We start from the raw sequence: 144,179 nt of genomic DNA on the forward strand, positions 1-144,179 counted from the left end.
CTATATTAATCTTGCCAATCGGGAAGTCCCACACCCGCGGATCCCGGCCCGCAGCAGCTCTCTGCTCCCAGACCCTGTGGGAAAGAGACCTCACCGCCTGGTCAGGTGGGCACTCCTAAGGCTGCAGAGTGGAAGAGACCACCAACACTGCCCACCCCTCCCCACATCCCTGGCCCAAGAGGAAACTGTATAAGGCCTCTGGGCTCCCGTGGGGGAGGGCCCAGGAGCGGCAGGACACCTGCCTGAGACACCGCCAGAACCTGAAGGAAACAGACCAGATAAACAGTTCTCTGACCCCAAATCCCGTGGGAGGGAGAGCTAAACCCTCAGAGAGGCAGACACGCCTGGGAAACCAGAAGAGACTGCACTCTGCATACACATCTCAGACGCCAGAGGAAAACACCAAAGGCCATCTGGAACCCTGGTGCACTGAAGCTCCCGGGAGGGGCAGCGCAGGTATTCCTGGTTGCTGCCGCCACAGAGAGCCCGTGGGGAGCACCCCGCGAGCGAACTTGAGCCTCGGGACCACAGGTAAGACCAACCTTTCTGCTGCAAGAAAGCTGCCTGGCGAACTCAAGACACAGGCCCACAGGAACAGCTGAAGACCTGTAGAGAGGAAAACTACACGCCCGAAAGCAGAACACTCTGTCCCCATAACTGACTGAAAGAGAGGAAAACAGGTCTACAGCACTCCTGACACACAGGCTTATAGTACAGTCTAGCCACTGTCAGAAATAGCAGAACAAAGTAACACTAGAGATAATCTGATGGCGAGAGGCAAGGGCAGGAACCCAAGCAACAGAAACCAAGACTACATGGCATCATCGGAGCCCAATTCTCCCACCAAAACAAACATGGAATATCCAAACACACCAGAAAAGCAAGATGTGGTTTCAAAATCATATTTGATCATGATGCTGGAGGACTTCAAGAAAGACATGAAGAACTCCCTTAGGGAAACACAGGAAAACATTTATAAACAAGTAGAAGCCTACAGAGAGGAATCGCAAAAATCCCTGAAAGAATTCCAGGAAAACACAATCAAACAGTTGAAGGAACTAAAAATGGAAATAGAAGCAATCAAGAAAGAACACATGGAAACAACCCTGGATATAGAAAACCAAAAGAAGAGACAAGGAGCTGTAGATACAAGCCTCACCAACAGAATACAAGAGATGGAAGAGAGAATCTCAGGAGCAGAAGATTCAATAGAAATCATTGACTCAACAGTCAAAGATAATGTAAAGCAGAAAAAGCTACTGGTCCAAAACATACAGGAAATCCAGGACTCAATGAGAAGATCAAACCTAAGGATAATAGGTATAGAAGAGAGTGAAGACTCCCAGCTCAAAGGACCAGTAAATATCTTCAACAAAATCATAGAAGAAAACTTCCCTAACCTAAAAAAAGAGATACCCATAGGCATACAAGAAGCTTACAGAACTCCAAATAGATTGGACCAGAAAAGAAACACCTCCCGTCACATAATAGTCAAAACACCAAACGCACAAAATAAAGAAAGAATATTAAAAGCAGTAAGGGAAAAAGGTCAAGTAACATATAAAGGCAGACGTATCAGAATCACACCAGACTTCTCGCCAGAAACTATGAAGGCCAGAAGATCCTGGACTGATGTCATACAGACCCTAAGAGAACACAAATGCCAGCCCAGGTTACTGTATCCTGCAAAACTCTCAATTAACATAGATGGAGAAACCAAGATATTCCGTGACAAAACCAAATTTACACAATATCTTTCTACAAATCCAGCACTACAAAGGATAATAAATGGTAAAGCCCAACATAAGGAGGCAAGCTATACCCTAGAAGAAGCAAGAAACTAATCGTCTTGGCAACAAAAGAAAGAGAATGAAAGCACACAAACATAACCTCACATCCAAATATGAATATAACGGGAAGAAATAATCACTATTCCTTAATATCTCTCAACATCAATGGCCTCAACTCCCCAATAAAAAGACATAGATTAACAAACTGCGTACGCAACGAGGACCCTGCATTCTGCTGTCTACAGGAAACACACCTCAGAGACAAAGACAGACATTACCTCAGAGTGAAAGGCTGGAAAACAATTTTCCAAGCAAATGGTCAGAAGAAGAAGCTGGAGTAGCCATTCTAATATCAAATAAAATCAATTTTCAACTAAAAGTCATCAAAAAAGATAAGGAAAACACTTCATATTCATCAAAGGAAAAATCCACCAAGATGAACTCTCAATCCTAAATATCTATGCCCCAAATACAAGGGCACCTACATACGTAAAAGAAACCTTACTAAAGCTCAAAACACACATTGCACCTCACACAATAATAGTGGGAGATTTCAACACCCCACTCTCATCAATGGACAGATCATGGAAACAGAAATTAAACAGTGATGTCGACAGACTAAGAGAAGTCATGAGCCAAATGGACTTAACGGATATTTATAGAACATTCTATCCTAAAGCAAAAGGATATACCTTCTTCTCAGCTCCTCATGGTACTTTCTCCAAAATTGACCATATAATTGGTCAAAAAACGGGCCTCAATAGGTACAGAAAGATAGAAATAATCCCATGCGTGCTATCAGACCACCACGGCCTAAAACTGGTCTTCAATAACAATCAAGGAAGAATGCCCACATATACTTGGAAATTGAACAATGCTCTACTCAATGATAACCTGGTCAAGGAAGAAATAAAGAAAGAAATTAAAAACTTTTTAGAATTTAATGAAAATGAAGGTACAACATACCCAAACTTATAGGACACAATGAAAGCTGTGCTAAGAGGAAAACTCATAGCGCTGAGTGCCTGCAGAAAGAAACAGGAAAGAGCATATGTCAGCAGCTTGACAGCACACCTAAAAGCTCTAGGACAAAAAGAAGCAAATACACCCAGGAGGAGTAGAAGGCAGGAAATAATCAAACTCAGAGTGGAAATCAACCAAGTAGAAACAAAAAGGACCATAGAAAGAATCAACAGAACCAAAAGTTGGTTCTTTGAGAAAATCAACAAGATAGATAAACCCTTAGCCAGACTAACGAGAGGACACAGAGAGTGCGTCCAAATTAACAAAATCAGAAATGAAAAGGGAGACATAACAACAGATTCAGAGGAAATTCAAAAAAATCATAAGATCTTACTATAAAAACCTATATTCAACAAAACTTGAAAATCTTCAGGAAATGGACAATTTCCTAGACAGATAGATACCAGGTACCGAAGTTAAATCAGTAACAGATAACACAGTTAAACAACCCCATAACTGCTAAGGAAATAGAAGCAGTCATTAAAGGTCTCCCAACCAAAAAGAGCCCAGGTCCAGACGGGTTTAGTGCAGAATTCTATCAAACCTTCATAGAAGACCTCATACCAATATTATCCAAACTATTCCACAAAATTGAAACAGATGGATCACTACCGAATACCTTCTATGAAGCCACAGTTACTCTTATACCTAAACCACAGAAAGACACAACAAAGAAAGAGAACTTCAGACCAATTTCCCTTATGAATATCGACGCAAAAATACTCAACAAAATTCTGGCAAACCGAATCCAAGAGCACATCAAAACAATCATCCACCATGACCAGGTAGGCTTCATCCCAGGCATGCAAGGATGGTTTAATATATGGAAAACCATCAACGTGATCCATTATATAAACAAACTGAAAGAACAAAACCACATGATCATTTCATTAGACGCTGAGAAAGCATTTGACAAAATTCAACACCCCTTCATGATAAAAGTCCTGGAAAGAATAGGAATTCAAGGCCCATACCTAAACATAGTAAAAGCCATATACAGCAAACCAGTTGCTAACATTAAACTAAATGGAGAGAAACTTGAAGCAATCCCACTAAAATCAGGGACTAGACAAGGCTGCCCACTCTCTCCCTACTTATTCAATATAGTTCTTGAAGTTCTAGCCAGAGCAATCAGACAACAAAAGGAGGTCAAGGGGATACAGATCGGAAAAGAAGACGTCAAAATATCACTATTTGCAGATGATATGATAGTATATTTAAGTGATCCCAAAAGTTCCACCAGAGAACTACTAAAGCTGATAAACAACTTCAGCAAAGTGGCTGGGTATAAAATTAACTCAAATAAATCAGTTGCCTTCCTCTATACAAAAGAGAAACAAGCCGAGAAAGAAATTAGGGAAACGACACCCTTCATAATAGACCCAAATAATATAAAGTACCTCGGTGTGACTTTAACCAAGCAAGTAAAAGATCTGTACAATAAGAACTTCAAGACACTGAAGAAGGAAATTGAAGAAGACCTCAGAAGATGGAAAGATCTCCCATGCTCATGGATTGGCAGGATTAATATAGTAAAAATGGCCATTTTACCAAAAGCGATCTACAGATTCAATGCAATCCCCATCAAAATACCAATCCAATTCTTCAAAGAGTTAGACAGAACAATTTGCAAATTCATCTGGAATAACAAAAAACCCAGTATAGCTAAAGCTATCCTCAACAATAAAAGGACTTCAGGGGGAATCACTATCCCTGAACTCAAGCAGTATTACAGAGCAATAGTGATAAAAACTGCATGGTATTGGTACAGAGACAGACAGATAGACCAATGGAATAGAATTGAAGACCCAGAAATGAACCTACATACCTATGGTCACTTGATTTTTGACAAAGGAGCCAAAACCATCCAATGGAAAAAAGATAGCATTTTCAGCAAATGGTGCTGGTTCAACTGGAGGGCAACATGTAGAAGAATGCAGATCGATCCATGCTTATCACCCTGTACAAAGCTTAAGTCCAAGTGGATCAAGGACCTCCACATCAAACCAGAGACACTCAAACTAATAGAAGAAAAACTAGGGAAGCATCTGGAACACATGGGCACTAGAAAAAATTTCCTGAACAAAACACCAATGTCTTAAGCTCTAAGATCAAGAATGGACAAATGGGATCTCATAAAACTGCAAAGCTTCTGTAAGGCAAAGGACACTGTGGTTAGGACAAAACGGCAACCAACAGATTGGGAAAAGATCTTTACCAATCCTACAACAGATAGAGGCCTTATATCCAAAATATACAAAGAACTCAAGAAGTTAGACCGCAGGGAAACAAATAACCGTATTAAAAAATGGGGCTCAGAGCTAAACAAAGAATTCACAGCTGAGGAATGCCGAATGGCTGAGAAACACCTAAAGAAATGTTCAACATCTTTAGTCATTAGGGAAATGCAAATCAAAACAACCCTGAGATTTCACCTCACACCAGTGAGAATGGCTAAGATCAAAAACTCAGGGGACAGCAGATGCTGGCGAGGATGTGGAGAAAGAGGAACACTCCTCCATTGTTGGTGGGATTGCAGACTAGTACAACCATTCTGGAAATCATTCTGGAGGATCCTCAGAAAATTGGACATTGAACTGCCTGAGGATCCAGCTATACCTCTCTTGGGCATATACCCAAAAGATGCCCCAACATATAAAAAAGACACGTGCTCCACTATGTTCATTGCAGCCTTATTTATAATAGCCAGAAGCTGGAAAGAACCCAGATGCCCTTCAACAGAGGAATGGATACAGAAAATGTGGTACATCTCCACAATGGAATATTACTCAGCTATCAAAAACAACGACTTTATGAAATTCGTAGGCAAATGGTTGGAACTGGAAAACATCATCCTGAGTGAGCTATCCCAATCACAGATAGACATACATGGTATGCACTCATTGATAAGTGGCTAGTAGCCCAAATGCTTGAATTACCCTAGATGCCTAAACAAATGAAACTCAAGACGGATGATCAAAACGTGAATGCTTCACTCCTTCTTTAAAAGGGGAACAAGAATACCCTTGGCAGGGAAGAGAGAGGCAAAGATTAAAACAGAGACTGAAGGAACACCCATTCAGAGCCTGCCCCACATGTGGCCCATACATATACAGCCACCCAATTAGACAAGATGGATGAAGCAAAGAAGTGCAGACCGACAGGAGCCGGATGTAGATCGCTCCTGAGAGACACAGCCAGAATACAGCAAATACAGAGACGAATACCAGCAGCATACCACTGAACTGAGAATAGAACCCCCGTTGAAGGAATCAGAGAAAGAACTGGAAGAGCTTGAAGGGGCTCGAGACCCCATATGTACAACAATGCCAAGCAACCAGAGCTTCCAGGGACTAAGCCACTACCTAAAGACTATACATGGACTGACCCTGGACTCTGACCTCATAGGTAGCAATGAATATCCTAGTAAGAGCACCAGTGGAAGGGGAAGCCCTTGGTCCTGCTAAGACTGAACCCCCAGTGAACTAGACTGTTGGGGGGAGGGCGGCAATGGGGGGAGGGTTGGGAGGGGAACACCCATAAGGAAGCGGAGGGTGGAAGAGGATGTTTGCCTGGATACCGGGAAAGGGAATAACAGTCGAAATGTATATAAGAAATACTCAAGTTAATAAAAAAAAAACTATAACAGTGAAGAAATTTTTATATGAGTGTACTTAACACTGCAACAATAAAAAGAGCAATGCAAATACTAAAAAAAAAAAAATCTTGCCAATCCATGAGCATGGGACGTCTTTCCATCTTCTGAGATCTTTTTCAATTTCTTTCTTCGGTGGCTTGAAGTTCTTCCCATACAGATCTTTCACTTGCTTGGTTAAAGTCACACCAAGGCATTTTATATTATTTGGGACTATTATGAAGGGTGTCTTTTCCCTAATTTCTTTCTCGGCTTGTTTCTCTTTTGTGTAGAGGAAGGCTACTGATTTATTTGAGTTAATTTTATACCCAGCCACTTTGCTGAAGTTGTTTATCAGCTTTAGTAGTTCTCTGGTGGAACTTTTGGGATCACTTAAATATACTATCATATCATCTGCAAATAGTGATATTTTGACTTCTTCTTTTCCGATCTGTATCCCCTTGACCTCCTTTTGTTGTCTGATTGCTCTGGCTAGAACTTCAAGAACTATACTGAATAAGTAGGGAGAGAGTGGGCAGCCTTGTCTAGTCCCTGATTTTAGCGGGATTGCTTCAAGTTTCTCTCCATTTAGTTTAATGTTAGCAACTGGTTTGCAGTATATGGCTTTAACTATGTTTAGGTATGGGCCTTGAATTCCTATTCTTTCCAGGACTTTTATCATGAACGGGTGTAGAATTTTGTCAAATGCTTTCTCAGCATCTAATGCAATGATCATGTGGTTTTGTTCTTTCAGTTTGTTTATATAATGGATCACGTTGATGGTTTTCCGTATATTAAACCATCCCTGCATGCCTGGGATGAAGCCTACTTGATCATGGTGGATGATTGTTTTGATGTGCTCTTGGATTCGGTTTGCCAGAATTTCATTGAGTGTTTTTGTGTCGATCTTCATAAGGGAAATTGGTCTGAATTTCTCTTTGTTTGTTGGATCTTTGTGTGGTTTAAGTATAACAGTAACTGAGGCTTCATAGAAGGAATTCAGTAGTGCTCCATCTGTTTCAATTTTGTGGAATAGTTTGGATAGTATTGGTATGAGGTCTTCTGTGAAGGTCTGATAGATTTCTGCACTGAACCCATCTGGACCTGGGCTCTTTTTGGCTGGGATACCTTTAATGACTGCTTCTATTTCGTTAGGAGTTATGGGGTTGTTTAAATGGTTTATCTGTTCCTGATTTAACTTTGGTACCTGGTATCTATCTAGGAAATTGTCCATTTCCTGCAGATTTTCAAGTTTTGTTGAACATAGGCTTTTGTAGTAGGATCTGATGATTTTTTGAATTTCCTCTGATTTTGTTGTTATATCTCCCTTTTCATTTTTGATTTTGTTAATTTGGACACACTCTCTGTGTCCTCTGGTTAGTCTGGCTAAGGGTTTAGCTATTTTGTTGATTTTCTCAAAGACACAGCTTTTAGTTCTGTTGATTCTTTGTATAATCTTTTTTTTTCTACTTGGTTGATTTCAGCTCTGAGTTTATTTCCTGCCTTCTACTCCTCCTGGGTGTATTTGCTTCTTTTTGTTCTAGAGCTTTTAGGTGTGTTGAAAAGCTGTTGTTATACACTCTCTCCTGTTTCTTTCTGCAGGCACTCAGAGCTATGAGTTTTCCTCTTAGCACAGCTTTCATTGTGTCCCACAAGTCTGGGTATGTTGTACCTTCATTTTCATGAACGTCTAAGAAATCTTTAATTTCTTTCTTTATTTCTTCTTTAACCAGTTCATCATTGAGTAGAGCACCGTTCAACTTCCATGTATATATGGGTGTTCTTTTCTTATTGTTATTGAAAACCAGATGCTGGTCTCTTCTTAATCACTGCTAATTTCTTAGCTCCAACTGACCAGTATCAATATTCCCGACAACTCAAAGGTTCGTTTTAGTAGTTCTGGTATCTTGTTAATCACAGGTGATTCTTCAGCTCCAGGTAACCAAAACCACAGTATCTTCATAAGCAAAAAAAGACATGGTCATGACAAGTGTCTTTATTCTTCCCTCTGAAATTTCAGAAGCCATGACTCCATCTCCTGCACTGTTCTCAACATTATCTTCCAAGCTCCAAAAAATGTTAACATTCCAATAGCTCTTCTAACTCAAAGTTCCAAAGTTCTTCCACAGTCCCCCCCAAAATGTGGTCAAGTTGTCACAAGAATACCCCAGTCCTGGTACCAACTTCTGTCTTAGTAAGGGTTTTATTGATATGAACAGACACCATGACCAAATTTCATAAGGGACAACATTTAATTGGGGCTGGCTTACAGGTTAAGAGGTCAGTCTATTATCCTCAAGTCAGGAGCATGGCAGCATCCAGGCAGGCATGGTGCAGGAGGAGCTGAGTTCTACATCTTCACCCGAAGGAAGCTGGGTACAGATTGAGCATCCACAGACAGCTAGAAGAATGGTCTCCAAGCCCACCCCCATACAATGACACACTTCCACCAACAAGGCCAAACCCTCTAATAGTGCCACTCCCTGGGTCAAGCATATGCAAACCATCACAGTTGACCAACACAAAATTGACTCCAATTTCTTTTCTTTCTTTTATTTCTGTGGTATTTGTTTTGGTATTTTTTGTCATATTGATTTTCAGTTTTGAAGTTAGCTTGTTCATTTAGATTTTATCTCTTTTTCTTCTTTTTTCCTTGGGTCTTCTGTGGATCAGCCCACTCTCCAGCATTCTTTTCTGCTTGTGATCTAAATCAATATGAGTGCCTCATGGACTCAGTGCCCAGATGCGTGGCTTCTCTTCAGAAAGAGTTGTGTCACTTCTGTTCAAAATGCATCTGTATAATCTTAGGTCTTACCATTGCCCAACCTTAAGAGGTTAAAAGATGTGGTTTTCCATGTACTTACAAAGGGGAGTAGATCAGGAACGTGAGCCCCATTGCATCCTGTCTATGTGTCTTTTATACATTAGGAAAAGGGATGTACAAATATTATAGCTCATTATTCTTTTTGACTACAAGATATTCATAATTTCTATTTTTATTAATATAATTTTTACTGGATTTTTTATTTGCATATCAAATGTTATCCCCTTTTCCCGTTTCCTGTCCATAAGCCTCCTATCCCATCCTCTCTCCCTCTTCTTCTTTGAGGGTGTTCCTCCACCCATCTACCCACTCAACCCTTCCCGCCTCCCTGCCTAGACATTCTCTTACACTGATGGGTTGAGCCTTGGCAGGACCAAAACTTCTCCTCCCATTGGTGTCTGTCATAGTTAGGGTCATATTGCTATGAACAGACACCATGACCAGTGTGAGTTTTACAAAGGGCAACATTTGATTGGGGCTGACTTACAGGTTCAGAGGTTCAGTCCATTATCATCAAGGCAGGAGCATCACAGCATCCAGACAGGCATGGTGTATGAGAAGCTGAGTTCTACATCTTCACAAGAATGAAGCCAGGGGTAGTCTGAACATCCTCAGGCAGTTAGGAAGAGGGTGTCTAAGCCCAATCCCAAAGTGACACACTTCATCTAACAAAGCAACACCTTCTAATAGTGTCACTCCCTGGGCTAAGCATATGCAAACCATCACAGTGCCAAAAAATGGCATCCTCTGCTACATACTCAGCTGAAGCCATTGGTCTGTCCATGTGTACTCTTTGGATGGTGGTTTAGTCCCTGGGAGATTTGATTGGTTGGTACTGATGTTCTTATGGGGTTGTAAACCCCTTAAGCTCCTTCAATCCTTTCTCTAACTCCTCCATTTAAGACCACATTCTCAGCTCAATGGTTGGCTACGAGCCTCTTCCTCTGTACTTGTCATGCTCTGGCAAGGCCTCTCAGGAGAAGGCTATATTATGCTGCACTTCTTAGCATCAGCAATATTGTCTGGGTTTGGTGACTATATTTGTATGGGCTGGTTTCCTAGGTGGGGCAGTCTCTAGGTGGCCTTTCCTTCAGTCTCTGCATTTTCTTTGTCTCCATATATCCTCCTATTACTATATTTGTTCCCCCTTCTAAGAAGGACCGAAGCATCCACACTTTGGTCATCCTTCTTCCTGAGCTTCACATGGTCTCTGGATTGTATCTTGGGCAAACCAAGCTTTTGGACTAATAACCACTTAGCAGTGAGTGCATACCATGTATGTATTCTGTGATTGGGTTACTTCACTCAGGATGATATTTTCTAGTTCCATCCATTTGCCTATGAATTTCATGATATCATTGATTTTTATAACTGATTAGTATCCCATTGTGTAGATGTACCACATTTTCTGAATCCATTCTTCTGTTGAAGGACATCTGGGTTCTTTCCAGATTCTGGCTATTATAAATAAGGCTGCTATGAACATAGTGGAGCATGTGTCCTTTTTATATGTTGGACCATCTTTTGAGTAAAAGCCCAGAAGTGTATAGCTGAGTCCTCACATAGTACTATGCTCAATTTTCTGAGGAACCTATACACTGGTTTTCAGAGTGGTTGTACCAGCTTGCAATCCCACTAGCAATAGAAGAGTGCTCCTCTTTCTCCACATCCTTGCCAGCATCTGTTGTCACCTGAGTTTTTTTATCTTAGCCATTCTGGCTGGTGTGAGTGGATTCTCAGGTTTGTATTGATTTGCATTTTCCTGAAGACTAAGGATGTTGAACATTTCTTTAGGTACTTCTCAGCCATTCAAAATTCCTCAGTTGAGAATTCTTTGTTTAGCTCTATACCCCAGTTTTTATAAAGTTATTTGGTTCTCAGGAGTCTAACTTCTTGAGTTCTTCATATATATTAGATATTAGCCCTCTATCAGATGTAGGATTGGTAAAGATCTTTTCCCACACTGTTGGCTGCCAATTTGTCCTAATGACAGTTTCCTTTGCTGCAACAGAAGCTTTGCAATTTTACGAGGTCCCATTTGTCAGTTCTTGATTTTAGAGGATAAGCCGTTGATGTTCTGTTCATGAAATTTTCCCTAGTGCCCATGTGTTCGAGGCCCTTTCCCAATTTCTCTTTTATTAGTTTCAGTGCATCTAGTTTTATATGAAGGTCCTTGATCCACTTAGACTTGAGCTTTGTACAGGTTGATGAGAATGGATTGATTTCCACTCTTCTACATTCTGACCTCCACTTGAACCAGTACCATTTGTTGAAAATGCTATCTTTTCTTCACTGGATGGTTATATCTCCTTTGTCAAAGACCAAGTGACCAATAGTGTGTGGATTCATTTCTGAGTCTGCAGTTTTGTTCCATCAATCTACCTGCCTGTCTCTGTACCAATACCATACAGCTTTTATCACTATTGCTCTGAATACTGCTTGAAGTCAGGGCTGGTGATTCCCCTTGAAGTTCTTTTATTGTTGAGGATAGTTTTCACTATCCTTGGATTTTCGTTACTCCAAATGAATGCAAATTGCTCTTTCTAACTCTATGAAGAATTGAGTTGGAATTTCGATGGAGATTGCGTTGAATCTGTAGATTTCTATTGGCAAAATGGCCATTTTTCCTATATTAATCCTGCCAATCCTTGAGCATGGGAATTCTTTCCATCTGAGATCTTCTTCAATTTCTTTCTTCAGAGATCTCAAGTTCTTGTCCTACAGTTCTTTTGCTTGCTTGGTGAGAATCACACTGTGGTATTTTATGTTAATTGTGACTATTGTGGAGGTTGTTGTTTCCCTAATTTCTTTCTTAGCCTGTTTATGCCTTGAGTAGAGGAAGACTATTGATTTGTTTGAGTTAATCTTATATTCAGACACTTTGCTGAAGTTGTTTATAAGGGTTAGTAGTTCACTGGTGGAATTTTTGGGGTCACTTAAATATACTATCATATCATCTGCAAATAATAATATTTTGACTTCTGCCTTTCCAATGTTTTGTTGTCTGATTGCTCTGGCTAGGATTTTGAGTACTATATTGAAGAAGCAGGGAGAAAGTGGAAGCCTTGTCTATTTGCTGATTTTAGTGGGATTGCTTCAAGTTTCTCTCCATTTAGTTTGATGTTGTGTATACACTGTTTTTACTATATTTAGGTATGGGCCTTGAATTTATGATCTTTCCAAGTCTTAACATGAAGGGGTGTTTAATTTTTTCAAATACTTTCTCAGTATCTAATGAGATATCATGAGTTTTTTCTTTGTTTTGAGTTTGCTTATATAGTGGATTATGTTGATGAATTTCTGTATATTGAACCATCCTTTCATCCCTAGGATTAAGCCTACTTGATCATGATGGATGATCATTTTGATTTATTATTGGATTCAGTTTGTGAGAAATTTATTGAGTATTTTTGCATCAAAATTTTAAGGGAAATTGGTCTAAAGTTCTCCTTCTTTGTTGGGTCTTTGTGTGGTTTAGGTATAGGAGTAATTGTGGCTTCATAGAAGGAATTCGGTAGTTCTCTGTCTGTTTCAATTTTGTGGAATAGTTTGCATAGTATTGGTATAAGGTCTGCTATGAAGGTCTGATAGAATTCTGCACAAAATCCATCTGATCCTGGGCTCTTTTTGGTTCGGAGACTTTTAATAGCTACTTCTATTTCTTTAGGAGTTATAGGATTGTTTAGATGGTTTATCTGATCCTGACTTAACTGGTACATGATATCTGTGTAGAAAATTGTCCACTTCATCCAGATTTTCCAGGTTTTTTTTTTTGAGTATAGGCATTTGTAGTAGCATCTGATGGTTTTTTTAATTTTCCCATTTTCTGTTGTTATATCTCCCTTTTCATTTCTGATTTTGTTAATTTGGATACTCTCTCTGTGCCCTCTGGTTAGTCTGGCTAAGGATTTATCTATCTGTTGATTTTCTCAAGGAACCAGCTACTGGTTTTGTTGATACTTTGTATAGTTCTTTATGTTTATATTTGGTTGACTTCAGCCTTTAGTTTGATTATTTCATGCAATCTACTCCTCTTGGGTGTATTTTCCTTCTTTTTGTTCAGCTTCTTGGTGTGCTGTCAAGGTGCTAGTGTATGCTCTCTCCAGTTTGTTTTTGGAGGTACTCAGAACCATATTGTGTCCCATAAGTTTGGGTATGTTGTGCCTTCATTTTCATTAAATTCTAAAAAGTACTTAATTTCTTTTTATTTCTTCCTTGAGTATCATTGAGTAGAGGATTGTTCAGCTTCCATGATTATGTGGGCTTTCTGACATTTTTGTTGTTATTGAAGGCCAGCCTTAATCTGTGGTGATCTTATAGGATTCATGGGATTATTTCAGTCTTCTTATATCAGTTAAGTCCTGTTTTGTGACTGATTATATGGTCAGTTTTGGAGAAGGTACCATGAGATGCTGAGAAGAAGGTATGTTCTTTAGTTTTATGATGGAACTTCTAAGAAAATATCTGGAAAAATCTGAACACATGACAAAAATCTATTTTCATTAAACTGCACATAAATATACATAGGCAACTTCTTTGTTATTTCTACTTTTTTGTTACAGGTATGAAAATGCCTACAATCATCTGAGTAGGAATGTATATTATGTTAAAAAGAATTTAAATTATGCTTTTCTCACAAACCTCAATTGAAACAGAAAATGGAGAAAATGATGGTATTATATTTTCAGATATGTGAAAATAATACAATCTAAGAGTTGCATTCACAGTTGGAAATATAGAAAGTACAGAATATATGGTGTCTTTTAGTATATTCAGAAGTCGTTTGAATGACATTTAAATTTACTGATATGTCCAGCAAAGGTAAGCTATACCGAAAGGGGAAAGATAGACTAAACTGATATTGCATACTTAATAAATCTTCATAGCTTTTAAAATTAATCGCAAAAGTCAAATCATTCAATACTCTTAAAGACCAGATAATTAGTATAAAAATTGTTTCCCAATAGTAATAATTTTGGTCTAGTTCTGCACTACATTTAAAAAAGAGAGAGCAATTTATTGAAAGGAGAGTTGTTTAAATGTAAGTCAGTTTCTATTTAAACAAGAAAGATATGAGTTCACTTGTAGTTTTATATATATGAAAAACAATGAAGTTAAGGTTTTTAAAAAGGTAAAAGCAACATCTACTTGTGTTTTAAAAGCACATAGTCTTTAATATCTGTTGAGTACTAAGAAACAAAATTCAGCAGGTAAAATTCTGCCACTGAAGGAAACAAGACAATAGAAAACAAAAATAAGAGATATGATAAGTTAATATAAATGTAAAACCACATTATTTTGACATCCTAACTTATTTTTTACAAATGAGGGTTCAATACTAATAATTTGTATCTACAATTCTAGATCACAATAATACATACTAATGGAAATTAAAGAGTACAAATAGGGAAAGAAGAAACCAAACTCTCCCTATTTACAGATGATATTGCTACTATACATTAGAAATACAAAAAAAAGTCTACAGAATACTAGAAAAGATAGATAAATTCCTCACTGTGGCAGGATACAGAATAAACTTGCCCAACCACCACAAAAATATATAGAGAAGGAGACCATGGACATACTCATTTATAACAGCCTCAAAAATATAAGATATCTAGAAATAAACCTAATGAAAGAAGTGATGGACCTCTACAAAATTCTATTGAATAATGGTTATTATTGATGATTGCTTCTCTGATTCCTTTATTGATTTGTGCTGTTTCTGATATAATATCAAAATCTCAAGATTTGTCATTAAATTTTTTTCATTTTTTCCTTCGTTTATTTAGTGTTATCTGTAAAGACAGACTCTATTCAATGAAATTTAATAATTTCTAAAATAAACTCACAATAAGTTATCTTCCTTACAATGATTACCTCTTTATATTGAATGAAGTCATACAGAGAATAAGAAACAAGAAACTCACTGAAACATTTACAATGTACACATCAGATAAAGGATTAAACTTCTGGATATAAAAAAACCCCAACAATTAAACCCATATTTTGATAGTTTGTATATGCTTGGCCTGGGAAGTGGCACTATTAGAAGATGTGGCCTTGTTGAAGTAGGTGTGTTACTGTGGAAATTGTCTTAAGATCCTCATCCTAGCAGTCTGGAAGCTAGTATTCTACTAGTAGCCTTCAGATGAAGATTTAGAACTCCCAACAAAGCCTGCACCATGCTGACCTACGTGATGCCATGCTCTTGCCTGGATGATTATGGACTGAACCTCTGAACCTGTGTCTGTTCACAGAAGTAAAACCCTAACTAAGACAGAAGGTGGTACAGGGAGTGGGGTATTACTGTGATAGGCCTGACCATGCTTTTGCCTGGAAGAGTGTGGACTTATGGGACTTTGAATTTGGAAAGCAGTGGAATGCTTTAAGTGGGCCTTAATGAGTCATCCTGGAAGAAATCTGGAAGATTTTGTTGCTGTGAATGATTTGATCTGGGCAAGCTTGGCCCAAGAGGTTTCAGTGGAGAAGAACTTCAGTATGTGGCCCAGAGACATTTTTTTGTAGAATTTTGGTGAAGAATGTGGCTATCTTTGGTCATTGTCTGAAGAATCTGCCTGAGGCTAAGGTGAAGAGAATCAGGCTAATTGCATTGACAAAGGACGTCTCAAGAATGTCCATCATTGACTTTGTTCTCTTGTTGAGTCTCATGAGCATTTTAAGCAAACATAGCAAGCTGAGAAAGGAAACATTTAAAATATATGGTTTGAGTATTAAAGGGGCTTTAATTAAAGGAGTAGTGACCTTGGGGAAAGATCCCACCCAGCAAAGTTTAGGTCCCAGCTTAATAGAACAAGTCTTTAATCCCAGAAGGCAAAGGCAAGCAGATCTCTATGCTCAAGGCCAGTCTTAAACAGAGCAGGTTCTAAGTGAATTAAAGCTTAAGCCCAGGCATGGTGGCACATGCCTTTAATGCCAGCATTACAGGAGAGAGAAACATGCAGATCTCTGAGTTCAAGGTCAATCTACAGAACAAGTTTGAGGATAGCCAAGCTTATGCAGTTAAGTAGTTGGAAAATAAAGCTGGTGATAATATCATAGGACAAGGGGGCAGGCTGTTACAGCTCCATCAAGCAGCAGAGCTTGACAGCTTTGGCCATGTTGCTCTGACTTTAGAGTCAAGAGGAAAAGGAGACTACTGGGACCATTGATGCTGGTCAGCTGGAGCTAAGAAATTAGCTGTGATTTAAGAGGAGACCAGCATCTAGCATCACTGAGGTGAAATCTTCTGGGAAGTATTTTCTGACAGCACAAAGAAGCTGTGTTCCAGAGGTAGCCAAGGTTTTACCACATGCTGCAGCTGAACTTGGTAGTGTTGAAAAGTCACCCGGGTGGTACTGGTTTTGAAGGCATGAAGGGGTCATGGAGAGCCTCTGAGGCTTAGTACTGTGAGAGGTCATGGAAAGCCATTGGTGAAGGCGCAGCCCCAGTTGAGTTTGACAGGGTTCATGTAAAGTTGAAGGTTGGCACTATGAAGTGAGTCTTTGAGAGGCTGTTGTTGAAGCCTAGTTAAAGCAGAAGACCCCAGTGTATTAGCGATTTCAGAACCATGAGATGATCATCAAGAACAGATGCAGCAGTGGATTGCATCAACCAGAGGCTAGAGTGCTACAGTGGGCACAGCTGGAGATGTGATCCAAGCCCTTTGAAGGATCCCTGTAGATTATGTTTGGATCCCAGGCAATGAAACAAGAAGGTAGAACACTGAAGCTGTCATGGCGACCTTAAGTTCTTTGAGAAGCCAGAGCCATGGAATACCTGCGGATGAATGCTGCTAACAGAGAATGGAATCTTCCCAGGAGAAAGAGGTTTCCTTCCACAGTCAACAAAGATGAAAAAGGAGTTAGAGATCTGAAGATTGTTTTGAGAGTAGAACTAGAGATGCAAAGTTTGGAGTTTGTCCAGCTGGTTTCCTGTCCTGCTTTGGGGATTATATTTAAGTGATTGGATGAATCTCAGAAGAGTCTTTGAACTTTTGACTTTTAACATTGTTAAAACATTGCTTATAGACTATGGGGACTTTGAAAGTTGGACAAAACATATTTTTTATTATGCTATATGTAGGCGTGGCCCCCATAGATTCATATGTTTGAACAAGTTTATGGGGGCCAGGGAGTGGAATGTGATGGCTTGTATATACTTAGCCCAGGGAGATCCTCAATTAGAAGGTGTGGCCCTGTTGGAGTAGGTGTGTGTGGCCTTGTTGGAGTGGGTGTGTCATTGTGCTTATAGGCTTTACAACCCTCATCCTAGCTGCCTGGAAGCCAGTATTCTACAAGCAGCCTTCAGATGAATAGGTAGTTCTATCAGTTCTGCCTGCACCATGCCTGCCTGGATGATGCCATGCTCATGCCTTTATGATTATGGAGTAAACCCTTCAACTTGTAAGCCAGCCCCAGTTAAGTGACTTATAAGACAGCTCTTATAAGGTGTCTTGGTCATGGTGTCTGCTTACAGCAGTAATAAGACACATAAGTATATGCCAAACAAGTCAACAAGAGATTAGGGGACATTTTAAACAGAAAAGTAGAAAATTGAACAATGGGGTGTCTTAGTTAGGGTTTCCATTGCTATGAAGAGACACCATGACCAAAGCAACACTTATAAAGGCAAACAGTTAACTGGGGCTGGCTTACAGTTTCAGAGTTTTACTCCATTATCATAATGGCAGCAAACATAGCATGCAGAAAGACATGGTTCTGGAGAAGCCAGGTGAGATTTCTACCTTTTGATCCAAAGGCAGACAGAAGGAGACTATGTCCACACTGGGCATACCTTCAGCATGTATAAGACCTCAAAGCCCACAGCCATAGTGACACACTTCTTCTAACAAGGCCACACCTCTTAATAGTGCCCCTCCTTATGGGCCAAGTACTCATACACATGAGTCTACAGGGACTATACCTATCCAAACCACCACAGGGAATTATTAACAAAATGAAGGATACCTATAACATGAATAAATATGCAGTTTTTAATCAATGAATTTACATAAGCTAAAATGATTTGCTACTTATATATACACTATATACATTCTCTCATATATTTTAAATAACAGTTGGATTACATGTAATGTGTAATAAAGCACAAAAAATGGGTAAAACCTGATGTACTCTGTTGTTCATAGAATAATATTTACAGTATTGATTTAGTTTAAGTGTTTGGCTGAATATACATGTACAAATAAAAACTGAGTGTATATATAATAAGTTTATATATATGTGGTCCTTCATATATAACATTTCTCTTCCTTCTGCATAGGCATCATTCACATTTGTAACTATTTTAGTCTTTAAATAAACCAGTGGAAAATATTTGTTATTCTCGTGGGCTTTACTTATTGAAATAATTTTATTCCATTCATCTCCTCTATAGTTCTTTACCAAACACTCATCTCTGCCTTACAAGGTCTTCTTTTGAAGCACAAAACTGAAGGAACCCTCTCCCTTTTATCATTTGTATTGCTCCTAGCATTTATCATTTATATGTAATCTCTCTCTCTCCTCTCTCCTCTCTCTCTCTCTCTCTCTCTCTCTCTCTCCCTCTCTCTCTCTCTCTCTCTCTCTCTCTCTCTCTCTCTCCCTCTCTCTCTCTCTCTCTCTCTCTCTCTCTGTGTGTGTGTGTGTGTGTGTGTGTGTGTGTGTATGTATGTGTGTGTTTCACTTGCATGGGTATCTATGTCCCACAAATATGAAGCACCTATGGAAGCAAGAAGAGAGCATCAGATCCCCTGGAACTGGAGTTGTAGATGATTGTGAGCTGCCATGTGATTGCTGGGAATTGAAACGAGGAAGTCTCAAGAGTAGCTGGTGTTCTTAACCATCATGTCTTCAGCTCTATTTGGTTTAAGCTTTCATTTTTCTTTCATTTCTTTTCTATTTTCCTAGTAATGATGTGGTAATAAAAGGAAAGGTAAAATATTATTCTTTAAATGTAAGTGTCTAACAACTTCATCCCTCGCTCAGTTCCAAAGAAGGGTACCTTTGTCTCTCTCTTACTATTCCAAGTTGGACAGCCTCAGTTCTCTTATCATCTTGAAAAATGTTCTATTCTAAATAGATTTTATTGTTCATTCTTCTTAACTACACCCCCGAATTAGTAGACTGACTGTTAATTACTGTGCTGAAATGTTTATTACTCTCTCTCTCATTCTACTCACTGTACACTGCCTTATGCAGCCAAAGATAGGATTTGTTCCTTGGGAAAATGACACAAATTATACTGTGACTCACACAGAGTTTACCATTGACATTAAACCAGATGTCTTCTACAGTTGCTATTACTAAATTATGCTTCCCAATATGGATATGTGCATTAGATTTTTGATCCTGAGTATTAGGTGACTTTCACTTAAATTCATTTTGATGTGTTTTGCACATCATAAAACCCTATCAATATGTATGTGTATTTTTTGCAGTTATATTGTTTATTCCTGTGACAGATGCCTTTATTAGAGATTATAATTTCTATAATTTGCAAACAATTAGAACAGCAGTTCTCAACCTAGGGAGTCAAACAGTCCTTTCACAGGGGTTGTCTAAGACCACCGAAAATATATGTATTTCCAGTATGATTCATAGCAGTAGAAAAATTACACCTATGAGTAGCAACAAAAATAATTTTACAGTTGGGGATCACCACGATATGAGAACTATTTCAAGGGTCATAGCATTAGGAAGGTTGAGAACCATTACAGTAGAATGTGATTTGTTTAGATAGTCTACATTTCTATAGTCTTCCTTTTTAAATACAAGCTCAATATGTATGTGTATTAATATTCAGTCATCTAAACCACTTGTTCTCCCTTTTCCTTTGCATTGTCTTTCAATGAATACTTAAATGTTTTCTACAAATTTCTAAAACTCTTCATAACCAGATAGTGTTTTGTACTAAGGAGTTTGATGTTATCACATTATAATCTAAAAAAATTAAATGATCAAATGATTACAGTGTCAAAGGAAAAAATCTGTACCAACCAAGCAGAAGTTAGGGACAAGCTATGCTTGGAATCTGACCAAAGGGGAAGGCCGGAGCTATATGGAACTCACAAGGACTGTCTTTTTTCAGAGCATTAAAAAAATGGAGAAGCAGTGCATTCCAAAAATTGTGTTTTATTAATCTTTTGCAAGTACAAGAAACTGGGGCATGATGGAACTTTTGAACTTTCCCGTCAGCAGCAAAAGGGTAATGTTTGTGATTGCTGCTTGGCAAAAAGCAGGTTTCTTCTTCCTAAAGGTTGCAAATTAACCTTCTTCACTACTGATTAGATGACACTGAGATTACAGGGTTTTACTCTTTGATTTTGTCACTTCTGTGTCATGTGTCGACAAGAATATTTGTTGCTCAAGATGTAGAATGATTTACTAATGCTGGTCAATAGACGGATCACTATTTCCTATCACTACCTTAATGCAGAAAGTGGCCAAGAGGTCACTGAGAATGCATTAGAGCTGAAATACAAATGATGAAATTTCATATTGCCTCTGCTGAGTTCTGGAGAAAAGAAAACCATTTAGTTGCTGACATTTTGCTACAGAGAGATTATTCATTATTTTTAAATGAGTAGCTTTGTTGTATCTCACTGATAACACATCTGTTGTATAACAGCTTCTTCCAAGATTGAAACATATGCAGAAAGCTTCTTAAGCAGAATGGTAAATAAACCAAAGAAGCTTCAGGAAGGCCATTCCCTAACAGGATAAGCAATAAAAGCTGAATTCCCTTTAGAGAGAAGGCAGGTGAGCTACAAAGAAGAATCTGAGACCAGAGAACTCTGTAGAAGGAGAACCAGCAGAGTTGCCTGAGAAAGATTTAGACTGAGTCACTTGGAAGGGACACGCTTCAACTTTTGAGCTGCCTGTAGGTAATGTCTTATGTTCCCAGCTTTTGTGAGTTCTCTCCCGTGCTGGAGTGGGCTTTGATGATACAGCCGTGTGAGTCAGTTCTGTTCCTATAAGTAACCCTCAGCCACATTCCTCTAAGTAACCCCAAGAAAACTCATTGGTTCAGCAAGCTAGACTTTGGTGGTATCTGGTCGGTCATGGATTCCCTATCAGGGAGGGATGAATAGCAGTGTGTGCTTTGTCCCCAGGAAGCTCTGTCACATATATGCAGACTGTTTATAAATATGTCAGCAGGAAGTATGTTTTTTGTAAGTCTAAGGTAAATTTCTTGTTTCTTTCTGTTGCTGTAGAATTATTTTTAAAAAATGCTTTTACCCCACACTAGATCCAGCATCGCAGTGCCCCATGACATCTGTTGGATGTCTTCATGTCAGTCAGGAAAGCATCTCACCTACTTTGCTCCATCCCATATCACACTGCTGATGGCTACTCTCTGAGCCTGGCAACAATCTCTCTACCTGTATAGTTCCCAAGGCAGATTACTACCATGCCAGACATATACATCCCAATTCCGTGATGGCTCAGTGTCTCCAGCCACTACTTTCTTTAATTCAATTAAATCACCACATGAAAGAACACACAGCAAAATAACATCTGATCCAATTGATAAGATATAATTCCCCACCTAGACACACAAAGCCCTGTACACATCCATCCTTAAAGAATATTCATAACAACCTGTAAATGTGCAGAGAGGAATCTTAACATCTGCCTTCATGCTCTCTTGGCTGCTTCTCCCTCCTTGCTCCAGTCTCCTCCTCCTCCTTCTATCTAAAACTTTTCTCCTGGCCATCCTTCCTTCTCTTCCAATGACAGGCCTTGTTCTATCTTGTACCTACCTTCACCTGCATAATGACATCTTCCTACATCTTTCATAATCTTCTCAATCATCAGGCTTTATCATTTTATACTAACAGTTGGATTATGGTTGTGGAATTTACAATTTATCTGTCAGGCAGTAATGTTTACCCTGCAGACTGCTAGATCCTGATGCTTTAACTGTATCTATTTTCTCATGTGCAAAGTCGAGGCAACAGTCATATTTTACATATCTTATAAGAGTGTCATAGAATTAAATGTATTAAATTACACCAGCTATGAAAGGCCATGCCTATTGCCTAGGAAGACAGCTTGCTATTGTTGATATTAATACGAAACCATAGTTTTCTAGATTAAGGTTTTGCCTTTTCATTATGATTTGAAACTAACATGACCTTCAAGAAAGTTTGCTACCTCATTGGGTCTTATGTATACCATATGTAAAAGATAATGATGAAAATATATCACAATGCTCTTTAATAATAGTACTAAATAATTCATATAAAGTACTTTGTAAAATACCCATCATTAAATAAACCAAAGAACTGTCTTATCATTGTTATTAATTCTTGCCTCAGAAATTTTTTATGCTTGCAAATATGAATGAAAAAATGTTTTCATTTCCCAGATTAGAAATAAGAATAATCTCCATGCATACTTAGTACTTTGTGTACACACTTTCTCTGAATTACCTTTTTAAAACATAGTCTGAAATTTATTTTTTGCCTTTTTTAAATCAATATACAGCATGTGTGCCTCCATGCATGTGTGTGTATGTGTGTCTGTCTGTGTGTGTGTGTCAGTATGTATATTTAATATCTGAGCTTCAAAGGATTATTATTGTAAGCTATAATAGCTATGTGTTTATTTGTTTATATTTGTAAATAAGACTTCTAAGGAAATCATTAAGGATGAATATACCCATATTTTAAGATTAATATTTTTATGAAAGGCCACAGAAACTTTTCTTTATTTCATATAAGGCACAAGGAGGCTCCTTTATGTGCTGCCATTGGATCAGGATGTAGAACTCTCAGCTACTCCTTTAGTGCCATGTCTGTTAGCATGCTGCCATGCTTCTCACTGTGATGGTGTTAGACTAACCCTCTGAAACTGTAAGCAAGCCCCCAATTAAATGCTTTATAAGAGTTGCCTTCATCATGATGTCTCTTCACAACTATAGAAACTGAAATTAAACATAATTTCAATCTCAAACCACAATTTTTAAAGTTTAGATGAATTGCAGTCAAATATTATTAGCCAGGCTTACAGTAATAGATATTAGACTTCTAAACCCCAAGGACAAGAGTCAAAGAAAGAACAATTGGGTAGCCCTAAATAGTCAAGCCACTTTTGTATCATAGGGATGTCTTGGTTTCTTTATGTTCCATCCAAGTTAAGCTCCCTGATTCCTGTTCTCCCTATTCACCTTTCTACTTCCCTCTCTAAATCTTCATCCAAACTGTTCTCCTTTCCTTTCTTCTTTCTTCTTCCCCTTTTCCCTCTTCCTTAAACTACTCTTTTCCCTTACTGTGATTCTCATTTCCTTACTTGCACAGGCACTCCATTATTGATTCAGCATATTAGAGAGTTGGAGCTAGGATCCTAATATGTAAAACAATATGCACAATTTGTCCCTGCTGACCTCGAATACATCCTTCATCTAGTGATGGAGCCTTGTGGAGATTTCCCTGTCTGAATTGGCATGTCAACTGCTGTTGTCATCATGTGTGCCTTGATTTTTAAAAGGTGGCTTGTAGTAAGTTTGTTTCTAGGTCACTCTAGAGTAATAATAATGACTGGCTTCTGTGTCAAAAATTTTCCATAAATTTAACCATGTGTCTTCTACACCTGAACCTTTTCTGACGAAGCTTACTAATTCTTCCTAAGTAGACTGGAGTCTTTATTTTTCTTTTGAACTTAACTTTCATCATTTTATTTTATTTTTTTAAGATTTATTTATTTTATTTATATGAGTACACTGTAGCTGTCTTCAGACACACCAAAAAAGGGTGTCGGACCCTACTACAGATGGTTGTGAGCCAGCATGTGGTTGCTGGGAATTGAACTTAGGACCTCTAGAAGAGCAATCAGAGTTCCTAACCGCTGAGCCATCTCTCCAGCCCACTTTCATCATCTTAAATGTGAAGATGGTTCTTATATTTAAGTAATATATATCATATGCAAATTTAAAATATTTCATACTGAGTTCACCTCCCCAATCAAGCAAATAATTTTCATGTTATTTATATATTTACTTATTTGTAGTGTGTGTGTGTGTGTGTGTGTGTGTGTGTGTGTGTGTGTGTATTATGTTTGAATGTTCCTGTGTGTGGATGAGGAGAGATGCATTTAGAGATCAGAGAGCAACCCCCTGTGTCAGCACTTGCCTTCCTCCTTTAAAATAAGGTCTGGCACACGTTGTTGTATAAATCAAGAGATCTGGCCTAAGTTACACAAGCTTCCAGGGGATCATTTACCCACATTTGCATCTTGTTCTAGGACCACTGGACCTAGAAGTGTATGCTTTTGTAGTGGTCTTACATGGGTACTAAAGATGAAATTCAGGTCCTCATGCTTCTGCAAGTGTTTTTCCCACAGAACCAACTCTCCCACCTTGTACTCTTTATTTTTTTTATTTAATTTACTATAATGAATTTTCATTTCTTTTTTTTATTAACTTGAGTATTTCTTTTTTTTTTTTATTAACTTGGTATTTCTTATATACATTTCGAGTGTTATTCCCTTTCCCGGTTTCCGGGCAAACATCCCCCTCCCCCCTCCCCTTCCTTATGGGTGTTCCCCTCCCAACCCTCCCCCCATTGCCGCCCTCCCCCCATAGACTAGTTCACTGGGGGTTCAGTCTTAGCAGGACCCAGGGCTTCCCCTTCCACTGGTGCTCTTACTAGGATATTCATTGCTACCTATGGGGTCAGAGTCCAGGGTCAGTCCATGTATAGTCTTTAGGTAGTGGCTTAGTCCCTGGAAGCTCTGGTTGCTTGGCATTGTTGTACTTTTGGGGTCTCGAGTCCCTTCAAGCTCTTCCAGTTCTTTCTCTGATTCCTTCAATAGGGGACCTATTCTCAGTTCAGTGGTTTGCTGCTGGCATTCGCCTCTATATTTGCTGTATTCTGGCTGTGTCTCTCAGGAGCGATCAACATCCGGCTCCTGTCGGTCTGCACTTCTTTGCTTCATCCATCTTGTCTAATTGGGTGGCTGTATATGTATGGGCCACATGTGGGGCAGGCTCTGAATGGGTGTTCCTTCAGACTCTGTTTTAATCTTTGCCTCTCCCTTCCCTGCCAAGGGTATTCTTTTTCCTCATTTAAAGAAGGAGTGAAGCATTCACATTTTGATCATCCGTCTTGAGTTTCGTTTGTTCTAGGGATCTAGGGTAATTCAAGCATTTGGGCTAATAGCCACTTATCAATGAGTGCATACCATGTATGTCTTTCTGTGATTGGGTTAGCTCACTCAGGATGATATTTTCCAGTTCCAACCATTTGCCTACGAATTTCATAAACTCGTTGTTTTTGATAGCTGAGTAATATTCCATTGTGTAGATGTACCACATTTTCTGTATCCATTCCTCTGTTGAAGGGCATCTGGGTTCTTTCCACTTTCTGGCTATTATGAATAAGGCTGCGATGAACATAGTGGAGCACGTGTCTCTTTTATATGTTGAGGCATCTTTTGGGTATATGCCCAAGAGAGGTATAGCTGGATCCTCAGGCAGTTCAATGTCCAATTTTCTGAGGAACCTCCAGACTGATTTCCAGAATGGTTTTACCAGTCTGCAATCCCACCAACAATGGAGGAGTGTTCCTCTTTCTCCACATCCTCGCCAGCATCTGCTGTCACCTGAGTTTTTGACCTTAGCCAATCGCACTGGTGTGAGGTGAAATCTCAGGTTTGTTTTGATTTGCATTTCCCTTATGACTAAAGATGTTGAACATTTCTTTAGGTGTTTCTCAGCCATTCGGCATTCCTCGGCTGTGAATTCTTTGTTTAGCTCCGAACCCCATTTTTTAATAGGGTTATTTGTTTCCCTGCGGTCTAACTTCTTGAGTTCTTTGTTTATTTTGGATATAAGGCCTCTATCTGTTGTAGGATTGGTAAAGATCTTTTCCCAATCTGTTGGTTGCCGTTTTGTCCTAACCACAGTGTCCTTTGCCTTACAGAAGCTTTGCAGTTTTATGAGATCCCATTTGTCGATTCTTGATCTTAGAGCATAAGCCATTGGTGTTTTGTTCAGGAAATTTTTTCCAGTGCCCATGTGTTCCAGATGCTTCCCTAGTTTTTCTTCTATTAGTTTGAGTGTCTCTGGTTTGATGTGGAGGTCCTTGATCCACTTGGACTTAAGCTTTGTACAGGGTGATAAGCATGGATCGATCTGCATTCTTCTACATGTTGCCCTCCAGTTGAACCAGCACCATTTGCTGAAAATGCTATTTTTTTTCCATTGGATGGTTTTGGCTCCTTTGTCAAAAATCAAGTGACCATAGGTGTGTGGGTTCATTTCTGGGTCTTCAATTCTATTCCATTGGTCTATCTGTCTGTCTCTGTACCAATACCATGCAGTTTTTATCACTATTGCTCTGTAATACTGCTTGAGTTCAGGGATAGTGATTCCCCCTGAAGTCCTTTTATTGTTGAGGATAGCTTTAGCTATCCTGGGTTTTTTGTTATTCCAGATGAATTTGCAAATTGTTCTAACTCTTTGAAGAATTGGATTGGTATTTTGATGGGGATTGCATTGAATCTGTAGATTGCTTTTGGTAAAATGGCCATTTTTACTATATTAATCCTGCCAATCCATGAGCATGGGAGATCTTTCCATCTTCTGAGGTCTTCTTCAATTTCTTTCCTCAGTGTCTTGAAGTTCTTATTGTACAGATCTTTTACTTGCTTGGTTAAAGTCACACCGAGGTACTTTATATTATTTGGGTCTATTATGAAGGGTGTCGTTTCCCTAATTTCTTTCTCGGCTTGTTTCTCTTTTGTATAGAGGAAGGCAACTGATTTATTTGAGTTAATTTTATACCCAGCCACTTTGCTGAAGTTGTTTATCAGCTTTAGTAGTTCTCTGGTGGAACTTTTGGGATCACTTAAATATACTATCATGTCATCTGCAAATAGTGATATTTTGACCTCTTCTTTTCCGATCTGTATCCCCTTGATCTCCTTTTGTTGTCTGATTGCTCTGGCTAGAACTTCAAGAACTATATTGAATAAGTAGGGAGAGAGTGGGCAGCCTTGTCTAGTCCCTGATTTTAGTGGGATTGCTTCAAGTTTCTCTCCATTTAGTTTAATGTTAGCAACTGGTTTGCTGTATATGGCTTTTACTATGTTTAGGTATGGGCCTTGAATTCCTATTCTTTCCAGGACTTTTATCATGAAGGGGTGTTGAATTTTGTCAAATGCTTTCTCAGCATCAAATGAAATGATCATGTGGTTCTGTTCTTTCAGTTTGTTTATATAATGGATCACGTTGATGGTTTTCCGTATATTAAACCATCCCTGCATGCCTGGGATGAAGCCTACTTGATCATGATGGATGATTGTTTTGATGTGCTCTTGAATTCGGTTTGCCAGAATTTTATTGAGTATTTTTGCGTCGATATTCATAAGGGAAATTGGTCTGAAGTTCTCTTTCTTTGTTGTGTCTTTGTGTGGTTTAGGTATAAGAGTAATTGTGGCTTCGTAGAAGGAATTCGGTAGGGCTCCATCTGTTTCAATTTTGTGGAATAGTTTGGATAATATTGGTATGAGGTCTTCTATGAAGGTTTGATAGAATTCTGCACTAAACCCGTCTGGACCTGGGCTCTTTTTGGTTGGGAGACCTTTAATGACTGCTTCTATTTCCTTAGGAATTATGGGGTTGTTTAACTGGTTTATCTGTTCCTGATTTAACTTCGATACCTGGTATCTGTCTAGGAAATTGGCCATTTCCTGAAGATTTTCAAATTTTGTTGAATATAGGTTTTTATAGTAAGATCTGATGATTTTTTGAATTTCCTCCGAATCTGTAGTTATGTCTCCCTTTTCATTTCTGATTTTGTTAATTTGGACACACTCTCTGTGTCCTCTCGTTAGTCTGGCTAAGGGTTTATCTATCTTGTTGATTTTCTCAAAGAACCAACTTTTGGTTCTGTTGATTCTTTCTATGGTCCTTTTTGTTTCTACTTGGTTGATTTCAGCTTTGAGTTTGATTATTTCCTGCCTTCTACTCCTCCTGGGTGTATTTGCTTCTTTTTGTCCTAGAGCTTTTAGGTGTGCTGTCAAGCTACTGACATATGCTCTTTCCTGTTTCTTTCTGCAGGCACTCAGCTCTATGAGTTTTCCTCTTAGCACAGCTTTCATTGTGTCCCATAAGTTTGAGTATGTTGTATCTTCATTTTCATTAAATTCTAAAAAGTTTTTAATTTCTTTCTTTATTTCTTCCTTGACCAGGTTATCATTGAGTAGAGCATTGTTCAATTTCCACGTATATGTGGGCATTCTTCCCTTATTGTTATTGAAGACCAGTTTTAGGCCGTGGTGGTCCGATAGCACGCATGGGATTATTTCTATCTTTCTGTACCTGTTGAGGCCCGTTTTTTGACCAATTATATGGTCAATTTTGGAGAAAGTACCATGAGGAGCTGAGAAGAAGGTATATCCTTTTGCCTTAGGCTAGAATGTTCTATAAATATCCGTTAAGTCCATTTGGCTCATGACTTCTCTTAGTCTGTCTACATCACTGTTTAATTTCTGTTTCCATGATCTGTCCATTGATGAGAGTGGGGTGTTGAAATCTCCCACTATTATTGTGTGAGGTGCAATGTGTGTTTTGAGCTTTAGTAAGGTTTCTTTTACGTATGTAGGTGCCCTTGTATTTGGGGCATAGATATTTAGGATTGAGAGTTCATCTTGGTGGATTTTTCCTTTGATGAATATGAAGTGTCCTTCCTTATCTTTTTTGATGACTTTTAGTTGGAAATTGATTTTATTTGATATTAGAATGGCTACTCCAGCTTGCTTCTTCTGACCATTTGCTTGGAAAGTTGTTTTCCAGCCTTTCACTCTGAGGTAGTGTCTGTCTTTGTCTCTGAGGTGTGTTTCCTGTAGGCAGCAGAATGCAGGGTCCTCCTTGCGTATCCAGTTTGTTAATCTATGTCTTTTTATTGGGGAGTTGAGGCCATTGATATTGAGAGATATTAAGGAATAGTGATTATTGCTTCCCGTTATATTCATATTTGGATGTGAGGTTATGTTTGTGTGCTTTCATTCTCTTTGTTTTGTTGCCAAGACGATTAGTTTCTTGCTTCTTCTAGGGTATAGCTTGCCTCCTTATGTTGGGCTTTACCATTTATTATCCTTTGTAGTGCTGGATTTGTAGAAAGATATTGTGTAAATTTGGTTTTGTCATGGAATATCTTGGTTTCTCCATCAATGTTAATTGAGAGTTTTGCTGGATACAGTAACCTGGGCTGGCATTTGTGTTCTCTTAGGGTCTGTATGACATCAGTCCAGGATCTTCTGGCCTTCATAGTTTCTGGCGAGAAGTCTGGTGTGATTCTGATAGGTCTCCCTTTATATGTTACTTGACCTTTTTCCCTTACTGCTTTTAATATTCTTTCTTTATTTTGTGCGTTTGGTGTTTTGACAATTATGTGACAGGAGGTGTTTCTTTTCTGGTCCAATCTATTTGGAGTTCTGTAGGCTTCTTGTATGTCTATGGGTATCTCTTTTTTTAGGTTAGGGAAGTTTTCTTCTATGATTTTGTTGAAGATATTTACTGGTCCTTTGAGCTGGGAGTCTTCACTCTCTTCTATACCTATTATCCTTAGGTTTGATCTTCTCATTGAGTCCTGGATTTCCTGTATGTTTTGGACCAGTAGCTTTTTCCACTTTACATTATCTTTGACAGTTGAGTCAATGATTTCTATGGAATCTTCTGCTCCTGAGATTCTCTCTTCCATCTCTTGTATTCTGTTGGTGAAGCTTGTATCTACAGCTCCTTGTCTCTTCTTTTGGTTTTCTATATCCAGGGTTGTTTCCATGTGTTCTTTCTTGATTGCTTCTATTTCCATTTTTAATTCCTTCAACTGTTTGATTGTGTTTTCCTGGAATTCTTTCAGGGATTTTTGCGATTCCTCTCTGTAGGCTTTTACTTGTTTATTAATGTTTTCCTGTGCTTCCCTAAGTGTGTTCATGTCTTTCTTGAAGTCCTCCAGCATCATGATCAAATATGATTTTGAAACTAGATCTTGCTTTTCTGGTGTGTTTGGATATTCCATGTTTGTTTTGGTAGGAGAATTGGGCTCCGATGATGGCATGTAGTCTTGGTTTCTGTTGCTTGGGTTCCTGCGCTTGCCTCTCGCCATCAGATTATCTCTAGTGTTACTTTGTTCTGCTGTTTCTGACAGTGGCTAGACTGTCCTATAAGCCTGTGTGTCAGGAGTGCTGTAGACCTGTTTTCCTCTCTTTCAGTCAGTTATGAGGACAGAGTGTTCTGCTTTCGGGCGTGTAGTTTTTCCTCTCTACAGGTCTTCAGCTGTTCCTGTGGGCCTGTGTCTTGAGTTCACCAGGCAGCTTTCTTGCAGCAGAAAATTTGGTCTTACCTGTGGTCCCGAGGCTCAGGTTTGCTCGTGGGGTGCTGCTCAGGGGCTCTCTGCAGCGGCAGCAACCAGGAAGCTTGAGTATTTCTTATATACATTTCGAGTGTTATTCCCTTTCCCGGTTTCCGGGCAAACATCCCCCTCCCCCCTCCCCTTCCTTATGGGTGTTCCCCTCCCAACCCTCCCCCCATTGCCGCCCTCCCCCCATAGACTAGTTCACTGGGGGTTCAGTCTTAGCAGGACCCAGGGCTTCCCCTTCCACTGGTGCTCTTACTAGGATATGCATTGCTACCTATGGGGTCAGAGTCCAGGGTCAGTCCATGTATAGTCTTTAGGTAGTGGCTTAGTCCCTGGAAGCTCTGGTTGCTTGGCATTGTTGTACTTTTGCGGTCTCGAGCCCCTTCAAGCTCTTCCAGTTCTTTCTCTGATTCCTTCAATAGGGGACCTATTCTCAGTTCAGTGGTTTGCTGCTGGCATTCGCCTCTGTATTTGCTGTATTCTGGCTGTGTCTCTCAGGAGCGATCTACATCCGGCTCCTGTCGGTCTGCACTTCTTTGCTTCATCCATCTTGTCTAATTGGGTGGCTGTATATGTATGGGCCACATGTGGGGCAGGCTCTGAATGGGTGTTCCTTCAGTCTCTGTTTTAATCTTTGCCTCTCCCTTCCCTGCCAAGGGTATTCTTTTTCCTCATTTAAAGAAGGAGTGAAGCATTCACATTTTGATCATCCGTCTTGAGTTTCGTTTGTTCCAGGGATCTAGGGTAATTCAAGCATTTGGGCTAATAGCCACTTATCAATGAGTGCATACCATGTATGTCTTTCTGTGATTGGGTTAGCTCTCTCAGGATGATATTTTCCAGTGCCAACCATTTGCCTACGAATTTCATAAAGTCGTTGTTTTTGATAGCTGAGTAATATTCCATTGTGTAGATGTACCACATTTTCTGTATCCATTCCTCTGCTGAAGGGCATCTGGGTTCTTTCCATTTTCTGGCTATTATAAATAAGACTGCGATGAACATAGTGGAGCACGTGTCTCTTTTATATGTTGAGGCATCTTTTGGGTATATACCCAAGAGAGGTATAGCTGGATCCTCAGGTAGTTAATGTCCAATTTTCTGAGGAACCTCCAGACTGATTTCCAGAATGGTTTTACCAGTCTGCAATCCCACCAACAATGGAGGAGTGTTCCTCTTTCTCCACATCCTCGCCAGCATCTGCTGTCACCTGAGTTTTTGACCTTAGCCAATCGCACTGGTGTGAGGTGAAATCTCAGGTTTGTTTTGATTTGCATTTCCCTTATGACTAAAGATGTTGAACATTTCTTTAGGTGTTTCTCAGCCATTCGGCATTCCTCGGCTGTGAATTCTTTGTTTAGCTCTGAACCCCATTTTTTAATAGGGTTATTTGTTTCCCTGCGGTCTAACTTCTTGAGTTCTTTGTATATTTTGGATATAAGGCCTCTATCTGTTGTAGGATTGGTAAAGATCTTTTCCCAATCTGTTGGTTGCCGTTTTGTCCTAACCACAGTGTCCTTTGCCTTACAGAAGCTTTGCAGTTTTATGAGATTCCATTTGTCGATTCTTGATCTTAGAGCATAAGCCATTGGTGTTTTGTTCCGGAAATTTTTTCCAGTGCCCATGTGTTCCAGATGTTTCCCTAGATTTTCTTCTATTAGTTTGAGTGTGTCTGGTTTGATGTGGAGGTCCTTGATCCACTTGGACTTAAGCTTTGTACAGGGTGATAAGCATGGATCGATCTGCATTCTTCTACATGTTGCCCTCCAGTTGAACCAGCACCATTTGCTGAAAATGCTATCTTCTTTCCATTGGATGGTTTTGGCTCCTTTGTCAAAAATCAAGTGACCATAGGTGTGTGGGTTCATTTCTGGGTCTTCAATTCTATTCCATTGGTCTATCTGTCTGTCTCTGTACCAATACCATGCAGTTTTTATCACTATTGCTCTGTAATACTGCTTGAGTTCAGGGATAGTGATTCCCCCTGAAGTCCTTTTATTGTTGAGGATAGCTTTAGCTATCCTGGGTTTTTTGTTATTCCAGATGAATTTGCAAATTGTTCTGTCTAACTCTTTGAAGAATTGGATTGGTATTTTGATGGGGATTGCATTGAATCTGTAGATTGCTTTTGGTAAAATGGCCATTTTTACTATATTAATCCTGCCAATCCATGAGCATGGGAGATCTTTCCATCTTCTGAGGTCTTCTTCAATTTCTTTCCTCAGTGTCTTGAAGTTCTTATTGTACAGATCTTTTACTTGCTTGGTTAAAGTCACACCGAGGTACTTTATATTATTTGGGTCTATTATGAAGGGTGTCGTTTCCCTAATTTCTTTCTCGGCTTGTTTCTCTTTTGTATAGAGGAAGGCAACTGATTTATTTGAGTTAATTTTATACCCAGCCACTTTGCTGAAGTTGTTTATCAGCTTTAGTAGTTCTCTGGTAGAACTTTTGGGATCACTTAAATATACTATCATGTCATCTGCAAATAGTGATATTTTGACCTCTTCTTTTCCGATCTGTATCCCTTTGATCTCCTTTTGTTGTCTGATTGCTCTGGCTAGAACTTCAAGAACTATATTGAATAAGTAGGGAGAGAGTGGGCATCCTTGTCTAGTCCCTGATTTTAGTGGGATTGCTTCAAGTTTCTCTCCATTTAGTTTAATGTTAGCAACTGGTTTGCTGTATATGGCTTTTACTATGTTTAGGTATGGGCCTTGAATTCCTATTCTTTCCAGGACTTTTATCATGAAGGGGTGTTGAATTTTGTCAAATGCTTTCTCAGCATCAAATGAAATGATCATGTGGTTCTGTTCTTTCAGTTTGTTTATATAATGGATCACGTTGATGGTTTTCCGTATATTAAACCATCCCTGCATGCCTGGGATGAAGCCTACTTGATCATGGTGGATGATTGTTTTGATGTGCTCTTGAATTCGGTTTGCCAGAATTTTATTGAGTATTTTTGCGTCGATATTCATAAGGGAAATTGGTCTGAAGTTCTCTTTCTTTGTTGTGTCTTTGTGTGGTTTAGGTATAAGAGTAATTGTGGCTTCGTAGAAGGAATTCGGTAGGGCTCCATCTGTTTCAATTTTGTGGAATAGTTTGGATAATATTGGTATGAGGTCTTCTATGAAGGTTTGATAGAATTCTGCACTAAACCCGTCTGGACCTGGGCTCTTTTTGGTTGGGAGACCTTTAATGACTGCTTCTATTTCCTTAGGAGTTATGGGGTTGTTTAACTGGTTTATCTGTTCCTGATTTAACTTCGATACCTGGTATCTGTCTAGGAAATTGTCCATTTCCTGAAGATTTTCAAATTTTGTTGAATATAGGTTTTTATAGTAAGATCTGATGATTTTTTGAATTTCCTCTGAATCTGTAGTTATGTCTCCCTTTTCATTTCTGATTTTGTTAATTTGGACGCACTCTCTGTGTCCTCTCGTTAGTCTGGCTAAGGGTTTATCTATCTTGTTGATATTCTCATAGAACCAACTTTTGGTTCTGTTGATTCTTTCTATGGTCCTTTTTGTTTCTACTTGGTTGATTTCAGCTCTGAGTTTGATTATTTCCTGCCTTCTACTCCTCCTGGGTGTATTTGCTTCTTTTTGTTCTATTGCTTTTAGGTGTGCTGTCAAGCTGCTGACATATGCTCTTTCCTGTTTCTTTCTGCAGGCACTCAGCGCTATGAGTTTTCCTCTTAGCACAGCTTTCATTGTGTCCCATAAGTTTGAGTATGTTGTATCTTCATTTTCATTAAATTCTAAAAAGTTTTTAATTTCTTTCTTTATTTCTTCCTTGACCAGGTTATCATTGAGTAGAGCATTGTTCAATTTCCACGTATATGTGGGCATTCTTCCCTTATTGTTATTGAAGACCAGTTTTAGGCCGTGGTGGTCCGATAGCACGCATGGGATTATTTCTATCTTTCTGTACCTGTTGAGGCCCGTTTTTTGACCAATTATATGGTCAATTTTTGGAGAAAGTACCATGAGGAGCTGAGAAGAAGGTATATCCTTTTGCTTTAGGATAGAATGTTCTATAAATATCCGTTAAGTCCATTTGGCTCATGACTTCTCTTAGTCTGTCGACATCACTGTTTAATTTCTGTTTCCATGATCTGTCCATTGATGAGAGTGGGGTGTTGAAATCTCCCACTATTATTGTGTGAGGTGCAATGTGTGTTTTGAGCTTTAGTAAGGTTTCTTTTACGTATGTAGGTGCCCTTGTATTTGGGGCATAGATATTTAGGATTGAGAGTTCATCTTGGTGGATTTTTCCTTTGATGAATATGAAGTGTCCTTCCTTATCTTTTTTGATGACTTTTAGTTGGAAATTGATTTTATTTGATATTAGAATGGCTACTCCAGCTTGCTTCTTCTGACCATTTGCTTGGAAAGTTGTTTTCCAGCCTTTCACTCTGAGGTAGTGTCTGTCTTTGTCTCTGAGGTGTGTTTCCTGTAGGCAGCAGAATGCAGGGCCCTCGTTGCGTATCCAGTTTGTTAATCTATGTCTTTTTATTGGGGAGTTGAGGCCATTGATATTGAGAGATATTAAGGAATAGTGATTATTGTTTCCCTTTATATTCATATTTGGATGTGAGGTTATGTTTGTGTGCTTTCATTCTCTTTGTTTTGTTGCCAAGACGATTAGTTTCTTGCTTCTTCTAGGGTATAGCTTGCCTCCTTATGTTGGGCTTTACCATTTATTATCCTTTGTAGTGCTGGATTTGTAGAAAGATATTGTGTAAATTTGGTTTTGTCATGGAATATCTTGGTTTCTCCATCAATGTTAATTGAGAGTTTTGCTGGATACAGTAACCTGGGCTGGCATTTGTGTTCTCTTAGGGTCTGTATGACATCAGTCCAGGATCTTCTGGCCTTCATAGTTTCTGGCGAGAAGTCTGGTGTGATTCTGATAGGTCTCCCTTTATATGTTACTTGACCTTTTTCCCTTACTGCTTTTAATATTCTTTCTTTATTTTGTGCGTTTGGTGTTTTGACAATTATGTGACGGGAGGTGTTTCTTTTCTGGTCCAATCTATTTGGAGTTCTGTAGGCTTCTTGTATGTCTATGGGTATCCCTTTTTTTAGGTTAGGGAAGTTTTCTTCTATGATTTTGTTGAAGATATTTACTGGTCCTTTGAGCTGGGAGTCTTCACTCTCTTCTATACCTATTATCCTTAGGTTTGATCTTCTCATGGAGTCCTGGATTTCCTGTATGTTTTGGACCAGTAGCTTTTTCTGCTTTACATTATCTTTGACAGTTGATTCAATGATTTCTATGGAATCTTCTGCTCCTGAGATTCTCTCTTCCATCTCTTGTATTCTGTTGGTGAAGCTTGTATCTACAGCTCCTTGTCTCTTCTTTTGGTTTTTTATATCCAGGGTTGTTTCCATGTGTTCTTTCTTGATTGCTTCTATTTCCATTTTTAATTCCTTCAACTGTTTGATTTTGTTTTCCTGGAATTCTTTCAGGGATTTTTGCGATTCCTCTCTGTAGGCTTCTACTTGTTTATTAATGTTTTCCTGTGTTTCCCTAAGTGTGTTCATGTCTTTCTTGAAGTCCTCCAGCATCATGATCAAATATGATTTTGAAACTAGATCTTGCTTTTCTGGTGTGTTTGGATATTCCATGTTTGTTTTGGTGGGAGAATTGGGCTCCGATGATGCCATGTAGTGTTGGTTTCTGTTGCTTGGGTTCCTGCGCTTGCCTCTCGCCATCAGATTATCTCTAGTGTTACTTTGTTCTGCTATTTCTGACAGTGGCTAGACTCTCCTATAGGCCTGTGTGTCAGGAGTGCTGTAGACCTGTTTTCCTCTCTTTCAGTCAGTTATGGGGACAGAGTGTTCTGCTTTCGGACGTGTAGTTTTTCCTCTCTACAGGTCTTCAGCTGTTCCTGTGGGCCTGTGTCTTGAGTTCACCAGGCAGCTTTCTTGCAGCAGAAAATTTGGTCTTACCTGTGGTCCTGAGGCTCAAGTTCGCTCGTGGCGTGCTGCCCAGGGGCTCTCTGCAGCGGCAGCAACCAGGAAGACTGTGCCGCCCCTTCCGGGAGCTTCAGTGCACCAGGGTTCCAGATGGTCTTTGGCTTTTTCCTCTGGCGTCCGAGATGTGTGTGCAGGGAGCAGTCTCTTCTGGTTTCCCAGGCTTGTCTGCCTCTCTGAAGGTTTAGCTCTCCCTCCCACGGGATTTGGGTGCAGAGAACTTTTTATCAGGTCTGTTTCTTTCAGGTTCCTGCGGTGTCTCAGGCAGGTGTCCTGCCGCTCCTGGGCCCTCCCCCACGGGAGCCCAGTGGCCTTATACAGTTTCCTCTTGGGCCAGGGATGTGGGCAGGGGTGAGCAGTGTTGGTGGTCTCTTCCGCTCTGCAGCCTCAGGAGTGCCCACCTGACCAGGCAGTTGGGTCTCTCTCTCACCGGGTCTGGGAGCAGAGACTGTACTCTTTATTTTGAACAACAATCCCACTAGTGTCTTGATCTTGTCTATCTTGTTTTTGATTTATATAATTAGTGTCTAGTACACAACCTAAACTTTGGATGACCTTTAGTGTACATTCCAAGGATTCACATTATTGTCAGAGAACAGCTCTATGGTTTGGAAACAGAGATTATCTGAGTCACCTGTGCATTATACTTTGACATTAAGGACATACTGTATCACATCACATTCATAATATTTGCTTATTTTGGCTTAATGATTTTTTTAAGATTTCTGTCTTCTTTCTGTTTATTTTGTGTGGTCATTCTATAAAAAATATTATTAGTATTGTATGATGTAAAGTGCAAAACATAGTATTATGTACCTTCCTTTATGCCTTTATAAAACTTTCCACAAATGTACATATGGGTTCAGTATACATATAAGACAACCATACAACAGATAATTTAAGTAAATGTAAGTCCATGTAGAAAGTAATGAAATCAGTTTTGGCTATCTATTATATAGTTCTAATATTTAGTAAAGAATCTTATTTGTTCTCCAAAGATAGATGTATAGATGGGCACAATATAAGAGGAAATCAGTTGGAGTCCAAAATAAAGTGGCTCTGAAACACTGGCCACTTAGTGCTCAGAAGCAAACGGATGCTATACTGACCATCATTTTGGCAAGCAATTTCTGCAGGCATCAGGCAAACAAGATATTGTCCTCATGTTAGTGGGAATTTCATTTCAAATTTATGCTATTAGAACTGAGCCATCCTCTTGGTTGTATAGTCAGATTGCAGGGCACTGATAACCTAATGCCGAAGAATAGGCAATGAAAATCCCTTTATCACTGTAATGCTTTTGCAGGAGAATTTTTACTAGAGGACTATTAAGAGATACAGGAAAAGGAAAATATGCCCTGTTCAGTGATTGACCTTGAAATAGTCTTTTAATAAACTGAAAGTTCAATATGATTGAAAATGTAAAAGATGGATATTTATGTAACCAAGCAATCATTTTTACTGTAGCATGTATTGAAGCATTTTACCTAATTTTGGATGTTAAGATGAAACACAGGTTTTAAGTTGAAATATATTCTAATTCTTCCAGGCATTTAAAATATGTCCTTATTGAAGGTCAGTAAAATAATGTTTTATCTGTTTCACTTTAACAACATATTTCAGTTGAAAAATCTCTAAATTCTTGCTACAAATCTTAGTCCTTCATGACTAAACAGAAAAAGTATGTGGCATTTAGATAATTAGTTTGATAGAAAATGTTCTTCGTATACAGTTCCAGGTGGACACAAGGAGACCACTGTAATATACCTAATGACGATTGAAGATAAATGGCTTTTAGTTTACTGTCGTCAAGCTATGGTGTGTCTCACTGTGATTAATGGTTTTATTTTGAATTCTGTTCCCCACCCATTATCCAAACACAGTCATCAGATTTCGGTGCTTTGCTCTTTAAGTTTTAGACATAAGGGAAGATTCTCCATTCCCTGGGTATGCTCTTGCCTCTTTGTTTTGGTTTCCTGTGGGTAGCATGCCTAGCTCCCACTGATAAATGCTTACTCATTCATCACATCTCCATTCAAATGTCACCTCCTTTGGGAAGCTTCCAGTGAACAATTCCTAATTCCAAATGTGTTTATTTTCCGCTATAAGCTTGATGGCACAGTCTTCAATAGTCTTCAATGTGTTATATTATGCTGTAAATGTGAAATATCATGGCTTTCTAAAAGTATTCTATTAGGTTAAGGGCTCACATATGAGTTAAGATTTTTCAGTTACACCAGACCCTAATTCACAAAATTTTAGTAAACCAAAGTCTTCTTAGCAAGAAATAGCTGAGAGACATGAAGGAACCTTGGCAAAAAGGTGGGAAATAGAGGTATGGATAAACTAGGTTAGAGTTGTGGTATCGTGTCTTTGTTTTTCAATAACCCAGCAAAGTTATTACTATATAGAAGACAAAGAATATAACTGGAATCTATCAGTCCTTTATCTGTCTTTCCTTTGAATATACTAAGAATTATTTGGAAGACTTTTAAATTTATTAAATATTATTGTTTGTATATATGACTTGTATGAAAATGAACACGTGCCATGTAAAGCATGTATAGGTCAGAGGACATTTTGGAGGCAATTTTCTCCTTCCGTGTTTACATGTGTTTAAGATCCAACTCATATGGCATTCACAGAATGTACCTTATCTATTGAATAATCTTGCTGGCCTCTACTAAACAATATTTTATACAATCATTAAATTCCCTGTGGGTCCTTTTTCTTCCTGGCCTCTGGGGTACTTTGGAGAAGCTCTGAGACACCACTCAGGGGATGGGAGAATGCAGTCTAAGGTAGGGGAGCTGAAGTTGAGGTTCCCTAACTTCTTGGTCTTCTGTTGCCACTGGAAAACTGCACAGAAAAGTTGAGTAAGAAGAGTCAGGGACTCACAGGCTGAGGATGGCAGCCAGCCCAAGGTGAGGGAAAATGAGAGCTCCTGCTCAACTCGTCAGTGATTTTTCCATAGCTTGGCAGCAGTTATCTAAGTGCACACACAGATGTGCCTTTTAATTGAGACTTAAACTGCTCTGTAGACCAAGGCTTTCTCCCCATAGTGGCTCTTGATGAAAGAGACAGTCCATGTCTAAATATACCACTTATTGACTATTCATCGGAGAAAATAGACATGTACTAACTTCTCAGGGTGGACCAATGATTAATACCTTTTTCAGGAAGAGATGTCTGGGAAGAAAAGAGTATTGGCTAAAACCTCAGGGTCACAGGTACCTCATTAGCACAGAAAACTCCATTTGGGCTACATGACTGAAATGCGGACATTGTCCCCAGCCAGGAATTTAGTAGAAAGCAGGGGTCACTGAACATCTCCCAGGTGGGTACCTAGATACCATGGTTTCAGACCCACTCTATCTCATCAAGTTTCTTGTCATGGTTCACTGTCCCAAAATTTCCCTTCTATTTTTAGACTGATCACTCAGGCACTCACACCACGATGTCACCTACTGAGCATGGGAATTCATCACATTTCTTCCAACAATTCTTCTTACTTCTGAAGGTAGGACCAAAAGCATAGAGAGACAAAGTCATTTTTGTTTCTTGATTATATTACTGTATTAGTGAAATCAGCTCTCTGAACCACATCTGCAAAATGTCAGCAGTGAAAGAGAAGTCAGTATTCATCTATCCTAGAGTTACACAATATATGATTCTAAAGTAAATCTGAACGCAATATATTAAAAGTCATTTCTCATTTTCACTTGTTCAAGTTCACTGATGTTCATTTTGTTTTCAGTCTATTCATATTTGGTGCAATTTCTGCAGAAATTTCATGCACAGTTAAATGATTTGATTGATTTTGCTTCCCAAGTTTGTGGGAGTTTCTGAGTCATGTGGTTAGCTGTTCGCAAACCATCAAACTGGGATTTTCTGCTATGCAGCTACCTTTGTAATTGCAGTAAGAAATTAGTTTGAGTCACAGGTGTAAACCTGTGACTATCAACATCATGAGTACATGGTATGAGGACACAGTCCTCATTGTACTTCACAGTGTAATTGTTTTATCTTCCTCTGAACAATTGTTGAGGTCTATTCAGCATCTAAAGAATGAACTGGAGAAAAGACAATGACTGTAGAGAAGTGTGGGATGTAAAGAAGTGAAGATGGGTTGAATACAGTCTCAGAGGATTGGCAGTCTCCTCTACTCTAAATATGGATATTGATGAGCAATTTACCTTTAGCTAAAACAGGTGTGTAAAGAAATTATCAACTAGAGCTTTTTCTTCCTAGACGAGTGCCACCTGAGAAGTCTCCCTTAGAGACCTCCTAACGAAATTAGATAACCTGCTCCTTCTCATTCATACTAAATATAATAAGCTCACAAGTTTCAGGGTTGCAGTTGATGTGTTTCCATTAGAGTGCATGGCCTACCCAATCCTAGATTTTCTGTAGGTCTATCTGTTCTTTTGTATTCCTTCCTCTCCCCAGTCAGGTCAATAGCAAAGCTCTGCAGGTCACTGCAGAAACTCACTAATTAGTAAAATGATTTCAGAATACAACAGAAGAGTTGAACATAATTATCCTGCACTAGTGGACAAAACTGCCTCTTGAAGGCATGGGTAATTGATCAAAAATTCACAGGTCAAGGCATGGGATAACACCCTATGGCTTTTGATCAGGGAGGACCCATAAGCTCCAAGGCAACAAAAGATACTGATATTGGTTTCAGTTACCCACCACATTACTGAAAATAATATACACTTGACTACAAAATATAGAGAAATCATTTTCACAACAACTGGAAATCTTCTTCCCTTCTGGCTAGAATTCCCTGTACTAGAAGTTACTATGCAGGCTTCTGGGGAAGGCAAATACATCAATGATCTTATCCAGTACTTTCATGCAGGGACTCCCTTGTCACATATTGGCTGACCTCAATGGCTCTCCAAAACTGTGGAGGAAGATTATTTGGCCCCCTTTCTTTCATGACTCAAAAGCCAGCACCATATGGATAATACCGCCAAGTTTAGCTAACAGCATGGGAAGGAAACTCACTCCCTGAACCACATTTATAGCTGATTTTGTTTGTTTTTGACATTTAGGAACATTAAAGTCCTTAAGCCCTTTCCTTTCACAATTTGGAAGCTTAGCTTGGTAGGATTTTTCCCAGAGAGCACCCTCTCCTTTTTTCCAATGTAAGTTTTGTCTGTATTTAATGGTACAAATTGGTTGAACTATTGTAGCTGTCTTCCAACATAAGCCTTAGCTGTAATATTAACTTAGCCAACATCATTTCTCACACCATATGGTACATTTTGTATTTCTTTCTGCTCGTTGATCTTTTTCACTATGGAGTTGAATAAGAGTGATTACTAATAGCCACAGAACAGAGTCATTATTAGGCTGCCTTGAAATCATCTCTGCTAAGGAAAATTAACGCATTAAGTTTAAATTTAGTCTTTACCAAATCTTAACACAAGGGCAGAAAACATCCACATTCTTTCAAAATACCACAAACCTCTAGCCTAGTTGCTATTCTTGTTCCTTTCCAAAAACCTCTTTTTTTTTTTAAAGATTCATTTATTTATTTATTTTATGTGAGTACACTGTAGCTGTCTTCAGACACACCAGAAGAGGGCATCAGATCCCATTACAGATGGTTGTGAGCCACCATGTGGTTGCTGGGAATTGAACTCAGGACCTCTGGAAGAGCAGTCGGTGCTCTTAACCACTGAGCCATCTCTCCAGCCCCCCAAAAACCTCTTGAACTGGGTCTTCTTAATCTGCATGAACCATGACACTACTGTCTCCTAAACACCTACTAGGGTAGCCTATTTATTGCTGCTTATATCATTCAGTGACTTCTCTAGTCTAATGTCCAATGTAGCCCAAATTTTAAAAAAAGAGAGGAAAAGGAAAGAAAGAAAGTCTGGAAAGAAAGAAGAAGTGTAGAGTTAATAAAAGAGTAAAGGAAAACAGCATGGTCAGGCTTTACACAGAAATAACCTACTCCCTGATACAAACTTCTGTAATATTACTTATCTATTACTGTGGTAAAGTACTGTATTCAAGGCAAGTTAAAGAATGAAGGGTTTATTTGTTCTCACAGTTCCATAGGGATATGAATATATCATGGTGGGGAAAGCATTGGAAGTGGCAACATCTGGAGTCTGTTTTGAAACCACAAGCTGGAGACAGAGAGTGAATTGGGAGTGGGATAGTGGATTAAAACCTTAAAGCCTGCTCCCAGTGAAGTATGTCCTGTAGCATGGCCACATCTCAGAGACCTCCCAAAATTGCCCTTAAGCTGAACTGTGTTTCTTCTGGGGATGTGGCCATGGAAACATGAGCATGATAGACATATTAAGTCTACTTTAGACTTAATAAATATTTTTTCAGTATATGAAATATATGTCACAATAGAGAAATTCACAAATACCTTAGGAGCTTTGGTTCAGCTTGGATGGATTGGCTTGAATTATGCGAAAACTGTATCTGCTTTAGTGCAATATTAAAACAGATTTATATTTAAATATTAACCTATTCTTTAAAGCCAGCAGTATGAAATAGCTTTTAAATTTTAGACCCTTACTGTTACAATTATTTTGAAATTACTTTGTCTTTTACTCTAGATATAACTACTTAAAGGGATATCAATGATTATGCAAAATTAAACAGAAATATGCAAATATAATTAGGCTATAGGACCACAAAGTGAAATCATAGTGGGGTCAAATCATGAGCAGTCTAAAGAAAAATGTTTAAGAATATAGCTGTCTGGAGCCGGATGTAGATTTCTCCTGAGAGACATAGCCAGAATACAGCAAATACAGAGGCGAATGCCAGCAGCAAACCACTGAACTGAGAATAGGACCCCCGTTGAAGGAATCAGAGAAAGAACTGGAAGAGCTTGAAGGGGCTCGAGACCCCTTATGAACAACAATGCCAAGCAACCAGAGCTTCCAGGGACTAAGCCACTACCTAAAGACTGTACATGGACTTACCCTGGACTCTGACCTCATAGATAGCAATGAATATCCTAGTAAGAGCACCAGTGGAAGGGGAAGCCCTGGGTCCTGCTAAGACTGAACCCCCAGTGAACTAGACTGTTGGGGGGAGGACAGCAATGGGGGGAGGGTGGGGAGGGGAACACCCATAAAGAACGGGAGGGGGAGGGATTAGGGGGATGTTTGTCCGGAAACCAGGAAAGGGAATAACATTCGAAATGTAAATAAGAAATACTCAAGTTAATTTAAAAAAAAAAAGAATATAACTGTCTTCCTAATGCAGTCAGTCTTCCCAAGATGAGTATCTCATCCCAAATATTTCAGTTCCATTAATAACCTGTCATAGTTATTTATCTATGGAGTCAGCTGAGCATTTTTTCCATCCTCATCTTTTAATGTAATAAAGTAGACTAAGATGGCCAATTTCTTCCTTCTATTTTCTTATCTTCAAGATTAATTTAAATATAATGTTATTTATAATGTATGAATGCATTTAAAGTTATACATAAATTTACTAACCTTCCTAAGTAGATCAGAAGCCCTACATAATTTTTATAGTATTAATAATATTTATCATTTTATTTCCCTTTATTCTCCTTGTTTTTTCCTTTCATTTATTTTTAATTCATTTAGGTTTAAAGATAGGATTTTGCTATACCGCAGCCTAGGCTAACTGAGAACTCATTATCCTTCTATCTTTGCCCCTGAGATCACAAGGATTTGCCACCATGGCCAACTTTCATTTATTCATTTTAAAGTTTCAATGTCTCCCCCCGTTGAAGGAATCAGAGAAAGAACTGGAAGAGCTTGAAGGGGCTCGAGACCCCTTATGAACAACAATGCCAAGCAACCAGAGCTTCCAGGGACTAAGCCACTACCTAAAGACTATACATGGATTGACCCTGGACTCTGACCTCATAGGTAGCCATGAATAGCCTAGTAAGAGCACCAATGGAAGGGGAAGCCCTTGGTCCTGCCAAGACTGAACCCCCAGTGAACGTGATTGTTGGGGGGAGGGCAGCAATGGGGAAAGGATTGGGAGGGGAACACCCTTAAAGAAGGGGAGGGGGAGGGATTAGGGGGATGTTTGCCCGGAAACCGGGAAAGGGAATAACACTGGAAATGTATATAAGAAATACTCAAGTTAATAAAAAAAATAAATAAAGTTTCAATGTCTAAAGTTTTAACTGTGGGTCAGCCCTGTTTCAACTGTGGAGTATCTGCTGTAGACACAAATATGTACAAAATAAAAATGTTTTCTTTGATGGAATAATTAATGTGTTGTGGTATCGACCTGATTGAGTCAGGTATTACTAAACCAATGTTCCCACACTTTTAAAGTTTCATACTCTATGATAGTGTAAAGCCCCAAAGGGTCTTTACCTACCAGGAGACCCCAAGTGAGACAACAAGACTCAGAATCAATGCAAAAGCAAGAGGTTTATTTTTCCAGTGCACTGGGATCCACATTCAACAGTCTCTCAAGCAAGATACTGGAGGTGATCCTGACTAACTTATAATACCATTTATCCATTTTTAGAGGGCAGATTACAGTAACAGCAGTCATCCTGGGAGGGTACCTTCATTCCCCAGACGACCCAGGTGGCCTTCAGCGTTCAGCCACCATTTTATGCTTTTGTTTTGTTTTGTTTTGTTTTGTTTTCTGAGAAGTGTTCTGTCAGAGTCATTTCTGGGAAATCGTCCTTGGGCCAGGAACATGAGACTCTCCCTTAGGGCCTAAGGCTATTTCTTGGAGCCATCTCAGGGTTGGGTCAGAGTTGCTTAATCTTATCACCACAATTCACCTGTGTGAGCTCCTCCTTCTGGGTAAGACGGCTCTGCTAGTTCATATTCTTCTTCTCCTGATTAGGGACTCATCTTGTTGCCTTAAAACCATCAGCTCCACAGTACTTATTCTATCTTTTACAAAGGCAGGCAGCTTGTTAATAATGCAAGGACCAAAGGTTAGAGAAAGCAGCAAAATAAAAATGGGACCCAATAAAGTGGAGATTAGGGTTGTCATCCACAGGGAGGAATTAAACCAAGATTCAAATCGACTTTGATTCTGCACTCTCTTTCTCTCTTCCCTTTGGCTAGTTCTTCCCTACTAAGCTTGGCCATGGAATCCTTAAATACCCTGGAATGGTCTATATAAAAGCAATATTCTTCATTGAGGGTAGCACACAGTCCTCCCTGTTGAAGGAACAGTAAATCTAACCCTCTTCTATTTTGTAGGACCACTTCCGTCAGAGAGGGCAAAGACTCCTGTAGGTGGGGATTGATGTTACAATCCTCTCAATGTTCAGGTCCATGGAAGCCCTGAGGTTCTGGTATTGGTGACCTTGTAGTACCAGGGAAGTACCAGTAGCCATTCCAGCTGCTCCAATCCCCAAGAGCAAAGACACCATGAGCACCATGAAGGGTTCCCTTCTTGTTTGATAGAGGGTACTGTCCCATCTATCTAGAAGCTCTCCATAGAGGTGGTAAATACACCTTGGGATCAATTGGACCAGTAAACAGAAATCAGAGTATGGGTTGAGGATGTTAGAGTATACACAAAGAGCCAATCCTGACCTACAAGCCCACCATCTGTATTGGGGCAGGGGACAGGTAGTAGTAGACAGGAGAGTCACTAGTGGCTATGATCTGTGACCATTGGTGGAGGTGGGTTGGTGGGACTTTACCCATACAAAGTCCTGTCCCTGTTATAGCCTATAGGGTCAGCTTTGTCTTTTGTTGCCACTGGCACAGTGAAGTATTGGTTGATGAGATCACTGAGCTATTAAAGGCTATTCCTTTCAGAATATAGTGGGGCCACAGCATAGCAAAGCCAACAGTAATGGGTGGCATTAGGGTTGGTTGCTAAGTCCTGAGGGTTTTCGATATCCCTCACATTGGCTCTTAGTGATCCCAGCCTCTTTATAGTTCCTTCTCATTGTGATCAGAACCTATGAAGATCTAGGTCTCCAGTATGTACTTCCCGATGTTTCAAACCCCCAGGAAGCATAGAAAAAGTAGTTGCTCCCACACAAAAAAGCTTCCAGCTTTTCCCATCTTGGGTACACACATATATGGGGGTTTCTTGCAGGACACTCCTCAACTTCGGGTGTGCAGACCCTAAGCCTCACCCTCCAAGGCTGCTTCTAGGACACGGTTTAGATTCACAAGTCCCGTGTCCTTCACTTTCAGGTAATCTCTCCCTCTGTATCTCTAGGTTGGGGATATCTCAGGAGTCAAGGCCTACCACTAACTTACGGTGATCAAAGACAAGGTTCGGCCACCAGGTATGAGGTGGGTATCCTTCTGTAGTGGACCAACCGACATGACATTCCCAGTGGCTGAGAGTGCTTGCCAACTGACTTTGATAGGGGTGCTGAAGCTTAGCACGGGAAGGAAGATACACCATAGTCATCTCATGGTTCCTCTGGCCTTGCAGAAGGGCAGGCCTTCCTGAGCTTGAGCAGGTTGCTCGGTTGTCAAACGGTTTCTATCCAGTTGGTGTCAGGTGCAGGTGCTCATCTGATGTGAGTTCTATGAACCCAGAAAGTTTACTGGCCATCCGGATGGTCAGCTACATGAGGAATGGCCCTTTCCACTTTGCTCTCAAGTTTTCATCAATGCCTCTTAACATATACCTAATCTCCAAATTGGTACTTGTGGAAACTCTGGGGTAAGTGCATTATACGGGGCACTAAGTTTAGGTCACAGTTCCTGTTGTCTGATATAGAAAGCTTGCAATCAAGCCATAAGATTCTTGTCAGCCTGAAAAGTCACTCTGGAGGAGGGGGGTCAAGAGCTGGGGTCAAGGGAGTGGGGGTCCCATACAGCATCTCAAAGGGAGTTAGATTGAAATGATAGGGGGAATTTCTAGCCCTAAATAATACCACGGGAAGGAGCCCCATCCAGTCTGTGCCAGTCTCTAAGGACAATTTGGTTAAGGTCTCCTTCAGGGTCCAATTCATCCTTTATACTTGCCCTGAACGTTGGGGATGGTATGCACAATGGAGTTTCCAATCTGTCCCCAGAAAGTTACCCACTGAAAAACTTACCTGAGAAAGAAACTAAGGCTGGCCCATTATCTGAGCTGATGGTTTTTAGGCATACTAAATCGAGGAAGTATCTCTTTTATTATCTTTTTCATGACCACCTGTGTGGTTTCTCTCTTGGTAGGTTAGGCTTCTTCCCATCGAGAAACAGTATATACAAAGACTAGGAGGTACTTTTACCCATATTTTCCTGGTCTGATTCAGTAAAATCAACTTACCAAAATATTCCCCCTTAGCCTTTATTCTGGTGCGTTAGTGGGATAGGCATTTACCTTCTGATAAGCTTCATAATTTCTAGTTATCATGTCTGCTAGTTTTCCTAGATTTAAAATAACTACACCCGACCCCTTGATGTCCTGTTCTAGTTTTCAGCTGCCAAGGTGGGTATATCTGTGCATTTGTGCAAGCAGTTCAAGGGCATGCTGTTCTAGTAGAATGGTTATCCCCTCCAGTGTCTTCCAATGTCCACTTTTGTCCAAATAGTGGGACACTCTTGAATCAGCTTAAGCTCATGATCAGTATACCGAGGTGGTGGCCAGCCATTTCTCAAGTTCCAATCTGGGCTCTCTTCTTCTGGGTGGTGGTTTATCAAAAGAATAGCCTTTATTTCTTTCATTGCTATTTTCCTGGTCACCCAGTTAGTGGTTCCCACTAGCTTTGGGATCCTCACACTTCTGGTGCCCAGGGCAATGAATTATACTCATTTTTTTCCAGTTTCACAAGGGCCTGTAGTAGGACAAATATCTCAGGTTTGTTCTTGATGATCTTGCCTTCCAAGGTTAGGAGTCCCTTCTTGTTGATAAATGGCCCCATGCATGTGCACAATCATGAAAGGATACCTGCTGTACCACTGTAGCCCAGCTTTCCATTGGCCAAGAACCTACACTGTCTCTCAGATTTTGCATGGGGCGATAATCCTGAGTACCAGGTTTCTTTACAGGCAACAGGGGTGTGTTCCAAGCACTTGTCAGGACCCCCAGTTGTAGCAGCCTGTCAATGTGAGGCTTAACTTTCTCATGCCTCCCACAACATCAGGTACTTGTGCACAGAGATGGCATCAGCCTGGGTCTTAAGCTCCACATACAGTGGCCTACCCATGATGTAGCCTGACCATTTCATCCCAAGTAAGAGGAAACTTTTCCAGCCACCAAGCAATATCCTCTATCTTTTGGGTTTTGGTCTCAAACAATTTGTACTTGTTCTCCAGTCTAATATTAAAGATCTGGACAGGTTCTCCAGCAGGCCCCCTCAATAGAGGGCCCTCGGGAAGAAAGTGGATCTGAGCCCCCATCTTGGAGAAAGGGATAGGGGCAAGAGATTATGAACAAGTGGGATATCCAGCTCTCTACCTAATTATTTGGGTAGTCCATGAAAATTGTTTAGTCCTAGTGGCCCCTTGGGCCCACGATTTTTTGCTGGTGACTGGTCTATCAGCTTGGAGGAAGACTGAGTGTTGGGCCCCAGTATCCACCAAGAATTAGGTGGGTTTCCCCTCCACTTTCAAGGATTCATTGTGCTTAGGGAGGGGTTCCAAACCCTGTTGCTGTCTTCCCCCAGGGCTAACACCTTCACCATTTGGGGGTGCATTTCCAAAGTCCTGGGATTTCCTGTCCCGGTTTCCACTTGTTGAGGCACTCTTGGGCCCAGTGGCCCCTCTCCTTGCAATATGCACACTGGTCCATTTCAAGGGGTTTTCTGTTTCTCTTTGGTTGGAATCCCTTATCTGCTTTCCCTAACTACTATAGTAAAGATTCGCTGTAGTTTCCTTTCCTGTCACTTTTCATCTCCATTTCATCTTCTTCTTTTTTTTTTTTTTTTTTTTTTTTTAGTTTCCAACCACATTTTTTTTTTATTAACTTGAGTATTTCTTACATACATTTCGAATGTTATTCCCTTTCCCGGTTTCCGGGCAAACATCCCCCTCCCCCCTCCCCTTCCTTATGGGTGTTCCCCTCCCAACCCTCCCCCCATTGCCGCCCTCCCCCCATAGACTAGTTCACTGGGGGTTCAGTCTTAGCAGGACCCAGGGCTTCCCCTTCCACTGGTGCTCTTACTAGGATATTCATTGCTACATATGGGGTCAGAGTCCAGGGTCAGTCCATGTATAGTCTTTAGGTAGTGGCTTAGTCCCTGGAAGCTCTGGTTGCTTGGCATTGTTGTACTTTTGCGGTCTCGAGCCCCTTCAAGCTCTTCCAGTTCTTTCTCTGATTCCTTCAATAGGGGACCTATTCTCAGTTCAGTGGTTTGCTGCTGGCATTCGCCTCTGTATTTGCTGTATTCTGGCTGTATCTCTCAGGAGCGATCTATATCCGGCTCCTGTCGGTCTGCACTTCTTTGCTTCATCCATCTTGTCTAATCGGGTGGCTATATATGTATGGGCCACATGTGGGGCAGGCTCTGAATGGGTGTTCCTTCAGTCTCTGTTTTAATCTTTGCCTCTCCCTTCCCTGCCAAGGGTATTCTTTTTCCTCATTTAAAGAAGGAGTGAAGCATTCACATTTTGATCATCCGTCTTGAGTTTCGTTTGTTCTAGGGATCTAGGGTAATTCAAGCATTTGGGCTAATAGCCACTTATCAATGAGTGCATACCATGTATGTCTTTCTGTGATTGGGTTAGCTCACTCAGGATGATATTTTCCAGTTCCAACCATTTGCCTACGAATTTCATAAACTCGTTGTTTTTGATAGCTGAGTAATATTCCATTGTGTAGATGTACCACATTTTCTGTATCCATTCCTCTGTTGAAGGGCATCTGGGTTCTTTCCATTTTCTGGCTATTATAAATAAGGCTGCGATGAACATAGTGGAGCACGTGTCTCTTTTATATGTTGAGGCATCTTTTGGGTATATACCCAAGAGAGGTATAGCTGGATCCTCAGGCAGTTCAATGTCCAATATTCTGAGGAACCTCCAGACTGATTTCCAGAATGGTTTTACCAGTCTGCAATCCCACCAACAATGGAGGAGTGTTCCTCTTTCTCCACATCCTCGCCAGCATCTGCTGTCACCTGAGTTTTTGATCTTAGCCATTCTCACTGGTGTGAGGTGAAATCTCAGGGTTGTTTTGATTTGCATTTCCCTTATGACTAAAGATGTTGAACATTTCTTTAGGTGTTTCTCAGCCATTCGGCATTCCTCAGCTGTGAATGCTTTGTTTAGCTCTGAACCCCATTTTTTAATAGGGTTATTTGTTTCCCTGCGGTCTAACTTCTTGAGTTCTTTGTATATTTTGGATATAAGGCCTCTATCTGTTGTAGGATTGGTAAAGATCTTTTCCCAATCTGTTGGTTGCCGTTTTGTCCTAACCACAGTGTCCTTTGCCTTACAGAAGCTTTGCAGTTTTATGAGATCCCATTTGTCGATTCTTGATCTTAGAGCATAAGCCATTGGTGTTTTGTTCAGGAAATTTTTTCCAGTGCCTATGTGTTCCAGATGCTTCCCTAGTTTTTCTTCTATTAGTTTGAGTGTGTCTGGTTTGATGTGGAGGTCCTTGATCCACTTGGACTTAAGCTTTGTACAGGGTGATAAGCATGGATCGATCTGCATTCTTCTACATGTTGCCCTCCAGTTGAACCAGCACCATTTGCAGAAAATGCTATCTTTTTTCCATTGGATGGTTTTGGCTCCTTTGTCAAAAATCAAGTGACCATAGGTGTGTGGGTTCATTTCTGGGTCTTCAATTCTATTCCATTGGTCTATCTGTCTGTCTCTGTACCAATACCATGCAGTTTTTATCACTATTGCTCTGTAATACTGCTTGAGTTCAGGGATAGTGATTCCCCCTGAAGTCCTTTTATTGTTGAGGATAGCTTTAGCTATCCTGGGTTTTTTGTTATTCCAGATGAATTTGCAAATTGTTCTGTCTAACTCTTTGAAGAATTGGATTGGTATTTTGATGGGGATTGCATTGAATCTGTAGATTGCTTTTGGTAAAATGGCCATTTTTACTATATTAATCCTGCCAATCCATGAGTATGGGAGATCTTTCCATCTTCTGAGGTCTTCTTCAATTTCTTTCCTCAGTGTCTTGAAGTTCTTATTGTACAGATCTTTTACTTGCTTGGTTAAAGTCACACCGAGGTTCTTTATATTATTTGGGTCTATTATGAAGGGTGTCGTTTCCCTAATTTCTTTCTCGGCTTGTTTCTCTTTTGTATAGAGGAAGGCAACTGATTTATTTGAGTTAATTTTATACCCAGCCACTTTGCTGAAGTTGTTTATCAGCTTTAGTAGTTCTCTGGTGGAACTTTTGGGATCACATAAATATACTATCATGTCATCTGCAAATAGTGATATTTTGACCTCTTCTTTTCCGATCTGTATCCCATTGATCTCCTTTTGTTGTCTGATTGCTCTGGCTAGAACTTCAAGAACTATATTGAATAAGTAGGGAGAGAGTGGGCAGCCTTGTCTAGTCCCTGATTTTAGTGGGATTGCTTCAAGTTTCTCTCCATTTAGTTGAATGTTAGCAACTGGTTTGCTGTAAATGGCTTTTACTATGTTTAGGTATGGGCCTTGAATTCCTATTCTTTCCAGGACTTTTATCATGAAGGGGTGTTGAATTTTGTCAAATGCTTTCTCAGCATCTAATGAAATGATCATGTGGTTCTGTTCTTTCAGTTTGTTTATATAATGGATCACGTTGATGGTTTTCCGTATATTAAACCATCCCTGCATGCCTGGGATGAAGCCTACTTGATCATGGTGGATGATTGTTTTGATGTGCTCTTGAATTCGGTTTGCCAGAATTTTATTGAGTATTTTTGCGTCGATATTCATAAGGGAAATTGGTCTGAAGTTCTCTTTCTTTGTTGTGTCTTTGTGTGGTTTAGGTATAAGAATAATTGTGGCTTCGTAGAAGGAATTCGGTAGGGCTCCATCTGTTTCAATTTTGTGGAATAGTTTGGATAATATTGGTATGAGGTCTTCTATGAAGGTTTGATAGAATTCTGCACTAAACCTGTCTGTACCTGGGCCCTTTTTGGTTGGGAGACCTATAATGACTGCTTCTATTTCCTTAGGAGTTATGGGGTTGTTTAACTGGTTTATCTGTTCCTGATTTAACTTCGATACCTGGTATCTGTCTAGGAAATTGTCCATTTCCTGAAGATTTTCAAATTTTGTTGAATATAGGTTTTTATAGTAAGATCTGATGATTTTTTGAATTTCCTCTGAATCTGTAGTTATGTCTCCCTTTTCATTTCTGATTTTGTTAATTTGGACGCACTCTCTGTGTCCTCTCGTTAGTCTGGCTAAGGGTTTATCTATCTTGTTGTTTTTCTCAAAGAACCAACTTTTGGTTCTGTTGATTCTTTCTATGGTCCTTTTGGTTTCTACTTGGTTGATTTCAGCTCTGAGTTTGATTATTTCCTGCCTTCTACTCCTCCTGGGTGTATTTGCTTCTTTTAGTTCTAGAGCTTTTAGGTGTGCTGTCAAGCTGCTGACATATGGTCTTTCCTGTTTCTTTCTGCAGGCACTCAGCGCTATGAGTTTTCCTCTTAGCACAGCTTTCATTGTGTCCCATAAGTTTGGGTATGTTGTATCTTCATTTTCATTAAATTCTAAAAAGATTTTAATTTCTTTCTTTATTTCTTCCTTGACCAGGTTATCATTGAGTAGAGCATTGTTCAATTTCCACGTATATGTGGGCATTCTTCCCTTACTGTTATTGAAGACCAGTTTTAGGCCGTGGTGGTCCGATAGCACGCATGGGATTATTTCTATCTTTCTGTACCTGTTGAGGCCCGTTTTTTGACCAATTATATGGTCAATTTTGGAGAAAGTACCATGAGGAGCTGAGAAGAAGGTATATCCTTTTGCTTTAGGATAGAATGTTCTATAAATATCCGTTAAGTCCATTTGGCTCATGACTTCTCTTAGTCTGTCGACATCACTGTTTAATTTCTGTTTCCATGATCTGTCCATTGATGAGAGTGGGGTGTTGAAATCTCCCACTATTATTGTGTGAGGTGCAATGTGTGTTTTGAGCTTTAGTAAGGTTTCTTTTACGTATGTAGGTGTCCTTGTATTTGGGGCATAGATATTTAGGATTGAGAGTTCATCTTGGTGGATTTTTCCTTTGATGAATATGAAGTGTCCTTCCTTATCTTTTTTGATGACTTTTAGTTGGAAATTGATTTTATTTGATATTAGAATGGCTACTCCAGCTTGCTTCTTCTGACCATTTGCTTGGAAAGTTGTTTTCCAGCCTTTCACTCTGAGGTAATGTCTGTCTTTGTCTCTGAGGTGTGTTTCCTGTAGACAGCAGAATGCAGGGTCCTCGTTGCGTATGCAGTTTGTTAATCTATGTCTTTTTATTGGGGAGTTGAGGCCATTGATGTTGAGAGATATTAAGGAATAGTGATTATTTCTTCCCGTTATATTCATATTTGGATGTGAGGTTATGTTTGTGTGCTTTCATTCTCTTTCTTTTGTTGCCAAGATGATTAGTTTCTTGCTTCTTCTAGGGTATAGCTTGCCTCCTTATGTTGGGCTTTACCATTTATTATCCTTTGTAGTGCTGGATTTGTAGAAAGATATTGTGTAAATTTGGTTTTGTGTTGGAATATCTTGGTTTCTCCATCAATGTTAATTGAGAGTTTTGCAGGATACAGTAACCTGGGCTGGCATTTGTGTTCTCTTAGGGTCTGTATGACATAAGTCCAGGATCTTCTGGCCTTCATAGTTTCTGGCGAGAAGTCTGGTGTGATTCTGATAGGTCTCCCTTTATATGTTACTTGACCTTTTTCCCTTACTGCTTTTAATATTCTTTCTTTATTTTGTGCGTTTTGTGTTTTGACAATTATGTGATGGGAGGTGTTTCTTTTCTGGTCCAGTCTATTTGGAGTTCTATAGGCTTCTTGTATGTCTATGGGTATCTCTTTTTTTAGGTTAGGGAAGTTTTCTTCTATGATTTTGTTGATGATATTTACTGGTCCTTTGAGCTGGGAGTCTTCACTCTCTTCTATGCCTATTATCCTTAGGTTTGATCTTCTCATTGAGTCCTGGATTTCCTGTATGTTTTGGACCAGTAGCTTTTTCCGCTTTACATTATCTTTGACAGTTGAGTCAATGATTTCTATGGAATCTTCTGCTCCTGAGATTCTCTCTTCCATCTCTTGTATTCTGTTGGTGAAGCTTGTATCTACAGCTCCTTGTCTCTTCTTTTGGTTTTCTATATCCAGGGTTGTTTCCACGTGTTCTTTCTTGATTGCTTCTATTTCCATTTTTAATTCCTTCAACTGTTTGATTGTGTTTTCCTGGAATTCTTTCAGAGATTTTTGTGTCTCCTCTCTATGGGCTTCTACTTGTTTATTTATGTTTTCCTGGAATTCTTTCAGGGATTTTTGCGATTCTTTCAGGCATTTTTGCGATTCCTCTCTGTAGGCTTCTACTTGTTCTCTAAGGGAGTTCTTCATGTCTTTCTTGAAGTCCTCCAGCATCATGATCAAAAATGATTTTGGAACTAGATCTTGCTTTTCTGGTGTGTTTGGATATTCCATGTTTGTTTTGATGGGAGAATTGGGCTTTGATGATGCCATGTAGTCTTGGTTTCTGTTGCTTGGGTTCCTGCGCTTGCCTCTCGCCATCAGATTATCTCTAGTGTTACTTTGTTCTGCTATTTCTGACAGTGGCTAGACTGTCCTATAAGCCTGTGTGTCAGGAGTGCTGTAGACCTGTTTTCCTCTCTTTCAGTCAGTTATGGGGACAGAGTGTTCTGCTTTCGGGCATGTAGTTTTTCCTCTCTACAGGTCTTCAGCTGTTCCTGTGGGCCTGTGTCTTGAGTTCACCAGGCAGCTTTCTTGCAGCAGAAAATTTGGTCTTACCTGTGGTCCTGAGGCTCAAGTTCGCTCGTGGGGTGCTGCCCACGGGCTCTCTGCAGCGGCAGCAACCAGGAAGACCTGTGCCGCCCCTTCCGGGAGCTTCAGTGCACCAGGGTTCCAGATGGTCTTTGGCTTTTTCCTCTGGCGTCCGAGATGTGTGTGCAGGGAGCAGTCTCTTCTGGTTTCCCAGGCTTGTCTGCCTCTCTGAAGGTTTAGCTCTCCCTCCCACGGGATTTGGGTGCAGAGAACTGTTTATCCGGTCTGTTTCTTTCAGGTTCCGGAGGTGTCTCAGGCAGGTGTCCTGCTGCTCCTGGGCCCTCCCCCACGAGAGCCCAGAGGCCTTATACAGTTTCCTCTTGGGCCAGGGATGTGGGCAGGGGTGAGCAGTGTTGGTGGTCTCTTCCGCTCTGCAGCCTCAGGAGTGCCCACCTGACCAGGCGGTTGGGTCTCTCTCTCACCGGGTCTGGGAGCAGAGAGCTGCTGCGAGCCGGGATCCGCGGGTGTGGGACTTCTGGTAAACACAGAACGTGCCGGGTCCTAGAGAAATTCTGCTTCCGTGTGTCCCAAGCTCACCAGGCAGCTTTCTTGCAGCAGAAAATTTGGTCTTACCTGTGGTCCCGAGGCTCAGGTTCGCTCGTGGGGTGCTGCCCAGGGGCTCTCTGCAGCGGCAGCAACCAGGAAGACCTGTGCCGCCCCTTCTGGGAGCTTCAGTGCACCAGGGTTCCAGATGGTCTTTGGCTTTTTCCTCTGGCGTCTGAGATGTGTGTGCAGGGAGCAGTCTCTTCTGGTTTCCCAGGCTTGTCTGCCTCTCTGAAGGTTTAGCTCTCCCTCCCACGGGATTTGGGTGCAGAGAACTGTTTATCCGGTCCGTTTCTTTCAGGTTCCGGCAGTCCATTTCATCTTCTTACTTTCTCTTTCTCTGCTCCTTCTCTTCTTCTGTCTCCCTGTTATGATAGACTTTCTCAGCAACCTGGATTAAATCCCTCAATGATTTATCTGTAGTCCTTCTAGCCTCTGAAACTGTTTCCTGATATCTCTACTAGCCTGATCTATAAAAGTCATAGTCACAGTAGCTTTATGCTCCTCACTTCTGGGGTCATAGGATGTATATTGGTGGAATGTCTCCATGAGCTGCTCCAGAAATGCAGTAGGTGACTCATCTGATCCCTCTCTAACTTTCATCAAATTTGTGTGCCGCTGAGCAGCTGCCTTGAGACCTGACAACAGAGCCTGTTGGTAGACCTTGAGGTACTCCTTACCTTTAGCTGAATTACAGTCCTAATCAGGGTGGATTAAAGGGAATCCTGTATCAATGACTGCTGGGTTTTCCTAGGGAGCCCTCTTGTCTGAGGGCACATTGTTTCTGGTCTCATTAAGGATTCTTTCTCTCTCCTCAGTGTACAGAGGACCCTCATAAGCTGTTGTATGCCATCCCAGGGGAGTTAATGGGTAAACAGGACACTTTCAATAGGATTAATCATACTATTGGGATTCTCTGAGAAAGGGAGATGCTGAGACTTTGAATTGTATAGGTCAGCAGATGAGAATGGCCAATATTGCATAACCTGATTGCCCTTATCATGTGGATGCTTTAGCTTCCTCATTATCCATATGCCCTCAGCAGGAGAGCCACCACCATATCAGGGGAGGTGGCTTTCCAAATTTGGGTGAACATGGAGGGACCGAAAAGTTGTGGGGCTCCTTCTGCTGCTCCCTGCAGTAAAGGGAGATACAAGAGCCCTGGCTCTGTATGGAGCTGGTGGGGCCATGGGGGCAAGGGTAGGGGATACAGAGGAGGAGGATCTTGGAGCAACAGGTCTGCTGTTAAAGGGTATTGAAGGATTCACTTCTTCTCAGGTCCAGATCCCTCCTACTATGTTTCCTTTTGCCTGCTGGCCAGAACCTTTGAGGTGGTTCTTGGGGAAAGAAAGGCTTTCATCTATGGAGGAAGGGGGTCCTCTAATATATTCTTGCAAGTTATTATGTAGGATACATACCTGGTCAGGGTGACCATGCAGTCCCTGTCTAAAATTCCTCCCTACAACTGCCCTAATAACCAGCAAGTCGAAGGTACCTGTGGGGGTCCAGGAGAAGGGGGCAGGCACCATACACCAAAGGCAAGTCACTCTGAGGAACACAGGGTGACCAATTTGCCCTTTCTTTTCTACAACAGACAGGTTCTCCTCTGTCCTTAACTTCCTTCCAATGCATCACTTCAGTGGGATAGACTCATGTTCAAAAATATCGTCAGTCCAAGTCCAAGAACAGAGAACGAAATAACCAATAAACACAGAAACTGAACCCTTCAAGACTTCAGGAGGTGAATTAGAGTGCAACTCGGCCAGAATTGGCTGGCTGCTATAACAGCACACTCAGAAAGGAAGAAAGTCCTCCTGACTCCCTCTGGGGAGTATGAAGCATCCTCCAGACCTACCACAGTCACAATGATTTGGCACATCTGCCTGTGGTTAATTGACCATCCTATTAGGTAGCCCTCTCAGTTATCTCCCTTGCTTGAGAGCCAAAGTGAAAGGGAAGAACAGAGAAGTACTCACTCTACAAAATTCAGACACTCAGACTTGAGCTCAAGCCTGGTCATCTGATCCAGGTGGTCTTGAGTGCTCACTTGTGGGTCTCGGATCTTGGACAAGCCCCCAAATGTAAAGCCCGAGATGGTCTTTACCCTGCCAGGAGACCCCAAGTGAGACAACAAGACTCAGGATCAATGCAAAAGCAAGAGGTTTATTTTTCCAGTGCACTGGGAACCACATTCAGCAGTCTCTCAAGCAAGGTACTGGAGGTGATCCCAACTCTAACTTACAATACAATTTATCTATTTTTAGAGGGTAGATTACAGTAACAGCAGTCATCCTGGGAGGGTACCTTCATGCCCCAGAGGAACCAGGTACTCTTCAGCCAGTACATTTTATGTTTTGTTTTTTGTTTTTTTTTTTGTTTTTTTCTGGGAAGTGTTCTGTCAGAGTCATTTCTGGGAAATCATTCTGGGGCTGGAAGCAGGAAGCTCTCCCTTGGGGCCTAAGGCCATTTTCTAGAGCCATTTTAGGGTTGGGTCAGAGTTGCTTAATCTTGATAGGAGAGAAAAAGAGAAACAAGTTGTTAATGGGTTTTAAGAAAATGTCTAAAAGTTAGTTGAAAGATGTGTAAGAAATATTAAATGTCTTTTCTATCAAACACTATAATACTTGAATTTTGAACAAGGAATTCAAATCTTTTTGTTTCTTTCTCCCCAACTTATGAGACTTTTATGAAAATGTTTTAATCTTCCCCACCCAGGAAAGTCTTTGTTTACTGAAAGGCCCCCAGTTGTATTCCAGTAATTTGATGGCCTGGAGCAGTGACTTTTCTTTCTTTTTGCCATCATTTCCTGTGTGCCAGTTCTTTTAAGAACAGGCAACTGAATAAGACTGTAGTGTCAGGCCCAGTAAATTGGGAAAAGACAGTCATTACCTGAGTTAGAATAAAAGCCAAAACAAATGTATTTCTTAGTTGTCTGTAGTTGTCTGTGTAAGCTTGAGGCCAGGCCTGAAACATACACAGTAACAACATACTGACTAAGCAGGTTGTACTTTTGGTTTAGGAATTTTATTTGCATGTGGATACCTATATGTACATATATACATGTATGTACCTATGTATCTATGTAATAACAATTAATGAAAACAGAAGAAATGAATTGGAAAGAGCAAGGAATGGGTATGGTAGAGTTTAGAGGGAGGAAATGAAGAAGAAAACAATGTAATTATATTATAATCACAAAAAAAAGTGATTTGGAAAAGAACCAAGTATACTTCCTGTCATATATGTTACACTTTGGAGTAGACCCTCTTGATCCAGAAAAATTTGCTTCATCCAGACATTAAAAAAAGTCTGTCCCAATTGAGCTTAATTTCTTAAATGCAGTAATGTGACAATACCAAGCAAGGGCAGAATAGCTCACTGACAAGAAATTTAAATTAACATAAGAAAGAGGAAATCTTAGTTATTCAAAAGTCAAAGAAGAATTTTGGGGCAATGGAAACCACATCCACAAATTCTCAAAAGTGGTCAAAAGATTCATGGTTCATATGATATGTGAACAGAAAAGAACCAAAGTCAAAAAAGAAAATATAGAATACATGATATAGGTACTAAGCTGTTTGTGGTTGCTATAGAGCAGTGCTTTAGTGTGGGAGGGTACAGAGTGCTTATGTGAGGAATGCATTGTGGTTTAATTACATTTTTCTGGGAATTTTGTAAGGGTAATGAATTAGAGAGAGGAAATTAAAAGCTTTTCTTAAGACATGTTTAATGAATCAAAGCAAGAAATGAAAATGTGGCATAAAGCAGTGGCTATAGAAATATAAGTGGGTGACTTAAAGATATATTTGTAGATACGCCTCATAAAGTAATATTATAATTGCTTCTCTTTATCCATTCCCAGACCAGAATCCACTGAATGGAGAATTGACATCTTATTAATTTTTAACTTTACTCCCAGGTGAGTTTATTTAATGAAAAACATGTTTTAATAGCTTATGGTATCTGGTACATGGAGTTCAGTCAATAAATCTTAGAGTAGATCTTTCTATGCTTGGTGAAACCCTTGCTAACTTTGGTATATTAAAATATTGTGAAGAGGATCATATCTTCCTTTTCAATTCCCATTCAAGATCTTACATGATCTTCAGCAGCATTCTTTTAGCATTTTTATCTTTTTGTTTTTCTCTCATATGGAATGTCTTGCTTTTTATTGCTAATTTTATATACTACTTATTTCTGTCACCTTCCTCTGAATTTTCATTAGCCATTTTATGTCCGGTTTGTAATGTGATAACATTATAATCCTGTGAACACATCATCATTTTGTATATCAATAAAACACTAGATTTTGTATTATTTCTATATATTTTCTTCTAAAGTAATATATTTTAGGCTTATTTCTTTTTCATTCTAAGTAGTAGGATCCAAAGACACAAATGTGCTCTTACAGGAGAAAAAAATCATATATACATATATCCCATTATATCCCATAGCTTAAAATAAAGTGGTGTGAATTACTTCCTTGCCTTTGTCCATGGTGAAACTTATCTATCATTGTCTTTCCTTTTGTATAAGCTATTGTAATTTTCTTATATTTTATTCTTGGCAGTTTGGTATTTTGCTATCTCCAGTAGAGCTTAGTGTGAATTACATTTGTTCTTTCAAATTACTTATAAAAAAGAAAAAGAAAAAAAACAGATTAGGCTGACCCCTAGGAGATTTCTCCATTTGTAGGTTTTGTGCAGAGCAATTGTCTCTACACTATGTTTCTTGTCTGTAATTCACCTTTCTTTTCCAGACAAAAATAGTCTTCTTGACTTAAGTAACAGCAAATGAAGTTTACAAAAAGGTATTTTGAAATGAAAATGATGCAAACATGTGTTCTAGTGTTTCCACATTATTGTCAATTAAACTTTAATCTGATTAATTCAATATGGTTTCCCTTATAGAATTTGAATTCTTTGCTCATGAATATGTCACTTCAGCTATGTGTTTGTGTTTATATTTTATGATGTTGTTTGGTATATTTGTAAAATTTGAAATTCCCACCAAAACCTTTCTATAAATACCAACTAACATTATTTCTACATTTCCAATGACTATTTACACCATTAGCCATTAGCTTCGAAATCATAAAATCATATCCTTTTCAGTTTTCCTAAGACTAATCAATTAAATCCATAAATCTATAGCATTCTATAATTTCTGTATGTCTCTCTGTTTTCTCTCTGTGTTTGTCTGTCTGTATCTGTCTGTCTCTCCTCTCTCTCTCTCTCTCTCTCTCTCTCTCTCTCTCTCTCTCTCTCTCTCACCATGAAGTATGTAGCTTCTAACTCTTGTTCCCAATACCTATATGACTTGGTGGGCTTTGAGTCTGTTAGGCTCAGCAGAATACACAAATAAAAGAAAGATCCCCTCCATCATTATTTATCTATAACACCTACTTAAGTGGTAAAAGTCTCTACCCCACTCACTGTTAGTTTTGCATAGGCTTGGTGCATATGAATTACAGTTAATGTGAGTTAAAGACTGCAATAGTTTTATTCAGTCTAGAGAATGGCATTTCATAGCTCTTAACCCTATCTTCTGCCTCTTATATACTCCCACATCCTTCTTTCTGCAGAAGGGAGGGAATAAGTAACTTGTTTAGGAATTGGACTCAAATCATTTCGTATTTTCTGGATCTTGGATTGCCATGAGTCTGCATTCACCACCATTGATCTAAAAAGATGCTTCTCTGATTAAGTTCGTCACCTACGTTCTACAGTATCCAAAACTACATTTGTCTTAGAGTATATACATAGGTATTTAGAAGGGAGTTTGCTCCTAAGCCAGTTTAGTTACTACAAGAAATAGACTACTCCCATGGGCCTACAACATCCCCAGACTGGATTGTTAGCCACGTTTATAATGCCATATATTGGTTTACCCCTTAGCTATAGAGAGGCTCTGGAATCCACTCAGAAGGCAACTGTCAATTCCACAAGAGTCAAGCACACTATAGAACTCCACAGAAAGTTCTCAAAACTACTTTTAGAAAGAAAGAAAGAAAGAAAGGAAGGAAGGAAGGAAGAAAGAAAGAGGAATGTCTAATAAATTCTTTATTCTTTAAAGAGCATTTTGCAATCCTTATCAATTAAGAAAATTTAAGTTACAATTATATTAAGACTGCATCTCACCTAAGTCTGAATGCCTATCACCAAGAACACAAATTACAACAAATGCTGTCCTGGAGATGATGAAAGGGTGAGACCCTGTACACTATTACACTATTGGTGGAAATGTAAGCCATTGTAATTACTTTGAAAATCAGTCTAGAAAGCCCCTCCCCACAAACCCACCATATATGTGTATATATATGTGTGTGTGTGTGTGTGTGTGTGTGTGTGTGTGTGTGTTTCAGCATTCCATTTAAGAATATACTCAAAGGACTCTCATATATCCTAAAGGATATAACTTATTCCAAGTATACTTTAACAATCCTACCCATTGTAGCCATATCCACAATAGATAGGATATGAAAACAGCCTCGATGCTTAAAAACTGCTGAATAAATAATAAAGATGTGATATGTATGCACAATGGAATATTATACAGCTGTAGAAAGTAATGAAACTTGTAAAGACATGGATAGAATTAGAAAAAAATCACATTAAGTGAAGTAACCAAAACCCATGAAGACAAATATCACATGTGTAGTTATCAATTAAGGAATGCAGTGGAAGAGTGTTACCATAAGTAAGTAGATATTGTAGAGCATAGGTGACAAGAGAGGAAAGGAAAGAACTTGGAGTGGAAAGAAACATATGGGTTAGCGAAATGAGGTGCAGAATGGGGTAAGGATTAACCAGAATAAATGCTTTGTAAACAAACAAGTTTGACAGTTCCCAGCCTTGGCTTGGAGAGGGGTTCTAAGGAAGCGGTATCTGGGACCAGCAAGTCAAATGATTTGAAGCTGGTCAAGAAGGATTTTCAGATTGCTTTTTTTCTTGAGATAGCTTTCTCTTGCAGTTACAAAAACTCCCTGGATTGTTCAACTCTTGCAGATCAAAAGTTCAGCCTTTTATTTACATCTCGATTCAGTCATTATCCCAGGCTCCCTTTTGTTTACCCATGAATCAGCATCTCATGATCTCTGCCCCATGATTCTTAGAAAATGGAAGCAAGCACATTTTTTAACACTACAAAAGTATTCAGAGTTTGGCCTATGTTTATTATGCACAGATAATAAGCCATCTGGGTGGCATCCCACACTGAAATCACATTCCTACCACTCCTGGGCATGGATCTAAATTCCCTCTGTTGAACTCAGGAATCCACCTGCCTTTGTAAGCACAAACAAACAAACAAACAAACAACAACAACAACAACAAAAACTTAGCTGGGTGAGATCTTGCCCTGTGATCACAACTACTCCCCAAATGTTTTTTATCTCCTTCCTTAGTATCTTTCCGACAAGGTGGCTCTGTTCTTTCAGATCTGTTAAACTCTTATAAAATTCATATTGCATCCTTACATATTACAGAGTTGAGATATTATATATTTTGAACTCATGTTTTCAGAGTTCTTTCCTACAGGGCTATCCGGAAGGTTTCAGTATTTACCATTTTACTGAGACATTAACCACACCCTAATCTCCTGGACTCAAACTGTCTCTGATTATCAAACTTGACAGAGAAAACATTCGCTGATAACCTTGACAGGGAGAGTATTTCTCAATAATTTTAGGAAGAAGAATGTTTCCCAACAGAGGAACATAAAGTAAAAAATATATTTTTTCATACAAACAAGCCTTGTACTATAGCAACCATTGACACTTGTGAAGGACCAACCCCTGCTGGCTTTGTTCCAGAAACTAGAACAATGTCACACCATCCCATACTGTAAGGCTCTAAGTGAACCTTGACTACTGGGAGACCCCAAGTTAGACACAAGTGAGACCCCCAAGTGCTTTCTCTAACTACTGTAGCCAAGATTCTCTGTAAATTCCTTTTCAGTTGCTTTTTATCACCCTTTCATCTTCTTACTTTCTCTTTCTCTGCTCCTTCTCTTTCTCCCTGTTATGGCAGAGTTTCTCAGCAACCTGAACTCAATGACTTATTCTGTATTCTGTAGTCCCTCTAACCTCTGAAGCTTTTTCCTGATATGTCTACTAACCTTCTCTATAAAAGCTCTATAAAAGTCAAAGTCACAGTAGCCTTGTGTTTCTTGCTGCTGGTGTCGGTTGTAGTGTGTATATTGGTGGAATGCCTTCATGAGCCACTCTATAAACACTAAGGGCAATTCATCTGGTCCCTGCTTAACCTCAAGTACCTTGGTCAAATTGGTGGGTTATCCTATGACCCAGCTTGAGACCTGACAACAGAGTCTGATGGTAGACCTTCAGGTGATCCTTACCTCCAGATGTATTAAAATCGCAGTCAGGACTAGTCAGGGGAAATCCTCTGTTGATGACAGCATGGTCAATAGAGGGTGCCACCATATCTGAGGGGACATTCTTTCTGGCTCCCTGCATTATCCTCTCTTGCTTTTTGGTCATGAAGTGCACTCTCATGAGTTGTTGGAGATCATCCCAGGTGGGCTGATGAGTAAATGAAACAGTCTGAGATTAATCAGCCCCTTGAGTTTATCTGAAAAAGGAGCTGTTGGGCCTTTCAGTTGTACAAGTCAGCTGAAAAGAAAGGCCAATATTGCAAGGCCTGATTGTGATCCTCATCTATGGGCCTATAGGCTCAGAGCGGGAGGTTCACTGTTGTATTGGGTGACGTGGCCCTTTGCTCCAAGTCCCAGTTCTGAGGGTCCCTCCCCCCTCCCCCTTGCGAGGGCTGGAGGAACAGGTAGGTAAAGGGATGCTGGATGAGGGCTCAAGGGAGATCCTTGAAAAGGGGCCATGGAAACTGGGACCATGGTAGGGAGGTAAGGGGGTTGAGGATCCATCGGTATCAGATCCACTCTGGAAGGGTCCCAGAGGATGTTCTTTACAGACCTGTTGGTCTCTACAGAGTTCTTCTCCTTCATGGCCAGGACTTGCAAGGGTCCTGGAGACAAAAATGCTTTTATCCAAGGTTGGGGGTCCTGCACTAGATCCATCCAGGTAACTATATAGGGCACTTGGTCTGGTTGCCTGAGGGATTCTGGTCTAAAAGACTCTTTCCTTTACTGCTTTGATTACCTGCAAATCAAGGGTCCTTATGGTTGGCCACCCTACTCTGAAGGTGGGCCATTTGGGGGAGCAGAGAGTAAGTAACCTGCCCTTCTTTATTACTACTGACAAGTTTTCTCCTCTTTACCAAACTTCCCTCCAGTGGTTAACTAGAATGTTTATCAGGGTAGATTTAGTCTGTCCCAGGTCCAAAAATAGCATCAGTCCAAGTCTAAATCCAAAAACAAAGAGAAAGATAATCAACGCACACACAGCTTGCCCCTGCCATGGGCACACAGAAAACAGGCAATCAGATGACTCAATGAACTTACCCTGGTATCCAGTCCAACAGGTGACCTGGCCAGTTTACACTGGTATCAAGTCTAACAGGTGACCCACCAGCTTATGCTGGTATCAAGTCTAACAGGTTCCAAGCAGAACAGAGTTCTCCTGACTCCCTCTGGGGGAAGAGGAGGGCTGAAGCATCCTTGTCCTCCAGACTCCCCATGGTCATGACCTTCAGACACATCTGCCAGCTGCAATTTGACAACATGAGACCAGAGGCTCTCTAACCCTTACAGATGCTTGCGAGCAAACCAAAAGCAAGACAGACAACATTGATACAGACCACATGGATACAGACAATAAGACAATATGGATACAGACAACCACAGTACCTAACATCAAGCTCAAGCTGTTACTTGGACCACCCTTCCTCTGACCACCATTTCTCAAGACCTCATATATGGGGGTGTGGCTTCCCTGCCAATGCACCAAATGTAAGGCTCAAAGTGAGTCTTAACTGCTGGGAACCCCCCCCCCCAAAGTGAGACACAAGAATGAAGTTCAATGCAAATTCAAGAGGTTTATTCTAGCTCATTGGGGGTTGACCCCCAATCAGCCCTTCTTGGCAAGTGAGCAGAAGGCGACTCCAAATGTCTATAATAAGCAGTTTTTATACTTTTTAGGGATACAGGTTACATCAGCAAGTTTACAGTTTAAACCTATTGGCTAAGCATATTGACATTTGAATCTATTGGCTAGCAAGCATGTGACATGCATTTGAACTGTATCTGAGACCAGAGGGTCAGGTGACTATCAGCCAGTACATTATGAGGTTTTTCAAGAATATCCCTGCTCCTCCTGAGAACTGTGGGTGGAGCATGGAACTTGACCTAGCCTTGGTCCAAGGTGGGAAGATGATACTTGGCCTAGTCTTGACTTGAGGTGGTGGGTGTAAGGCTGGGGAAAGCCTTTAGGGTCCTTCCATACATGGCCAAACAGGACTCAGTACTAGTTGGTTAAAAAAAAAACTTTAAATATTTGACAAGGATATGAATAAGAAGAGGAATAAAATTGGCAAGATCAATATTTTGTCTCCATGCCAAAAAATGTTCAAGTGAAAATATGGGAGTCAAATGCTAAAGAAATGAACTAAAAAGACAATTAGGGATTGTAAATATAGAAAACAAATTTGAAAGTTTTTCTGTAAGCAAAGGATGAATGGGTAATATTGAAGGACCCTACTGTTCTTATACCTACCTCCTTCAGGTCCAGGCTAAGCAAGTTCCATTTTCCACCCACAGGAACATTTTTTAGTTAAAATATTCTCAGAACGTACTGACTTATAGTCATCTGACTCTCTGGAAAGTCCCAGGTAGAGTTCAAATGGGTGTCATGATCTGCCCATACTTGCTAGCCAACAGATTTAAAGGTCAATATACTTAGTCAATAAGTTTGAATTGTAATCTTGCTGATGTAACCTGTGTCCAGAAAAAGTATATAAACTGCTTGTAATTCAGTGTTGCCTTTGCCTTCTAGTCACTCACCGTGATGGACCTATTGAGGGTTGCCCCAATGTGCTAGAAAATAAACCTCTTGCTTTTGCATCAGTCTGCCTCTTGGTGTTTCATGGGGAAGGGGAGGCATCTCAAAGCAAGTAACACTGACCAAGAGTCAGGGTCTTATAATACAATACAAAATTTAAGGAAAGAAATAATGAGTAGAAGGTTGTCTATGGATTCTTGTGTCAGTGTTATTGAAGAACTTCACTTTTTAAGGTTCCAGAGGGAGTAATTGCACAAGAAAGTGCTAGATAATCTTGAACTTTGGTAATAATGAAAAATTTATGTCATGACCACATTTTAGGCACACATCACTAAGGTGAAATTCATGACACTATATCTGAGTTAAAGTTAGAATCATGCTTTTGTAGGAATTATCTAAGATATGGATACTAAAGTGACTAAGATTAGTTAAGGATAATAATGATAGAATACTGATGCAATTTTCAAGTAAGAGAAAAAGGTGACAAAAATCACAATAGCTAACATAAGCATTTGACTTGGGTAGTATAATTCGGTGGAATATTCTTCAAAGGAGTTGAGAGTTCTGAAGTGAGAGAGATACTTTGCAAAAGGCAATGGGGAGTAGAAGGATATCTGTCTAAGTCTCTGACCTATTGATATGAGGAATATAAATGTAAGGGTAATTTTTCATTTATAGAGATAAAAAGGAATCAAAGTCCTGAGAGGTTATTTAAATTTGGATATGAGCAAATAGATAAAATGAACATTCAGTGAGATTTGGAATAAAATAGATATTTTCTATGACAGACTATGAACATTAGGGTTTATGGTGAAAGATTGTTTGACCCGAGTGCACTTGAAGATAAAAGATGAGTCTGAGATTAGGTTTCTGGTGAAAATTTAAAGATATAATCAATAAGCATCTTTATGTATTTTTTAATGTTTCCTAAAAGTTCTTTTTAAAATCTCCATGATGTTTTGACATTGTAGTACCTCAGAATCAAGAATAAACATATACATACAAGCAACAGTAAATAGACTTAGCAGATTGTATTCATATATTCACACACACACATATAATCATATACACAAATATATGCATATATACATATATAATTTTTGAAAGAGAAAATGTGCACAAATTTGGAAGAGGGTGGGAAGGGCACATGAAAACAAATGGATAGAGGAAAGGAGAGGAAATATATATATGTATATATATATAATTTATTTAAAAAAGGAAAAGAAATTATCATCTATGGCAAGGCATGGAAGAATATGCCTTTGTTTCTAGCATTTGTGAGGCAGAGGCAGGGAAATTCTGCATCTGAGGCCAGTCTGATCTGCATATTGAGTTCCACATAAGGTGTGAACTACATAGTAAAAATATCCCCTAAATAAAATAACATCCATGAAGTAAGTTTAAAGTGGTTTAGATCAAGGATCAAAAAATATAGTCTGTGAACTAATTGCAAGCTGATATCTAATTTTACAAATAAAATTTCACTGGAATATAACAACATCTACTAATTTTCAATATATGTAGTTGTTTTGTTATATAGACCGATATCCTATAAACATGAAAACATTTATCTGGTGCTAAGGAGACATAGTTTGGTAATATCTGGTCCAGGACTAAATCTATTATATTTTAGTGGGTTAGAATTTTCAATAATAATATGTATGCACCCTGCCAGAGACTCAGTTTGTTAGTCAGCTATGCCTGTTACTTGTCTGGAAGCTTTGTGGTTGCTTCAGGTGATTCTCACACAAAATCTTTTAACATCTAATGTACCCGCAAGGTGAGAATGTATATTATACATGAGGCCTACATATTATATATAGGATATGTATATATTAGAAATTATATATTAGATATGATATTTATATATAGAATATGTATGTATATAATCCTTAAAATATATTATATATATATTTTAAGGTTCCTTATCTGGAGATTGATTTAGTCAGTTGTGGGCCTGAAAATATATATGCCTAACAAATTATCTTTAGGGGCTTCTATTTTTCAGGATGTTTTTGGAAACTATCAACAAAATATGACTGATTAGTGGTTATGCTTACAATCCAAAAATATTACTTGTTCAAATTGTGTACTTCCTCTAAATATTGATCGACTTGGACTATTTTTTTTTAGTGAATTAATCACCCCACAACAAACTATCACTTTATAAGTTATAGTCTTTGTTTGGAAGGAGATATTTTGTGAGAAAGGAAGAGTCTTTCACAGGACAAGTGTGGAGAATATGATCAAAATGCATTTACCATATATATAATATATATAGTGTATATAATTGTGAAATAGGTTAATGTAGAGAGAGTCCTTGATAATGATCTGATTTTTAATTTAAAAATCTTACGCCATTTATTCATTCAACAAATATAGTAACCTACTTTTAAGGATTTACACATTAATTGAACAGGAAGGTAGATATTAGGCATTAAATTAATAAGCACATGAAGGAATCATTATGTATTTATTAAAATATAAAGAAATATTAATAGGAGTAATGAATGATTGTGGGATAGTGACAATTGAAGACCAAATTCTTCATGGAAGTGATTTTTAATTTTTTCAGATTGGTGCATTCTGTTCTGTGTGTACTTTACTGAACTATTGGTATACATCTGTTCCGAGAATCATGACCCTGAGTTCAGATGGGAGTAGATTGATGACACCATATTATTGTTCTGTTTGTATTGATCAATGAAAAGTTCATGCCTTCTTTGGCATCACAGACCTTTTTCTTCCTTCTGGTTTAGGTAGAACACACATGTGTATATATTCCAGACAGGATTCCAAAGAGATGGATATATGTGTGTATGTATGTTGCATACAGTTACTTTTAGCTTCTTTGTAAACATTACTACACAAAGATGAAGAAAGTATGCTACTTATTAAGGAAGGAAATTAAAAGAAGCAAAATATAAGGATCAAGTGTACAATTTTTAAAGATTTTTAATGCAAACTTTCATTCTCCTCTGACAATAATCCTACACAGGAGAAGTTTTATTATCATTTTACTTATAGTGAAACCGAGGCCTAGAGATGGGAGATGGAAATGCATAGCCTAAGGTCAAACTATCTGACATAATCTTTTTCCATTTCTTATTATAATAACAAGGTAGCTCACTCAGTTTTGTGCCTTGCCTTATCTTGCCTTTTCTCCTTTGTTCCCTGGGAGCCTGCTTATTTGCAGTTCAACAAGACTCCTGCAATTTCGATTTGCTTTCTCCAGCTGTTCCTGCTGTTTGAAAGTTAGGCCATCAAAGCTCAGTTTGAATCCTGCCACTTTAGCCATGGAAACCTTTATCATTTTAACTGCCCTACTTGGAGCTTTAACTATAGTCAAGTCCCATTCCTTCTCAGTGGAGAAAGTAGCAGATCAGGAACCTCATGTAGTTCAAGTGGCTTAACTGAAGATAGCTTACACTTTCAAAGGATGAGACCATGGTGTCTGTCGTAGTGGGAGAAACTTTATAGAGAAGAGCATTTTTCCACCACTGCCCTCTAAATGCTCCTTCCCTGCCTGACCATCATCTGTACCTATGGTTGTTATAAGGATTGCTCTGTGCAGAACAGACGTATCATAGCGTGCATCAACCTGGACCACTGTGCCAGGTTTTTGTTGTTGTTAAATATCACTAGACAATTTCCCCCTGCTATGACCATTTATAAGAGTTTTCAAATTCTCTTAATTCCTAGTCTAACTATCAAAACCCAAGTGGGTGGACTTTTCTCACATCTATTGTCTATCCCAAATGATAGATACTAAGATACTGATGCAGAAAGTTCAGAGCTTCACCACAGGCTATTTTTCTTTCTTTCTTTGTCTTTTTTCCCTCTTGAACTCTACCCTTTGCTTGGTATCCTTTAGTGATTTTCTCTTATTCTCAAACTAGTAGTCAAAAGAAACTGCAGTTGCTCAGGAGCTCCTAACAAAGGCTTTTCCAAGTTCATTTTGGATCTAGATGTAAGACATTTTTTCACATTCAGATTAATTTTCGCCTTTAGCTGAAGGCACTCACGATATCAAAAAAAATGTTTTCTCTCTACCACTGGACATTATAATTTTATTCCCACCCACTATTTTAGCCTACCCTGTCATTTTCTTATCACATTTACAAAACATCACACACACACACACACACACACACACACACACACACACACACACACACACACACACATATTCAAGTGTATGCATACTTTTCATTAAAACAACAGTATTTAAGTGTCCAGTAATAAATTTTGTATTAAAAACTATCTGATTCAAAATCTCACTTCACTACTCATGGTGTGTATGATCATGAACTACTTGCCACATCTCTCTGTATCTCAGAGCTTGCATCTGGAAGATGGAATAATTAAAATCATTTATTTACCTTAACTCTTTCCTCTCTGTTCCCATTTTTAAAAAATGAAAGATGTTAGAACATATGAGAATCACTTATTTTTCTGGTTCTGGAGACCAAATATGGCCTTTTGAATAAAGAAAAAAAATTGAAGAAACAAAAAAAGGGGAAAATTTTAGGCACAAGACTTGCTTTCAGTACTCTTCTGCTCTGCTTTGCCAAAGACTTTTATCTTATTTTTCAGGAAATTTCATTTAATTCCATAATAAAGTCTACATTGTAAAAGCCCCTATCTTCTGACCATTACATACCTGAAAGCTGCTAAATAAACTGAAATCCTAGCTATTCTGCTTAACTGTGTGAGGTGAGATGCAAAGCTTAAATCACTTCACATAGCTTCAACTAACTGGTGATGCTTCTCACACTGCTGGTTTCCATTGTCTCATATAATTCCAGGATGCTTTAGGACTAAGAAATGTCATCTTCTTACTCTAGTTCTTGTATTTAAACATTATCAGGGGTCTGTCTACACATTCTGATTTAGTTGAAGCATTCCCAGGAGAGAAAGCTCGCAATTCACATCTGTGTTACACATATCCTGAGAATTATGATAAGCCAGGCGTGGCCTATACTCACTGTAAGGAGCTCTCTTTCAATTATTCTTCTTTGGCTATTTCACACATGTATATAATATATATTTCATCATATTTCCCTGCCCATTACTCTTCTGTATCCTTCTACCTTATATGCTGAACTCCTTCATAAATTCCCTTCACTTTTTATGCCTTTTAGTTGTATTATTCAACCTCCCCCCTCTCTCTCCCTCCCGCCCTCCCTCCCCCCTTTCTCTCTCTCTCTCTCTCTCTCTCTCTCTCTCTCTCTCTCTCTCTGTGTGTGTGTGTGTATGTGTGTGTGTGTGTGTGTGTGTGTGTGTGTGACTCATTAAATATAATTAGGGTCTCTTGAATGAAGATGGGTAGAGGAATATTTCATGGATCTTGAGTGATTTACCTACCAGTGCGCCTATACCACCAAAAAATGCCCTACCCCCATTTCAACCATTAAATGCCAATAGGGCCTCTTGTATGGATGGGACCTCATGAATCTGTTTCAGACCTTGGGCAGAAGTTTGTATATATGTTCCATTATCACTTTACTCAGATTCTGCATTCTTTTGCCCATTAATTCTGAAAGCAAAGGCAAGCATGATAGGACCTTAGAGAAAGCAGAGGGGCCTGATAGGACTTTCTTTTTTTTTTTCCATTGAATATTTTATATATTTACATTTCAAATGTTATCCCCTTTCCCCCATCTCCTATACCCTTTCTTCCTTCCCCCTGCTTCTGTGAGGGTGCTCCTCCTCCCACCACTCCATTTGCACCTCACCATCCTGGTATTCCCCTACACTGGGGAAATCAAAGGGCTTCTCTAATGCCAGACAATGCCATCCTCTGCTATATATGCAGCTGGAGCCATGGGTCTCTCCATATATATTCTTTGATGGTGGTTTAGTCCCTGGGAGCTCCGGGGGGGGGGGTCTAATTGGTTGATATTGTTGTTCTTCCTATGGGGTTGCAAACCCCTTCAGCTCTTTCACTCCTTTCATCTAACTCCTCCATTAGGGTCCTTGTGCTCAGTCCAATGGTTGGCTACAAGCATATGACTCTGTATTTGTCAGGCTCTGGTAGAGCCTCTCAGCAGACAGCGATATCAGGATCCTGTCAGCATGTACCTCTTGGCCTCTGAAGAGTGACTGGGTTTGGTGACTGCATGTGGGATGGACACCTGTGTGTGGCAGTCTCTGGATGGCCTTTCCTTCAGTTTCTGCTCCACATTTTGTCTCCATATTTCCTCTTGTGAGTATTTTGTTCCCACTTATAAGAAGAACTGAAGCATCCATACTTTGATCTTTCTTCTTGAGATGCATATGGTCTGTGGGTTGTATCTTAAGTAATTCGAGATTTTGGGCTAATATCCACTTATCAGTGAGTGCATACCATGTGTGTTGACCTGGTTACCTTACTCAGTATGATATTTTCTAGTTCCATCAGTTTGCCTAAGAGTTTCATAATGTTATTGTTTTTAATACCTGAGTAGTACATTTCACTTCCTGGTCCTTATAGGCTCCTTGCTATATTATTTTGCAAAATGCTTTCAGTTAAACATGAAGGTTCTTATGCTGTTCTGAGTCATAATACAGTTTGAAAGTACAAAGTTTCTTCTGAGACTTCAAGACTCTTAATTGTAATCCTCTACACACTGAAAAGACAAATTACATCCTTGCCATATATAGTGGTATAGTGTTGCCCTACTAATTAAGGTCAAAGTCTACCATTGTTCTGATAGCTTTCTGATTTTGGTGGAAAAATGGTGGACTCCCTTGTCCTTAGAGTGGAAGCCCTTGTCAGCAGGGCTTCTCCTCTCTGAGCTTGTCTGGGGAGCTTGAACCACCCTACCTCACACACACACACACACACACACACACACACACACACACACACACACACACTCACACACTCACACATGCTTGTACCTGAGGAATGCCATACTGACTTGGTTAGCCTGAGGAATGCCATACAGCCTTGGTTAGATTACAGGTTAAGCTTTCTTTTTCCCAGTAGGAAACAGATCAGCAAACACCTGAGATTCCTGGAATACCTCCTCATGCTAATGAGGCATCTTATTATGTTAACCTACAACCAATGACTCTTTAGATCCTGAATATTCCTACCCACCTAACCCCAAAACTATCCATCCCTGAATTCACTCCAAGTAAAGTTGATCTGTCTCCCCAAATCTGATCCTGGGAATAAGTCTGCTATTTCCACCATACTCACAAGCTATCCAAAACCCTGTTCTTGGATTCTGTTACTTTTGTCCTCTGTCCTCATAAGTTGGTGGCCAAGGCCTCCAGGGAGAAGGGAGACCACAATGCAGAATATACATCATGATTCCAAAAGGGAGGAATGAGAGTACAGTGAGGAAATGCTAGACAAAAGAAAAACTGAAACAAACCAAAACAAAACAGCTGCACAAATACCAAATGATGTAGCTCTGTGTCTGAGGTTTGAGACTATAGTTTCAAAAGGATTCAATGGTTTGGCCACTCTGGATTTCCTGCCTGTAATAACATCTCTCTCTCTTTGCTTGGTTCCACTCCCTGAATGCAGCTTTTCTTGTCCGACATGTCTCAAGGCTATAGCATTTACCACATCAGATTTTGCCTCTTTTCAAGGGCTCTCTGAAACCATGGAGGAAAAATCATGACCCCTCTCTCTCATACCTCAAAAACCAGCATTCTTTGACAAACAATATCAAGTTTGGCTGCCAGTTTAGGATGGACACTGTTCCCTTTGTATCATCACATCAGCAGCAATTTTTTGATTCAGTTAATTTATAGGAGCTGAACACTCTTTAAGCTCTCTCTTTTAACAAATTGGAAGCTCAGTGGAGTGGGGTGTTGCCTTCAGAGCACAGCTCTCTACCATAGAGCAGGAGACCTTGCATCAACTGTGGTAATCTATATAATATTTACGATCTTTCTCTCAACACAAGTTTTTATTGTAAAATTAAGCTCCCTTGTGTTCCTTTTCTTCTATATATATCAATTGTATTTACTTTTGATCTACATTCTTTTTCATTGTAGAACTATATATAAGCATTAATAGTAGTAACCACACCATGGATTCAGTGTTATAAAATCTCCTACTTCAAAGAGATTAGTTCATTAGTTTTTAACTTACCCTCAGGCCAATTCTTATGACAAGGGAAGTACGCAATATTCTTTGTCAAAACATTACAGGAATGTCCTCTAGCCTATTTGTTAATATTTTCCCCTCTGAATCCTCTTTTGCTGGGTCACAGTGAACATTGTTCTCAGTGCTATTATTTGCCAGGTTTCGATAAGAATAGGCTGATAACCTGGCCATTCTAACAGTGTTCAACTTTTCTAGTCCTAAGTTCCAAAGTCTTTCATGCCCACCCCACTCCCAAATGGTCAGATTTGTTACAATAGAAACCCATGTTTGATATCACCTTTTGCATTGTTACTTTTCTGTTGTGTTAAAACACAATGCCCAAAATCGTCTAAGTTTCCAGAAATAGAGGGGGGGGGAGAGAGAGAGAGAGAGAGAGAGAGAGAGAGAGAGAGAGAGAGAGAAAGAGAGAGAGAGAGAGAGAATAGGAACTGAGATGAGGTTACGCACTCCTAGAGCCTTCTCCCATGTAACATACTTCCCCTAAGAAGTCTCACTCCCATAACCTCTGCAAAGAACAATACCAACTTGGGACCAAAGAACAATACCAATTGAGTCTATGGGGGAACATTTCTCATTTAAACCACCATAGTAGTTAATCTTGTGGTTATTTTTTTGTGTGTGTTAGTACTCCCTTTAAAATGACTAAAATCTTGCCATATATATATATATTAAATATAAGATCTCATTTCTGGTGTGTTTACCTTTCTAAAAGCTGTGGAACCTAGAGAATGAAGCCTAAAAATGAGGTGGACTAAAGTCTCATGCCATACCCAACTTTATTTAGAACATCAGTCAATTTATATTCTGACAGTAAGGAAGAATCATATTAGTAAAGAATATAAAACAAAGACAAGCTGCACACAGCAAAAACTATGATTTTTCACAGAGTCATATAAACAAATAATAAGCCAATTGTAATAAACAATCTAAGGAAAACTCACTTCTTTCTACTACACCTGGGAAGAATATAAAAACACATTTCAAGGGCAAATCCCCGGTTTTGAATCAACTGAGGTCATAAGACTCTTGTATTGTCTTCTTGGAGTTTTCTCAGAAGCACTGATAATTTCCCTGATATGCCACCTTTCTTGAGCTGTATTCTGACACTAGTGTAGCTAGGCAAAAAATAGTATACAGTGCCTTCAGAGTCTGTCTGTTCCTATTCATTGCATTAGCCCCATTTTCAAGGGACTGCAAGGTACTTTGCAGAAGTTCTTTTTTGTCCATGCCCTAGAGTTTGTGTTTAGGAGGAAAGGTATTCATCCAAATTGTCCCTATTTAATATTGCAAGAATCATTTGATTCAATCTGCTTCCATGCTTACATTGTGTGCTGATCCCTATATAAATCCCTCTGCTCTGTGAAATATGATGTGTAGGTTGACTTAGCACTGAGTGACATTATGCCACTAGTAATTTGTGTATGTAAATTTGTTCTCCAAGAAGATAGTCCTTGCTGTTGCTTTACATAATTAGGTTCTGCTGTTGTAGCTGTTTAAACAGTTCACCTTCATTCATACAGGCTCTATTTTCATATTTGATACCACACGATGCAGTGGAATTTAAGACAAAGGAATTGAACAAGTTGGTTAATTAACCTATACCTTATCACACTATTCATTGTAATTAAACATTTATGAGATAAGTTCTCACATTTTGTAATACTCTGTCTTGGGAAGGGTACATAGAGTAAAACAAAGACACCTGTGTATAAGCAAATATACTTACAGCACAGCTGGGTATGGTGGAACCTGTCTATAACCCTAGTATGTAAGAGGCTAAGGCAGTATGTTGTTTGAGTTCAGAATGGACTATATAGAAACACTCTGCATTTTGAAAAATTAACAAAATACAAGATTGCTGACTCATGTGATAATTTGGATAAAGCTCTTTCTATATGTGGTTAGATATGGAGTGTAAAATAGCAGACCGGGGAAATGCAAAAGACATTTGCAATCATGAATGTGAAAAGAATGAAAAGAGGTAAAACTTGGGCATGAAGATAGAAACTTGGGGCAGCTATAGAAAACTTTAAGGTAATATTGTAGTTTTCCTTAACAGAGCAGCATATGTAATAAAGACATTTTTTTCTGACCCATGGAGTATATAATTTGCATAATTATGACTATATACTATCATTTTATCCAATGCATTGTCTGCTTTTATTTTTTCTATTTCTGCTTTTATTTTTTACTAGTAGTTTTTATTTTTTTAAAGTAGGGTACAAAAGAAAACCCATCACAACTATAAATTTCTAGAGGCAACATTTTTCTGTCAGTACTTAAAGATTTATTTTACATTCTATTTATGTGTATTAGAAGCCTGGGTTTGTGCCACATGTGTGCAGGTGCCTGTGGAAGCTAGAAAGGATATAAGCTACTCTAGAGCAGAAATTACAGACAGTTGTGAACCACCTAACATGGATGTTGTGAAATAATATTGTTCCCTATACAAGAGCAGCAAATACTCTTAATTGCTGAACTATATCTTCAGACCATAATTTTTATTATTATGGGTGTGTGCATACATCATAGTGTAGGTGTGGGAGGCAGAGAACAGTTTTTAGGAGTTTGTTCTTCCCTTCCACTAAAAGTGGGTCCCAGGGATTTGTTGTCAGGCTTCAAGCAAATGCCTTTACACCCTCAGCTGTAGTGCTGGACCTTACTCAATTTTTTCAAGTCATATTTCTATTTGCTTCTTTTACTGAAAACATTTTTTCATACAATATATTCTGATTACAGTTTTTTCTACTCCTACTCCTCCCAGTTCCTACCCAACTCCCATACCAACTGGACTAACTCCCTTTCTGTCTCTCACAAGAAAACAGGCATCTAATGAATAATAGCAAAATAAAATAAATAAAAACAGATTGGGATATGACAAACCAACCAAGCAAGAAAAAGAGACAAAGAAAAGGCACAAGAAACACATATAGATGCAAAGATACATCCTCATAAACACACTGGAATTATAAAAAAAACCACAAAAATCAAAAATCAAAAATAGGGGTTGGGGAATTGGCTCAGTGGTAGAGTGCTTGCCTAGAAAGGTCAAGGCCCTGGGTTCGGTCCTCAGCACTGAAAAAAAAAATAAAAAAAAAAGAAAACAACAACAACCTAAAACCTGAAGCTGTAGTATATAAGAAAAAGACATGTAAGGGCAAAGAAAAAAAAATCCCTAACAACATTATGAGACAAAGAACCTTAAAGATACCAATTCAGTTTGTTTTCTGCTGGGCATGTAGAAACAATCGAACCCTAACAATCTAACAGAGTGGACTGTTTCCCCAGTGAGACTCCCTTAGAACAAACTACATTTTTGTTGCAAATGGTCATCAGTTGGTTCTAACTTCTGGGATAGGAATGGGTGTGTGTGCCCATCTCATCTCTAGGACCCCTATCTGGTGTAAACCTATACAGCCCTTGTGAATGCTGCCACATAAGTTCATATGTGTGCCAGGCCTGTTGAGTCTAGCAGGCCTTGATTCCTTGATTGTCCTTCATCTCTTCCAGCTCTTACACTATTCCTTTCTCCACTTTCCCAGGGTTTTGTCCCAAGGGAAGGAATTTGACATAAACATTCCTTTTAGGCCTAAGTGTTCCCAGGTCTCTGCGTGTCTGAGTAATATCTGGGTGGGTATCTGTATTTGTTCCCATCTGTTGCAGGAGGAAGTTTTTCTGATGATGGTAAGCAAGGTACAGATCTGCTTCATGAAGTGGTATTAGAGTATGATGGACACTCTTTTTTAAGTTTCATGTAAGTGTGTATTGTGGGCTGAGCATATAGCCTCCTAGCCTATTCCCGTACCAACCTTTGTCTCATACAGTCTTCCTCTCATTACTGCCCTTTATTTCTAGAGACAATTTGGCTTCATACTTATATGTATACATACATGCACATATGATTTCACATGATCTACATAAAATCTAAGAACTAATATAATTTGCTCAATATAATTATATAATTGTCTGATTTCATGCCTTTTCCTATAAATGACACAACTTTATTTAATTTTGTTACTGGAAAAACTACAATTATACATTGTAGTGGGTTTGTCTGATGCTGTTGTATTGTAACGTTAAATACTGGTCCCTAAGACCTGATTGTTCCCAGAGAGAGAGTCTGCATATAGACTTAAATGACACTATGTGACCTTGTCCCCCCAAGTTATTCCTGATTGGTAAATAAAGATGCTTACAGCCTATAGCTGGCTATCATTAAGATAGGCAAGGCTTGGTGTTTCTGGGCTTGGAGTCAGAGGAGAATCTCAGGGAAGGAGAGGAAAGTGGAGAGAAGAGAAAAGGTGATAGGGTAAGAATTTTAAAATAATGGCCACATGGGTTGGCTAAGTGGAGTTAAGAGCAGTTCAGACAAAAGAAATATGGCAAATCATATAGTGTGGTATTTGGCAGGGAAATAAACATAATAGCATATAAGATAGATATTTTCCAAGCTCTAGTGCTGATTAAGGCTTATTATAAACATAAAGGTTGCGAGTATCTTTATCTGGAAACAGAATGATCAAAAGCTATGTAGAAGCCCCTAATCGAGATGAAATATTTTACACATTACATACATACACATGTGGCCCTGACACACAAACATACACACACACATTATCTTTATCCATTCCTTTGTTGTTGGGCACTTAGATAGTTCCTACAATTTAGCTATTATGAATATTGCTGCAATAATCATTGATGTGAAAATATTTCTGTAATATGTTGGTGTGGGGTAAATACTCAGGTGAGATATTGATGAGTTATATGGTTGTACTATTTTTTAGATTTTTGTGAAGCCTTGATAGAGATTTCCATAGACAATGGACTAGGTGACATTCCCAGCAGCAATGTTAATATTCTCATTAGTATTTGTGATTGTTTGCTTTCTTAATGACCAAAAGTCTGGCTAGAATCATAGTCTATTGGTGAACAATAAAAATGATACCTCATGAAATAAAAATGTTCCTTTATAACAAAGGAAACTTTTACTTGACTAAAGAAATAGTCTACAGATTGGGAGATCTTTTTCAATTGTAAATCTGATAAGGGATTACTGTCTAGCATATATAAAGAACTCAAATCTAAAAAAGTAAAAAGAACAACCTATTCAATAAATGTGCCAATCTAATGAACCACAGTTCACAAAAATTTAGATTACATGAACATGATAAAATGTTGAGCCTCCCAAAATAATGAAATACAATTTAAAGCCAGAAGTCATTCTTATGATTAGAGTGGGTTACATAAAAATGTTTTACTAATTTAATGTGTCAGTCATTTGGATCTTAATATGTGCCAGCTATATTAGGGAAAAAGCTTGAAAATCACATTCTAGTTGGCAAGTTAGATATTTTGATAATTAAGAATTACTGTGTGAAAATTGTAATATCAGATCCATGCTAGAAATATTAAAAGGTAACAGAAGTAAGAATAGCTAGTTCTTCAGGTACAAGGTACAGATGAATAAGCAGAAAGATTTCCCTGAAGTGACAGTTTGTAATATGGGCATCTACAAAGCCAAAGACGTTTGCACAAATCAACAGAGATTTGGGGGGATGGAGGGATAAGCAGTCTGCTAAGTGACTTACTATTGGACAGTAATTGGATATATCTAGTACATGTTCCTCAGAAAATTGGACATTGAACTGCCTGAGGATCCAGCTATACCTCTCTTGGGTATATACCCAAAAGATGCCCCAACATATAAAAAAGACACGTGCTCCACTATGTTCATCGCAGCCTTATTTATAATAGCCAGAAGCTGGAAAGAACCCAGATGCCCTTCAACAGAGGAATGGATACAGAAAATGTGGTACATCTACACAATGGAATATTACTCAGCTATCAAAAACAACGACTTTATGAAATTCGTAGGCAAATGGTTGGAACTGGAAAATATCATCCTGAGTGAGGTAACCCAATCACAGAAAAACACACATTGTATGCACTCATTGATAAGTGGCTATTAGCCCAAATGCTTGAATTACCCTAGATGCCTAGAACACATGAAACCCAAGATGGATGATCAAAATGTGAATGCTTCACTCCTTCTTTAAAAGGGGAACAAGAATACCCTTGGCAGGGAATAGAGAGGCAAAGATTAAAGCAGACACAGAAGGAACACCCATTCAGAGCCTGCCCCACATGTGGCCCATACATATACAGCCATCCAATTAGACAAGATGGATGAAGCAAAGAAGTGCAGGCCGACAGGAGCCGGATATAGATCGTTCCTGAGAGACACAGCCAGAATATAGCAAACACAGAGGCGAATGCCAGCAGCAAACCACTGAACTGAGAATAGGACCCCCGTTGAAGTAATCAGAGAAAGAACTGGAAGAGCTTGAAGGGGCTCGAGACCCCTTATGAACAATGCCAAGCAACCAGAGCTTCCAGGGACTAAGCCACTATCTAAAGACTATACATGGACTGACCCTGGACTCTGACCTCATAGGTAGCAATGAATATCTTAGTAAGAGCACCAGTGGAAGGGGAAGCCCTGGGTTCTGCTAAGACTGAACCCCCAGTGAACTAGTTTGTTTGGGGGAGGGCGGCAATGGGGGGAGGATGGGGAGGGGAACACTGATAAGAAAGGGGAGGAGGGAGGGGGATGTTTGCCCGGAAACCAGGAAAGGGAATAACACTCGAAATGTATATAAGAAATACTCAAGTTAATAAAAAAAAGAAAAGAAAAGAAAATAGTTAAAATGTGGACCAAAAAGTATGTGCTGGCTCCAGGCCAAGAAAAGTGTTACAGATTTGGCTTTCTTTCTTAGGTGATTGTAATTCAAGATATCAAGATATGGTAAGGATTCAATCTGAATTGAGGCATGTGTTGGTTTTTATTAGAAATATCCCACATAGTCTCCTGGCATTTATATACTTCATCCTTATCTGATATTGTTTGAGGAGGCTTAGGAGGTATGGCATTTGGTGGAAATAAGCCACCATGTCTTTGAAATTCCATTCTTTTTGCTTCCTGCCTCATGGTGTTAGAGGTAAGATCTCAGCTTGCTTCCAGCCCCCATGCCTTCAGGCTCTCGTGATTCCCTTCTGGCATAGTGATGGATCATAAGTCAAAAGATGTCTCTTAGAAGTTGCCTTGGTCTTAGTGTTTTATCACACTAGCAAAGTAGCTAAGGCAAGGCACAAATGCTAAATCTAATTATCATGTATAATTATAAAGTGGATATAGACTTATAGGGGAATGTACTAGGCTCCTCCCAGGAACCTAGTAATTGCTTATGTTATCATCTGCTGGCAAGTGCACCAGGTGTGGACTTCATATAAAAGGACTGCCTACTTCCACAGTTCTCTTTATCTGTCTTTGACTGTGTCTTGGTTCCTCTCCCTTTCTGTGTCTTTCTTTCTCTCTCTTCCCTTTTTTATCCTTCTCTTCTACCCACCTTCTCAGCCCTCATGTCTCTGCCCCATTTGTCTGTCTATGTGTCCACTGGTCTGCCTTTCCCAGGTACTCTGTCCTCTCCCTCCCCGCTAATAAGCCCCCTTTAGACCAGATCTGTGGCATGACAAAATTACTTACAGGCATACCTTGGCATGGGACTGTCAGGTAGGTTACTCCCTTACCACATTATATTTCATAACAGTATGCATAGGAAAATTATTTGTAATATTGTTTAGAAACTATGTTTTAGAAAATCCTAATGAACCTGAATTCAAATCAAAATTAGGTGCAAAAAAAAGAAAGTAATATTTTAAATTAAGAAAAGGTATTTTCTCACAGTAAGATATATATGTGTCCTATATTTCTTTTAGTAAGATACAATATAATTATGATCATAATAAGAGATTTTCAGAACTATTTCCATTGTCTGAGCCAACAACAACTTAAATATTTTGGCCAAATGTCTAAACCCAATGTAAATTCCCTGAGGACCTGAAATGCTTTGATGAACATGTTTAATACTTGTAGAGGAAGCTGAGGACAATGAAGCTACATTTTCACAGTTTACCTGAGTCTTACTTTACCTGTGACCTTGGTCCTGGCTAGAAGACCACAGGGCAGGTAGAATAAAATAGCAATAGACCTTACAGTGCTTGAATAAGTAAATCCTCTTAGATTCAACCCAAGTGCCCATCTTATTCTGAATCCTATGCTTTAACAGTATTAATGAAATTCAAGTTTATGTTTAAATTGTGATCATCTCATACCTTTTATTTAGCAAATATAACAATTAGGTATTCCACAAGTAGTTTGGGGACTTGTAATTCTGAAACTATGTAAAAACTAAGAGAATGTCATATAAAGCTCTTAGTTCTTCTTATTGACTTGGCAATAATAACTTAAATGTTTACTCCTAACACAGGCATAGAGCTCTTCCTTTTCAGTTGTTGTTCCCAGAGGCAAAGTTTCTGTTAATCACAAATAAAACTCTGACAAGACTTTAAACAGAAAGGTACACGATGACTTTCAAACCATTATTTGGAACAAAAATGAGTGAATTTTCACGTTTGAAAGTACAGATCAAGCCAAGTACTGTACTCAAATAGATAATTTTCATCCTACAAATTTATGAAATCTGTACCTCCCCTCATATTATTTTCATCAGATTGACCTGAGGGTGTGGAAACAGTTGTACTGTGTGAGCCACTAGTCTTAGGCTTACAGTCTCCGATTGGACAAAGTCAGGGCAACTGAATTCAATTAACTCCTTTTAACACAAGACATGGCTCCAGAGCCTACTCTACTGCTTCATATAGTGCAGACACAAAAATCTCCAATAGAGAAGGCATGAAATTTATTTTTGGTCTCTGTTAGTTGACATGCAAATGTATCTACTGTATCACAAGTGAAAACTCATTAGACACTGCTGGAATGCAATTGTGTTATCTCCCAGGAACACAGAAAATCACATTAGTCACCACTACAGTGCATTTCCATTTGCAAACTTAGTGAGATCACCCACCTCACCCCCATTCCCCAAGGTTTCCAGAGAAAAGTTTTATATTTTATTCCAGTTCCATCAGAAAAAAAGCTCTAGGTGTCTATTTATCACCAACACCTTTTGTTTAAATTGCAAAATGTTGCTATGTCCTCCCACGGAAGATTTCATAGCCAACTATTTCAAGAATGTAGGGTTTTTTGTTTTGTTTTGTTTGTTTGTTTTGTTTAGTTTTGGTATTGGTGTTGTTAAAATTTCCACAGTAGTGTTTGGAATTGCTTAGATAATGAATATTTAGGTAAATTAGACAGAAGAAGGGAAATTATATATAGCAAATGTGGCATGTCATTTGAAAATATATTATTTTCTCTAATATTTTGTTAATTTAGGGGAAGAGACTTGTTTTGCAGAGAGAGTCTCAGTGCATTTTGTTTCTGAAAGCACTCCATTACAGGAACATTTGTGGGTGGAAGAAAGTTACGTCGGTAAAGTGCATCTTTTAAAGGTGTGAGGGCCAGAGTTTTACCCCAGAACCCACATTAAAAAGCCTAGTATGGCAACACATGCTTATAATTGTAATGTTATAGAGGGGACACAAGCAGATGTCTGGGGCCCATTGGCCAGCTAGGCTATGTTAGCCTAGTATGATTATAAAGATCAGAGCAATTAGAGACTGTGTTTCATAAAATAAGGTGGACAGTACCAGAAGAATGATACCAGAGGTAGACCTCTGGCTTCCATATGTACATACAAATAAATGCACATACATCCACATGAACAACACACACACACACACACACACACACACACACACACACACACACACACAAACACACTGGATAGAGGAAATAAGCATTAATATACAATGATAATTACTTGAAAGTAATAAATTATCATGGATTATATAAATCTGATAGGTGGGGTTTTTTTTGTTTTTTGGTTTTTTTTTTCTGGTTTTTTTTTTTTTTTGGTTTTTTTTTGAGGCAAGCTTTCACCATCTATGTATTGATGGCCTTGGATTTGACTTTCTCTTGCCTCAGGTTTCTAAGTGGGTGACAGGTATGTGCCACCAGACTTGGTTAAGTTAACATTAACTTCATGTTTATTGTCTATACATATTTTCTCTCTAATCTGATTTTTGGAATATTGATTTCCTTTTCTCTTTTTCTCCAATTTTCTCTTTTTCAGAACTTTTCTTTGTAAAACATGTACACAATAAAATACGGCTCTGTCACCTTCCTAATTTTCCCTGCTACTTCTCCCATGTCCCAAACAATTTTCCCTTTCCCAACTTAATAGGTTTTTCGGTTTTTTATTGTTGTTTATTCTAGCTCAAGTTTATCAAAATCTTGCCTCTGCCTCTGGACTTCTAGGATTATGAATATGTGCCACCATACCCAGACAGATATTTTACTTTTCTCACTTCCGGGATGGAACCTAGGGCCCAATCATGTGTAAAAGCACTTGCTATTGCACTCTAGCCCCACCACCAGCTGTCATTCTTTGAGAGTAAACATATTTCAGTAGAAAAAAGTATCCTGTACTTTGAGGATAGAAATCCTTTGATACTGGCACAAAAACAGACATAATAAGACTAGACTAGAAAACCAAATATAATCCTCTGCAACTACAGCTACTCCATTTTTGACAAAGATACAGGAAAATTCAGCATTCTCAACAACCGGTACAAAGAAACCTGGATTTCACTGTTCAGAAAATGAAACTGGCTTCTTATTTCTCACCTTATACAAAACTAAACTTCAACCAAACCAAGGACTTGACATAAGACACCAACCCTGAGACTGTTAGAGACAGCAGTAGGAAGTGCACTTCAACTTACATAAGGACTTTCTGAACAGCATTCCATCAAACCAGGATATGAGTTTTTAAAATCTTGAGTAGCTAGTCTGCTTTATCACTTCTATGAGTCCCACACACTATCAGTCTCTTCGCTCTGAAAATTCTTTTTATCTTGGTGAATAAGAGCTCCTTATTATATTACAAAGGAGCTCTTTATATGATTATTATATTATATCAGAACCGGCAAGTACTACATTACTTACTAGGGGACTGGTTGTATACTCCTTTTTCTATAGTTCTGAAGATTCTAATTATGTGTCTAAAATAATATTTACCCCGATGAATGCGAGAAATGATTTATGCGCTGGATTTTCCTGCCTAATTGTGGGCCAGGAGGACTGTAATCGTGATGTTCTGCTGGAAATTTTTAACTCTTACATAGAATCTGGACAACATTAATGCTTGGAATATGAATAAATAACTCCCCATAAGCTATTATTTCAAAATATTTTTTTTTACTTTCTCATTCCCTCACCCCTGGCCATGTGTGTGTGTGTGTGTGTGTGTGTGTGTGTGTGTGTGTGTGTGTGTGTGTGTACTACATGTCTGCTCTATATGAGCAGGGAGTCCTAAGTCCAGCTTGTGTATGTTCATTGGTTGATGATTCAGACTCTGAGAGCCCTAAGGGTCCAGGTTAGTTGACTCTGTTGATCTTCCTGTGCCACAGTCCTATCTACTATTTTTTTCATAAGAGCTCTGTTTGACTGTGGGAGTCTGTACCTGTCTGAGTCAGCTGCTGGTTGAAGCCTCTCAGAGGACAGCGTGTTCCTATCTGTAAGTATTTTTAAACTACAGTCCATAATGAAGGAAAGTTACAGTAGACCAGATGGCAGGAACCTGGAGGCCATAGCTGGTGGAGACGCCATGTAGGAGTTTTGCTGGCTTACTCTTCTGGCTTGCACAGTCTACTTTCTTATACAACCCAGGGCCACGAACCCATGCTCAGGAGAAGGACCTTCCCATATGAATCATTAATCAAAACAATATCTCACAGGTTTGCATATAAGACAATCTTATAAAGGCATCACCTCAATTAAGATTCTGTCTTCCCTGATATTTAAGATTGTGTCAAGTTAAAAAAAAAAACCCACCAGTACAATATCTCATTATGTCTCCAACTTAAAATGATTATATATCTTTTCTACACCTGCACTCTATATTCTAACAAAACAGCTACAAATGATTTATTTACATGCATTTAGTATTTAAAGACAAAATGAACAGATTCATATACATTTATTACTCATCCTTTATTCATTAATCAGATGTTATTGAAGAGATATTTTTGGATGAGTTCTTCTAGATATTATTGACAAAATAATGGAAAAGCAATAGCAACATGTTTCTCTTTCCATACGCATCACAGATTAGGTGGTGGGAACAATTGGTATGTCTAAATGTACATACTATTGGGTAGTAATAAAATATGACAAGAGAAATGATGTAGAAAATAGTTGATGGAATTCTGAAGAGATACTATTTTATATAGCAGTTCAGAGAGGATGTCATTAAAAAATCAATAATTGATGGAGAGGATGGACATAGACATTTGAAACAGGCATACAGCTGAAAAGGTAAAATATGAATATTGAACAAGTGCAATTGTCTTCAGGCAAAATAAGGCTTAGTTTACTCACAAAATGAGAAGAGATCATATAGTATGTAGAAGAGTAGAAGAAACAGTGTCCAGATGGTATCAAATGTGAGATATCTACCTATCTAGAAAACTGATGGGGCTAGAGAAATGGTTCAACAATTAAGACCATTTAAGCTCTTGCAGAGGATCTGGCTTTAGTTACAGTACCCACATGGTAGTTTTCATTTCTCTAGTTCCAATATATCTTTTGCCTTCATTTGGTGACTTCTGCACTAGGCACATCCCCAGAACATTAAAATACATGCATACAAAACACATATACATAAATTAAAAATAAATCAATCTTTTTAAAACGATAAATGACCTGGTTGATTTTCTATTGCTTTGATAAATCACCGTGGACAAAAGCAAGTTGAGAAGGAAAGGGTTATTTTGCTTGCATATCCACATTACAGTCCATCATCAGAGGAAGTCAGGAACTAAAGAAAGGCAGAAACCTGGAAGCAGGAGCTGGTGTAGAACCAATGAGCAGTGCTCTTAAGTAGTTTGCTCATCCTGGTGTTTATTTTTTTAAAGGATTTGGATTTTCTTCCTTTTTTCACGCAATATATTTTGGTCATATTATTTTCCCTTTTTCAATGCCTTCAAATCCTTCATATTTTCCTGCCTATAAAACTATATTCTATCTCTCACAAACAATTAATGCTATTTTAATATGACTTTATTATACTATAAAGTATATATACTCTTGGCAAGTAGGCAGATATTAACTGAGAAACAGGGATGGATCAGTGAAAATCCTCATTTTTGTCTCTGTATATTATCACTTGCTGCTTCATATCATTTGTATTTGCCAATAGTTCATATTCAAGACATCTCTGGCTTTGGTTCAACATCCTCTCAATATTTTATAGTAACTTTGAGCATTGGTAATCTCCTCTGGGAATTGCGTATATAGTACACATACTTGCATTTTGGCAGAGAATATATCTGGTGCGCTAAGCATAAATTGCAAAATTGCTGATTGTCTTGCACCAAGCTCTCTTACTACATCTATGGTATTTTCATATTAGCATATGTCAACAAGATTTAGTCTGGTGAGTTATTTGTTTCTTTTGTCCCATACCAAGAAAGCCTGGCTAATTTCTGAACATTACTTTGGTGCTTATAACATGTAGATAAACGCTATGCATTACACTAGAAAGCACTCCAAGCAATTAGCTATCAGACTCCAGATACTGAGAGTGTGGAGGCTGAAAACTATTATGTAAGCTTCAAATTTATCTTCAGCTTAGTACAAAGCTAGATAGGCCAGATCACCTCAAGGATTACTGAAAACTGAAGGACCTTGAACAGGAACTGTTGGGGACATTGGTCTTCAGAATCAGAAAGTAAGAAACCAAAAAGCTCAGAAGAGTACCCTGTCCTTGTGCACTATGCCCAGGGAAATACAGATTGGCAAACACACTAATGAGTATAATACTAACGAATAAGAAGCAATTGCTAGTGAGAAACATTATTATCATATAATGGTACACAGGCATAATAGAATTCCCTTCTCTTCATGTAGCTTCAAGTTCTCTAACCTCTTTCTCCCTGTGAAGAAAACAATTTATTTTACTTGTTGTCTTAGTCAGGGTTTCCATTCCTTCACAAAACATCATGACCAGGAAGCAAGTTGAGGAGGAAAGGGTTTATTCAGCTTACACTTCCAAGTTGCTGTTTATCACCAAAGGAAGTCAGGACTGCAACTCAAGCAAGTCAGGAAGCAGGAGCTGATTCAGATACCACAGAAGGATGTTATTTACTGGTTTGCTTCCCCTGGCTTGCTCAGCTTGCTTTCTTATAGAATCCAAAACTACCAGCCCAGGTATGACACCACCCACAATGGGCCCTCTCACCCTTGATCACTAATTGAGAAAACGCCTTATAGCTAAATCTCATAAAGGCATTTCCTCAAGGGAGGTTCCTTTCTCTGTGATAACTCCAGTTTGTGTCAAGTTGACACACCAAACCAGCTAGTACACTTGTCTTAAATTTTAACTTTTTCCCAGTTTTCTCTTTCTGAAAATCTCCATTTTTTTCTTCTAATTCAAACATGACTGAGTTGGTGCTATGTATGAGAGTCCTCTGAGGTAATGTAAGTATGAGAGTCTTTTCACCATTTATCCAATGTCAGGAATGTGAGGTCAAGAGATCAGTGAGATGAGGAGTTGCAGCACTGACACTATTCTCTGATAAAACATCAGATACTTATCATCTATTCCCACAAATGGTTGCCAACTCCTGACATAGTGAGGACTGGTAGACATAGTCTAGTTTTAACAAGAAGAATAAGTCTCAGACATTAATCATCCAAAATCTCTTAGCATATCAACAGCAGACTCACTGAAATTGATATTTCCTGATGCCCTTGTAGGAAATTAAAAAAAAAAGAATATTGACACCGAGACTTGTAACTAAACCCACGTGGTGGTGGGAGAATTAGATAGTAGGCCACAAGGTTCTGAATTCTGATGAATGTTGCTCTACTTGGAAGTCTGCTTACTGAGGTCATGTCCTGAAATAAAAATGTTCAGCCTACAAAGCTGAAAATCTCCACAATGTGGAAATGTGGAAAAACTAATAGTAACATCTTAAATCGGAATAATGAGCACCTAATAATAAAGCGATTCAACTCTTCTATGATGTAAAGGCATGTTAAAATTACCTAACAAAAAACAGAGGCAGTCACGTATTAAATGCTTCTTCATAAATAAAAATGAAACCCAAGTCCCACATAAATATATTGGGATGTGTCTAAATTCTGGAAAAGTTAATGTAGTACAGCCTGGCAGTCATTAATAGGCTTATTGGTTCAACACTGCAAAGCATATTGGACTTGATTTCAAGCACTAACAGCCATCTGTGATCAGACTGATTGAAGAGTTACTGGGGACAAGGAAAAAATCACAGGTATTGACAAGAAGTCCACGGTGACCACGACTATGGTAGGGAAGCAGAATGAGTGGTTGAACACCTGAGGGTTCTACAATCTATCCAGTCAGGAAGTTGAAAGGTTGACATCCTTTAATATGTGAGCTCGCAGGTTTACTCCCCTATACCAATCAGGCTAATCAAAGATCACATTATTTCAAGGCAAAAGAAGCAAAGAATTTTGAGTGAAAATAATTGATGTTATAAAATTAATGTTCTCTCCCTCTCCCTGTCTCTGTCCTCTCTCTCTCCCTCTTTGTCTGTCTCCGTCTCTGTCTGTCTGTCTGCCTGTCTCTCTCCCCTCCTTTCTTCCCTCCCCTCCTTGCTCCCTCTCTCATACATTTCCGCTCTCTTGACTTACTGGTCTAGGATTATTTATTTCTCTTGTTTTCTTGAATATGGTTAAACTCTGTAGGTTGGACTTTTCTTCTTTACGTCTTCTGTAAGACTGGGTTTGTAGACAGATACTGCTTAAATTTGGATGCATCATAGAATGTCTTATTTTCTATATCTATTGTGATTGAAAGTTTTGCTGAGTAATGTAGTTTAGGTTGCATATGTGGTCTCTCAGATGCAAGAACATCTTTTCAGACCCTTCTTCTTTCTCTAGTCCTACAATTTATTACTAGATATGTATTTTTTTTATTAACTTGAGTATTTCTTATATACAATTCGAGTGTTATTCCCTTTCCCGGTTTCCAGGCAAACATCCCCCTCCCACCTCCCCTTCTTTATGGGTGTTCCCCTCCCCATCCTCCCCCCTTGTCGCCCTCCCCCCATAGTCTAGTTCACTGGGGGTTCAGTCTTAGCAGGACCCAGGGCTTCCCCTTCCACTGGTGCTCTTACTAGGATATTCATTGCTACCTATGAGGTCAGAGTCCAGGGTCAGTCCATGTATAGTCTTTAGGTAGTGGCTTAGTCCCTGGAAGCTCTGGTTGCTTGGCATTGTTGTACATATGGGGTCTCGAGCCCCTTCAAGCTCTTCCAGTTCTTTCTCTGATTTCTTCAACGGGGGTCCTATTCTCAATTCAGTGGTTTCCTGCTGGCATACACCTCTGTGTTTGCTGTATTCTGGCTGTGTCTCTCGGGAGCTATCTACATCCGGCTCCTGTCGGCCTGCACTTCTTTGCTTCATCCATCTTGTCTAATTAGATGGCTATATATGCATGGGCCACATGTGGGGCAGGCTCTGAATGGGTGTTCCTTCTGTGTCTGTTTTAATCTTTGTCTCCCTATTCCCTGCCAAGGGTATTCTTGTTCCCCTTTTAAAGAAGGAGTGAAGCATTCACATTTTGATCATCCGTCTTGAGTTTCATGTGTTCTAGGCATCTAGTGTAATTCAAGCATTTGGGCTAATAGCCACTTATCAATGAGTGCATACCATGTGTGTTTTTCTGTGATTGGGTTACCTCACTCAGGATGATATTTTCCAGTTCCGACCATTTGCCTACGAATTTCATAAGGTCATTGTTTTTGATAGCTGGGTAATATTCCATTGTGTAGATGTACCACATTTTCTGTATCCATTCCTCTGTTGAAGGGCATTTGGGTTCTTTCCAGCTTCTGGCTATTATAAATAAGGCTGCGATGAACATAGTGGAGCACGTGTCTTTTTATATGTTGGGGCATCTTTTGGGTATATGCCCAAGAGAGGTATAGCTGGATCCTCAGGCAGTTCAATGTCCAATTTTGTGAGGAACCTCCAGACTGATTTCCAGAATGGTTGTACCAGTCTGCATTCCCACCAACAATGGAGGAGTGTTCCTCTTACTAGATATGTTTTTTATATGATCCTGTATGTTTTGTTCCATACCCTATTTTACATTTGACATGTTATTTGTGTCTTCAATGTCTGATATCTCTTTTCTATTTTCTTTATTGTATGCTGTTGATGAGGCTTGCCTGTTCAATTTTCTATATTTTTCATTTTAACATTTTCCTGTTTGGATTTTTGTTAATGATTCTCTTTCCTCTTTTAAGTCTTGAATTTTTACATGCTGAGCTATAATGGAAAGATTTTCCAGACTGTTATGCTGGCATCTAGACATTTAGGTTTGGAGTAATTGCAATTCTATGTACTGATGTCTTGTCTTTATTGGGTAGGTGTTTTGTTCAACCCCCATGTGTTTTTCCCCCTCTTTGGTTCTTATATATGTATGGGAGTTGTGAATACATGACTTGGGCTAAGCCAAAACCATTTTGTTGTCTTGTTCAACTATCCCTAGGGCAAGACCTGGAAGCTTCTATTCTCCATGCAATCTACTCTTTCAAGTTGATGGATTCAATTGGTCTTCTCTTGGCTTCTCCCTGAACTTCTCTTCTTGGTCTCATGGTAACTCTGGCAATATATTCTAATCTTCTTGTTCCTTCTTTTTCTCTGGCTCATGCTGTTTTCACATATTGTTCTATCTGTCACTGTTTCTGTAAACTGTTCCAGTAAAACTGCCACACACACACACACACACACACACACACACACACACACACACACACACACACACCACATACATCACCTCTCTTTCTCTCTTGATGTTCTTAAGTTTCCTCTCTTTCCTGTGATGTTTTCATGAGAGTTGGGTATATCCTATCTTTGAGTCATTCTGTCAAATCTTTCTTTTATTTGGCACTTTGCCTGCCCCTCAATTAGCCATCATTTTCAAATATGACTGCTTCCTTCTATAAACTAACATTACCTTCATCGTTAGGTATTAAAGGTGTGTATGTACTTAGGGTATGTCTGCATTCCAGCCCAATCATACCGTAATCCAGGATGTTTCTGCTTTCTGACCAGATCTTATAGAACTGGGTCTTTGGTTATGATACCTTGTCAGAACAGCCTTGTTGCTATATTAAATTTTCTGTACAGAAGTCAGAGGATCTGATAGAGAACAGGGGATAAGACTGATTTCCCAGCACACATTATTTTTAAGAACATGAATGCAGTAGGTACATTGGATCAAGATATGCCAAAACACAGAGGCTACGGATTGATTGACAAGAAACACAATTCATATTTGGGTTATATTACCTTCATTTCATTTTACTGCAGAACCAGAAAACAAGTAATGTATAAGATATGCAAAAGGATGTAGGGCTCTGGCACCTGGTGTTCTCCACAGCAATCTCTTGCCTGGCAAGATGTGTGGGTTCCGGTGAGGGGGGAGAAAACTCAGACAGGGGGAGAGGACTGCTTCTGCCATCCCCAGATGCCAATCCTTCACCTTTCTGTTGCTGCCTGCCGCTTCGGTTGCTCTGGCCAGGCTGAGCCAGCAGGAGACTGACTAGCCAGCTAGGGGTGCAGGGAGCTTCTGGCAGTGGATTTTGGGGAGAGCAGATCTCTTCCCCAAGCAGGAGTGTTACAGCTCTTATGACAGAAGCTCTCAGATGATGAAATAATTCCTGCATTCCTTTAATTCTGATCAGGGCACTTAAATACAGTTGTTTGGATGGGTCAGATTACATTTACATATTTGGGGGCATGATCCTGTCTCCACGCCTGCTCTGTCTTGTCCCTACCTGTGGAGGAGGGATTTGGAGCATTGCCCTCTATGACTGATCTGTCTTGAGCCTATGTAACCCTGTGGTCACATTCTCACCTGTGGAGGAGGGGCTTGAGGCATGGTCCTACATGACTGGTCTATCTCAAACCTCTCTACAGGGGTTTGTGGGGAGGGGCTGCAGCTAGTGAGGCCCTGGGAGGCTGGGAATGCAACTGCCATCCATTTTACACTCTCCTGGGGATTCAACCTGTCTCGACCAGGAATCAGAGTACTTTTCACTGCCTGCTGCCCCACAAAAGGCCAGGGCTACAAGTCTGTGACATAGGCATCCTGATTTTATTCTATTTCTTTAAACAAGTATACTTATGCGTGAGAATTTGACAGATTTGTTTTTTAACTTTTTAGTGGCTATTTAGAACATAATGGCATTGAAAGCTATGTGTTTACTACTTTCATAGCATAAAGCTTCAGACTTGTCAATGAGCAAGAACCATTTAACATTCTGTGCAGGGGATGTCTACATTCTTACCACATATAGAAATCATTGATGCATTCATGATACAACTCACTGCTTTTTGTACCATAAGCTCTTTGATATTCTATTCATGGTCATAGTTAATACAAATGGAAAAGGGAACTCATATATGATGCCATCTGAAAAATTAATCAGGATCAAAATTTATTAAAATTTGCTTAGAACTGTGTTAAACCATTTAATATTTATTAATCATTCTGCTCAAAGTTTATCTCTTAGTCTAAGGAATTTTCAAGAGTCTGGATGTATGCCAACAAAATGGTCATCATTAATAATTCTATTTGGAAAGTTTGAAATTGTCTTCATGTTTGGGCTTATTATTGAAATAGAGGAAGTCCAGTGGAAAGATAGAATAGTTTATAGGTCAGTGGCACCAAATAAGTAGCTGTAAGTACTCACCTTTATGTGTTTTTCAAAAAAGAGCTATTTCTTCAAGTTTCAAACCTTAGATATTAGACATTATTTAATTATTGAATATATTAAATATTTTAAGAATAATTATAGCATAAATAAGCATAAAATAATTTTTTGCTGAATATTGAAGGATTTAATATTTTGATTATTCTCTCCATTTATTGGAAAGTTTGTATCTCTCTGATCACACTGAATTGAGCATTGCCTCGAATAACTAGGTTATCAACAAAATGTTTTATCATTTCTAGATACTGACCAGAGGAATCATTACTTTTGGGAAGCAATGATATATTATTAACTAGAAATTATATTCTCTTTGATAAAAACATTTTGAAATTTCTATAGATAAGAGAAGTGAATTTGCTACTTGAACTACTGAATACAAAACAAATGTATAGACAAGCTTTTTCTAATTTATAATGTATACATTGTTTAATACATTCATAAACTTCACATAATGTAGCATAGTACCTTACAGTAACAATTATCCAACAACGAGTCTTAATTCTAAGGTAGAGAACTCCTGCTGTAGATTTAATGGCATTTTTCCCCATGGTGATTCCATTGTCTCACATACACTGTCTGTTGTTAGTTGATATGTTTTTATTGGAGAATTGAGTCCATTGATGTTAAGAGATATTAAAGAATAGTCATTGTTGTTTCCTGTTATTTTCATATTTAGAGGTGGAATTATGTTTGTGTGTCTCTCTTCTTTTGGATTTGTTGCAAGCAGATTACCTTCTTGCTTTTTCTAGGGTATAGTTTCCCTCCTTGTGCTGGAGTTTTCCATCTATTATCTTTGTAGCACTGGATTTGTGTAAAGATATTGTATAAATTTGGTTTTGTCATGAAATATCTTGTTTCTCCATCTATGTTAATTGAAAGTTTTGCTGGATACAGTAACCAGCGCTGGCATTTGTGTTCTCTTAGGGTCTGTATGACATCTGCCCAGGATCTTCTGGCATTCATAGTCTCTGGTGAGAAGTCTGGTATAATTCGGATAGGTCTGCCTTTATATGTTACTTGACCTTTTTGCCTTACTTCTTTTAATATTCTTTATATGTTTTGTGCATTTGGTGTTTTGACTATTATGTGATGGGAAGAATTTCTTTTCTGGTCCAATCTATTTGGGGTTCTGTAGGCTTCTTATATGTTTATGGACATCTCTTTCTTTAGGCTAGGGAAGTTTTCTTCTATAATTTTGTTGAAGATATTTACTGGCCCTTTAAGTTGGGAGTCTTCACTCTCTTCTATACCTATTATCCTTAGGTTTGATCTTCTCATTGTGTTCAGAATTTCCTGGATGTTTTGGGCTAGGAGCATTTTGCATTTTGCATTTTGCATTTTGCATTTTGCATTTTCTTTGACTGTTGTGTCAATGTTTTCTATGGTATCTTCTGCTCCTGAGATTCTCTCCTCTATCTCTTATATTCTGTTCGTAATGCTCGAGTTTATGACTCCTGATCTCTCTCCTAGGTTTTTTATCTCCAAGGTTGTATCCTTTTGTGATTTCTTTATTGCTGCTATATCCAGTTTTAGATCCTGGATGTTTTTCTTAAATTCTTCCACCTGTTTGGTTGTGTTTTCCTATAACTAAGGGATTTTTGTGTTTCCTTTTTAAGGGCTTCTACTTGTTTACCTGTGTTGTACTGTATTTCTTTAATGGAGTTATTTATGTCCTTTTTAAAGTCCTTTATCATCATCATGAAATGCAAAATCTTGCTTTTTGTGTGTGTTGGGATATCCAGTATTTGCTTTGGTGGGAGAACTGAGCTCTGATGATGCAAAGTTGTCTTGGATTCTGTTGCTTAGTTTCCTGTACTTTCCTGTGGACTTCTGTTTATGTCTGGTGTTAGCTGGTTTTGCTGTCTCTGGCAGTAGCTTGATCCTTCTGTAAGCCTGTGTGTCAATACTTGTGGAGACTAGCTTTCTCCCAGAGGGATCGGTGTACAGAAAGCTGTGTCACAAGGTCAGCTCAGGGTGCAGGTGGGACTCAGAAGCATCCTGTTCCAGACTGCTCCTCAGTTCCTGTATTCAGAGGGCTCCAATTGGTTTCCTCTTGGGCCAGGAATGTGAGCAAAAGTGGTGTTCTCAACTGTGCTCTCAGGATTGTCTGCACTTCTGAGAATCCAGCTCTCTCTCAATGGGATCTGGGTACAAAGGGCTGTGGCACCTGGTCAGCTTTGGATGCAGGCCGAAACCAGAAGTATCATGTCCCACACTGCTCTCAGTTCCTGTGTCCTGAGGGCTCCAGGTAGGTCCCGTGGAGTGGAAATGGTGGTCCTACTTCTGCTCTCAGATATGTCATTGCTCCTTGATGTGAGCTTTCAGCTACAGCTACTGACAGAAACTGGAAGGATCCTGTTTCACATTGCTCCTAGGTTCTTCTGTCCTGAGTGCTCTAAGAGGGTTCCTTTTGGGCTAGGAATGTGAGCAGAAGTGGTGGTCTCCCCTGTAGTCTCAGGATTGTCCACACTTCTGAGAGTTCCCCTCTCTCCCCACACGATCTGGGTACAGAGTGCTTTGCTTTTAAGTATGTCAGTGTTCCTGGAGACAGGCTTTCAGTTCCAGGCACAGGCCAAAACCAGTTAGTTTTATTTTCTCAGAGAGCTATGAATCATTAGGAGGTCATTCCTGTCAATCTACTGCTAGTCATATAATTTGTAAATTAAGTCACCGATATTTTATAAATTTATTGAAATATAACATTGTTTCGCTTAGGTATTTATTGATATTATGTGTCAATTAAAGAGAAAAGTGTAATGCTTCACGTTTGCAAAATATCTACACTACACATTAGTGTAATAGGTATATATTACTGATATATAGCGGTGCTTTTACAGATGACATCTGTGTTATAGTAATGGTGATATGCAGCATTTGGATGATCTACTGAATACTAGGATTTATCAGCTTTATACAGGCAAACATTACTTCATACCATTTGTTAAAGACAAATTGCTTGGCTGGAGAGAAGGCTTACTGACTGCTTTTCCAGAGGTCCTGAGTTCAAATCCCAGCAACCACATGGTGGCTCACAACCATCGTAAATGAGATCAGATGCTCTCTTCTGGTCTGTCTGAAGACAGCTACAGTGTACTTATATATAATAAATAAATTTCAAAAAAGACAAATTGCCAGTTAACAAGACAACAGTAATAAGATGTGTTATTCACTGTGCATTAAGATGATGCAAATGCTTGGAGGTAGATTGTGATAAAATAATGGTTTAATATTTCTTGATACAATTTTGAGTGTTGTTCCTCACAACTGCCTATAAATTTAATACATTTAGTTTTTACGGGATCCAAGTATTCCAAGAAATTAAAATATAATTGTCAATATTAATGAATATAGAATGAATATATGTAATCACATATATATATATATATATCATAGAGAAATAAAACAAGCAAGATACAAGATATAAGGACACATCTTAGAAATCAGCCATCCATCCACTGTCACTGCTCAGTGTTCACTGGACAAAACATACAGTGGATCAAAATCAGATGATATGTGATATCAAAGAGAGACAAGAGAAAATACAGTTTCCTGACAGCTATAACACACACCATGACGGTCAAGAATTTGAAATTAGATAAATTTTGATGACATTACCAAATGTTTCATTTTGTATCTCAGTGTTATCAAGCAGAAAACCTCTATAGTGTGAGGCTAATACTTGCATTAAGAATTTATTAGGAATAAGCAACACAGGATTTAACACATAAAAAGATTATTAACATTTTTTGATGTTTGAAATGGTATATTATAAATAAAATTTAATATTTCATTCTATTCTCACCCAATTTATTTTCACTTAAACTTTTATCCATAAATTTAAAATAAATTCCCACAGGTCATGCTGTTCTTCTATAAGACTTGTTGTCTTATGCATTCTTTTATTTTTTCTATTGTATTCTTTGTGATGGCATTGTAACTTAACAGTTCTCAACAATTTACAAAAAGCTAGCTATAAACTTCCCAATGTTGACATTTCACAAAGAATTAGTTTTGATGTGAGCTACTTGTCATTTACAAAAGGCATTTCCACAGGTGGGGAGTATGGAAGGGGCCAAGAGGCTTTTCCCTGTAGAGACTTATGTTAGTTGGACTTGCAGTATTATAATAGAGTATGTAAGACCTTATTGCTCAGCAAATCAAAAGGAAGTAAACTAATTCTGTCTTTGTTGCTGTTGGTTTCCTGTGGTATCTGATATAAGTGTTGTTACCATCATATAGTGCACCTCCATTTTAATTCCTCTCTCACTCCACACCCCCCACCCCCGATGCCTAGAGCTCTCTCTGAAGACCAGGATAGTCTCAAATTCATAGAGAGATGCCTGCCTGTATAGTCTAAATGCCGGGATTTATAAAATGAGAGCATAAAATTTATTGGAAAATATTAAATTTTATAGTTTAATTGCATATGCATAGATATCTATGTATTCACATAAGTGTCACCTCCCACCCACATACATATACACTTTTATACTTTTAAAAATAGAACTGAGCTTGAGTATTTGCTGAAACATTACTTACATAGAATCATGGCAGTTTGCATTTTGAATTCTTTCAATTCTGATTTTAGAGAAAATAAAACATGATTTAAGGTTGATTTTTGTGAGATTTAAAAGTATCCCCAAAGTTTTAATGCTGAGAAAGACTATAGACGATGAACACCAGGGCAGGCAAATCACCCAGGATGTTTCACTCAATAATGCAGATCGCAGGTTATAGTGATTAGGAACAGTATGATAGGCATGTAGATAATAAGGATTTGTTAGACCCTGATTATACAACTTAAACAAGTTATATTTCACAGGACTGTTAATGAAAGAAATATATCTTGAAGAAAACGCGCAATAAAATACAATTTTAAGGATTTTAGACAGAGAAGTGTGAGACAGTGTACCATGAGAGGAAGCCTAGTTCTTGGATGAGCTAAAGGCTTTAAGCCCCAGAGACCTTGAAGGGACAGTAGGAACTTTGCCTGCTCCCAGCACCAGACCCCTGTCATGTAGTCGCAGCCCAACCTCCCCCCATAGATTTGTGGCCATTAGTCATATAAGGGCAAGGTCCCAATCCCTTCCACATGTAGATGAGGCATCCCTATCATCCCAGACCAACACAATAGGAAATAAGATGTGACCAGTGGTCAGATAGGCTCAAGACAAAGATCTCCATACTAATGATGTACCTAGAGGCCCAGAGGACATTGCCAATAAGATTCCTTTCCCATCTCATAAAACTGCAAAGCTTCTGTAAGGCAAAGGACACTGTGGTTAGGACAAAACGGCAACCAACAGATTGGGAAATGATCTTTACCAATCCTACAACAGATAGAGGCCTTATATCCAAAATATACAAAGAACTCAAGAATTTAGACCGCAGGGAGACAAATAACCCTATTAAAAATGGGGTTCAGAGCTAAACAAAGAATTCACAGCTGAGGAATGCCGAATGGCTGAGAAACACCTAAAGAAATGTTCAACATCTTTAGTCATAAGGGAAATGCAAATCAAAACAACCCTTAGATTTCACCTCACACCAGTGAGAATGGCTAAGATCAAAAACTCAGGTGACAGCAGATGCTGGCGAGGATGTGGAGAAAAAGGAATACTCCTCCATTGTTGGTGGGATTGCATACTGGTACAACCATTCTGGAAATCAGTCTGGAGGTTCCTCAGAAAATTGGACATTGAACTGCCTGAGGATCCAGCTATACCTCTCTTGGGTATATACCCACAAGATGCCCCAACATATAAAAGAGACACGTGCTCTGCTATGTTCATAGCAGCCTTGTTTATAATAGCCAGAAGCTGGAAAGAACCCAGATGCCCTTCAACAGAGGAATGAATACAGAAAATGTGGTACATCTAAACAATGGAATATTACTCAGCTATCAAAAACAATGACTTTATGAAATTCATAGACAAATGGTTCGAACTGGAAAATATCATCCTGAGTGAGGTAACCCAATCACAGAAAAACACACATTGTATGCACTCATTGATAAGTGGCTATTAGCCCAAATGCTTGAATTACCCTAGATGCATAGAACACATGAAACTCAAGACAGATGATCAAAATGTGAATGCTTCACTCCTTCTTTAAAAGGGGGAACAAGAATACCCTTGGCAGGGAATAGAGAGGCAAAGATTAAAACAGACACAGAAGGAACACCCATTCAGAGCCTGCCCCACATGTGGCCCATACATATACAGCCACCCAATTAGACAAGATGGATGAAGCAAAGAAGTGCAGGCCGACAGGGCCGGATGTAGATAGCTCCTGAGAGACACAGCCAGAATACAGCAAATACAGAGGCGAATGCCAGCAGCAAACCACTGAACTGAGAATAGGACCCCCGTTGAAGGAATCAGAGAAAGAACTGGAAGAGCTTGAAGAGGCTCGAGACCCCTTATGAACAACAATGCCAAGCAACTAGAGCTTCCAGGTACTAAGCCACTACCTAAAGACTATACATGGACTGACCCTGGACTCTGACCTCATAGGTAGCAATGAATATCCTAGTAAGACCACCAGTGCAAGGGGAAGCCCTTGGTTCTGCTAAGACTGAACCCCCAGTGAACGTGATCGTTGGGGGGAGAGCAGCAATGGGTTGAGGATGGTGAGGGGAACACCCATAAAGAAGGGGAGTGGGTGGGGTTAGGGGGATGTTTGCCCGGAAACCGGGAAAGGGAATAACATTCGAAATGTAAATAAGAAATACTCAAGTTAATAAATAAAAGTTTTTATGTATATCTAGACTAAAAAATATTTCCTTACTGGAATATATAGTTTGTCAACTTTATTAAAAATTTTAAAATATTGCTTTTTTGGAGATCTGAATGTACTGAATTTTTATTGAAACATTTTAAGAACTGTAGTAGTTGTTTAACAAATCATTATACATGAATATGATACGAAAAGAAAATTCAAATGATTAGACTATGTAAAACTTCAGATTGCATTCTTGTCTATTGGTCCAATTACAATCCCATTAATATGTAAAGGGATTATTTATAACATACCTATACAAAATCCTGACATATATTAAAACCTATATTGAAGTATATTTTAAGTTAGTAAATATATTTTTCTTAAAATTTACAAATGATTAATGAGATTTAAACTACAAGGAGATTTGTCACAAAGAATAGGAAGCATAGGCTAAAAATGAAAGCATACATCTATAGATAATAGATAAATGTCCTGATATGGATATATGATCATACTTAGCAATTTTCTTAAAATTGGTGCCAAAAAAGTACATATATCTACTATTACCTAGTAAATGACTTCTCTTTTTCAAATTCTAAAATGTAGGGACTAAATGACCCTAATATTGTAACAATATGCTTATGATTTAACTTTGAGTATGTCTACTCTAAGCTCTAAGTGCAGTCTGTCCAGGTCCGTAAATGACAATAAACTACGATTATTTTGTCTTTCTCTTTTTTTCCTTTGACTGTTTCATGTCAGTGGCACTTAGAATTATTCAAGATGAACCTTGTACCAATATATTACCAATGTTTTCAATAAAAATAAATGTATTTGAAAACAAGAGGAAATAAGGAAGCAAGAGCACAATGACACTTTATTCCAAGGCAGGTTTGTAATACAGGCTTCTAAATCAAGAAGTGTTAAAATGTTTACATTCTAGTTTGATATCTCCATTGTTGCTTTTTATTCAGTTATGCCTTCAACATCACTAGCTCAGTAACTTCCCTCATAGAAGGGATTCACAGGCATAGGCAGATGGTGAATTCTCCAGGGAGTTTATAAAATGCTCTGATTCAGTCCATCAGGGTAGAATTATGCAGAAATAATCCCAGCATGAGTTTAAGCACATTTTGCCTTGAAGAAAAAAAAGTGACGAATATCATAAATTTCAATAGTTATTCATCTTGGTGGAATACATCTAATTTGGTTTAGTTATATTTTAGCAGTTCTTCACTCCTAATAGTTGTAGTTTTGTATATGTTTACCTGTTTATCAGCAGCGTTACTTTCTTGTGACATTTTCATGATTTTTATTATCTAGTTATCCCTTCTTGTGCAAATCTGTTATATTGTATGAAGTTCAATGTTATCTTCATGTTTTTCTGTGGAGACCAGGTCTTGCTCTATAGTTATGACTTGGCTTGTATGATTCTTGCTGTATAGCTCTAGATCCAGAGTTAACCTCACGTTCACAGCAATCTTCTTGGCTTGGCATATTGAGAGCTGAAGCTACAGATGGAGGACACCACATCAGGCATTAACATCAAATTTTATCTTACTTCTCTTGCATTTTGGTTTAGTTTATCTGAGACAGGCTTTCTCTGTGTGGTTGTGTACTCCCAGATGTCTTTTAACATCATATACTTTGATTATTTCATAAATTGGATGGATAAATTTCATAAATTTGACATGTAAAATATTATATATGCATAAATATATACTGAGATGTGCACATGTATGTAAACATTCATGTGCAATCTTACACTCAATGTGGACCTCTGAATAAATCTCACTGTATTTTAATGATTATATTTTTCCACCTCTGATCATTTGGCAAATTTTGGAAATATTTTTCAGGGTCACAACCTGGGGTGAAATGGGAATAGAGGAAGTCCTACTGGTATCTAGAAAATGACATCTAAGAATGCTACTATGGTTTTTACAATTTAATTTGCAAACCATGCATCTCTGCCAGAACAAAAGTATCATCATCTAGCCAAAATTATCAATGATTCTTGTCTGTCATTTAAGACACACACACACACACACACACACACACACACACACACAGAGAGAGAGAGAGAGAGAGAGAGAGAGAGAGAGAGTGTCATGATTTTGCTTTCATTCACCAATGTAGTAGTATAATGTAAACTACTTTCTATGCCATTTCACATCCATATTTACATAAATTTTGCACATTCTCTTCCATAACTTTGCAGATCTTAATCAAGTAAACACTTTTCTGGATCATCTAGCTGTTTTGCTTCTTCTTTAACCAAATGCTTCCTATTGACAATGAGTCCATAGTGACAATATTTGTGCCTAAAACCATTTTGCTATCACCTTAGGAAAATATTCATTGAATATGTTAATGATTTTTAAAATTGAAGCACAAAGCTAATTGCTCTGCAAAAAAAAATCCTAGTATAATTAGTGTTCTCATTCATACACAAATATTCTCAAATCAGTTGGGAGTCCCTTTGCTCTTTTATCAGCGCTAACATTTCCTTTAGTTATTAATGCCATGGGAAAAGTAAAACATTTTCATCTACATATTTAATAACAAGTGAAGGGGAACAATATTTCATTTTTCAGAACTATTTGAAATTGTTATTTATCAGCTGATGGTTTGCATTATTCAACCACCCCATTCTTAAAACACCGTTTTTCATTGTTTTAGGTTTTATTAAAAAACACCCTTTGAATACTACAGAAATTTATCTTCAAATTTATTGCAAATCCTTCCTTCCCAATTATCTCTTAATTTCAGTTATTTGATTTTTAGCTAAAAAGAAGCTTCACATCTGTGTCTCTGTATTTTTTGATTCTTATAGTTTGTTGATATGCTTATAAAGCTTAGGAAAGTGTGACCCACATTAAGATAATAAATCACTTGCATACATGTCCTTTGATGGCAATTTAAATTTTCGCATTTAATATGCAATTTATGTGGATTTTATTTGAGGTCATTGCAGTGTAGTAATCAAACTTAGCTGTGAATGCTAGGCTTTTTTGGTAAGAAAGACTTGTACTGAGGTCAGGCTCTACTACTTAATTGCCAAATGACCTTGAGAAAATCACTTAACCTCTTGGATCCTGTTTCTTCATCTGTGAAAATGAAGAATCATACTTTTTGCTCACAGATTTGTGTTTAAAATGAAAGAATTGGTTCAAAAAATTTAGAACTAAATGTGAAATATAATTTGAATGCAATTTATATTAGTTGAGCTTCATATTATAACCATTATCATTCCAAGAAGATAGCCACCCTCCCACATGATTTATTGATTAGTTCTCTTTTAGCAAAGATTGAAAATGATGCTTTCATTATAAACTTAATGGCAGTATTTAATTAGATGCATGTCTAAACTCTCTAATTAGTTCAATTGTTCTGTCTGTACAAATCTGTGACATAATTATAAGTATAAAAGAATTAAAATAGTTTTTCATATCTGTTGTTTCAAGTCTTTATGATTATTGCTCTTATATAATATTTGGTAACAATTGTTTAATGTTTTCTGCCCAAACAAACTTTGGGATTATGGGGGGGCGGGTAAGATTCATATACAAATGCAAAGAGTCATATTAAAATTAAAATTTATTTTTTTCTTTGTGGGAAAGTATTAATTTCATGCTAATTTTGAAAATACCTTCATTTAATGTGTAATAAATATTTTGGTTGTGGGAACTGCTGGTGAGCCATCCTGAGGGCATGAGTGCAGGAAAGTTTGCAGGCTGACGAACTCAGACATATCTCAGGCCCAGATTCAGTACTCTGAATTGGCCAACCCCAATATCTTCCTCATTGATGAATTGCTTGAGTGCATTGACAGTCCTACAGATCCAAAACTACAGGATCTCGACAATACAGGCAACAAAGGGATTACTAAGCAAAGTCACTGTTAGTGATAGTCTAGTGGTGATATTGTAGCAGAATCTAGAGGACTCAAGCCAGAACAACCAGTCATTGCAATGAACTAAATATCACCTGGGGCACTGGCTCATGGTATAGGCAATCTTCAGCATATATTGAAAACATGTGCAGCTCCTTGTAATAGTAACATAAATATGTGGCTTGGAAGATGGGGAACTCCATGGATCACACTTTTGAAAATATCCCCATATTGAGAAAATATTTAGGTATGAGAAAGAAGCATGCAAAACAACACCATGCTCTTCATGCCATGGAAATGCTGTGTAAACGGATCATTGGTAGTATATTGATTTTCTGCCACGGAGGCAAAGGACCAGGTAGAGCTCTGACTTCCTTTTTTGGATTCAGTAGATGTTGTTTCCTGCAATTTCATGCACTCATTCACTCATTCATCTTTTTTCTGATTAAAGACTATTTAAAAAATGTGGATAAAACACCCAAAGATAGCATAGAATTATAATTAAGATTTAACTGTAAAAATACGTGGGAATAGACACAGAATAGACAATTCAGAAGAGTTTGAGGAAATTCAGAACACTGAAGTGATGATAGCTTGCTCATGCCACCAAGTGACCCCTCAAATACAAACAAAAATTCTCAATGAAATACTATCAAATTCTAGCCACCAGCATAAATAATGGATGATCCACTACAAGGAAAATTTATCCTAAGGATTATTTATTTTTGCGTCTCAAAATAATGTATTGGTAACACAGACCCAAAAGGACATGCACAGTATGTTCTCACTAATAAGTGGATATTAGCCACAAAAAAAGTAGAGAATACCCAAGATACAGTTGACAGAACTCAAAAAGGTCAACAAGCTGAAAGGCCCAAGTGAGGGCACCTCAGTTCCATTTGGGAGGGAGAAGAAAGCAACCACAACGGGGGAGGGTGGGAGGGACAGGGGAGGAAAGGGTAAGGGAGTGGGAGGAGAGGGGAACATGATCTGGTGTTCCCTAATGGTGGGGAAAAAGACTAAAGCTCTGAGGACCAGCAGAAAGAATGGAAACAGGCGACCTCAGGAGGAAGGAGGTTGGGACAACCCTCTAGAATGTACCAGAGACCTGCGAAATGAGAGACTCTCGGGACTCAAAGGCAGGGAGGCTAGATGAAAGGCCCTACAGTGGGGAGAGGAAGCTTATTGAATCTACCTCCAGCAGGAAGTCAGGACATCGAGTAAGGAATGGGTTTCCTATTCCACAGCCAAAGCTCTGACCCATAATAACTCTTCCTGACTAAAAGAAATGCGGGGGTGGAAATGGAAAAGAGCCTGAGGAAAAGAAAGTCCAGCAACAGGCCCAAAGTGGGATCCAGCTCAAGACGAGGTCCCAAGACCTGACACTATTACTGAGCTATGGGGCGTTCACAAAAAGGAGCCTACCATGACCGGTCTTCAAAGGACCCAACAAGCAGCTGATAGAGTCAGATGAAGATATGTGCACACCACTATTGACCCCTCTGTTTGAAATAGGGAAAAGCTGGAGGAAACTGACGAGCAGGGCAACCCTGTAGGAGGACCAGCAGTCTCAATTGACCTGGACCCCCTGAGATCTCTTAGACACTGGATCACCAACTAGGCAGCATATACCAGCTAAGATGAGACCTCCAACACATATACAGCAGAGGATTCCCAGGTCTGGGTTAGGTCAGAGAAGATGCACCTAACCCTCAGGAGACTGGAGGCCCCAGGAAGTATAGAGGTCTGGTTGGGTGGGGACATCCTTGTGGAGATTGGGGAGGAGAGTGGGGAGGGCAGGGAGGAGTTATGGTATGTGGACAGGGAGGGGAATAAAATCTGGAGTGTAAAAAGAAAGAAAGAAAAACAAAGAGAGAAAGAGAGAGAGAGAATGGATGGAAGGAAGGAAGGAAGAAAGGAAGGAAGGAAAGAGAAAGAAAGAAGGTATTAACTCATATAAACGAATGTAAAATAGTCACAGGACTCAGTTGAAAATGTGATGGACTACAAACTGCCTCCATGTGGCCTGACAAAATAGAAGAATCAGAATATGAAAAGCAAAACTATATTCTATAGAAAGAGATGAAAAAGCCTCTTTAGTATATATGAAATGTGTGTAGAAAAATGATGATGACTCATGAAAACAAAAACCACAGAGAACAGCTCCAGATTCTTGGCTTCCCATCAAATACTTCTCAAGACATAAGGCATGCAGTCCTGAGGATAAGAATCTTGCACTCACTTCTACCTTCCAGCCCAACCCATAGTCTTTACAAGATTCAAAAGCAGGTGCAAGATTCAATAAGAAAGTAATAGTCTACAGGCTGACCAGAAGTAGAGAGAAATTCCATTATATCAGTTTCTGTAACTCTGAGATAAGAGACAGAATGCTATCTTGGGAGATGACTCATCTTTGGGAACTGACCTAACCTCAGCTCCAGGAGTAGAAGCTACAGTCAGCTAGCAAGACTCCATCTAATCTGCCACAGCCCTAGGCTAAGAGACAGCCCAGGGAAGGATCTGTGGGTACAAACACTAGCAATCTTGTAAAATGGCCCAGAAGACTCTGTGCAGAAGTAGCTTGATTAGGGAAAGGAACCATATTCTTGGTTTATGAAAGCAGGCCTCCACTGAGACTAATACTAAAGGTGGGTGGCATTGAGCCTGCAACCATCCTACTAGCCAGTCACTGCTCTTGAGTCTGAAAACAGGGAAGCTTTGGAATACTCAACACACACACACACACACACACACACACACACACACACACACACACACACACACACACACACTATCAGATCATGGAGTTACAAAGACAGATTTTCCAGCTATTGCTTTGGCTGGTTTTCAGTGTCCCAACACATTTCAGAGACACCTCCAGAGAGCCTTATTAACTTAGAAATATTGTTACATTCCTCATTCTGTTTGATAATAAAGAGGATAAGAAGCAAATTTAATTTGAGTGACACCTTTAGTCATTCTTCAGTGAACTTACTTTATTTTTCTTTATTGTTCTTTTTGGTTTATGTCCCTTGTGTTTTTCAATGTTTTTCTCTTTGCAATAATTTTCATATTAATTTGTTGTTCTATTACCGTTCATACACTTATCTTTTATTTATTTATCCTTTATCATTTTTCCTTTTACTTTCTTCCTATAATATCCTTCTCTACTCCTATTTCTTTATTTAAACTTGCTTTTTCCATCCCCTGCCCTTTTCACATCCACTTACTATTTTTGAAATTTATTCCAAGGAGATTTTAAAATTTCTTCTCTGATATCCTTAGTGCATATTTAATACTCCATGTAATTGTATAATTCCTTTAATTTCCCTTATTATTGACTTTTGCTTTTAATTTATTATAGCCTCATTAGATACAAGAATTTTATATCTAATGTGCTTTGATTTATGAAAAGTCTCATGGACTTTTATGAAAAGATAAAACCTTTGATGGTTCATGGTCATTGGTGACCTATTGGTAGGCTTCAATTTGCTTTTAAGTGTCTTTCTACATCTCATACAGTTTGATGTTGCTGTTATTTTAGCAGTTTGTTGATGAAGCACTAAAGAAATATCTGCTCCAAAGGAGGATCTTCAGGTAAAGCCGAGAGGGTAAGAGAATGAGGAGGGGGCAAACAGCCCCTTTTGTAGTGAGTCAGGCATACCTGGCTGTTACTGTGGCATGGAGTCCAGAAGGAATGTTGACATTCCTCCATTTTGGTTTAATAAAAAATGAAAAGCTAAACAGAAGTGATAGTTAAGCAAGAATAGAGCTGTTCTTAACTACTCCTGCTGACTTTGGGGTGACATGTGTCTGGGAAACCTAAGAAAATGGGTATGGGAATGTTGGTCCAGTTTTAGGAAAATTGGCTGATTCCTTGCTGCCTGGAGTCTATGGAACCATCTGTGGGTAAGAATGAGCAAGGTCCAGTAGAAGTGTCTGTGTCTGTTAGAGTAGATTGAAGCATCTGAGGGTTGCTTTTCTGGATCTTTCCTAGATGTAGATTTTGAGTAAGTGCCTGGACTTGACAAGATGCTGAAACACACGCATACATATCAGATATCAGAGGTACAGAATAAAGTTAAGTACATTTGGGAGAATTTTTTCTTAGGGACATTTGAAATTACATTTGAAACCCTTAGGTCTTGGTGACTGAGGGTGAAAGGAATCTCAATTCCAGAGCACAGGAGAGGAATGCCACCCTCTGGCATAAGTAGCAAGTGGGAACTTAGGCTATAGATTGGCAGGTGTACTTATGTTGAAGCTTATTTGGTCCATGAGAGGTATATATCTGAGTGGGTTTCCTGTAGCTTATAAGTCTACAAAGGAGATAAATATGTTAACAACATAAACAGTCTTTATAAGGTGAGCTTAGGGAAGACAAAAGCCTTTTGTGGAGCAGAAGGAGAAAGAAGGGCTTTTTCCTTCTATCTATGAGACTGAACGTTTTACATTTAAAAAACAATTAAAGGAAACTCGAAATTTGATGACTTTGTGAATATGATAGTTGATCATATCGTTTAGCATGAGAAATACCTTAAGTTTATAGTTTAAAAGATAACCAAAGGAAACATATTTGAAGCTATGATAACTGTATAATAGATTTAGCATGAGAAACACTAAGTTTATAGTTAAAAGGCAATGAAGGGAAACTGAACTTGTGTTTATAAAAGTGGATCTTATAGTGGAATGTTTTATTAGAGTTAGGCTAATTTATAAGAACTCTATTGATTGATAGAACAGTGTCATAGCAAGGAGAGGAAATATAAAGCATTTAGTTACTGGAAACTGAATTTAGATAAGGAAATAGCACAATATTATATCTGTGAAAGCTGAATTTGTGTATTCTTAATCATTAAGTCTGTGAGCAAGGCAAACCTGTCTGTTTTTTTAATAAGAGATTTGGTAGTCTTAACTAGTTAACAAGTTGACTAATAAGCTAATATAGTGGTGGATTACCTTGGGGTAAGGAGCTAGGTCTCTTTTCTAGCTGTCAAGCTACAGTTAGCTTAGCTGTCAAAGTAGTCAGAAATCTGTGAAGAGTAAATTAAAATCTAAATGTCATTAATTAATTGAAATGAGAGCGGTTGGTCTATAGTCCATTGCCTAAACAGTTTTTCCAGGTCCCTGTAGTATCCAGTGCAACTTGGGCAGAATCAGTCTGGCTCTCAGGTCCAGAAGACAAAAAGCTTTATCCTGTGGAGTGAGGACATTAAAGAAATGACCCACCTTGACTTAGGCAATATGAGACATTTAACTCTGTGGCTATCTTCTGTTTGTCCACAGTGTAGTCCACACCCTGGTAGCAGGCAAGGCAATGAAGCAGTGTTTCTCAATATCACAATCCAGGCAGAATCTTGTTGCTGTGCCCATAACTTCTTTGGAGACTTTGCGGAGTAAACTGTAAGGATTTGGGAGTCTCCTTCTGTCATAATAAGTTTAAACATTTAACATTTCATTTGGGAGATTTTTGACAAGATTGAGAATCAATATCCATTAAGTACATCTAAGTTAGAAGACCTGTGTTTGTTTAATTATTTGTTTTAGAATGTATCTAGCAAATAAAAAGAGTACACAGTGACTTAAGGAGAGTAGCAAAAACAAGGATAAGCATATATTTAGGCAGTGAACTTTAACTTTTTATTGTTTAGAAATCATTATTTACCAAGGCAGGATAGAACAAAAACCTTATCTTAATTGGATAAGACTTTGGCAGGCTGAACTCCTAAAGGCAGCAAACTGGCTATGTCCTTAACAAAGATGGTGGATGGTTCTGGGACTGTCCTTAGTTAAGATGGCTCTGAAACAGCAGCCAGGCACATGACCACTCTTAGCTAAGATGGTGCTGAAGCTACAGTTCCACCTGGAGGAAAGTCACACATTATACCTTAGAATATAGATGTTGAAATGTTGCTGTGTATCTTAGAATGGAACAACAGAAGCATGACAAGGACAAACATAGAGACAAATCTAAGCAGTGCAGTATGAGGGGTGTGGCTTGGCTTGGTGGTAGGCAAGGGGGTCAGGACAGAGAGCAGTGCCTGGAGCAGTGTTCTCTCCATCTCCTTATACTCTGCACAGGTGGGAGAGCAAGTATGTTCAGGGCACTCCACTAGCACTGAGGAACACTGGCAGCAGGACCATAGGGCTGAGTGGGCAGGGACTGGCAGTGGTGGCCACAGGAATGCAGAAGCACCTGTGGGGGATCAGCAAAGCAGAGTACCAGGCAGGGAGGGAGACCACAGGGTGCGGCAGAATGTAGGACAAATGGGGTGGGAAACCAAGAGTAAGAGCAAAGAAACAAAACAGCAAGAGAACAGTGGGGTGGGGAGGAGAAAAGCCTACAGATCTCTGGCAAGTTGTAAAAGCACTTTTAAGCGGCCATGTAGAGCTATTTGTTTGTGGATAATGGGGCCACATTTAACCTGTGAATTATACTGGGAGGCGTGACAGAGAAGACATTTCCTTTTGGTGAAAGTAGGAGAGAAGCTATTGACTTGTCCCATTCCAGTGTCCCATGAACAAATGTGGTAGCCAGATAAGCCAGTGAAGGATCCTAATGGCTTTCACTAGCCTTACACCCACCCTCGTTCTGGTCAAAGCTAGGCCAAGTTCCATTCACCACAGTTCGGAACATTCTTGAGTAAAAAAATTCTCAGAATGTACTGACTGATAGTCAACTGACCCTCTGGAAAGTCCCAGGTAGAGTTCAAATGCATGTCCATGCTTGCTAGCCAACAGATTTAAAGTTCAATATGCTTAGCCAATAAGTTTGAACTCTAACCTTTCTGACATAACCTGGGTTGCCTTCTAGTCACTTGCCTTGAGGTAATGATTGAAGGTCAACACCAAAGTGCCGGAAAATAAACCCCTTGCTTTTGTATCCATCTGCATCTTGATGTCCAACTCGAGGATGTCCTAAAGTAAGTACCACAGACTGAGGATGTCTCAAAGTAAGTACCACAGACTCGGGATGTCTCAAGGTACCACAGACTGGAGGTTGGGGTCGGATACCAAGCCCATGCACCAGGTCACCATGTGAGCTATGGGACCAGACACCATGCTGTGGGGCTCAGAGGCTGAGGGAGAATGGTCCACCAAAGCTTAGGATGAGGGAGGGAGAGAGAGAGAGAGAGAGAGAGAGAGAGAGAGAGAGAGAGAGAGAGAGAGAGAGAGCCACTTCGTGAAGGGCAAGAGGGAGAGGATCACCCTGGAACAGAGGTTCTAAAACAAAGGTTCATAGAGAAGGCCAGTCATGACATTGAATGCCTCCATCATCAAGGGTGCCAAAGGGTGGCTGTGAGCTCCACAGGCCTTCCTTGGGAGTAGGGGATATTTATGCTATCCAGTGTGGGGAGGGAGCTTATCAATTCACTGGTGTTTGGGTGGATATGTATAGGGAGCTATCCAATGGCTGCAAAGTCCACGTGGCAGCTAGTTTCTAAATCCAAGTCACAACACCAATGCTGTGTTTTTTAAAAAAAGAAAGAGCCAGGATGTATTTGGTAGAGGTACAGTATGGTGACTTGGAACAGAGTGCCTCTGTGGGCCCATGCTGAGGCATCCCCCTGTGATACCAGCCATATGACAGATATAGAATGAAATAGAGTTTATTTAGGGTATGAGAAGGGGAGTTGAGAAGGGATAAGAGACAGGAAAAAGCAGAGAGAGTGAGAGAGCAAGAGAGTGAGAGCAAGAGCTAGAGCAAGCAAGAGAGAGCGAGAGAGATCGGGGAGGGCTGCTAGGAACACATGGAAAAGACTGGGAGGGGGAAAAGGAGAGAGGGAACAGAGAAGGTAAGAGAATAAAAGAGTAAGAGAGTAAATGTGTAAGAGGATAGAGGGTAAGTGTTGTGGTTTGCCCTGGAGTTATCTGTATTTTGATGCTAATTCCACTGCCCCAAGGACAGCTGCCTAGTCAGTACTCAGGACTCAGGTGACTTCACCAGAACCACCACTCCATTGAATTTGTAAAGTACAGGTGAGGGGCAGGAACAGGATAGAAGGAGGCCTGCCATTGGAGAAGGAAGGATGGGCGGGAGAGAAGTTTGAAGGAAGAGGAGGAGACTAGAACAGAGACAGGAGAGTCAGAGAGAGGGGAGAAGTCGTGGCAGGACAAGATGGCAGGTGATGTTAAGATTCTGCTCTGTGTATTTACAGGTTGTTATTAATGTTCTCAAGGGATGGATGGTACTGGGCTTTGTATGTTTAAGTGGGCAATTATATCTTACCCATTGGGTCAAAGATTATTGTGTTGTGTGTTCTTTTAAGTGAGGGTTTGAGTAGGGTTTAAGTGAGGGAAAGTGTGCAGCTGGGATGTGTTTCCGCCAAGATATCTAGCAGATATCTTGGGACACCGCGGTGGGAACCAAGCGGGGTAAAAGACAACTATACCCTTTTTATTATTATATTTTTACAACAACAGGTAAGAGAGTAAGGGAATGAGCAGGGACCAAACAAACCTTTTATCATGAGTCAGTCATACCTGGCTGTTACCAGGTAACTATGGGGTGGATCCTATAAGAAATGCTAACAACTCCAACATCTAACCTATTGAGGAACTATTCGAGTATGTATTGGAGTATTTGGTCTTACAGATCCAAAGGTGCAGGATCTCCATAACACAGCACAACAACACGATATCTGAGAGAAGTCGCAATGAGAATCCAGTATTGATGTAGTAGTAGAGTTGTAGTCTTCAAACCAGATGAATGACCTACTGTAATGGATACTTGAAAGAAAATCAGCTTGGCCAAATGGTATACTGTGTCTCACTGTGAGACACCACGGCTTCTCAGTTGAGGGGCAAGGTTGCAAGGGTGGAGAGGTAAAAGGGAGGGTAAAAGCAGAGGGTGAGATGAGTGGAATTGGCGTATCTGATGTGAAATTCATGAATAACCAATAAACAGCTTACGAAAGAACCTATTCTAATAGTTGTCTGTTAAAAAGTGAAATAATTAGCTCTTGTCAAATTTTATTTTAAAAAGACCATATTCCTATATTCTTAGAAATAGCTTTCCTTGTGTCTTATTAGTTTTAAAGTAAAATTTTCAAGAATTTGAAGGATCTAGTATTTACTTTTCTGTAACTATGATTAAACACCATGACCTTGGAAACCTACAGGACAAAGAGTTTATTTGGGCTTATGGTTCCAGAGACATGAGATCATCACGGGGAGGAGGCATGGCCACAAGCAGAAGGCATAAAGGTTGGAGCAGAAAGCTTAAAGGTCACATTTTCCAATGCAAGTAGTGATAGACAAATGGAAGAGACAGGAGGCTTTCAATCTCAAACTCCATCCCCAGTGACACACTTGCGCGAGCAAAAATATGTATTTCCTAAACTTCACCAAACAGCACCACAAACTGAAAATTAAGTCCCTATATACCCAAGACTATTTGGGACATTTTTAATTCAAATTACAAATATAAACAACAACAGTTCGTTTTAAGCTTGTTTTTAAAAGCACAGAGAAAAGCGATATATTCCCATTATTACATTCCTATGAGTTCTACTTTTATGCAGGTCTTTTGTGGTTAATCACTATCAATAAAGTTTTATACAGTAGGTTACCTCATTTAGAAGACTCTTTATTACTTATTTTATATAGTCCTTGGAATTTTATTCATATTTTTGCCTACTTATGTAAATGGACTTCTTCATTGCATTTTATACTTTGTTGATATAAAAAGATTTTCATCATTGTATATTAATTTTGTAATAACTTGCATATTAAATACATACAATTTTTTTCTTGTTCTTTTATCTAAATACCTACAACAGTGAGGAAAATGGCATACAATTTTATTCATGAAATTAATATTAATATTTTAATTGTTAATATATCACTTATATATTATGAATTTTTTAAATTTATTTTTATTGCTTTAAAATTTCACATGCAATGTAATGGGATTCATGATGGCAATTTCAAGCACTGCTGATTTTGTTATTCCTTCTTCTCTGCTCTTGACATTTCTTCTGCCTTCTTCTTGTTGGTTTTATTCCTTGCTCCCCCAAGGACCTCCCTTTGTTTTAGATAAACATAAATGTTGTTTGTGTTTTTTAATTGTTTTTCATTGAAAATTTACATGTGTACTCTAATCATGGTTTACCCTTCATTATCTCCTCCCATGTTCTCCAAACCCATATAAATCCAATCCTTCTTTCTCTTTCTTTAGAACTGGTGAACACATACACGCATAAAAACTAAAATTTGAAAGCCACAATATATAGGCAAAAGACTAGTAATATACAAACAATCCCTAAACAAAGCAATCTAAGATAAAACAATCTACAAAAAGACCATTGAGTTTGTTTTGTGTTGGCATCTCTTCCTGGCCATGGGGCCTAATCTGAAGTATGGTTAATATACCTATTAATACTCTATTGGAGAAAACAATTTTTTCCTTTGGAAACAGATGCCAATTGGCAATACCTTTTGAGTTAGGGTTGTGTGCATGTTTTGACTTCCCCTTCTTAGTCCTGACACCCCAGCTGACTTGGGCGTATGTACACTCTGTACATGCTCCCACAGTCTCTATGAGTTCATATGCTTATCAGTACTCTTGTGTCTGTAAGATACTTTTGCCTTAGTGTCATCCATCTCCTTTGGCTCCTACAATCTTTCTGCCTCCTCTTTTGCATAACTATATGAACTCTAGGGCAGGGGAAGGATTTGATAAAGACATTCTTTAGAAATGGGTGTTCTAAGATCCGTCACTCTGTACACTGTCCAGTTCATCTCTGTATTAGACGCTTATCTACTACAAAAGAACGCTTTTATTATGATGGCTGAGAAAGAAACTGATCCACAGGGCTAGCAGAAGCTCATTATAAGTCATTTTTATTGCTATGTTCCTTTAGTAGAAAATAGTATTTAGTTTTTCTTTAGGTCAATGACCTATATGGTCTTGGATTCTTGTCCTCCTCAACAATATCAGGGATTGGTTCACATCTCATGGAGTAGACCTTAAACCCAGTCAAAGTGTTTAGTTAATATTTTTGTTTGTGTCACTATTAGACCAGCATATCATGCAGCCAGGTCACCTCTGTTGATCACATTGTTTGTAAGTATGTTGATAGTTACCTTTCTATTTTGATAGTGTTCAAAGTACCTTCTAGTACCGTGAACACTAGTCAGTAGGGGTGACAGCTTTAATTAGGCATTATCTGGACTTTGACTTGTACAATGAGCTATGTAAATGTTGTCTTCAGCATACTATAAGTTTGTATAGAGGAACTAATGGACTTGCCAAGAGCCTGGGTTATTTGATGATTTCCATGGGGCTCTTTTTGCCAAAAAAAAAAAATCAATTAGATGTAACTTATCTATGGCACTTGAAGTTTCATTTGGTGATGAGAGGTATCTAGTTGGGGCTTTGTCTTCCTAGTTATTCAATGACTCCATTCAGATTTCTTTCATAGATATATAAGTTTTAAGAAGCTTCTATAATGGGGATCCATTTGACTCCTCCAATGGACTTCAGTGTTAATTGTCATGCCCCATAATCACACTTACCCTCTTCTTCTCTGCCTCTCCCCATTTAATATCTCCATTTCCGTCTTCTCTCGGTCTCCCCATAGTTATATATTGCTTCCTCTTCCTTGGGAGACATTCCCCTTCCCCTAGACTTTTACACCATACCTAATATCTGTAGTTATATGTATCATAGTAGGCCTACGAAAGTCTTAAAAGGTAATAACCACATATCAAAGAATAAACACTATATATATCTAACCTCATTTAAGATGAACTTTTCCTACCTCCATCAATTTACTTGCAAATTTTATGATTTCATTTTCAACATCTGCATAATATTTTATTGTACAAATTGACCACATTTTTACTATTCATTCATCTGTTGATAGACATCTAAGATGTTTCTAATTTCTGGCTGTTATGAACAGATCCTTTTTGATGGTCCTCTATTCCTGATTCCTTTTTCTCTCCTATGGACCATCCTTTTCCTCTAAGATCCTCCTTTCTTTTATAAACATAAGGTTTTAATTTGAGTCGTGTACTTATTAAGAAATCTCATTTTTAAGTTGAATTTTATAAACTTACTTTTTAATTGGGATCTATTAATGATCATATATAATGAGTTGTATTCATGATATGCTTTATTACAGTTATTGAACTATTGAATTTCTAGAATGCTTTTCAATCCTGTAATACATTATTGATTCTCAATTAGATTATATTCACAAATATTCCTTTAAGGTTTTTATTAAAAATTAATATATTCTTACAATTTTTCTCCATATTTTGCTGCCTTTTCTAAATTCAGTGTAGGCATTAATACTATACTACATTAATGAAGTAGTTGTAAAAGTTTTATTATTCTGTGTTAGTAAATAGTTCAATATGTCTAATCATTATTGATCAAGTTAGAGACAAAGCAATCTTCTGTGCAGAGAAATTGAGAGGAGGAGGAAGAGGAGAAAGAGATGGAGTCAGGAAGGCAGAATATAAAGAGAAGTTCAAGATATCCAAATAAAGTACGTGTCTTGTAAAGATAGTGAGTAAATGACAGTCATATTATCCAGTTTTGAAATTATGGAAAATTTTTCTCTGGAACCATTTACTTTTGATAACTTGATGACAAAGGAAATATAGCTCATAGATATCTTTGTAAATTTGTATCAAGATTACTAGTTGATTTTGACTTTCTGGCTCTTGAAATAATTTGGAAAATTTGACATTTTTGTACAAAATTAACTGTTCTTGTCATATCTTGTCATATAAATTTTTATCTTTCATTTTTAAAATTATAATGAAATCATTTCCCTCTTCCCTTCAAACCCTCCCATATACCCTTCCTTTCTTTTCAAATTCATGCCCTCTTTTTTTATTAACTGTTGTTATATACATATATATTTTTTTCTTAAATTTAACATGCTTGCTATGTATACTATTATTCATAATCACATTTTCAGCACTGACCATTTGTATTGGATAGAAATCGATGTATTCTTCCATGGGGAAGACTATTTCTCTCAGTTTTAACATTCCTTTGTTGCCTGTAGTTCTTTGTGTATCGTTGAAGCCTCATGGGCTTCCCCTTGCTTGTTCTGACATGTCTATTGTTGACCTTGTTTAGATTCTGCTTAGGCAGTCATGCTGATGATGCTTTACTGATATAGCTTCTAACATTACTAGGAGACATAATCTCACAGCAAGTCCTCTGATTCTTTGTCTATTACAGTCTTTGTACTCTATCTTCTGCAGTGTTTCCTGATCGGAAGTTGTAGGATATATTTTGCAGATATGTCCACTCGGACTGAAATCCAGAACTGTGAGTTTAATTGGTTGTGCACTTTCCACTGGTCTCTGTCTGTTACAGAACTAAGTTTACTTGATGAGGGTGCAGAATAAACTTATATATGGGAATAAGAACTATTATTTCAAGTGCGTCTAGGAATTATGTTGTTTTAATAAAGTGGTGGTTGTAGGTTCTTCTCTAAGATTCATGACTTCATTTGCTTTGGGTAATTGTCTAAAACATGATTTCCTTCTAGGTGACTAGGAAATACATCTATTTAGAGAGTTGTAGGTTACCACCATTTATGTGTGCAACAACTAAATTCTTAGAGTCATTGTGGCATATCTGGATAGTACTGTTGGTTGCTTTCTCACTTTGGAATCTTGCATAGTGCCTACTGCTATAACAAAGGCTAGTCCTCAGGCAGAAGGCATTCAGGCCAGTTACAGATTGTGGGCTTCTGAGCCTTATGACTGAAGTGCATTGTCTTCAGCAATGGAGATTTATCTTCTACCTCTGAGAGACAAACAAAAGGAAACAATAACTATAAAATCAATGTATTTTTAACTTTCCAGTAATATCTTTATTATGGTTAATTTGTCTTTTTTCACTCGTAATATTTTAGCTTTCTGGGGTTGGGGATTTATCTCAGTGGTAGAGCGCTTGCAAGCGCAAGGCCCTGGGTTTTGTCCCCAGCTCCAAAAAAAGAAAAGAAAAAAATATTTTAGCTTTCTTCCTAAATATATATTACTATTAATTTAAAGTTTTCTTCTTATATATTAAGGTTGCTAAGTAGTCCTACAAAAATACAGTTATATAGTATAGTATAACAAAGAGCTATATACATACCATACTTTGTAACATACTAATATCTTACTATGCTTCATTTAGTTTTACACAACTTTATAATAAACAGCATGGAACCTCACTTTTTTTTTTTTAAAGATTTATTCATTTATTATATGAGTACACTGTAGCTGTCTTCAGATACACCAGAAGAGGGCATCAGATCTCTTTACAGATGGTTGTGAGCCACCATGTGGTTGCTGGGAATTGAACTCAGGACCTCTGGAAGAGCAGTCGGTGCTCTTAACCGCTGAGCCATCTCTCCAGCCCGGAACCTCACTTTTTCCACCAGTTATTCAGGGTTTTTAATTTTTCTTGCTACTAGGCAACAGTCTGAACTAGGTGTGTCCATATTAGCATTGCTAGTTAATTTTTTTCACAAAATAATTTTTAGCTCTAAGAGTTCTGACTATATAGAAATATTCTGGAGTTCTTGTGTTTGAGTGAAAATATTTAATTATGTCTAGTCATTAAATTAATATTGAGGGTGGTACATACCATTTTAGGACAAATTTCTTTAGCTCTTTATCTGGTATTGTCAAAAGCTATATTTCCAGGACTGATTGAAACCTACAGGTTTACAGATAGTCGCTTCCTGACATGCCCTCCCCCCCCCCCCCAAAACAAAAGATGATTTGGGTAAATAGCTTGCTATGAGCTCACACTTGCTATGCAGCACAGAAGGGAATGGTTTTTTTCTGCTTATAGCTTCTGAGATATTTTGCTGTCCTTGGTTTTACCACCACAACCTAGGCCACCCTGACTAATGAATCCATAAATATCAAATAGTATAATTTGCATACTTTATATCTGTACATGATTGCCATTAAGCTTTTTATGCCCTTCACAACTTGTAATTCTTGTGCAGCGTTATATACTTAGCATTATTAATATGATATATGTTCCTCTAACTGTTGTATTTCTGTATATTGTCTCATTGAGCAGACCATGTTCCATTTAACCATTTTTCTATTAATGAAAGCTTGTTTCATTTTTACACAGTTACTAATAATACTATGTTGCTCTATATCTTGTAAACTATATGAGAAATTTTATAGGAGTTAAATTATTAGATTGTAATGGGGTATTATATATTTTTGAAACTTATTAGATCTTCACAGAGTAACTCTCCTTGTGATTATTACTGTATAACTCTAGCAGTATTGCTCTAAAAATTACTATTTCTACATGCTTACAGCTCTTGGTATTGTTAAGCATTGTCAATTCAATGGTCCTATTTATTGTATTAATTTTCATTTTTCTGAATTTGAATATAATTGAGCATTATTTAATAGGCCTGTTCCACATTTAGATCATTTAGTTTTATTATTAAATATTCTTTTCTCCTCTTCCATCAACATGCCCTTGTTAGGTACATGCATTATAAATATTTTCTTTGTGTCTAAATCATGTTGTTTTATTTGATTTATAGTGTATATCCTACCACACAATTTTTATTTCAATAATGTCAAGTACTATATATCAATCAACTCATTTACCATTTGACATTTTTAAGCTTTATGAAGTTAAAACTACCACTGTATAATTGTTTGCTCATATGCAAACTTCCACAGACTTTAATACATTTGCAGTTAATTTTATAATATTTTCATTAAAAACATTGACTAGAAAATTCCTAATATTCATCTTCTCAATCTTGAACTATTATTTTTTAATTTTTTTATGGTGTATAGTATATGAATGTGTGTACATGTGGATATGTGTGCATGTTCCTTTGCATATAGATATGGAGACCAGAGGTTGAGATCACTTGTCTTTGTTTACTGCTCTCCACCTCAGTTTTTGAGATATAGTCTCACTGAAGCAGGAACTGTGCAGTTCAGGTAGTCTAGCTGGCCAACAAGTGTCATCAGTTCTTCTACCTTTGAGTGCTTGAATTAAAAGTGTGTACTGAAGTACTTGGCTTCTGTTTTTTATAGAAGTGCTAGGGATCTGAATTCAAACCCTCATGCTTGTGCAGCAAATGCTTTATCCATTGACCCACAAACTTTTTATCTCTCTTTTATGAATCTGCTTTCTATTTCTATAGGTTACTCCATCCCATCACTCCATAATCATATTTATGATTTTTGAATGGATTTTTAAAAATAGCAGAACATTTTCAAGATATATGTGTATGTATATGTATACACATGCATATATACATATATATGCATGTTTTCTACTTTTTTGTGTTTTGATGAGACCATTCCCTAAATTAAACATCTAGGGTATCTTTGCAGGTAACTTGAAGAACTAGTGAAAGAAAAAGATGGACAATAAAGGGTCTCTTCTGGATCTTCTAGGGGTTATGCCAGGGTATGGTTACTAGTAAGAGTATGTTCAGAAGTCTGACACATACCTTTTTAGTTAATATGGTTTTAATATATCACATAATGATAACAGTTTTCTGTTAATTTCCAAATTTTATTCAAAAATATCTGTAAATTATGTGGGTTTGGTATAGAAAGGTCCAAGGATTCTTGTCTTACTATTTTGCACATTTTAGTATTGATTTTATTAAAATGCAGGCATATATATGATTTTACTATAGTTTTGACATTAATTGTAAACTCAAAATCCTATTTTTAAAAAATATTTTATGTATTCATATTGGAAGGTTGGGAGTAAATCTTCTGTTACAGTGCACATAATTCTAATACATTATTTATATCAATTGATTAAATTGTTTAATTACATAGTCCATACTATTAATTAATTCCTACCTACTTTAAGATGTCATGCTGTGAATGTTTTAAATTAGAATATTCAATAATTTGTTTCATTCATTCTTCATTATGTTTTGTACATAATAAATTTATTTTGATTTAATATTGGTTCACGCTTATTAAAATATGCTCCTTCATTTAAAATTAAATATTTTACATTTATATTTAAATTTTGTTTATTTATTGTGTATATGGGGAGAGAGAGAGAGAGAGAGAGAGAGAGAGAGAGAGAGAGAGAGGAGAGAGAGTGAAAGGGAGAGAATATTAAAGTTGCTAAAACACACATTAGCTGTTGAAAACTTGCTCTCTCCTTCCAACAGCTGTATTGATGATAAGCACATGTTTGCAGGTAATTAGTTTTTTTCTGAATACTTAAATATTTACACATTTTATAACTTTTAATGTCCCTCATATTCATGCGAATTAATGAGTTACCACTCTAATTGTTTTATTATTTTTCTGTATTACTTGATCAAAATTTTCTGTCTCTTTGCTCATATACTAATTAGTCCTCCAGCTACAGTAATATGTGCTTTGTTTCATTTATTCTTAAAATTAATACTATTAATTTGTAATTAATTACAGTTAATTATCATAATTAAATTAATACAGTATATTATTAATTAAAGTAACAAAAACAATTAATTAAACCAATACAATTGGTACAACTGATACAAATTAAATACAGTCTCTTTCAAAGGAGTGAAAATATTATAATAGACATGTACTAATATTAAATCAAAATAAAGGTTATCCTGTTTAAAACTTAATGAAGAATCAATGAACCAAAGCACACAGCAACAGCAACCATGACAGATTTCCTTCCTGAGCAGGCTTTAAAACTAATGATTGGAATAAACAGATGCATTCGATGATGAATAGGGCGCTTGACTCACGAATAGAGCTCTAACTTAAAATGGATGAGAAGATGAACTGATGTTTGAAACGTAAGAAGAAAATAAAAGGTAAGACAAGCGATATTAACAAAAATAGTGTCTTGTTTAGGTTTTTACTGCTGTGAACAGACACCATGACCAAGGCAACATTTGTAAGGGACAACATTGAATTGGAGCTGGCTTACATTTTCAGAGATTCAGTCCATTAACATCATGGTAGGAAGCATGGCAGTGTTCAGCCAGACATGGTGCTGGAGGAACTGAAACTTCTACATCTTGATCCAAAGAAAATCAGGAGCAAACTGGATACCCTGTGGCTAGGAGGAGGGTCTTGAAGCCCACTCCCACAGTGACACACATCGTCCAACAAGGCCATACCTCCTAATAGTGCCACTCCCTAGGGCAAGCATATACAAACCATCACAAATGGTAATCCAGAGAGAATGTGTAAAAGAGTGATCAATATCTGCTAGAGACCAAGCATGGGATTAACAAAGAAATAGGATACGTGATAGTTGATCATTGGAGTCAGATCACCAGGAATTTTTATAGTAATATAAAATGACTCAGTCTTTAATCTAAAAACAAGGAAATAAATACACTTAATGGATTTGAGAGTAGAAAATCACATGAGTATACCCTCCTATGCTAGGCTCTATAATAAATATTACTAACTTAAAAATAATATAAATTATTCAAAATATACTCACCAGCCACAATAGAATTAGTTCAGAATCTGATAGAAAAAAATGAAAGCTTAAGACTCACGAATCAAAAAGTATATGGAATAATGTATGTGATCATATATTAAATTGCAAACAAAATAGAATATATTGTTAATGTAGTCAACTTTGAAAAATAAAAAATAAAATTGTTACCATGAGGCTATGGTGTTACTTAAAGGAATATTTTTATAGCTTGAGAAGACTTTGCATATGAAGAAGTTCTCAAAAATAATCTAAGTTTTCCTAGAAATAAACCTGGAATTAGGGAAGAATATTGAAGCAAAGGAAAAAATCAAGATCAGAGCAGAAATTAATAAAAATGAGCAGCAGGAAAAATAGAGAAGATAAATGAACCAATAGTTATTTATTTGAAAAGATGAATATAAAACTGAGGAAAAATAAGTAACTGCACTTACACAGCATACACTGTAACAGTCCTTTAGGACCCTTTTGTCAGTTACAAGTAACTAGATCTCACATAGACATTCTATGTTCTCATTCATTGTAATACTCGGAAAGGGGATTCCTAGGTAGAAGCAGGTCAGTTTTCAGCTGAGATTAGGAGAATGGATAGCGTGTATTAATGAACACATTTTATATCTACACCATGATGATGGTTGCACAAATGGTTAAATTACATTTTCTAGCACCTAATTGTTGTATCTTTTGTGATGTGTTCACACACACACACACACACACACACACACACACACACACACACACACACACAGAGGAGCTGAGAGTTCTATATCTTGACCCAAAGGATGTCAAGAGCAGACTGGCTACCCTGCCCTGTGGGTAGGAGGAGGGTCTCAAAGCCCACACCCACAGTGATACACTTCCTCCAACAAGGCCACACTGCCTCCTAAAAGGTTACACCTAGTAGTGCCATTATATGTATAATGCATTAATATGTCCCAGTAAAACCATTAAGGTGTTAAACAAGATTTAAGGTGTAAAAATCAGGATTATTGAATGTGGCTTCAATAAAGCAAAAGAAATATTGAAGTAAAAAAAGAAAGGAGGGGAGAAGAGAAGGAAGGAAGGAAGAAAGGAAGGAAGGAAAGAAGGAAGGAGAGAGGAAAAAAAGAAAGACAGACAGGAAGGAAGGACAGAAGAAAGAAAAGAAAAAAAAGAAAGAAAGAAAGAAAGGAAGGAAGAAAGAAAGAAAGAAAGAAAGAAAGAAAGAAAGAAAGAAAGAAAGAAAATAATTTCATTCAGAGATAGGAAAGAACCCTGGGTTCTCTCTAGAATAATCTAGTTACTGTTGAAATCCACTGGCTGAGAGGCATGTTGGAGAAACCAGATACAAGAGAGATGAAAAATTCATATTCTCAGGTTGAGTTGGAAATGTTACTGAGATTTTTCCACTCTTAGGCAATTGAAAACTAAGAAAATTATATAAATGGTGATATATGATTAGGTGGCTTCATTGTTTGGTAATATTAATAATTGTTACCCTTTTAACATGCTAATTCTTGAAATATTTTCGTTTACTATTTTGCTAATATATTTTCTTTTTCTAGTTATATTAAAATTATTTATTTAGTGTTAAGTGTATGAATGCATTGCTTGCATATATCTAACTGAATTATGTGTGTTTGGTGTCCACAGTGGCTAGAATAGTGTGTCAGTTTTTCTGAAAATGGTTGGAGCTGCCTGTTGTGAACCCATATTGGTGCTAAGAATGGAACTTGGGGCCCTTGGGAAAGCAGACGGTGTCCTGAATGCTGAGCCAGATACCCAGCCCCAGACCTTCCTGTTCTATTTGCACCTGTGTCTCTATTCTCAAGTCTACTTTTCTACAGCAGGGTACCATGTACTATGAAAGTTCTATGAACCTTCTGCCCTCCCTGACATGTTCATTCTGATCTTAGCCTCTTAGCAAACCTGGGCTTCCTATCATAACCCCCATTCTCCTGCCTATATCATTAACTTTTCTCTTCCACATTGCTTCCTGCTCCTTTCTACATGCTCCTATTCTTCTGCTTAGCTTTCTATCCTTCTGAGTCATCATACCATATATATATAAACCACTCTCCCCCCTGAAGAGATCTTCTTCTCAGGTTCCTTGTTCCTCCCCAGTTTTGACTGTCTTCCCAGATTGGAACCATCTATCCTCTACATACCACATCTTCCTCCTTCTTGCCCAGCCGCCCTGATTCCTAATTTTCCCTGAAGCATACAATATTGCCATCTTGTCTTATCTCTTATTGATCTTATTCTCTGCAGTTTCCCTGTCTTAGTGCTATCATGCAAAGCGTGGTGCTGGCCTTTGAGTACTTTGCACATTCTTAGCCTTTCTTTTATTCCTCCCCTTGTCCCCTACCCTCTTCCCTGACATCCGGCTTCCCAGTTCCAGGATTTGTCTTCCAGTTGAGTGTTCTACTCTGTCAGCAGCACTGGGCCTGTAGACACTGATTTCCACATAGGCCTTCTAATGAACATGCTGTGCTTCCATAGACACTCCTAAGCCTCTTGCACATACCCTCTTTTCACCATCATTTCACCCTCCTATTCTACTACCCCTCCTCTCACCATCCTGACTTCTTCTGGCCCCCTAAGGTAGTCCTGAGCCCTCTGCCCTCAGCAGAGTCTTGCCATCCTCCCCAGACTTCTCTCCTTGACAACATCCCTACCTAGTCTGAATAAGTAGACTTCTGATTTACCTCAGTCTCATACCGTTCAGTCCTGAGCTTCCTGCCTCCCCCTCCAGACACTTTCTGTCTTGCTCCTCAGGTTCCTATGACTTGAACCCATACTTTGATCTTTTTCCAATCACCTACTCTGTCTTTGGACACTGCACCTCCTCTCTAGTTTTCTGTCCTCAATCTGCTAAGATTCTCCTTGAGTCTCTCAGGCTGGTACCCAGATTTGTAGACATCCTTGAACTGCTTCTAGAACCTAATACCCTACTTTGTTTCTTCCTAGTCTTCTCACATGCCCAGGATTCCTATCCTTCCTAGAACATTCTGCTCCCCCTACAAAAACCAGCATTTTCAATCTTTTAGACTTCTACTGTTACCTCCAGCTTCCTGTCCTTAACTAGTGACACTGCTGAACCTTTGTCCTTCCCGCATGGCCCTACTATCTTGCTTTCCAATTTTGACTCCTGTTCTCTTCCCTGTCATCTTCTGCTTTTCCATATCCTCTTTGTCTTTTCTTTTAGTCTTCTAACTTTTCATCCTTCTGACCTCAAATAGCCTCCCATCCTCCTCTTCTTCTTCCACTACCTCCTCCCCTTTCTCCTCCTCCTCCTCCTCCTTTGATGCCCAGGCTCCAATCCTCCAGCTTGCTCCAATCTGTTCTCTCGCTCATGTCCCTCAAGACCTCCAGCAACCTAATCCTCTCACCCTGACCCTCCTTGTCCCGTCTCCTCTTGTCAAGAATTCATGTGCATCCATAGTCTAATGACCTCCCAGTGGGTCTCCAGGCTTCCCTTAGGCATCTGTGTTTCCACTACTGTCCAGTGTGGCAGTATAGTTAAAAAGGGCATGACTGGTTCCTGTGTGTCACTGATCTACACTGGACCCCTGGCACTCTCAGACCCAGGTGGCCACTCCCTGGCATTATTTCTGGCACCATAGGGCCATATAGAACTAACCTTAATTTATCTCGGTGTGGCAACTGGCTTCAGTGAGTCAAGACCCTAGCAGTCTCTTTCCTCCCATTGCTAGTCACCCTGGCCAGCCCTGGCCAGTAGGGAACTCTGGTCCCACCTACCTGGTAATATCAAGACTCAACAAACTGTAACTCAACAACATGATTTATATGTTAAATACTCAATGTACAATATGTCCACACAATAAACTTACAACCAATTGATAAAGACATAATCCACCTAGATAAGACAAATTTGTCTACAGAAATCTATCCCAGCTACCATGGCAATTCAGGACCACCTGGATCTAGGTCATCCTTCTCAGTATCTATTTTGATTCTCCCTCCTTCTCCTCTCCCTCCCTACAAAAACTTTGTCCTTGCCTTATTCTTTTACTGTGCAATCATGGCCTTGAACTAACTTGTGCCAGCCCTTACCTGCATAATGACATCGACCTACTGTCCAGCTCATGCTCTGACTTTGGAACATGCTCTCCTCTATAGTCTAATTGGTCTTATTTTTCAGTTTCTCTAGTCTGTAGTCAACATTTTTCATTTGCAGTATATGTTTTCAAGTAAGCATTTTTTTTTCCTTTTCACCTATTTCTGGACATTCCGCGATTTTCTAGGTGACCCTTGTTGAATAGTAACTTCACTGATGATAATTGAATCCACTGGAGTGACTGAGATTTCTTGGGAAAAAATGAAAAGGGGTCATATATCAGAAAACTGAGAAATATCTAAATACTATTGATGAGTTTATAACAACAATTTCAGAGGACTGGTAAGAACAGAGTGCTAAGCACCATTGGAAGTTGCCTAGGGATTGATTTGAAGCTGAGAGATAAGGGCAGTAGTTAGTGAGACTTGGAGGGAAGCAGTTTAATATAGTAAGCATGTAACATAATTGTATGCCAATGGGATTAGTTAGCAATATGGAGTTATGGAAAGAAAAAGATGATATATTGTAAACCTGCATTCCCATAGAAAAGTAATTTTCAAGCTGTGGGAATCAAATGACCATTTCACAAAAATTGCCTAAGAAAACAGATATTTACATTATGATTTACAACAGAAGAAAATTATAGTTATGAAGTAACAATGAAATAGTTTTGTGGTTGGGGGTCACCACAACATGAAGAACTGTATTAAAGGGATGCAGTATTAAAAACTGGCTTAGTTAGAAAATGAAAAGACAATCAATACATACTTGTGATGGTTTGCATATGCTTGTCCAGGGTGTGGCACTATTAGAAGGTGCAGCCTTGTTGGAGAAAGTGTGTCACTGTGGGGGTGGGCTTGAAGACCCTCCTCCTAGATGCCTGAGGATACTGAGTCTGTTCCTGCCTTCCTTTGGATGAAGATGTAGAACGTTCAGCTCCTTCTGCACCACGCCTGCCTGGATGCTGCCATGCTCCCACCTTGATGATAATGGACTGAACCTCTGAACCTGTATGCCAGCTCAAATTAAATGTTGTCCTTCATAAAACTTACATTGATCATGGTGTCTGTTCACAGCAATGAAACCCTAAGACAATACTTAAGAGAAGCAAGACTCTAGGAGAGCCAGAAGAAGGAGGAAATAATAGCAAACTATACAGGTGGACTTACAAGTGTTCATTTGTAGTCATTCTTTTCTACATTTTGATTTTCAAATTTTTTTCAACATTTCTTTATACAGACCCTAGTGTGATACCTAAGTTATAAGTGACCATAAGTGATTTTGATCCTTTTTCAAGGGTGTGTTTATCACATACTCATAAATATTGCTTATTCTAAAATGAAATGGACAGAAAATTTGGAAAATTGTCTACTGTATGTTTGTTATGAAATATTTTAATTAGGTCAGTCATTTGTGTTTAACAATTTATCACATATTGAAATTGGATAACTTAGTATTTTAATGTACTAATCATTATCATAATGTATGAAAACACCCTTTACAAAGCACTATAAAAAGAACCCCACTAATTTTATATATAATAAATATTTATATATAAATGTATATAACTATTTATATATTTATGTAAATATAATAAATTCACCTCAATTATAATAGGAGTAATATTTTCAGTATGGTAATCTATGTAATATCATTTTTTGTATAGCACAATTTTAAAAATTGTCGTTTCTTATTAGAGAGATGAGTTACAGGGAGAGTGCATCAGCAACATATACTAGATTTAATCCAAAGCATTTAACATAATTCAATGAATTTAATTAATTCTTCCATGAACTCAATGGCAGTTTCAATTATTATCTGTATTTTAGGGAAAGGGGACTGAAGGACTAAAGTAATAGACCAATTGCCTACGGTTAGCTAGTTATCCATATTTAGAGGCCAAGCCCCATGCCTCAGAGACCATGGCTTTATCCTCTGTAACAGCAAGATATTATCTCAGATGGAAGTGATTCCCAATAGCACTGTAGATAATCTTTGTACAGAGACCCTCCCAATAATGAATGTAATATTCAGAGAGTCAAAGGGTTAACTCAGGTCAATATTATAAAAGTCAAAATGATGAGGGGGGAGTACAACTCATATCTTCTGAAAAATTCATTAGCATTTCTCCCACAAATGGCATGCAATTTTGTGAACACACTTTTACTCAGTATTTCCTTATGTGCTTTCCTTACTCTTGACCCTTTTATTAAAATCTTTAGTTTTTGGAATTTCACACAAGTACAAACGAAATATTTTCAGGTCTACCCTAATTTTCTCCCTCCAATTTCCTACAGATCATCTTCTAGCACAACCTACTTCCAAATCCATGTTCATTTGTTTTGAGTTACCCATCAAGTCCAGTTCCTATTGCCCATATGTCTTAGAGATTCTAATGCTGTGATGAAACCCAAAGAATGAAAACAACTTGGGGAGGAAAGGGTTTATTCATGCTTACAACCCAACTTCCAGATCATACTTTATCACTGAAAGAAGGCAGAGCAGAAACTCAAAACAGGGCATGAACCTGGAGACAGGAGCTGATGCAGAGACCATGGACGGGTGCTGCTTACCAGCCTGCACAGCTTGCTTTTCTATAGTACCCGAGACTACCAGCCCAGGGCTAGGAGCATCACATCAATCACTAACTAAGAAAATGTCCCAAAGGCTTGTCCATAGGCCAATCTAGTAGGGGCATTTGTTCAACCAAGGTAATTTCTTCATAAATGACTCTAACTTGCATCAAGTTTCTAAAAGCATAACCATGAAAGCACACTTGCATAATCTAAATCCATCCTACTGTAGCATGGCTAAGGCAACAGTGGTCACACTGCTAAGGAAAACTTACTCCCCTCTCCAGCAGGTAGGAATGCGGCCTCGTGAGCTCCCCCTGTATCTGTGCTGGAATTTTGACCAACTTGAACTTCTGCAGGTCTTGTGAATAGGGTCATATTTGAAATTGCATTCTTAGATTGATTATGTCAGCATATGTATGGAATGTCACTTATAATATACATTGTTGTCAGCTCAATTTATTTGCATTATGTCATGTAAACTCCACAGCAAATTAGTGAAATGGCAATATGATTACACTAAAGGAAATAGAATTTATCTTAAAGAAACAATCTGTTATTCTAGCTTCAAATTATTTTTCCATTTTCCCAGAAATAATGAACCATTAAAGAAAAACCATGGCGTTTGTTAATGAGCAAGTGAATAACTAATAATGATTGCTCAGAATATTTGATTTCGCTGTGAGTGATTTTTAAAATTTTTATTGACTTCACATCCTGATCACAGCGTCCCTCCCTCCTCTCTTCCCATTCCCATTATTACAAATCCCTCTCCTACACTGCCCCACTTTACAGAGAAGGTAATCCCCAATTGGGTACCACACTGCCCTGTTATATCTACACCAAACAATACTGGGTAAATCCTCTCCCACTGATGCTCAACCAGGCAGTTCAGGCAGTGGGAAGGTGATCCAATAGCATTGAACAGAGACCAACAGCCCCTGCTCCACTTGTTAGGGGATCCACATGAAGATCAAACTGCACGTTTGCTACAAATGGGTACAGGGTCTAGATCCAGCTCCTGCATGTTCTGGGTTGGAGCCTCGGCTCTGTGAACCCACATGGGCCCAGGATAGTTGAGTCTGTGAATGTTCTTGTGGCATTCTTGACGCCCCCAACTTGCTCATTTCTATCTCCAACTTTTCTATAAGATTTCCCGGACCCTGCATGACGTTTTGTCTGTGTGTCTCTTCATCTACCTCTATCCACTGCTGGATGAAGCCCCTCAGGAGATGTTTATGCTAGGTTCCTGTCTGCAAGCATAGCAGAGTATCATTAATAGTGTCAGAGACTGGCTCTCTCCCATGGGATGGGTCTCAAGCTGGAACAGTCTCTGCTCCATCTTTATCCCTGCACATGTTGCAGGCAAGACAAATTTTAGTTTGAAGCTTTTGGGGGTGGATTGATGTGCCCCTCCCTCCTCTGGGAGTCCTGCCGGGTTACAGGAGTTGGCCACTTGAATCCCTCTGGCAGGAATCTCAGCTAGGGTCACCCCCATAGAATCCCTGTATCCTCTCCTGTTCCAGGCCTCCAGTTAGTCACCAGAGATACCCTCCACTGATTGTCATTCTCACTCCCAGCCCTTTCCTGCCCTCCTCCCACATCAGATCATCATTCTAGTTCTCCCTATCTGTTCTCCTACCCATTAATTACATCATTCACCTCCTTCCCTTCCTTATATTCAAACCCTCCCATACACGCTTCCATGCTGTCTTAATTCAAGTCCTTTTTATCACTTTTTGTTGTTAAATTCATATACTGTATTCACATACACATATATTCCTATGTGAAACCTACTCAGTCTGTAAAATGTTACTTTGCATGCATGTTTTTGGAGCTCACTAAGGACAATGCCAATAGACATGTTAAAGTGGATGGGGGGAATGACCAAGGAATTTAGGGCAGCTAAGGAATGTTGAGAACAAACACATCTTGAGTGAAAATTCTCTATCAGATTAGGTCCTCAGCACCAAGGCTAAATCAGTGAGCCAAGTGGATAAAATTTTTGCTGCCATTTAGTCAATATTGTTGGATAGAATATATTTTCAGGAGAAGTATAGATGTCAGAGAAGCATGATGACTAACAGCAATGTAGAGATAGTAATATGAAAAAAAATGACCAGTGTTTGATACATACACTGAGAGCTAAGTGAATTGCTATACAAAGACAAATTCTTAGATTTTATGCCATAACTTTCTACATGACACAGGATTGGTGTACTTTGAGTGAAGATAGGAACAGGTAAAGTATGTGTTTACAGCTGATATCCAGGTCTCCACTCTTGCTTTTTGATTCTTTTAAAAAAAATGCATCCAGTATTTTATGTGTAAAGGTGGAATTAGAAGTAGATATAGTTATACATTTTCCAGGAATCAAGAGCATGAGTCAGGAAGATCATGAGCTCAAGCTCATCTTGGACTGTGTGGGGAACTGAAGTTCAGCCTGGGTTACATATTTCCACAGTTTAATGTAAGTATTAGTTTGTAAAAATAGGCACACTTTCATCTCTCACTTTTATACTTATAAAGCACTTATTTCTTTTTATTTCTACATGGGCATGAGTGTGCCTCTGTGTGTGTGTGTGTGTGTGTGTGTGTGTGTGTGTGTGTGTGTGTGCATGTGAGTGTGTGTATGTGAGTTTGTGTGTGTGCACTGTAGGAATGCCACAAGGCACATGTGAAGGTTCAGAGGACAACCTTCTCGAGCCATTTTTCTCCTTCCTCCTTCTTGAGGCCTGTTTGTACTTGTTTCTGCCTAGCACAGCATGTTCTAGGTTAGTTGGTCCACAATGAACTTTATGAACACATTGCCAACTTGGGTCTGAAACTTTTCATTGGGGGGTAATGTATTACTGAGAAAAAAGTTAGAGTAAACTTTGCCTATGTGTAACCAAGGTTTAGGGAATAAAGAATGTTAATTTTTATTACTATGAACTTCAAAATGTCCTCTAATATTTTCATTCTAGAACAAGTTATTTTCAAGTTTCAATTTCATTCTCTATATTATGAAAATGATTATAACTTGTACCTCTATAATTGCATATCTTTTTATTTAATAAATGAAAGCAATTCAGTATGCACTAGGAGCTATATTTTTACGTAGCCTACTGCCCCCAACCAGCCATATCAATCTAAATAGTTATAGCTGTGTAAGTGTTCAGAGGACAAGGAATAGTTTTACTTCTCTTATGAATTGCCCAACTTTAAAGAAATTTATAGAGCAACCTGTATAGTTCTTTCAAAAATTTGAACAATGCCTATACTAAAACAATTTGGAGTGCTGACTTTCTGTGGCCTTGGTTCTTGCTTCCCAAAGTTTGGCATATATTATTATGAATGCCATTTTATTTAAAAAGCTCATAAAGCTTCATCCTCAACTATTACTGATTTAGGAGTAGCAGATATATGGAAACTTTCACACTCTACTGAACGGAATTATATATTCTTCTCTGGCCCACATAACTCATATTTCGTAGCTGCTTTCTTCTAAGTTCTTCCCTTTTCTGATTAATGATGTGAATAACAGAGCTCTAGGCAGTTTTCTCTTATCTGACCATGCCACAACCTCACTTTCAGTTGACCTTCAGAACGGATCAGGCAGCATTTCAGCCAAAGTTCTTTAGTAAATGACATCAGAAAAAGAAGTTAGGTTCCTAAAGCACATGCCCTCTTACTTACATATACAGACTCCTTTCTGCTTTTAAAAAAAATTGATTGAAATCAAATTAACTCTCATGAAAAGGATAGTTAATTACAAGAACATAAAAGTTCTCATTAAAGATAAATGTAAACTTAGAAGACACACTGGAAAACCATTTCTAGCTTTCTTCAGATTGAAAGAAACATGTGCACTCTAGAGAGAAGAGTGAAAATATATGTATATTATAGAGTTATATGTTTTAATAACTTCTTCCCATTCTATTAAGACTCTACTCCCACTGGAATGATAAAAGGTTAATATTGAGATGAACCCTAAGAACATAAATTAAGCATTGCCATAACTTTCGCCCAAAGAGCCTTAAGCTATGTAATGACTTGATCACCAGGCATTTCCTTTTTTTATTAAAGAAATGAAGATACACTGTATTGAGTGACAATACTGAGAATACCTAAATTTTCTCATTATCCTGCAAGTGCTTAAAATCAGTATTACAAATTTCTGCAGGCCAAATCCCAGGTCCCAGTGGTCTCATGAAGAGTGTTATGAAATACTAGTAAAGAACATTTTTCAGTTGCCCACAAATACACACTTATAGAGCCATATTGGTTATTTTCTGGTGGAAATGAAATCTTTTATTTTCATTCCTTCTGTAAAGAAAGGTCATTCTAAAATAGTATCCTGGAGTTAGAGATCACAAATCGATACTGGGCATAATAAAAACTAGTCTTCATTTATATATTTTTGTAGTATCAAATAGCACAGCTATCTGTCATATCTTGTGCCCTGCATAGTTTCAGTTTTCAGCATTAGATACCATGTTTTTTTGTATTTGCAATTATCATGTTTAAATCTGATACTTGTCCAAATAAAATAGGTGATACTTGTTCAATAAAAATAGGTGCATATCCTTGGCAAAGATATGGTATTTTTGGATTAACATGTGTGTCACTAACTTAAGAGAAAATGTTCCCAGATGGTAAATAATGAAAGGGAGGCTTTATCACAGGTAAAATAATATCATATGAACCTTCCCTGTTTTCTTCTGTTTTCAAACATGTTCAAATTTAATTCATAAACTTTAAAACCCTTGTTTCTTCAGCATCTTTACAGAGATGTAAAATTCTTAATATTTTGAAAGGTATACAGCCATTAACTCTTTTATGTTCCCAGAATAGTAATATTTATTCTACCTAACATATTTTCTTATTTTCAAGTATTCATTTTAATATTCCAATAATTTTCTCTCAAAGGTTTACATTTATTATATTTACATATAGAAACAACTATTAATTGTGAAGAGTGCTGGAAGGCTGTGCTTTGTTAACACTAGTCCATTAATGACAAGGACCAGCCTCTGCTTTGAGAGGAGTTCTGAGAGAAAGGGTTTCTGGGAGAAGTGAAAACAAACAACTCTAAGTCAAATCCCAAGTCCCTGCTGGCAGCCTATATTGTGCTCACAACAGCTTTGGACCCTGCTTCTCTTTGTTCTGCTTTTGTTCCTCTATGGTCTGCTTCCTCTGGAGATCTCCAGATACCTCTCTATATGTTCTGCACGAGGCAGTTCTCTAAACAGTTCTCCCTTGCTGTACTAAAAATTTCTCCGGATAGCTCATCTCTTATAGGTCATAAGCCCAGTCTTTTATTTTACATACCAATGCAGGCATTTAATCCAGGTTTCCTTTTAGTTATTTATGAATCATCATACCATGACCCCAGCTCCTTAATTCTTAGGAGACAGCAAGTTCACATTTTCTTTTAGCATTGCAAAAAAATTCAGAGATCTGCCTGCCTCCTTTAAGGCAGTGAAACTAAAGTAAGTTAGCTAGGTGGTACCCAGTCCTGAAATTACCATTTCTACCACACTTGGGCCTATTCTTGCTCTGTCCCAGGCCAATGGTGAACTCAGCAATCCGTCTGCCCTTGTAAGCACAAACAAAAACTTAGCTGGGTGGGATCTCCTGTGATCACCACTCCCTAAATCTCTTTATCTCTTTTCTTAGTATCTTTTGACAAATTGGCTCACAAAGCAGCTGTTTTTGTTCCTTTAGATTCATGAACCCCCCATATAATTCATATTCCATCCTTATTATTTGAGATATTAAATATTTCTGAACCCATTTGTTTAGAGTTCTTTTCCACAGAGTTAAGGTTGTCTCAGCATTTACCGCTCTAAGACATTAGCCACACCTTTGCCTCCTGGACTCCTGTTGTGTCTCATTATCACGGAATAATTAACATTAGCCCAGGAGGACAATACTTGAGGGAGGAACTTAAAATATGTACACTATTATACAAACCAGCTTTAAGCCTAAGGCAGCCAACAATGTCATTCCATCCGTACCAGGACCATGCTGGACCAGGAACATTACATGGAAAGCAGTCCTAACCTCCAACTGCATTCAACCTTTATATAAAGGGCTTATCTTTGCACCCATTTGATTGTATTAACCCGGGGATACATGTATTCAGTATTTTTGTTACATAATGAGTATATACAGTTATTCCTTACCAGTATTATAAAGAAGACTGATGCGATTTTTGTAAATCATTTCTTATAATCATAGACATGTGCAAGGCAAGTATTTGGTGTGGAAAGTTTTACTATTACAATTTATATTGTTTTACGTGAGTTTCTCAACTCTTACTGTTTTAAAAGAACAGGATTAAAATGTCTAATGGATCAGAGATTTATATTGTTTTTGTAAATGTGACTTGAAGTTACTTAATTTTAGTAAAGATTGCTTGAAATTAATTCGATTGGATAAAAAAATTACAGCGTGTTTCAAAATTGCTATAACCTATCTGTAATAATATAACTTGAAATAATGAGTTTGCCCTAAATCACGTAGCTCTATAGCATGAAGACAGTAATAAAATTGACTAACAATACTTAACATTTATTCAGCATTTACTTTATATCACATCCATAAATAATTTACATGGTTCATCATATATAATCCTCACAGCATCTTGGCAAGGCACTTCACTCATTATTTTGTGAAGAGGAAAAGTGAAGCATAACAAGATGTGCAGTAACTTCATTCAAGGTTTGAAAGATAGGAGGAGAGAGCATTTAATTTAAGCAAATGAGCTCTAGTTTATACTTAGTGTCTGTGATACGCAGCTTCTATGGATACCTTATAAATAAGATTTGCATCCCACATGTGTATCCATTAACAATTAGTGAACAGAGAGGACACGGATTTGAAGGAAAATAGAGAAGAGTATAAGGGAGGAATTGAAGGAATGAAAGGGAAGGAAGAAATATTGTAATTATAGTATAATCTCACATAAAAAAAGAAAAATAAATGGACATAGTATTTAAAAAAGAATTGCTCTGTTAAAGTGAAATCAAGTCTACAAACTAAAAACATTAAATTTCTTTGGCAGGTTTTAAAAATATGGGACAGAAGATCTGGAAGCATGATCTATATAAAATGACAGCAAAACATGATGCAGATTTTTTTTTTATTAACTTGAGTATTTCTTATATACATTTCGAGTGTTATTCCCTTTCCCGGTTTCCGGGCAAACATTCCCCTAATCCCTCCCCCTCCCCTTCCTTATTGGTGTTCCCCTCCCCATCCTCCCCCCCTTGTCGCCCTCCCCCCAACAATCTAGTTCACTGGGGGTTCAGTCTTAGCAGGACCCAGGGCTTACCCTTACACTGGTGCTCTTACTAGAATATTCATTGCTACCTATGAGGTCAGAGTCCAGGGTCAGTCCATGTATAGTCTTTAGGTAGTGGCTTAGTCCCTGGAAGCTCTGGTTGCTTGTGATTGTTGTTCATATGGGGTCTCGAGCCCCTTCAAGCTCTTCCAGTTCTTTCTCTGATTCCTTCAATAGGGGACCTATTCTCAGTTCAGTGGTTTGCTGCTGGCATTCGCCTCTGTATTTGCTGTATTCTGGCTGTGTCTCTCAGGAGCGATCTACATCCGGCTCCTGTCAGCCTGCACTTCTTTGCTTCATCTATCTTGTCTAATTGGATGGCTGTATATGTATGGGCCACATGTGGGGCAGGCTCTGAATGGGTGTTCCTTCTTTCTGTTTTAATCTTTGCCTCTCTATTCCCTGCCACGGGTATTCTTATTCCCCTTCTAAAGAAGGAGTGAAGCATTCACATTTTGATCATCCATCTTGAGTTTCATTTGTTCTAGGCATCTAGGGTAATTCAAGGGTTTGGGCTAATAGCCACTTATCAATGATTGCATACCATGTGTGTTTTTCTGTGATTGGGTTACCTCACTCAGGATGATATTTTCCAGCTCCAACCATTTGCCTACGAATTTCATAAAGTCGTTGTTTTTGATAGCTGAGTAATATTCCATTGTTTAGACGTACCACATTTTCTGTATCCATTCCTCTGTTGAAGGGCATCTGGGTTCTTTCCAGCTTCTGGCTATTATAAATAAGGCTGCGATGAACATAGTGGAGCACGTGTCTTCTTTATATGTTGGGGCATCTTTTGGGTAAATGCCCAAGAGAGGTATAGCTGGATCCTCAGGCAGTTCCATGTCCAGTTTTCTGAGGAACCTCCAGACTGATTTCCAGAATGGTTGTACCAGTCTGCAATCCCACCAACAATGGAGGAGTGTTCCTCTTTCTCCACATGATGCAGATTTTTAAATAACAGATATGAATGAGAGATAAAATTTGAGTGAGATGGACTTCTTATGGAGGCTGTGTTCCTCTTGTATCTGGAAATGTTGAAGTGTTTAGAGAGGCTAGTATGACTAAAATACATGTTCTGATATGTTCTCATACCAATAAAGTTTTAGGTGCCAGTCAGGAAATGTGGGTTTGTGAGTCAATGAACCAGGGAATGTAAATGAAGTCACTCATCAGTGTGGAAGAGTGCTATTGTTGCATCGAAAAAAGAATCAGGATGCCATAGCTCATTTTTCTAAATTTATTGCATTTCTGAAGCCAGGTCACTTAAGCACTGAGGGAAAAGTTAACAGGGATTCGAAGTCGCCCCCGACATGTTCCCCACCAAAAAACAAACCAAAACAACCCAAAACAAACAAACAAAAACAAACAAAAAAAACCAAAGTAAAAAAGCTATACCTACACCCGCGGATCCCGGCCCGCAGCAGCTCTCTGCTCCCAGACCCGGTGAGAGAGAGACCCAACCTCCTGGTCAGGTGGGCACTCCTGAGGCTGCAGAGCGGAAGAGACCACCAACACTGCTCACCCCTGCCCACATCCCTGGCCCAAGAGGAAACTGTATAAGGCCTCTGGGCTCCCGTGGGGGAGGGCCCAGGAGCAGCAGGACACCGGCCTGAGACACCGCCGGAACCTGAAAGAAACAGACCTTATAAACAGTTCTCTGCACCCAAATCCCGTGGGAGGGAGAGCTAAACCTTCAGAGAGGCAGACAAGCCTGGGAAACCAGAAGAGACTGCTCCCTGCACGCACATCTCGGACACCAGAGGAAAAAGCCAAAGACCATCTGGAACCCTGGTGCACTGAAGCTCCAGGGAGGGGCGGCATAGGTCTTCCTGGTTGCTGCCGCTGCAGAGAGCCCATGGGCAGCACCCCACGAGCGAACTTGAGCCTCAGGACCACAGGTAAGACCAAATTTTCTGCTGCAAGAAAGCTGCCTGGTGAACTCAAGACACAGGCCCACAGGAACAGCTGAAGACCTGTAGAGAGGAAAAACTACACGCCCGAAAGCAGAACACTCTGTCCCCATAACTGACTGAAAGAGAGGAAAACAGGTCTACAGCACTCCTGACACACAGGCTTATAGGACAGTCTAGCCACTGTCAGAAATAGAAGAACAAAGTAACACTAGAGATAATCTGATGGCGAGAGGCAAGCACAGGAACCCAAGCAACAGAAACCAAGACTACATGCCATCATCGGAGCCCAATTCTCCCACCAAAACAAACATGGAATATCCAAACACACCAGAAAAGCAAGATCTAGTTTCAAAATCATATTTGATCATGATGCTGGAGGACTTCAAGAAAGACATGAACACACTTAGGGAAACACAGGAAAACATTAATAAACAAGTAGAAGCCTACAGAGAGGAATCGCAAAAATCCCTGAAAGAATTCCAGGAAAACACAATCAAACAGTTGAAGGAATTAAAAATGGAAATAGAAGCAATCAAGAAAGAACACATGGAAACAACCCTGGGTATAGAAAACCAAAAGAAGAGACAAGGAGCTGTAGATACAAGCTTCACCAACAGAATACAAGAGATGGAAGAGAGAATCTCAGGAGCAGAAGATTCCATAGAAATCATTGACTCAACTGTCAAAGATAATGTAAAGCGGAAAAAGCTACTGGTCCAAAACATACAGGAAATCCAGGACTCAATGAGAAGATCAAACCTAAGGATAATAGGTATAGAAGAGAGTGAAGAGTCCCAGCTCACAGGACCAGTAAATATCTTCAACAAAATCATAGAAGAAAACTTCCCTAATCTACAAAAAGAGATACCCATAGGCATACAAGAAGCCTACAGAACTCCAAATAGATTGGACCAGAAAAGAAACACCTCCCGTCACATAATTGTCAAAACACCAAACGCACAAAATAAAGAAAGAATATTAAAAGCAGTAAGGGAAAAAGGTCAAGTAACATATAAAGGGAGACCTATCAGAATCACACCAGACTTCTTGCCAGAAACTATGAAGGCCAGAAGATCCTGGACTGATGTCATACAGACCCTAAGAGAACACAAATGCCAGCCCAGGTTACTGTATCCAGCAAAACTCTCAATTAACATTGATGGAGAAACCAAGATATTCCATGACAAAACCAAATTTACACAACATCTTTCTACAAATCCAGCACTACAAAGGATAATAAATGGTAAAGCCCAACATAAGGAGGCAAGCTATACCCTAGAAGAAGCAAGAAACTAATCGTCCTGGCAACAAAACAAAGAGAATGAAAGCACACAAACATAACCTCACATCCAAATATGAATATAAAGGGAAACAATAATCACTATTCCTTAATATCTCTCAATATCAATGGCCTCAACTCCCCAATAAAAAGACATAGATTAACAAACTGGATACGCAACGAGGACCCTGCATTCTGCTGCCTACAGGAAACACACCTCAGAGACAAAGACAGACACTACCTCAGAGTGAAAGGCTGGAAAACAACTTTCCAAGCAAATGGTCAGAAGAAGCAAGCTGGAGTAGCCATTCTAATATCAAATAAAATCAATTTCCAACTAAAAGTCATCAAAAAAGATAAGGAAGGACACTTCATATTCATCAAAGGAAAAATCCACCAAGATGAACTCTCAATCCTAAATATCTATGCCCCAAATACAAGGGCACCTACATATGTAAAAGAAACCTTACTAAAGCTCAAAACACACATTGCACCTCACACAATAATAGTGGGAGATTTCAACACACCACTCTCATCAATGGACAGATCATGGAAACAGAAATTAAACAGTGATGTCGACAGACTAAGAGAAGTCATGAGCCAAATGGACTTAACGGATATTTATAGAACATTCTATCCTAAAGCAAAAGGATATACCTTCTTCTCAGCTCCTCATGGTACTTTCTCCAAAATTGACCATATAATTGGTCAAAAAACGGGCCTCAACAGGTACAGAAAGATAGAAATAATCCCATGCGTGCTATCGGACCACCGCGGCCTAAAACTGGTCTTCAATAACAATAAGGGAAGAATGCCCACATATACGTGGAAATTGAACAATGCTCTACTCAATGATAACCTGATCAAGGAAGAAATAAAGAAAGAAATTAAAAACTTTTTAGAATTTAATGAAAATGAAGATACAACATACTCAAACTTATGGGACACAATGAAAGCTGTGCTAAGAGGAAAACTCATAGCGCTGAGTGCCTGCAGAAAGAAACAGGAAAGAGCATATGTCAGCAGCTTGACAGCACACCTAAAAGCTCTAGAACAAAAAGAAGCAAATACACCCAGGAGGAGCAGAAGGCAGGAAATAATCAAACTCAGAGCTGAAATCAACCAAGTAGAAACAAAAAGGACCATAGAAAGAATCAACAGAACCAAAAGTTGGTTCTTTGAGAAAATCAACAAAATAGATAAACCCTTAGCCAGACTAACGAGAGGACACAGAGAGTGCGTCCAAATTAACAAAATCAGAAATGAAAAGGGAGTCATAACTACAGATTCAGAGGAAATTCAAAAAATCATCAGATCTTACTATAAAAACCTATATTCAACAAAACTTGAAAATCTTCAGGAAATGGACAATTTCCTAGACAGATACCAGGTATCGAAGTTAAATCAGGAACAGATAAACCAGTTAAACAACCCCATAACTCCTAAGGAAATAGAAGCAGTCATTAAAGGTCTCCCAACCAAAAAGAGTCCAGGTCCAGACGGGTTTAGTGCAGAATTCTATCAAACCTTCATAGAAGACCTCATACCAATATTATCCAAAATATTCCACAAAATTGAAACAGATGGAGCACTACCGAATTCCTTCTACGAAGCCACAATTACTCTTATACCTAAACCACACAAAGACACAACAAAGAAAGAGAACTTCAGACCAATTTCCCTTATGAATATTGACGCAAAAATACTCAATAAAATTCTGGCAAACCGAATTCAAGAGCACATCAAAACAATCATCCACCATGATCAAGTAGGCTTCATCCCAGGCATGCAGGGATGGTTTAATATACGGAAAACCATCAACGTGATCCATTATATAAACAAACTGAAAGAACAGAACCACATGATCATTTCATTAGATGCTGAGAAAGCATTTGACAAAATTCAACACCCCTTCATGATAAAAGTCCTGGAAGAATAGGAATTCAAGGCCCATACCTAAACATAGTAAAAGCCATATACAGCAAACCAGTTGCTAACATTAAACTAAATGGAGAGAAACTTGAAGCAATCCCACTAAAATCAGGGACTAGACAAGGCTGCCCACTCTCTCCCTACTTATTCAATATAGTTCTTGAAGTTCTAGCCAGAGCAATCAGACAACAAAAGGAGATCAAAGGGATACAGATCGGAAAAGAAGAGGTCAAAATATCACTATTTGCAGATGACATGATAGTATATTTAAGTGATCCCAAAAGTTCCACCAGAGAACTACTAAAGCTGATAAACAACTTCAGCAAAGTGGCTGGGTATAAAATTAACTCAAATAAATCAGTTGCCTTCCTCTATACAAAAGAGAAACAAGCCGAGAAAGAAATTAGGGAAACGACACCCTTCATAATAGACCCAAATAATATAAAGTACCTCGGTGTGACTTTAACCAAGCAAGTAAAAGATCTGTACAATAAGAACTTCAAGACACTGAGGAAAGAAATTGAAGAAGACCTCAGAAGATGGAAAGATCTCCCATGCTCATGGATTGGCAGGATTAATATAGTAAAAATGGCCATTTTACCAAAAGCAATCTACAGATTCAATGCAATCCCCATCAAAATACCAATCCAATTCTTCAAAGAGTTAGACAGAACAATTTGCAAATTCATCTGGAATAACAAAAAACCCAGGATAGCTAAAGCTATCCTCAACAATAAAAGGACTTCAGGGGGAATCACTATCCCTGAACTCAAGCAGTATTACAGAGCAATAGTGATAAAAACTGCATGGTATTGGTACAGAGACAGACAGATAGACCAATGGAATAGAATTGAAGACCCAGAAATGAACCCACACACCTATGGTCACTTGATTTTTGACAAAGGAGCCAAAACCATCCAATGGAAAAAAGATAGCATTTTCAGCAAATGGTGCTGGTTCGACTGGAGGGCAACATGTAGAAGAATGCAGATCGATCCATGCTTATCACCCTGTACTAAGCTTAAGTCCAAGTGGATCAAGGACCTCCACATCAAACCAGACACACTCAAACTAATAGAAGAAAAACTAGGGAAGCATCTGGAACACATGGGCACTGGAAAAAATTTCCTGAACAAAACACCAATGGCTTATGCTCTAAGAT

The sequence above is a fragment of the Rattus norvegicus genome, chromosome X, assembly GCF_021556685.1.
Source record: "Rattus norvegicus strain SHRSP/BbbUtx chromosome X, alternate assembly SHRSP_T2T, whole genome shotgun sequence".
Taxonomy (NCBI): Eukaryota; Metazoa; Chordata; class Mammalia; order Rodentia; family Muridae; genus Rattus; species Rattus norvegicus.